This window comes from Polypterus senegalus, chromosome 1, assembly GCF_016835505.1.
Source record: "Polypterus senegalus isolate Bchr_013 chromosome 1, ASM1683550v1, whole genome shotgun sequence".
Taxonomy (NCBI): Eukaryota; Metazoa; Chordata; class Cladistia; order Polypteriformes; family Polypteridae; genus Polypterus; species Polypterus senegalus.
In genome coordinates, this window is record NC_053154.1 from 125,836,511 (window position 1) to 125,980,689 (window position 144,179).

Here is a 144,179-nt window from a genome sequence, read left to right on the forward strand (position 1 = left end):
GAATAAGAGCTGGCAAGTAGGTGGTCATCTTGGGCATCTTGGTTCAGAATGTAGAAATCTTAAAAATATTTTTTGAAACAAAAGTCACCTTTTAAAATGCCTCGTGATCTACATACTGTTTTTGTTGTTTTATGACAAGATACCTTATAAAACTTTGCTAAATGTGTGTTTACTGTAAAACTTGAAGAATGTAAATTTTCAATCCATCCATTATCCATCCATCCATCCATTATCCAACCCACTATATCTTAACTACAGGGTCACGGGGGTCTGCTGGAGTCAATCCCAGCCAACACAGGGCACAAGGCAGGAAACAAACCCAGGGCAGGATGCCAGCCCACCGCAGGGCGTGCACTCACATACACACACCCATCACACACTAAGGGAAGTAAATTTTGAAACTAAAAATTATTGTACATTGTGTCTTTTGTTATTACCATTTATTTTAAACTATTAATAAAAATTAAAACATTTGTACTCTATTAGTGTAAATTTATTGTGTCATTGATTAAAAGTCTACCTTCAGAACAGTGTATATGCAGACAAAGCTGGTTTTATATTGTCTGATCCTTATACAATATTTTGCAATAATCAATACACCATACACTTGTACACAGTCGTGCTTAGCCTTGTTTGTGTGTATGTCGGTTAAGAATTACATGGGCAAAGAAAAGCATGTGCAATCCAATAATATCTTAAGTAATAAAAGAGAAAAACAGACAAAAGACTCCAAAATCATTTTAGACCTGTGGGATTTGTATTTCTTAATGTTTCCCTGGATAAATTAAAATAACACTTACCTTTGAGAATAAATGACGAGATGGGACTTTCAGTTTCCAGTTAATAGATTTAAGAATCTTATAAAATCCACTCAGAGTGTACCATTTCATTCTGAGCAAGAGGTCCGTGTGAAATGCTACTTGTGCAAGTAGCTTTTATTCTGGTTTTAGCAAGGGCAGTGAAGCCAGTCTGCAGGTTGAGAGGGACACCAGCATTGCCTCAGTTTTCTAAGGATGGTGACATTATAATTGGAGGAATTTTTTCATTCCATGACAATATTTTAACTGCTAAAAATATGTTTACAGCCATGCCAGAATCATTTGTATGCACAGGGTAAGTATGGAAGGAAGAAGTGAACATTGAATACAGCCATTATTAATGCATTTTACTCTCTATTTTTCAAACCAAGGTTCACGATAAATATAATAATATATTAAAAACAGATATGTAAAATATTACGTTTTTAAGAGCTTTTAACATACAGAATGAACCTTGAATGAAGTGTATTAACCACTGCAATACTCTAAAATCTATGTACTACTTATGATAAATTTGTCAGTATGACTGCTTGCATGCACAAGAGATGGGATTTGAACCCAGGATGGTGGGCCTATGAGACAGCAATGTTATCCCTCTGTATCATCAGCTATCCTTCCTATATTATTTCAAAGACTAATACACTAAGTGAAAGCTTACAAAACAGCAGGATGTCTGTCTATCCATTGTATTTTATAGATGTGCTAACACTGTTAGTATTATTGGATAAAACATAGTTTAAATGTAAATTAACTAAACTGCATTGACTGAATTAAAGCTATATTAAAGAAAATCAAATTTACATTGAAAACCTTGATATTGAAAAATCAAATATTTTTGAGTTCTAATATAGCAAGCATGATAATGTTGCGAGCCGTACACTTCTTTCACAGCATGTAATGTAAGTAGTAGCAGCAAAAACGTATCTTTAGCTTTTAAGAATATGGGCTTTTACAGATTTCTATGGTGCATTTACTAGTTGCTAATTACTGCGTAATACAAACAGAGCACTTGATGTGTTCTTGATACACAGCAGGAAGTGACTAATATACAGTATATACAATGGGTAGTCCCTGTTCTCTTTGGTGCTTTGTAAATTTTAACCCCATACAAAGCATTGTTAAGGTCTTCTAACATAGCAGCAACTGACCAACAGATGCTCCTAAGTAGCATCTTTTGTTTCAAGATGTCAAAATTGAGGTCTTGCAAAGTAATTCTGTTTACTGCATTTATTAAATTCGCTATGGGATAGTTAGTTTTAGGGTAGAATAGGCTAGGCATAAAGTATTACATTTCCAACAATTCTAATATGTTTTTTTTTATCTTTATTTTGCAGCATAAATTTCAAAGAATATCAGTTTGCACAAACTATGATCTTTGCAATTGAACAGATAAATAACAGATCAGATATACTGCCTGGTGTTTCTTTGGGATATAAAATATATGATGATTGCAGCTCTGTAACTTTAGCCATAAGGGCAGGTTTGGCTTTAATGAATGGATATGATGAAGTAATGTCTGATAATCCCTGCAATAAGCCTCCAACTGTTGCTATTATTGGACACTCTGGCTCATCTCTTAGTATAGGTGTTGCTACAGTTATTTCTTCTTTCCGCATATCTTTGGTAAGATAATCAAAGTTGTTATTAAAAAAGAAATATGCTGATCTACTTCCAATTACAATTCCTTCAAGAAAATAGAATTATGTTTCTTTAATTAGAGAATAATGAGGTTTAGTTATTCTGCATATTTTTGCCAATAGTATTTAAGTGTGAGGATGTATGTTTTATATGTTAAATATTAACCTCTTTACATCAGTATTAGTCTTTATGCACATTGCAAGACATGACAATAAAATTCTTTACTCTGGGACAAACAACATATTTATAAGCTAACATACAATGTTAGCTGTGTATACTACATTAATTATTATTTCATGTAGTTTAGGTACTGAGCAAAAGGAACTGAACATTTTAAATGAATCAACATCGGAAATCTGAAGTATTATTAATTTTCTAGTGTTTCCTTCCTTCTCAACGTATAGCAATATTGAGGCCAAGAAAAATATACTTTGTAGTACAAATGTACATAATTTCTAACCTGCTTAGCCACTTTGGGGTCATGGGAATGTAACAGATTGTTTCAAAACAATTTTAAAAATTGTATATGCATTATCAGTTTTTACAGACAGAAAACAAACTTAAGTATAAGTTTCTTCAAAAACAATTAACACTTTTCCAATAAACAATAGTTACATACAGAAAATACCAATCAGCCTACAGAATTTATGTAGTTTTATAACAAGAATAATCTGCACAAAAGTCCTGACTTGAAGTGAACGTGGCTGAGAGACTCTCTGGCTCCTTGCAAACCTGAGCAGGTACAGAATATGAAAAGATTGTAAATGAGGTATTCTACAGTGAACGGTTCTAAAGTAAACTAAGCTGAATAAATTGCATTTGTTTTTAAAAATACATTTTAGCATCCAAATCTAATGCAAAACTATTGCAAGCCAGTACTAAGTGAACAGCCTGACAGTTAGGCTTTTAAGTTCTTCTGTTGTATGTCTGGACTTTATTATCACTGCTGATATTGATATGAATTTCACGCTATGTTATTCTTTCCTTAACTGATTTCTTTAACAGGTAAGTTACTATGCCACATGTATATGCCTTAGCAACAGAAATGAATTTCCAACATTTTTTAGGACAATTCCAAGTGATAATTTTCAAAGCAGAGCACTGGCACAACTTGTCAAGCATTTTGGATGGACTTGGATAGGTGCAGTTCGAAGTGACAATGCCTATGGCAACTCCGGTATGGCTACATTTTTGCAAGCAGTTCAAGAAGAAGGTGTCTGCATTGAATATTCTGAGGCTATATATAGAACATACCCAAGGGAGAAACTGTTAAAAACAGTGGAAATCATTAAGCATTCAACTTCAAGGGTCATTGTAGCTTTCACTACTTTCATTGATTTGGAGTTCCTTATAAAAGAATTACTCCTTCAAAATGTCACTGGCTTACAGTGGCTTGGAAGTGAGGGCTGGATTGCTACTGAAAGTTTAGCTACGGAACAATATTATAGAATTCTGAATGGAGCTATTGGATTTGCAATAAGCAATGCCGTAATTCCTGATCTGAAGGAATTTTTGCTGGGTGTACGTCCTTCAAGCAGTGTCAATAACATTGGTTTAAATGAGTTTTGGGAGGATATCTTTAGCTGCTCCATAAATAAGGCAACAAAAGAGAAAATTCAATGTACTGGATTTGAAAATCTGAATTATGTGAATAACCATTATACTGATGCAACAGAACTGAGAATCACAAATAATGTGTATAAAGCAATGTATGCAATTGCCTATTCTCTGCATAATGGTATTACTTGTGAAAGTGGACAAGAAGCATCTGAACAAATGGCATGTTTCAGTAAATTGAAAGTCGAGCCATGGCAGGTATGGAATCAGACCTTCTAGTGAGATTAAAGTGATATAATTCTGTCAATTTACTGAAACTACAAATATTGTCTTATTAAAGGTGTTGCACTTCATGAAAAAGGTTAACTTCACAACCAAAAGTGGTGAAAGAGTCTACTTTGATGAAAATGGTGACCCAGCTGCAAGGTATGAAATATTAAATTGGCAGCTCAGTAACAATGGAGCTGCCAAATTTGTAACAGTGGGGATTTATGATGCATCACTGCCAGATGGGAAACAGTTTTTAATGAATAACAGTGCCATTGTTTGGACTGGTGGCCAAAACAAGGCAAGTATATTAAATATACACAATTAAAATGAAAGTTACACACTGTAAAAAAATATTTGACTGTAAATTACTAGCTACTATTTGCATTACTTTCACCATATTCTACTGTTTCATATTACTGTATATTACAATAAAAATACAATACTCTGCAGTAACTTCACAGTTACTAGGCCACAAAATGAATGTGATGTAGCAGTATGCTGCTGCTGAATTACAGTAATTTCTTGGATTTTTACATGTTAACTGTAATAATACTGCTATTCAGTAGCAAGTAATTTACTATAAATTTACTAAAACAATTTTAGTTAAAAGATGACATGAAACAAACTTGTCTCTAACCAAACAGTTAAATGAATTGTAATTCAGCTACCAATCAATTGATCATCAGACACACAAACCATAATTTTTATCCTTTGATACAACATTAATGTTTTGAAGAAATAGTTTATGTTGTCTGGTGGAAAAGAAAATGTTGCTTTTATAATGTAGAATGGGCTACAGGTTCACCAGTTTTCTGAAAAAAAAAAATAAAACAGCCTCCATCACCTTCAGCACACAATGAAAAATGAGTTTGCTAGCCATCTTTAAGCTTTTGCTTCTCACCGTGCAAAGGTGTGGAAGTCATCAGGAGCATTTCACAGTGTTGCTGCAAAAGGAGCGTGCCATATACATATAATATATGCTAACTTTATACAGATTTAGTTTTCTGTGCCATTGTGAATTTACAGCAATGAAACCATTATTCATAAAAATGCTTTGGCACATTGAAACAATTAATTGACATTAACAGCTAAAACACTGCTTAAATGTAAGTTTATGTGCATTCATTTATTTATTTCAAGTCATTGCTTTAACCAGTTAATGTATCACAGTTTAATGACTGCTAAAATACACATGTTTAATGTACTGTATTTATTTTACAGTGTATTCACCAATTTTCCCCAGAATTTACATAAAGTTGAGTTTTAAAGGTCCCTAATGTCCTTCTCCTCTCTGACTCACTATTTGGTCACTTATTCTTTGTGTCTGTGCTTCTCTGTGGAATGAAAACTGTCTAATGTTTATTTAAAATCATACAAGTTTCCTTCAGTGTTCCTGTAGCCAGAATATCACTTTTAACTGTCATCCTACCACACACACATATAAGTGAAAATGTATGAAAATGTACAGACTGAAAATGTTACACAATGCAACACGGACCAGTCAAAATACAATTTTACACTAATTTGCTGTCTTATTACAGAAGATGGCTTAGCCTGCTATGAATACACAGTACATTTTTTCAATGCATTATTTTATTGCAAAAATTACAGTTAATTCCTGTCCAGTTTTTTTTAACATTGTGATCTTTTTTACACATAGCCAGTTCTACCACAAGTCTAACTGTTATTCATGTTAATAAGATGTCATTCACATCCACAAAGTACTAAGCCATGAAAAGAATATTTGCTGTTAATGTGCCAACATTTGTTTCTATTGTTTCATATCAGTTACATATACTGTAAAATAAAAATTCAATATATTTACAACAAATCATTACCAAAGTTTTTGCTTTTTTATTTCAGTTGCTAAGATCTGTATGTAGTGAAAGCTGTATACCGGGAACCCGTAAAGCTGTGCAGAAAGGGAAACCTGCTTGCTGCTTTGACTGCATTCTATGTGCTGAAGGAGAAATAAGTAATGTAACAGGTACAACAGATTTTTTTAATGTAATTTTGACAGAAACAATATAACCTAAAAAACAGTTTTTCATGGACACAACCAATTAGTGATAATCCAACACATGTGTTCGAAAATGACTTTCAAATCATTACTCATGCAGTTCATGGAAGAATAAAGAACAAGACAGGAACTAGCTTTGTACTGGAAAAACCCTTGCACACATTGGTATTCATAAATCTGCAGTCATCATTTACTGTAACCATGCATCTTTTTAAATAGAAGGAAACTCTAGTATGTGGAGAAAAACCACATAGATACAGAGAGAATGTGCAGTCTTACCATAAACAGCGATCGGGCTGGTGTTCTAACACGCAACATTCTAAAGCTGCGAGGCAACAGAAGCAGCTTTATACTGCCCGATAATAAATACGTTCATGAAAGCTAAATAAACTAAAAACAGTAGTTTAAATGCTGCTAGCATTAATATTTTGCAAAGCTTTCTTTCTGTGTAATTATCTATCAGAATCTCATACTAATTAGAGATGATTTTTGTCCTGTTTTCTTGGCAGTTTTGTTCCACAGATTTTAAGTGGAGTTGGACAGATCCACTCAAGGTTATTTATCTTTATATCCTTGAACCACAATAATGAAGTGATGTTTCAGCTCATTGCTTTGATCCATTTACTTTACCATCATTTTTGAGAAGTTTCACACTCTGTTGACAAGAAGCCTAATGCAAGTTAATCACCCTCAAGTGTCCTGTTGTAAGAAGTGTAGAATTTGCAGCTTTTAGCTTATTTCTTACATAACACTTTAGAGTAAGGAATGATCATTTCTGTGATGCCTGTTAAACACAAGGTAGTCTTTGATATGTTTCATTAATTATAAACATTTTTTTCCTGGACCTTCCTGTTACTGTATGTAGTCTAGCAGTGTCCTTAATGTTCTGTCCAAGTAAATGGTGACTTCTAAGTATGCATTTGAATATTTACTGGTCTTCAGAGTTAATCTAAAAATTACACCGATTTTGGTTTGGTTATTTATCTTACATCTTCCACAAAATATATTTATAAAATCCAAATCTTACTTTGATTTATATCATAGTATTTTTTGCACTGAATGTCACATTGACCTTCCATCCATTAACTGCTAAATAGTAATTCAGCATTACAGATTATTTTCATTTTAGTTATACTGAGTTCTTGCAACATTGTTAGACCTACATTATTTTTATTTTATTTAATCATTGTCTGAATATGCATATTTTTTTGGCTTTGATCCAGTCTTTTTCCTAGTTGCTGTTTGAACAACAGATATTTAAAGATTACTAACCATCAATTTAACATGCAATTGCATGGCAATTAAATGATCAAATACTTGGCATTGTAAAGACTAATAACAGAAAATTATTACAAACCCTTTATTCCTACCTTTTTTAATATAATATTACCAGCATTATTTCTGAGCTGATTAAATTTTTTAGCTGTTACTAATCATAAACAAAGTTATTAGAGTTGGACAAGTAGCCACAAGTAAAGGCGAAATCATGAGCAATTAAAAATAAAATAATACGAATAAGGAAATAGCCAGTGAATTATGCCAAATTCTTTACAAGTGTGTTATAAACTAGTGCAACATTTTCCCTGTTTTTTTCTTAAAGTAATTGATTTTTTAGTTTAGCTTCAATAATTGCTTACTCTGACTGCCACTTATTAGAAGTGTTGCTCTTTCTTTTTTCAGATTCCATCGATTGCATTAAATGCCCTTTGGAGTACAACGCAAATGACAGAAGAGATCGCTGCATTTTAAAGACTATTGAATTTTTATCGTATGGAGAAATAATGGGTGTGGTGCTGATAGTATGCTCATTGCTTGGCGCCTTTGCTACCATTTCCATCGCTGCAATTTTCTTTTTACACCGAGACACCCCCATTGTTAGAGCTAACAATTCAGAATTAAGTTTCTTGCTCTTATTCTCCTTAGCACTGTGTTTTCTTTGCTCCCTCACTTTCATTGGCCAGCCCTCTAACTGGTCCTGCATGTTGCGGCACACTGCCTTTGGAATCACGTTTGTTCTTTGTATTTCATGTGTTCTGGGGAAAACTATAGTGGTTTTAATGGCCTTTAGGGCTACTTTGCCTGGTAGCAATATTATGAAATGGTTTGGCCCAACACAGCAACGGTTCAGTGTTTGTACATTCACTATGATACAGGTCTTAATATGTGCTGTGTGGTTAATAACCTCACCACCTTTTCCTAATAAAAATATGAATTCTTTCAAGGAAAAAATCATTTTGGAATGTGATCTGGGATTACCAGCAGCATTTTATGCAGTGCTTGGATATATAGGGCTTTTATCTGTCCTTTGTTTTGTACTTTCCTTTCTTGCACGCAAGCTTCCGGACAACTTCAATGAAGCAAAATTCATTACTTTCAGTATGCTGATTTTTTGTGCAGTCTGGATTACTTTCATTCCAGCTTATATTAGTTCCCCAGGAAAGTATACTGTTGCTGTTGAAATATTTGCTATTTTAGCATCTAGTTTTGGTTTACTATTTTGTATTTTTGCTCCAAAATGTTATGTAATTCTATTAAAACCTGAAAAAAACACCAAAAAGCATTTGATGGGAAAAATGCCCTCAAAGTCACTTTGAAAGAGAATATTCAAAATAAAGTTTTCTGTTGCCTGAAGGCATGAAACCATTTTTGTAGTATTTACATATACATACTTTTGACAATGAGAAAGATTTCAAAAAATAATACTTCAAATGTTTATTTCCCACAACTAATATTTCATTTAAAGAAATACTTTTTATGCCAAACATTTTCCATGTAGTTTTCTCATTTTATTGCCTTCAAATAGATTTCCATCCTTTGCATCCTTTGCTTTGCACCTAATGCTGCCAGAATGACTGTGGCTCCCATATGATCCTGAAACCAAAATAAGTATATTTGTCCCTTGAAAAATTGATGTATGGTTGCTCCTTTTGTTTCATTTTGCTGTAGACCCAATTAATAAATAAACCATTTCCTAGGTTTTTCCTCAGGTATTAGATGAAGTACCATATATGTACTTTTCACACCTTGAGGATTTCCCATAGTTCTTCTTCTTATAGGGGTTTCTAAGGGTTTCCACAGTGGAACATCTTCTTCCATACCTTTCTGTCCTCTGCATCTTGTTCTGTTACGCCCAACACTTGCATGTCCTCGCTTACCACATCCATAAACCTTCACATAGGCATTCCTCTTTTCCTCTTCCCTGGCAGCTCTATCCTTAGCATCCTTCTTCCAATATACCCATCATCTCTCCTCTGCACCTGTCCAAACCAACACAATCTCACCTCTCTGGCTTTGTCTCCCAACTGTCCAATTTGAGCTGACCCTCTAATATACTCAATTCTAATCCCATCCATCCTCATCACACCCAGTGCAAATTTTAGCATCTTTAACTCTGCTACCTCCAGTGCTGTCTCCTGCTTTTTGGTCAGTTCCACCGTTTCCAACCCATATAACATAGCTGGTCTCACTACCATCCTGTAGACCTTCCCTTTCACTCTTGCTGATTCTTCCTGACACTTTTCTCCACCCATTCCACCCTGCCTGCACTCTCTTTTTCACCTCTCTTCCACAATCCCCATTATTCTGTACTATTGATTCCAAGTATTTAAACTCATCCACCTTCTCCAACTCTACTCCCTGCATCCACACCATTCCACCGACCTCCCTTTCATTTACACACATGTATTCTGTCTTGTTCCTACTGCCCTTCATTCCTCTCCTCTCTAGAGCATATCTCTACCTCTCAAGGGTCTCCTCAACCTGCTCCCTGCTATCGCTACAGATCACAATGTCATCAGCAAACAGGATTTCCCATAATTGCACAGATTATTACTTTCATCTTAAGTAACACTACTAGGCAATAATACATGTATTAGTAACATTTGATGGCTTATCCCCTAGCCATGAGGTTACTAGAAGTATTAGCCTAAGAACCATATGTAAAAAGCAGTCATGATACTTTGAATATGAACATTTCCTGCTGTGCCAGAGCCTGGAAGAGATACATTATCGTAAAATCCTAAGATTCTACCAAGAAACTTCACTGAGACGTGTAAGAAGACAACACATTTTCTTTCTCTGTTTTGTTACACCAGTAATATGGTGTTACTTGGTATGAAACATGAAGTAGAAGAATCAAAGCACTTTTTAACTTTTGCTCAACTTTCTTTTATTATTTAGTGCTGTCTTTATTAGTTAGTGCTATGAAAAAGTATTTGCTCCCATTTTGATGTTTGCAGATGTTTGCAATTGAATGTTTTCAGGTCTTCAAACAAAAAAGGCACCCACATGCAGGGCCGGATTAAGATGAAATTGGGCCTGATGCTGTAGCGCAAAAAAGGCCTATTTTTTTTCGGCATTGGTGCATATGCATTCGACACTCACCGTACATGTGCATTTAGACTGACCAAGGAGCCTTAATTGCTTGTGGCGCAACCAGTTAGCCTTTATTGAACATGAATAATAATAACGACGTAGTATCGTAACAACTCAAGATTAATATCAAACTATGTAACATCAACATACAATAGCAATTGTCTGAAAAGTGCACTTAATGCAGAAAACCTAACAATGAAATACACAAATTTTCACAATTCTCTTATGAAACAGAGTAAGAAAAAATGAATTTGTCCACGATTTAAATTTCATAATAGACCAGAATCCTGTCGAGGATTTAAAAAATTCTAAACATCCATGCCGGTTACAGATAACCATTTAAATAGCCATCGATTTTTACTGTACAACTAACTTTCAAGGTGAAAAATTTACTATGTGGCACTTACCGAACAATAATAAAGTGTCAAGTATCCCCAAGATATTGCAAAAAATGCAGCTAAATTACTAAGTAAACTGTTTAACGTAAAATTGATAGCATTAACTTGAAATCTTCGGTTAACAATAAACACAACGACATTATAGTTATGTCACAGCGCAAAGAACCATAGTAACTGTATAATAAGTAATGCTGTGTCTAGGCGTACGAAAGTCGGACTCCAAATTTCATTCTAAGAATTATTTTAAACTTAATATAGCAAAGAAAAAGAAAATTTTTGTCTGTTTTCTTCTGGGCCTATTTCAGGAATGGGCCAAATGCTGCAGCATCAATAGCACCCACCTTAATTCGGCCTTGCCCATATGCAAGAATAGTTATTGCTATTAAGAGACAGACAAGCTTGTCTGATCCCCTTTAATAACTTCAGTTATTTCATTCTTATGCTCCAGCATCTTAGTTTGGTGAAGATTAATCACTCACAGTCCAAACAAAGGTGTAGCTAACATATTTGTTCAAAGCCAAGTTTTCATACTTCTCACTATGTTAAGTGTATTTTCCATTCCATGGGCTGTTATAGGTGAGGTTAGGGCAATAAGAATGGCTTGCTCTATACCAAAAAAAGGCTCATTGTACTTTAGCAAGTTCACGGTCTTTCACTTTCCTGTCAAAAAGCGTTAGAAAATAATGAGGACTGTAGCTGTTCTATGAATGTATGTTCTATACACTTCAGTAAAGTGTAGCATCCTCGGAAGTCAGTCATTGACCAAGCTAATAAAATTCACACATATGGAAAGTGAGGAACTTACTGAATGACATGATATTTAGGCCCCTTCTGAATATATAAATGCCATAACATTTACAGGTCAACTTTCATAGTATTGGCAGGACCCCCCTTTTTGTTCTTACAGCCCACTCCAGCATCAGATTAACTTTCCAAACATTTTGAATCACATTTATTGATAGCTCTACATGGTAAATTATTTATGAATAAAACTGCATGTATGAGGGGCTTTGCAGACAGAAGTGTTAACCTTCTCACTAGTTCAACTGAACTGCAAGGCATTTACAGCATTTTAAACTTAATTAAAGCTTGCTAACATTGTATTTAAGTGTGTTAGATGTATGAGGAAAACAACACAACTTCTGCAAACTAACATTTGAATTCTCCTCCTAACTGTTAGATTAAAATGAATTGTTTGAAGAAAAAATTGTAGCCCTTTAATTTAGAATGCTGCTCCACTATCTGACCCATATTATGACGTACTGTTTCTGGCAGCCAAATCTTTTTGAAACAATGTTGTAAAGGAATGACGGATTAGGTAGTTATCCTCATGTTCTTCACTTTCTTGTAGACATTTTTGCTTAATAATGGGGTAAAAATAATAGCAAAACATCAAAAGCACAACACTTTAAACAGTGAGAGCATAAGATGCATTTCAATGAACAGTTGAGATACGATGGTGGTGTGCTTTTCCTTCTCTCTTTGGACAGTTGGTCATCTTAAAGAGCATTGCTTGCATGTGTTATTTATTTATTTTTTGGATGCATATTCAGAATATACAGTTTGCTATGTACATAGCAATACTTAAATATAAATTTTAAAGAGTGGTAACCACAAATTTATGGATAGAGAGATTAAAGTAGTAAATGCCAGCAATGCAATTTGTATCTGAATGTGCAGAGCTTGAAATCTTTGCATTGTAAATGGAGCATAAATAATAACTCAAATCCTAAACCATTAGTCCAAAGACAGAAATACTGAAAATGTTATAAAAAGTAATGTCTGTTTTGAGTTGCACCTTTTTTCCATGTCTGTATGGGGTTTCCTAAACATCCCACAGTCTCAAAGATCTGCAGAATAAGTTAATTGGTAATTTCAGATTCTCTAAATATAATTATTTCCATGAGTGAGTCCCTGCATGGGACTAGCATTTAGTCAAAATGTCTATTACTTTTTACCCAGTACTACCAGACAAGGATACGGTCACCCCACCAACCTAAAAAACACATTTCAGCAGGTTGTAATACAAGTTTAAATAGAAGATTTAAGAATGTATATTATGCAATGGCATTAGTGGTGATTCTTATAATGTTAGACATTAGTTTGGACTCAATTGTTAATGACATGATTATATTATGAAGCAATGAAATGTGAGAGAAGTCTGTTACAGCAATGTGTAAAATATGTAATAGGTATTAAAAGATATGAAACTATGTTTAAACAAAGTCTTTCTGAAGATATTACATTTAAAATACTTAAAGTGTACTAAATACTGTGATGGCCAAACCACAGAATAAGGCAGAATGGCCAAAGTACTGACAGGTATGCAAATTTTTATGCTTCTGTTTGTTTATTTATTTATTTATTTCACTGTGTATTGGCTTTCTGCATGCATGAGCCTATACTGGCACCACCTTAAAAATGCTTGATCAATGCAAATTGCATATGGCTTATTATATTGCAGACCTTTGGCTTTGTGTTGTGCAGGGTGAAGTTAACTTTGCTGTCATCTGTTGCTTATAGTTAATTTTTGTAAATTGAAAATACAGTAATCAATAATCAGTACTTTTTTTGTATTGTAATCATGCAACCCACAGTAAAAATGATAGTGCTCCCCTGCTACATTTTTTTCTGCTGCCAATCCTGCCATCCCTTTCTATGTATGTGTGTCTAATTGCTCTTGAATGACAACAGAGTGGTTGATTTCAGATCTGGGCCTGAATTTTACAGTGTACAGTAATTCGGGCTCAGTCAAATTACAAAGTTTCAAGTTGAAGCTTTAATTTCTTGTCTGTGCAGACTTCTGGTTGTGAATATTATAATGACACTGAAATTACTGTATATATAAAACAAAAAACAAAAACATGAGTGTACTGTACAAGATTTGAGTCTGTCTAATTTTATGTAAACATCTGCACTGGATGGTAACACTTTTGAGCCACTACCCACTAAAAGATCCTTGCACATCTTTGTGTGCTACTTCTTGAATACATAGTACATTACAAAATCTATAATTCCAATGCACATTACACCTTTGCATGTACGCTTCCAAACATGGCATTGTTTTGCTTTAGCCACATTCATGTTGCATGTGGTGAAAGTAGTGCAATTCCATTCAAAAACAGAAAAGGCATGTGTCATTCAAGCTGTGACTGCCGAAGGATGGCCCATGGTAGAAATGCTAGTAAGCTATCATATCCTACTTGCTACAAAGCAAAATGTATAACATGAACTTCATTCTCTTTATTTTTGCCCTTTTTTCTCTGCCTGCCTGCTCCTTTCTGTTCTATAATTCTAACTCTCTTAAACGAACATTGCTTGCTGTCCAATTAAGACAACACACAAGTTATCAAGCTATCTGCACTGTATGTTTGTACTTTAATATGGTAAATTATATACAAGGCTTCAGTGCATATGCCTGTTTCTGGATTACCTCCTACTTTGCACTTGATGTGAGACTGGGATATTATCTGACTTTTCACTCACTTCAGTGTTCAGAAGTGAATGGATATATGTCATTATACATTTATTTTGACACTTAGTGGAGCAGCAGTTTGAATCACCTTCTCTATATTCCTGCACCCCAGTCTGATTACTATTTGAGATGACTTCTTTGTGGAGATTGTATGATCAATTGTGTATGTGTTTCATCTTGGCACTACTTAGATCCAAATATATATTAAGAAATTTACTGGTATGTGTTCTACCATTTACTAAAGTCTCATCAATAATTGGGTCCTATCTTATATAGGCTTCTTCTGGTACTCCTCTGTGACCCTAGTTAGAAAAATCCAGATTACAGTATATTATAGTTATCCTTTCTTAAACTTCATTATATAAAAAGGTAATTTTACAAAAGATAAAGGAGAATATCTGATTACACACATCACATAGCAAACAATTTTATTATTCAAAAAGGAAGCATTTTTCCCACTGGATTGTTCCTTTGAGATTTATCATAATGCCTGCCCTCACTACTGATATTTAAAATGTTATATATACTCAATAATATGTGCTTCTTTTATTTTGACTTGAAATTCTTTCCAGAAATGATAGCCCTAACAGTTGTGTTAAATACACTACTCATACTTGCGGATAAGCCTATTTGTAGGCTGCAAGGTAAACCTGATTTTGCACAATTTTCAAAGGATGGAGATATAATAATAGGAGGAATCTTCTCCTTTCATGACTCTGTTGTAGGTGTTAAACAGACATTTACATCATTACCTGAACCTCTGAAATGTAAAAGGTAAGTGAAGATAAATTTAAAAAGAATCAATTGTACAACAATAATAATAATAAATTATTATTATATGTAGTAGTAATACAACAAACTCAAAAGAATCAACAGTTATACTATTTTATCAATTGTTGATAAGTCTTTTGAGATAAAGAATAAAGAATTAAGTTCAACTCTTTACCACATTTCGTCTACACACTAATAGCTGAAATAGCCATTCTATATATCTAATATAACAATATTGCTTACATAAGACATTTATTACATGACATTACAATACATGATATTTATTAGATTTATCTATGCATTTCAGAGTACTGCACGTATTTTACTTATTTTGGAAATATAACTTTTACAACTTTTATTTGTGCTTTAATCAGTTTATTTTTAGCATGTGTTTTCTTTTTCACACAAATGTCATTTTCTCTCAGTATGAGTAGACGAGCATTTTATTATAAATACAAAAATATAGTAACATGAAGAAGAATTGGAATCAAACAGTCTTAGGTTAATTAGAATAATTGAAGATACTTACAGAAAACACTTGGTTGCACTTCACTCTGGGTACTTTAATATAGTCTGAAGGGTTACAAAAATATTTGATCTGGTCCTTCACCATGCATGTAAAAAAAGGTTTAGTATTTTGAGATTTCATATCTGCTTCCCTACCAAACAAATGTAAATATTAATGTGATAACTTCTGACAGTCTGAATTTCAGGGAATTCCAACTAGCTCAAACTATGATCTTTGCCATAGAAGAAATAAACAATGATACAGAGATACTCCCTGGCATTTCTCTGGGATACACTATATATGACGACTGCAGTTCTGTCATGTTGGCTATCAAAACGGCAATGGCTTTAGCAAATGGACAGGAGGAAACAGTTTACACAAACAAATCATGCACCAAACCATCAGCAGTTGCTATAATAGGACATTCTGGCTCATCCTTAAGCATTGGGAGTGCTACAGCTATCCGGGCATTCAACATACCACTGGTGAGTAAAACTAGATATATTGTAAGAAATGCATGCTAATGTGTTATAAACCAGGTTATTAAAACTTATCACATATGCATACATAAAATATGGGAAAGCTAGAAAAAAATTATCAGCATATATGTAAATGCCATACGGTAGTTCCCAAAACCCAGACCCATTGAAAGCACAACTTGGTTTTTAAAGTGCCGCTATTGTAATTTGCAAACTATTAATAATTTAATATTCTAACATACAGGTAAGTTATTTTGCCACTTGTGCATGCCTCAGTAACAGAAGAGAATTTCCAACATTTTTCCGGACAATTCCCAGTGATTACTACCAAAGCAGAGCCCTGGCTCAACTCGTAAAACATTTTGGATGGACTTGGATTGGCACAATAAGAAGTGACAATGATTATGGCAACAATGGCATGGCAACATTTCTTCAAGAGGTTCAGAAAGAAGGCATATGCGTTGAATATACAGAAGCCATATATAGAAATTACCCAAGAGAAAGAATTCTGAAAATTGTTGATCTAATTAAAATGTCTTCTTCAAGGGTAATTGTAGCCTTTACGACATCCATAGATTTACAGTATTTAGTTAAAGAGCTCCTGCTTCAGAATGTTACAGGACTACAGTGGATAGGAAGTGAAGGCTGGATTGCAAATAAGAATATAATCACTGCTGAAAGTTATAGTGTGCTGGGTGGGGCGATTGGATTTGCGATCAGAAATGCTATTATACCAGGACTTCAGGAGCATCTGTTGAGAGTAAAGCCATCAAGTGCAACGGAACACACTGTAGTGAATGAATTTTGGGAAAATATATTTGGCTGTACAATGGCCACACAAGAAAATGCTTCAAATTCTGATATGTGCACAGGAACGGAGAATTTAATGAAAGTGAATAATGTGTACACTGATATGTCAGAGCTGAGAATTCCCAATAATGTTTACAAGGCGGTGTATGCTGTAGCTTACGCATTACACAATATTTATTTGAGTGAGGATAATCTTTTGGATAAACTAAACATTAATTCACAGCAGGTAAATAGCTTTGTCATCAAAAAAAGTTATTATAGATTTGTACGCACAGTGCGCTATAGTAATGAGCAGTGTGACTTCATTGACCCAGTAACCTCAGTTAAACTACCAGCCATCACTGTATGTCTAAGGTTTTCATGCTTTCTCTCTCGGTTGTCATGGTTTTTTCTCATGGTACTCTGCTTCACTCCCATATCCTTAAAGATGTGTAGTTAACAACCATAAACCGGGATGAGGCGCAGTGTGTGGGTATGCATTGTGATGAACTGACAGATCACATATGACTTGTTCTCGTTTTGAGTGTGATGGTGCCAAGATAGTTTAAGTTCCCTGTAGCCTTGGAAAGCAACAACAAAAATGACTATAGTTGAATGAAAGGATATACAGAGGTAGAGAACAACACCAGCACCTACCGTATTATATTAACACCTCGCAGAAACTCCAAAGCCTTGGTGGGTGAAAGCAGCTGATGTGCCTTCTGTGGTGAGTCTGCAATGTTTGGGGGCCTTTCCAACATGCAAAAAAATAAAATTTTGTTGACTGATATGAAAAAGTGTAAACGGTTGCATAAGTGTGCCTTAAAATATGATGAGCATCCCATCTGTGGCTGGTTTCTGCATTGTCCCCATGTCTGTTGGTGCAGTTTTCGGATGCTTGTCAGCAAGACCAGAGAAAAAACATTGTGTGGTAAGCGGATTCATTGTGTGTGCTATAATGTTATTATTGCTCATCCTGACAGGCACTATACAATATGAAAAGAGTTAACTTTACAACAAGGAATGGAGAGAATGTCTATTTTGATGACCAAGGTGATTCAGCAGCTAGATATGAATTAATTAACTGGAGACTAAATTCAAAGCAGATGGCACATTTCATAACAGTTGGTCTCTATGATGCCTCTTTACCAGAAGGAAAGCAATTTCTAATGAATAACTTTAGCATTGTCTGGGCAAGGGGCCAGAAACAGGTAGTGGTATCAAAATATTTTAATTTTCTTCTTTGACTTTTTAAAAACAAATAATTAAGTAAAATTATGTGTTACCTATCTAGAAATTTTCAGAAGTGTTTTTACTGTTGACAAACCACACATAGGGGCAGTATAATTGAGAGGTTAGCAATGCTGGGTCAGTGATTAAGGGATCTGGGTTCAACTGACAGTGTGGAGTTTTCTTCTTGTTTACAGGGGGTATTTCTGGGTGCTCATCCCAAGCACAGTGTGAGTTCGGGTGTATACCCTGTTAAAGACTAGCATCTAGTTTAGGGCTTCGGTTTTACCCTACATCTGATACTCCAAAAAATAATCTCTAAGTATTTAAAACCCTGTAAATTAAAATGGTTTCAGAAAATGAGTGAGTGGATGAGCATGCTTTATTTAGTAAATTTTCTAGACAGTTAATTCCTTTGTAAAAATGACTAGACCTGCACTGCCTCTCTTTTTAACAACTTGTATGCTTTCTCTCATTTGTTCTTTTATCTTAGCCTTTATTCCAAAAATATAATTATTATCTGTAATTAAAGACCATTTTATAGCTTTTAATTATTACATTTACTGATTTTTTTTGACTACTATCAAAACATGTCCAAATTTAAGTATGTCTGTGTGTGCATGTCAGCCACTACTACAATCAGCAGTCATGCACATAGAGACAATCAGGAGAAATCAGGGGTAACGCTGAAGGTAACCGTTATTTAATTAATGCAATTATTACAGGATTTATATTGGTGGCAGCTTTAAACTCCCGATATATTTAACCATCAACCAATAGAAACGCATAGCAGGCTATCTGAGTGCTTACTTAAAATCTGATTAGCTGAAGAGAGAGGCAAAAGGGGGATATGACAGCTACCACCACAGCTTTAGATTGCATTAAATTTATTTTCTTAGAAGAAAAAACATAAAATGGTACAAAAATTAATGTAAAGATGTAGCCAAACCAAACCAAAGCAATGCATTTGATGTTTGTTAGGTTTATTGAGGTGAGTTTCAACATGCAACTATATCTCTGACCCAGCACCTGCATATAAACATCACAGAACCAGAAGAGGACAGATCTAGCAAACATTGAAATAAAGTATCTACGAATAATGTGAACTCCAAAAATGGCACTTGGAAAAACATTCAGACCAGAGATAGAAACAAGTGAGTCATGGCCAGGCATAGGTGCAAGCTCTGATGACTACACTCTCCTGACCCCTCTACAACACTGGACAGTCAGTTTGATATTTCTGTGGTGTTATTTAGGACACTGATTGATCACCTTTACTTCTGTCTATACTAACGGAACATTTTATAGTACAGTTATTTATTAGGAAATATACAGAACTGCAACAGTACCTGGGAGTCCTGTATGGTATAGTGCTTTCCTGATGCACACGTAGAAAACATCCCTGGGTATGTGCATAAACTATAGGCAAGAGGTTGTTTGGACCCAGTTGTCATTGTTCAAGCTGAAACAAAGAAACTTGATGAGTAATGTGTTATACTGCGCTAAATACTGATTTCCTGGTTAAGTATTATCATACAAGGATTAACACATTTGAATTTTTGTGCATTTTTATCACTATTACTGAACCTTTAAACCCAGTAGGTCCACAACTCATAGCTCCCCATGCCTGAATTTTTTAAACTCTTCTCACATAAATTGCAAATATACTCTCTAAATCCATTTGATCCCTAATCTTTAATGGTAACGCATGCTAGTGGTGCAGGTCATAAAGGCACCACCAGAATTTCAGAAACACATTAAACATTTTGATGTCCTCAAGTTGTTCCTGATTTTTCATATTGAACAGAAAAAAATAGAGAGAAAGGTGGGTAATCCTGCTTCTGGAGGGCAGCAGTAACTTCTGACTTTTGTTCCAACCCATTTCTTCATTGAAACCTATTTTTTTTTGTTAATGGAGCGTGCCATATATATATATATATAAAAAAAAAAAACTCCTCATACATGGTATTAATTTACTTTGTCAGACTTTCACATTGTATATAATATTTTACTTTTTGTGAAAAGAAACAAAACTGTCTTTGGGGGATTAAGACTAGTGGTTTTAAAAGATGTGAGAATTCAAGGCACAATATATATGAATGCATAATTACCATATATAGAAACAAAGAAAACAGAAACTTTTTCGAAACAAGTGATGTTAAAAGTGGGCTCAAACAAGGATTAATGGTAGGCATACTGCTCTTTTTAATTCATTTAAACAATCTATATAAACTGTAACTAAAAAGTTGATTAAATGTATAGGTGGATTGGCATATACCCAAGAGTCAGAAAAAATGATTATAATCAGACCATGACAGAATTCATTCTTGAACAGACACTGGATGTTTAAAGTTAAATGTACATATATACAGTATGTCTTATTTGAATCGGGAAATGTGTGACTGCAATTAGCTGAGGTGTTTTTTCCATGATCCAAGCTAATAAGAATGGGTGCAGATATTTTTCAAAAACCCTATTTTGAAAGCAATGAGCATCTCATATTACAAAAGAGGAATAATAGTACTACTACACTAATTCCAGGACTAAGAAAAATAATCTATGAAGAAAGAATGAAAGAACTGGCTCTCTTAAAGCAAATACAAATTAAGAGTAGGCATTAAATGTGTTTAAAATTATAAAGATTTTAGGTAAGATAGATGCCAGTTCCTTGTTAATTGACAAGTACTTTTTCAATTAGACTACAAGGCCAAAAAATAGAAGGCTGGTAGGGTGTTGGATTACATGGCATAATGTGCTGCTAACAAGTCAAGTGAGATGTGCTAAAGACATACAACACAGTTGTGAAACTATGTCTAAGATACTGTGTACAGCACTGCAGAATGTTTATAAAGAGTCTGTATGTATGTTTATAAATGTTTATAAAAGAGTCACTCGACAAAAAAAATAGTCATTATTTGTTCACACGACAGAAGTATTTAAAATTATAAAGTGAGTTAGAGGGGTGGTTGCCAGCTATGACTATGATATTGTTTCTACAACAACAAGCATTTATGCACATATTTCTTTAACCCATATGACAGTAGAAATGTGGTGTGGCAGGCAAGTTGATATAATTTATAGTAGAACTATAGAAACCTTAAAATGTCAAAAAGGCCTGTTTGCCACAATTTCTCTTCTTATGCTCTTCATGTATTTATCTGCTATTTTCAAAATTAAATATTTTGTGCCATTTTTAAGTTAAAAATAGCAAACAATGTACAGTATTGTACGTTTATTCTACAGCAAAAGACACTGACGTAAACAAAAGCAATATTATAAAATGTTCTGTTAAGCCATTATAGAGTATATCCTCCAACTTCAACAAATAAGTAAATGAAACCATATAATAATTTCATAAAATGCATGTGAAAAGCTGAACAGTATATTTATCATAGCTAGATCTCTGTTGTGTTTATTGTCTATTTATATTCATTTCTTACGTAAGCACAACATCTTACATCTTATTTGATCTTTTTGAAGGTACCAAGGTCAGTATGCAGTGAAAGTTGCTATCCTGGCACTCGCAAAGCTGTACAAAAAGGAAAGCCTATCTGTTGTTTTGACTGTATTTCATGTGGTGATGGAGAAATTAGCAATATATCTGGTAGGAATGCATTTCTCATGAGGCTCTTTCAGATGTTAATGTTTGATCCACATAGGTGTCAGCTTTTATTGATGTAGCTTTAGACAGAAACAGACTTATTCATGCAGACCTAAAATAAATATTTTAAGCTTCTTTCAACTATAGCAGAGGCTAATCCTTATGCATAATTAGAAATGTCCTGTGTGCTAATTGTTTTTTTTTTTTGGATGTCAATAATTATCTGAAAATTTACATAGTAAATGTTTTGTGATAGTGCTCACCAGTAAATTAGCTCTGTAAAGTAAAAGAGACTCTTTGCTTCAATAGCATTCTAAGATATCTGTTAGAATTTCACATTCACATTAAAACAAAATAATGTGACATTAGGGCTTATAAATTTTATGAGGTAAATAATATTGGATTGCCTCTGACACTACTAATTTGGTTAAAAATAAAAAGAAAACTGTTATGATTGCAGATTTTCAACCCTAATTCTTATACTTCATTTTTTCCATTTTTCACAGACTCAACAGTTTGTATAAAATGCTTTCCAGAATACAAATCCAATGAACAAAAAGATAAATGCATCTTAAAAGAAATGGAATTTTTATCCTTGTTTGAAATAATGGGAATATTACTAATTATATTTTCATTTTTTGGTGCGTGTTTGACAATGACTATAGCAGTCATCTTCTTTTGGCACAGAGATACACCAATTGTGAAAGCTAATAATTCAGAGCTAAGCTTTCTACTGCTGTTCTCTTTAACTCTGTGTTTTACCTGTTCACTTACCTTCATTGGTCAGCCTTCAGACTGGTCCTGTATTTTGCGGCACGTTGCTTTTGGGATCACGTTTGTTCTCTGTATCTCTTGTGTACTGGGGAAAACAATTGTGGTGCTAATGGCTTTCAGGGCCACACTGCCAGGCAGCAATGTTATGAAGTGGTTTGGGCCAAAGCAACAGCGGTTGTGTGTTTCAGCTTTAACATTCATACAGGTTTTAATTTGCTCTCTTTGGTTATTTCTTTCTCCACCTTTCCCTGTTAAAAACATGGAATTTTATAAAGACAAAATAATCTTGGAATGTAATTTGGGATCTGTAGCAGCCTTTTCTGCTGTTTTAGGATACATTGGATTGCTCTCTGTCATATGTTTTTTACTAGCCTTCTTAGCTCGCAAGCTCCCAGATAACTTTAATGAAGCCAAGTTCATCACTTTCAGCATGCTGATATTCTGCGCTGTCTGGATCACCTTCATCCCAGCTTACATCAGCTCCCCAGGAAAATACACTGTAGCAGTTGAGATATTTGCAATATTAGCATCTGCTTATGGCCTGTTATTCTGTATTTTTGCTCCTAAAATGTATGTTATAATATTTAGGCCTCAACAAAATACAAAAAAATATTTGATGGGTAAACTTCCTTCAAAGTCAGCATAAAATATTCAAATGCTACATAAAATAATATTGCACATAAAGATGCAATGGAAACTGAAGAAATCTCATGCTGTGCTCTGTGGTTACTTTTGCAGAATGTTGTGGAATATTTTTATTAGAATAATTAACACACAGGCAGCTATATTTTCTTCACAAATTACATTTTTATTCCTCATTTACTTTCCTAATTGTCCATCTATTTTGTAAACATACATTATCTCTAATAGGATTTTACTTAATTTCAATATCATTATTTTACAGACGATGCTCTGACTAGTGCAGAAGATCGTACAAAATCTTCTTCATATGATTCTAATTAATTCTAATTCTAATTATGGCATGACTATAAAATTTGTTTAGTAGTACATATTTGCATATTTTATTGAATGTGAAACATTTCAAGATCCTAATTCTCATTTTACCAAACATACGAGGGGGGACCCAAAAATAATGAGAATTTTTTTCTCGAGGCTGCATGGGTGTAAGTTCCAACGTTTGCTGCGACTGTCCTCTGCATCATTTGGGGAAAGGTCTGTAAGGTCAGTGTAATTTTTTTCTTGAGCATTTGTTACCATCTTCGTTGATTATGTGATGGCAGACTTGAAAGAATAATATGTTTGCATCAAGTTCTTTTTCCTTTTGGGGAAACAGCAGCAGAAGCTGTGACAATGCTTCGAGAGGCTTTCAAAGAAGAAGCTTTGAGCCAGACAAGGGTTTTTAACTTAAAGTGATCAAGTGATTGTGTGATGCAGTGTGAAGAAACCAACCTGAATTGCGGCAATCAGGCGAGTGGCTTCTGCATCACGACAGCACTCCTGCCCACACAACATGTACTGTGTGGCAGTTTCTCATGAAAAACAAGATAACGACAGTAACAGACCTTGCACCCAGTGATTTTTTGTTATTTCCAAGAATGAAGAGGAAAGCATTTTCGGGATGTAGAGGAGGTCAAGAAGTAAACTACAGAGGCACTGAAGGCTATCACTTTGCAAGAGTTTCATAACAGTTTTGAGCAGTGGAAAAAGTGGTGGGACAACTGTATTGTGTTTCAGGGAGAGTATTTTGAGGGTGAATAAGTTTTGGAAATGTTCAGAGAAATGATGTGATTTTTTAAAAAAGCATTCTCGTTATTTTTAGGCCCCCCATCATACTTTGATTTTTCCACAAAAAAGGACTAAAAAACTGAAAAAATGAAAGTCTGAATTATTCTGTATTATTGACAAAATATGTTTTAAAAAACTTTAGAAAAGATGCTACCTAGGTGCATCTATTAGTCAATTGCAATTTTGTAACCGGGCTTACAAAGCACCAACAAACACCGTATTAATGTAAGGCTACATATAGTGTGTTCATTATTCACTTATTGTTATGTGACAAAAACTAATAGCTGTATTTGTGTTTGTTTGGGAATAAAATATAAATCCCTATAAAACTGCAAGGGCGGTAACGCAGCCATACCCAGAAGTGCAACCTAATTTAGGTTAATTGCTAACTGAAGCACTTTTGGGTGGGCTATAAAGAGAGCCTGCAGTCACTACTCAGGCCGCCAGAGTCGGGAGGAGGGGGACAAAGCTGCCTGGAAGAAGAGTGTGTTTTTGGGTGTTATTCTTTTGGTGTGTTTTTGGGGACTGTGTAGGACCAATGGGACATCGGGAAGGTGTGTCCCACAGCTGAAAACAAAAATGAAATCTTTTATTTTCATTTTCACCTGTGCCTTCGATGTCAGTCGGTGCCAACTAAGCACTTCTGCCACAAACTTACACAGAGGAATGTGTAAAAACACAAGAAGACTTTATTTTTCTTCAGCTGGAGGGCACGTCTTCCCTGTGATCCCTCCAGCCACAACACAGTCCCAAGCAAAGAAAAAACACCCAACCCTTCTTCTGGCACCACCACTCCTCCCAGGCAACCTCGTCCTCTTCCTGCACTGACACAAATTTATATCTATCACACGTTCCTGTTTAATTTAACGTATCAGAAGGCAGTCTTGTGCAGTATGCTTGAAAGTAATGTTATTGTCCATAGGGAGGCTTAAAGCTTTTCTTTCCTTATCCTCAGGTTAGGCATAACGGCTATTTTATAACTTTGTATAGTACTTTGACTTAAAAAGTCTGTTCAAATAAATAATACTGATGTTTTTTTAGAAACATGTGCAAGTATTAGCAAGAAAAGTGTATCTTCCTTCTTTTTATCTTTTGGTTGCAAGCAGGCAAATGGCCAGTTGCCTTTCTGTGTTTGTTAGGACTAACTGGAGAATTTCTCAGAAAGAATCTGCTTTCTCCATCTCTTCTTCCCTGTTATTTATCCACAATTGTGCCTTTACTTTATTTACTGTGCTATTTACCTTTAACTTATATGATTTGCCTATAGAAAATTAAAAATAATCTGTTGTGGAATGACAAAAACAGGCCACTGTAAATGCTTGGAGCCAGAGTCGAAAACACTGGTGGCAACCTGCCAGTCAGCTGTAGTTGAGTCTTCTTCTCTTGTGGAGAGTCTGTAACCACTTCCTTTCTAATCAGCAGTTCCTGTTCTTGTGAGGGATACTCTTTATATAGATAAATTCATGGGAGGAGACAGGACAGGTTTTTCATATCAAGTCATGAATAACAAAATAAACATGTATAACTTGCTTTCAAGATCAATACTCAACTTTTTTATGTGCTCCCCTGGTAACCTTCCCCCTAGTAACACCCTCTTAGCTCTTACTTATAAGGAATAGTTTTGAGGTCATTTGTACTTGAGAGTTCTTGTTATTGGAGTCCTTTCTATGTTATACTATTTGCAGGTCAGATAATACTCAAGTCATACAAGTATTGGTTTCCCTGCTTTATGTAGGTCTATCTACTTTAGAGAGTTATGGTCTGAGACCAGAGTAAATTCTCTTTTCAAAAAGTAGTAGTGTAAGTGAGTGTGAGCTCATTTTCCTAACAAAGAGTTTCTTATTTTTTAGTTCTTTTATTATTAATTATATTTCATGAAAATAACATTGCATACAACCAAGCCAAACTTATACAACAAAATAAAAAAAGAAAAAAAAAATCATGAAGCTAAAAAAGAAATCAAGAACAAAAAAGACAAAACAGAACAGAACAAAAGTCAACCCCTGTCCAAGAGAAAGAGAGGACAGCCAAGAGAATGAGCAAAAAAGGTTAAAAAAAGAGGAAGAGAAAGAAAAAAGGGGGAAATGTCCTTTCCCCTGATGTGATTGCTTATTTTTTATTAATTTAATCTTGCCATATTTTTAAAAAGTTTTGAACATTTTTTCCAATATCAAATAGTATAGAACATCAGTTACCCTATGACTTATAACTGGTGGGTTGGGATTCTTCCAAGTTGAGCAAGGTAAGTCTATGTGCTAGTAGTGTGGAATAAGCAATTACAATCATTTTGTCCTTCTCCACTTTAAACCCATCTTGGAGTACACCAAACACATCTGTTAAAGGGTAAGGGGTAATTGTAACACCAAGGCTTTGTCCAAAATTATGTTAATTTGGTGCACTCCCAGAACATGTGGCCCAGTGAGACCTAGATTGCAACATTTGCAGATGGAATCTTGCCCTGAATACATTGTGGACAATTGTAACGCAATAAATATGATCACTGAAAGATTTTAAGTTGAATTATGGAATGCTTTGCACATATGAAGCATGGCTGCCTGCCACTCCTTTTTGGAGATATTAAGTAAAAGATCCTTTTCTCAACCTACCCTAGGTTCGTTGAAGGGGAAAATCCTTTGAGATTTTTAATATAAGGCTGAGATACTATCTGAGTCTTTAGTTTTCTAATTTCTTTTTAATATTGTATTCATTAGTGTTGGTCTAGTCATTAGCGAAGGAAATGTAATCACTAATCTTTATTAAATAAGAATACCATTATTAAAATACATTTAATTTAATTAAATACTAATTATACACTGAGACGGCATGGTGGCGCAGTGGGTAGTGCTGCTGCCTTGCAGGAAGGAGACCTGGGTTCGCTTCCCGGGTCCTCCCTGCGTGGAGTTTGCATGTTCTCCCCGTGTCTGCATGGGTTTCCTCCGGGTGCTCCGGTTTCCTCCCACAGTCTAAAGACATGCAGGTTAGGTGCACTAGCGATTCTAAATTGTCCCTAGTGGGTGTGTGCCCTGTGGTGGGCTGCCTGGGGTTTGTTTCCTGCCTTGCGCCCTGGGATTGGCTCCAGCAGACACCCGTGACCCTGTATTTAGGATATAGCGGGTTGGATGATGGATATTTACTAATACTAGGACTAATTGATTGAATAACCCCAACAAAGAAAATATGGAATATATTACCAGGAGCACCACTACCTGAAAGGAGATTGAATACTCCATCTTACCCTTCAGTAAATCTACTGATACTGATGCTGATACAAATTTTCTTTTACAGAGAATAAAGAAAGCTCTCTGATGAACTGCACTGCTTACAAAGAATTGAATAACATCATTGTTGAAAACTGCTACCTACTTTTGTTAGTCTCTTCGTGCAGGTTCGAGTCTATGATTGAAAAGTTTTTACAAACTAGATTTATGTTATTCACGTAATTGAATAAGAATTCATTATTGGGAGGGTGCAGGCAGATGAAAAAATGTCTTCAATACTTACTTTGGTCATTATGATTATGTAGTAAGGACATATAGTTTAACTAATAATCCATCAGACCTTAGTGAACAAAACATTTCACAAGGTATTGTAAGTTATATTAAATCTATACCGATGATATTCTCATTCAATCTAATGACAATATTAATATCTAGTTCTATATCGGTTACATGTCTTTGAAAGTTTACATGACAAATGTAAGTTGTAACATTTAAAAATTTCAAATTACTTTGATTTTTCCTTCAGCTTTTAGGTTATATGATCTGTAGCAAATGTTTAACCATAAATAACAGTGGTTTTGAAATAGTTTAGGCCACACATAATAAATATCAACTATTTATTATATTTTTAAAATCATTTTGAAGATTTAATACAAAATGTTAGTATCCTGGTGTATGTTGAACTAAAGTGTTTTTATTTTTATTTTTGAGGTAATATGAGTTATGGCCATAGCCTCCTCTTTGTATACCTTCTAGGATGTTATGTAACTTAGAATGTAGGCAACAGAGAACTGCTAGAAATAAAACTTTCTCTTGAGGAAATGAGACACAGTATGATGCCTGTGAGCCAATAATTGCTTATAGACATCACTAGCTCTGCTACCCGTCTAAGATGGGTTGAAATCTAAGTTATCAACGCAGACCTCAATGTTAATGTTTGCAGTTCTACCAGCAAAGACCTTTCTTTTGTCCCATGAGTTTACAGATTAAAAAAATGCCTATACAGTTTGAAAAAAAAAAATAGAAAATTGAGGCAAGTATTGTTCTGTGGACATGATGCTAAATTGGCTGGAATCTGGGATTTAAAAAATGAATTAACTAATAACATTATTTTTGCTTGTGTACTTACAACACACATGTAAAGTAAAAAATATTTTTTTTCTCAAAGTGTTACAGAGGTAAACTAAGTCCCCAATGCCCAGTTGGGCTAAATCTCCATTACACTGTCCCAGCAAATCATGCTCTCATGTACCAATGGATTATATCACCCCTTGAGTTTGTATATGGACACCAAAAATCTATTTTATTCATAAGTAACTGTCACTCCAGTTCCAGGCATAATTCAGTGACTCATTACTTCACATACTGTGTAGGAAATGATCTTGGATTTACTTTACATAATATCTGGGATTTAGTAAGTGAGATCTTAAAGAAATCCATATTTGTAATGAAAGGCTTTTCCTAGCATCCCCTATTGTCATCACCTGACATACAAAATTAGTCAGAGATCATGGCATTGTACTGGGGTTCTCAGGTTGGGGATTCCATCATGATTTATGTGACCATATGAAATTGTGAAATAAGTTGAACTGATTACATATTCTTTGGAACTTCCTGTTTAATTTTGTGTAAATCCTATTTTTTCATGTTTGCAGGCTGAAACTTTCCCTAGTAGTTTATTTCACATCAAGACTGTATTGCTCCATATATTATTACATAATTTTCATAGAGTTACCCAATAAAACTGATGGTTGTATCTTGAGTATGTGCTTTAAAAATGGGCATATCCAAGATGCTGTGTGAATTTAATTTATTTTGATTTAGTGTATTTTTTCCATGTTTTGTTTTTCAACAGTTTCATTTTATTATATTTATACACTCATGTTGAATTTTTGATTATATCATTCTGTGATTTCATGCATATTTCAGAGCAAATGCTTGCAGTAACCTTTCATCTCTACAGCGAGAAACTGTATTTATATAATACAATTAATTTAATAATCTTTTTTTTAAACTCTTCTTTTAATTTGTTCTGAAAAGTTCTAAAAAGTCATCTTTTAATTTATTGCATGCTCCTTAGCAGCAAGGGTTACATACTCCCAGTAGCAGAGTCATTTGTTCTTTTTACTTATGGGAGTAGTAGTCCCCCATATTCTGTTTAGTCAGTTGTAGTAATAGTAGTAGTACAGTCACATGTACAGTTTATAGACTAGATACTGTTCTTGTGACGTGGACTCGGTTTATAGACATGCTGCTGGAAACAGACAGAACGGTGGACAGTTTATTCCTCCAGAGATGATAGCTAGAAAAAAGACATGGATTTTTCATTTTTTTAAGATGAGACTTGCCCCTTCCTGTGCTCCTTTATAATTCTTTAGAATATACTACAAGACGGCTGGGGTCAGACCATGAGATTAACCTCTTAAACTCTAAAGTGCAAATCCATCCTGATAATGTAATTTGTCATGCCTTAATAGATCTCAGTATATCATCATCTGAGCTGCTTTTGCAATGGATTTGACAAATATTATTTTAATGAAAGAATGATCTGTGCTGATATGTAAATAGTTGTATATCTGTGATTTTAAATTAATAAAGTGATGAACAAGGAAAATGTTTCTAATCTGCATTAGTAAGCACTCAACAATATACATAGTAAAGAAGTAATGGGAACACCCTGAAGTAATGTGTGATATTATAAGCTGAAAGACTTATGACATGACCATCAATACCTATCTAGACACATATAGTAAGTATTTAAATTAAGTAACTTACCAGTAATTCATACAGTATATGTAAGAAATGTATTACTCTAACAAATGATAATTTTTCCCCTTTGGATTGCTCCCTTGAGATTTAATATAATACATGCCCACCCCACTTTATTCTTCTAGATCTTATATAAACTCAAGAATTCATTCTATTTCATTGACTTTTTTGTTGAAAATCTCTGTTGATATGCTTATCCTAGTAATTGTGTTAAATATGTTATTTGTCCTTGCAGATAAGCCTGCTTGTAGGCTGCAAGGTAAATCAAAATATGCTGAGTTTTTAAAGGACGGAGATATAATAATTGGTGGAATTTTCTCCTTTCATGATTCTGTTGTAGATGATAAACAAGCATTTGAATCATTACCTGAACCTTTGAAATGTAAAGGGTAAGTAAAAAATACATTTTTCCGACATGGCAATATTACAATATAAAACAATAATTATACTCAACTCTATACTATTTTACTCTCGGCATGTTGTTTTTAAATTTACGAGTTGTTGTAAGCTCTTTTCAATCAAAGGACGAAGTAAAAGTCCTTCTCTAGAAAATACTTGTACATGATTGTATTTTATATGCTTATAATTCAAACACCTTTCTGAATATGTTTAGGGTTTAGTTGTAATTACTCTTGCACTTTTCTTGTATACTTTTATTTATGTTTTATCATTATGAACTTCAACAAATCAAATTTCAAGCTACTGTAGTTTTAATGGCACTGAAGTATTACAAAAATTTGAGCCCTCTCTCATGTAGAAAAATGTATTCTGGACATTTATTTAAAATGTATATCTTAACTGAAGTGAAAAATATATTCTCATTATAAATCCAACACACTTTTGTCACTTTCTCTGTGTTTTATGCAATGAATAAAATGGTAGTTAAGTATATTTCTGAATGGATTTATTTGGATAATTTCAGATATTGTATGGTTAATAGTCTTGGGTTAGGCTTAATGTACCACTAACAGTTTGAATGAGTAGAAAAATATTCATATCACACTTCACTGAATTTACCATAAATTACTAACCTGGAAACTTGGGGCAGTTTGAATTTCAGACAGTTCCAATTAGCTGAAACTATGATGTTTGCCATAGAAGAAATAAACAATGATGCAGAAATACTTCCTGGCATTTCTTTGGGATATAACATATATGACGACTGCAGTTCTATACTTTTGGCTATCCAAACAGCAATGGCTTTAGCAAATGGACAGGAGGAAACCATTTATACAAATGAAATTTGCACCAAACTGTCAGCAGTTGCTATAATAGGACATTCTGGCTCATCTTTAAGCATTGGGAGTGTTACAGCGACCAGGGCATTCAACATACCAATGGTGAGTAAAATAAACTTACTAGAAGAAATGCATAATTTGTTATAAACCAGATTAATAAAACTTCATTAATTTAAAACTATTTGCTTACACAAAATGATGCTTATGGTACAACTGGAAAAAGTACAGTCGCATATACATAAATAAGGTATTGGACATGTTAAGATAACCTATTGTCTACTTTTTTCTGTAAAAAAGTTACTTGAACAAAGTTTTGTTTTTTTTTGCCATTAATATAATTTGTGAAATATTGCTAAGTCAGTGTTCTTAAATAATTCAGGTAAGTTATTTTGCCACTTGTGCATGCCTCAGTAACAGAAGAGAATTTCCAACATTTTTCCGGACAATTCCCAGTGACTACTACCAAAGCAGAGCCCTGGCTCAACTAGTAAAACATTTTGGATGGACTTGGATTGGCACAATAAGAACTGACAATGATTATGGTAATGGTGCCATGGCAACATTTCTTCAAGAGGTTCAGAAGGAAGGTATATGCATTGAATATACAGAAGCCATATACAGAAACTACCCAAGAGAAAGAATTCTGAAAATTGTTGATCTAATTAAAATGTCATCTTCTAGGGTAATTGTAGCTTTTACAACAGCCATAGATTTACAATATTTAGTTAAAGAGCTCCTGCTTCAGAATGTTACAGGACTGCAGTGGATAGGAAGTGAAGGCTGGATTGCAAATAAGAACATAATCACTGCTGAAAGTTATAGTGTGCTGGGTGGGGCGATTGGATTTGCAATCAGAAATGCCATTATACCAGGACTTCAGGAGCATCTGTTGAGAGTAAAGCCATCAAGTGCAACGGAACACACTGTAGTGAATGAACTTTGGGAAAATATATTTGGTTGTACAATGGCCACACAAGAAAATACTTCAAATTCTAATATGTGCACAGGAACGGAGAATTTAATGAAAGTGAATAATTTGTACACAGATATGTCAGAGCTAAGAATTCCCAATAATGTTTACAAGGCGGTATATGCTGTAGCTTATGCATTACACAATCTTTATTTGAGTCAAGACAATGAAGGACCTTTGGAAAAGCTATATATTGAGCCATGGCAGGTAAATAGTTTAATTTACAAAATTATTTTTAGAATTTTCAAGTACTGGATGGCACAGAGGCATGGTAGTTGTCAAGAACCAGGATTCAATTCCTGTGCAATCTGACTGGCTGTTCCCTTATTTCTTCATCTTACTGTCATATGTGCATTTTGTATTTTAATGATGATTCTGAACTGGCCATATGTGACTATAGATGATCGTTTCTGTCTTGATGGAGCTTACCATGTTGCATTACCATTACACAGCAGGAACATTTTGTTGTGGTATTCTGCTCTGAATTTGCACATAGTATCAGTTGAGTTGAATACTCCAGTTTAATCAGTTTTTATGCATCACCTTTAATGACTGTATACGTTTTGCTTTTAAGTATATGGTTTGCACATTGAACCCACAGCTGCTAATACAGCTTTTGTTTCACTTCAAGTCTGATCTGAAAAATGTATGTAGTAAACAGAGTTATAGTCATAGTGCAGAATGAATTTTACAAAGTAATTAATGATCCTCTTGGCAGGTTTTGCATTATATGAAAAGAGTTAACTTCACAACAAGGAATGGAGAGAATGTCTATTTCAATGAACAAGGTGATACAGCAGCTAGCTATGAATTAATTAACTGGCGCTTAAATTCAGATGGAAAGGCACATTTTGTAACCGTTGGTCTCTATGATGCCTCTCTACCAGAAGGAAAGGAATTTGTAATGAATAACTTTGGTATTGTTTGGGCAAGAGGTCAAAAACAGGTAATGGTACCAACATTTTTAATTCTCTTTCTAAAAACTGTAAAACTGAATGAGTGTGAACTATTTTGTGTAACTAAGCGTTTTCATTTTTGAATATGACTTCCAATTTCTGAAGATGATTAGTTATATTGGGTTGCATGGTGGTGCAGAGTTTACCATTACCGCTTCATATCTCAAGTAATACAAGGATGTTTTGCAATGTTGTTGTTGGTTGTGCTGATGTTTCACCTTCCCAAATGGGTCATTTATTTTAAAAATTAAGTTTCTGTCCTAACATCAGAGCTACATTATAAGTGTTAGTATAGTATAGTAGATAGATAGATAGATAGATAGATAGATAGATAGATAGATAGATAGATAGATAGATAGATAGATACTTTATTAATTTAGTAATTAATAATTTAAATAATTTAAATTTAGCAATTTTAATATTTGTTACTGTGGCCTTGCTCAGACATGGTTCCCATCTACTCTTTCCCTAGTCTTTCATTTGAAGCTCCTAGAATAGGAAAATGAATGGAGTGATTAATATTTTTTTGATCAATGTTGTCTCAGAGTGTTTTCTCCTTTGTGTATCTGACTTTTTCAATTTAATATTTAATATACAATTTAAAACTGTCTTTTCTCTCTAATATTTTATATATAATTTAAGTCCATTTTTAATTAAAATAGCACTATTGTATATTGTATAGTTAATTTCAGGAAAAACACCCTCTGGTAACTAATAGCAATATGATTCTCTTATTCTAAAACCTTCTTACCAGTTTCTACCAAGAACGGAAAAAAGTAATAATTTCATTAAACCTTTGCAAATACCTTAACAGTCTGTTTTTCCACATCTTGTGTTTATATCCCTATTGTACACAAATTAGATACGAACTTTGCATGTTTTTTTCATTTTCAAGGTACCACATTCAGTGTGTAGTGAAAGTTGCCATCCTGGCACTCGCAAAGCAGCGCGGAGAGGAAGGCCTCTCTGTTGTTTTGACTGCATTCCATGTGCTGATGGGGAATTCAGCAACATATCTGGTAGGAAATAATCTCTTATAAGGTTATTTTGAGTTAGACGTTGGTCACTCTTTCAGAAATCACTTTTCTTGATGATGCCCAAAAGAGAGGCTCTTAACTGTGACACCAGACTAAACTCAAACTCTTCTTATTTTCTCACGGATTGTTGCCTCAGAGCACTACTGGGCCAGGATCAGGTCACATTTTTCTCAAGAATGATGGAGTGACTCATTTTTCATAATGTGATTAAATGTAATTGTTTCAGGTATTATTTAAACCTTTTCTAAACTAATATCTGAATGAGCTGATAGTTTTTGTGAGCAATACATTTTTCAGCTTTAAAAAGCTTTTTGATAAATAAAAAAATATGTTAAATGCCATATAAATATTAGAAGTATCATGCACATATAATGAACATCTAGAAACAGGAACTGGGAGGGTAGGTAATACTCTGAGTGCTCAGTTAGGAGGAACACCCATCCATTATCCAACCCGCTATATCCTAACTACAGGGTCACGGGGGTCTGCTGGAGCCAAAGGGTGCAAGGCAGAAAAAAAACCCTGGGCAGGGTGCCAGCCCACCGCAGTTAGGAGGAACACTGTCTCATTAATTAAAAAGTATATCTCAGATAAATAGCCAAAAATGAAGACATTCAGACTAGTTATGGGTGGATTGAATCAGACTACCTATTTTATCACCTCAAGACCAATTCATGAGGTTCAACGAACCCCTTTCTGGAAGGAATCACATGTGAGGTGTAGGTGCTTTCTGCCTGACTTTTTTGCAAAACCCATTTACCTTTACTTCTCAGTTCTTTTCCACCTCTCCCTAGCTCAGTCTTTCTCTCCATGCCATTCTCTTCTTTTCCACATACCGTTCTTCTGATTCCATCTGTCCAAAATGACACCATTTTCATCAAAACGTTACTTTGTCTCATAAGTACTTCATAAATACTTAACTTCTTCCATGTATGTAAGTAGCTTAGGTTGCATCCATAACATTGGATTTAACTTTTTTCCAAGACTATGTCTAGCCTCAAAAATCAAGCATACCACAAATTGTCAACAACATGACATTCATATGCTCATATGCATGAAAATATTTAGCACTGGTATGTGTATGTACTGTGTAATGTAATGATTAGATTGTATATTGAACAATATGTTGTGATCTTTTTTTGCTCTGTAAAATGCCTGCTGATGTTCTTGCTGCTTTGCATAGCACTGTTGCATTGACACATACTGTAGTCAGCCAAAAATACTTCCAAACATCATGTAAACTCAGTGGAGCGTCATAGGCTTCCTTCCACATTTAGGGCAAAATATGAGACTAACATAATAATTCAGAGGTAAAGCTACACCACAAACCTCTTACCTCCACTTTTATTTGCTTATTGCTTTTGTCCTTTTATTAATCTGCTTGATTCTTTAGTTAGGCTAACATTTTTATACCCATCTTAGTTTAAGTGAAGTCAATAACATTGCATGAAAAAATATTATCACATTTTATTATGCACTGATGTTCCTGGGAATTTTCTTTCCAAAGTCATTAGATATATCACATGGACAGCAAAGCACAAAACTAAATATGTTAAAACTAATGCATGAGAAATTTTATAAGCATAGTGTAAGGATCTATGTATGGATTTCTTATTGATATCACATTATTATTATTATTATTATTATAGTAACTGTGTTGCTTTATTTTGTTTGGTTTTCTACAATTATTAATTTATTTTTTTACAGTATATTTACTTTAATACTATTTACAGTATATAACTAATGGTTACTGTTTATTTAAAGGACCAGTTTGTTTACCCTCATGACCTGAATGAGTCATAAATACATAAAAATATGACAAAGGTAGTAGGTTTGAACACAAGTGATTATTCTTCTCTGTACTATTCTTCACAGATTCAAGCAACTGTATGAAGTGTCCTCCAGAATATAAATCTAATCAACAAAGAGATAAATGCATATTAAAAGAAATTGAATTTTTATCCTTCTTTGAAATTATGGGAATATTACTAATTACATTTTCATTTTTTGGTACATGCTTGACAATGACTATAGCAGTCATCTTCTTTTGGCACAGAGATACACCAGTTGTGAAGGCTAATAATTCAGAGCTGAGCTTTCTACTGCTGTTCTCTTTAACTCTGTGTTTTACCTGTTCACTTACCTTCATTGGTCAGCCTTCAGACTGGTCCTGTATTTTGCGCCATATTGCTTTTGGGATCACGTTTGTTCTCTGCATTTCTTGTGTACTGGGGAAAACAATTGTGGTGCTAATGGCTTTCAGGGCCACACTGCCAGGCAGCAATGTTATGAAGTGGTTTGGGCCAAAGCAACAGCGATTGTGTGTTTCAGCTTTAACATTCATACAGGTTTTAATTTGCTCTCTTTGGTTATTTCTGTCTCCACCTTTCCCTGTTAAAAACATGGAATTTTATAAAGACAAAGTTATCTTGGAATGTAATTTGGGATCTGTAGCAGCCTTTTCTGCTGTTTTAGGATACATTGGATTGCTCTCTGTCATATGTTTTTTACTAGCCTTCCTAGCTCGCAAGCTCCCAGATAACTTTAATGAAGCCAAGTTCATCACTTTCAGCATGCTGATATTCTGCACTGTCTGGATAACTTTTGTCCCTGCTTACATCAGCTCCCCAGGAAAGTACACTGTAGCAGTTGAGATATTTGCAATTTTGGCATCTGCTTATGGTCTGCTTTTCTGTATTTTTACTCCTAAAATGTACATTATATTACTTAAGCCTGAGAAAAATACAAAGAAATATCTGATGGGTAAAATTCCCTCAAAGTCAATTTGAAATGCAGCTGATCTTCAGCACAGACCTTCAAAATATACTGTACATTAATAAAGTGAACAAAAATGCTATGTTAAATTGAAGTATTTATTACCTGTTTTATTTATACACTCAGTTCATTGTGCTAAGTGGTTGCTACTATCAAATACTATGGATAAAATGTATTGAATTAACCAACACACACAGAGTTCGATTAGTTTGGTTCACTCATTTGTCTCTACAGCAAGGAGTTTTGATTGATTGTCAGATACTGATTGTCAGTGATATGCAGAGACCTTTTGGTGGGTGGTAGCTCAAAAGGGGTAGTCACTAGAAATGATCATTACAAACAAAGTATGACCATTATTTATTGTGTATTAGACTTTCAGCAAAGGATTTATTATAGTATGATGCAGAATCCTGAAATGCAATATGAATTAAATTTGAATATGTTAAAATATTTCATTAACAAAAATAAAAATAAAACTTTTTGGTTTGTAGGTATTGTCAAATTTTGGGGTTTTATAGCAAAAACTTCCATTTTACTCATATTCACTACCTATTGTGCTGGAAGAAATGGATGGACATGAAGAATTCAGGACCAAATTAAAATTAAAAAAAGACATATGACCTTTTTATTTGTTTGCTGTCTAGTTATTTATTGCCAGCATGTGTCATTTCAACCCTCTAATAAACTTGCACCCTGTTCAACATTGGCTCTTACCTTGTGACTGATTATATAAGGATAGGCATTTGCTCATCCATTTCCCTATATTTTAATAAGCAGGGTTCAGAAAATGGATAGATGAATGGAGGTCATTTTAACATTGACCAAATTATAAACATAATCATTAACCAAATCTTGATTTAATCAAAAGTGTGGCGCAATTGTATTTACAAAGAATATTCTTAGTTTAAAAAGGAAACTGGAAATAAGAAATCCATCTAATAATACTGCAAAAAAAGTAATCTAAGTATAAAAAAGAAGAGGTCTGGAATTTATAAAGGACTAAAATAGGAAATGTAGTATACTTTTCAAGTTCATATGCAATGTAATGGACAGCTGGGATTCTTATATTCTTATATTCTTAAAGGAAGGAATGACAGAAGGCTTTCCCCCCGGCTTGCTATGGTGCCACGGGTTTGGAGCTTGGAAGGTCAACCTTGTTAGGGCCTCCATTAGGATGCGCATGGAGCTGGGCCCTTCTTTGCAGGGCTGCTTCCACACACAGAAGGAGATTACAAGACTCCTGGAGCCCTTCCGGATGTTGTAAAAAAGGGATCGCCTCACTTCATTCGAGGAGTCAGAATTGGGAGGTTGGAAAGATGAAGCTTGATTGAGGAAAGAAGGGAGAGAGAGAGAGTGAGAGAAAGAGAAGGTACAGCAGTGTGTTTAATTGTGTTGGATTGCGCCTCATTGTGTTTTGTACTGTGCATTAGTGGTGGGGTACAAAGGAAAAGCATTTCCCACATCACAATAAAAAATCTGTACTTGTGCAGGACATTCGTGTGCTTGTGTCAGGTGTTAAGGAGCTGGAGCACCCTGGTGGTCACAACATATATTTCATGTTCAGAATTAGTTTGGAAGCAGCAGTGACACAGATAATAAGGTGGTCAATGTTTCAAGGTGAGATTATGAGGTATCATGTATTGACTAATGGAGCCAAATGGAAAGAAATTATGAGAATAACATAATGCACTTTAATATATGTACATACCCTATTGTCCCTCCTTTTTAAAAACAAAACCACCACCACACCTGTTTGCCAGTTTGAAGACACCTATCCATTCTAGCAGTGACAAAGCTTTTAAATTATCGCAGCAACTTCATGCACAGAAATGGACACAAACTGACCCAATGCTTCTTGCACTGCAGTCTACAATGAATCCTGTGTGTTTACTGTGTTTATAAGTTCCTCAAAACTCTCCATCCAGTTCACAATGAAATCTTAACTTGAGGTCAACATTTTCCCACCCTTACTGCAAATATCCCAAGATCATTTTATGTTTCATTTTTTTGAGATGTTTAATTTTATGTTTATTGTGAGCACTTCTTTTGGTCTTGCATATTGAAAAACACAAATCTAATGTTTTGTTTTTTCAAATGATCTTCATGAAGATGCAGTAAAAATCAATAACAACTTACCGCGTCACCATTCTTGTTTATATAGACAAAAGTAGAAAAGCAAACAATTACAAAAAATCCAAAAACAGTACCTTAAAGACTGCAGAGATTTAAAAGCCAGGAAATGCAAAAGTCAACAAGAATTACAAAACCAAACATAGGAATCAACAACAAGGCAACACTGAAGCTACAGTTTCAACTACACCTTTTCAGTTTATACTAGATGCTACATAATGGGGACAGGGCAGAACAAAAGAAAGGAATGCATATAATAGTACAAAAAAACAAAAATGTAAAATAATTACTAAACAGCACAATCTATACTAATAAAGGCAAAGCCGTCACTGACTGACTGACTGACTCACTCACTGACTCATCACTAATTCTCCAACTTCCTGTGTAGGTAGAAGGCTGAAATTTGGCAGGCTCATTCCTTACAGCTTGCTTACAAAAGTTGGGCAGGTTTCATTTTGAAATTCTACGCGTAACGGTCATAACTGGAACCTACTTTCGTCCATATACTGTAACAGCCTGCTGCTCGGTCGCCGTGTGAGGCAGAGTTGCGTCTCGCATCATCACACCTCTCACGTAATTGAGTGCCTGCCCATATAAGGTAAATATTTGAGGGTGAAGGACTGTGCTTAGCATATTCATAAGTGCAGCTACTGCGGAAACCCTCCCTCAGCGAAAGTGGGAGAGAAACGTTTATGTGCCGGGTCTGAGCTAAAATTAAATAAAGCCGTGTACATTGCAAGATCTCCTCCTTGAACCGTCACCTTATCGTGGTGGAGGGGTTTGCGTGTCCCAATGATCCTAGGAGCTATGTTGTCCGGGGCTTTATGCTACTGGTAGGGCCACCCAAGGCAAACTGGTCCTAGGTGAGGGATGAGACAAAGAGCGGTTCAACAAACCTCTGATGAAGAATAAAAACCTTGGACGACGTTTTCCCTTGCCCGGATGTGGGTCACCGGGGCCCCCCACTGGAGCCAGGCCTGGAGGTGGGGCTCGATGGTGAGCGCCTGGTGGCCAGGCCTGCGCCCATGGGGCTCGGCCGGGCACAGCCCGAAGAGGTAACGTGGGTCCTCCTCCCCATGGGCTAACCACCTATATGGGAGGGGCCAAGGAGGTTGGGTGCAGTGTGAGCTGGGTGGTGGCCGAAGGCGGGACCTTGGCGGTCTGATCCTCGGCTACAGAAACTGGCTCTTGGGACGTGGAATGTCACCTCTCTGAAGGGGAAGGAGCCTGAGCTAGTGCACAAGGTCGAGAGGTTCCGGCTAGATATAGTCGGACTCACCTCGACGCACAGCTTGGACTCTGGAACCAATCTCCTTGAGAGGGGCTGGACTCTCCACCACTCTAGAGTTGCCCCCGGTGAGAGGCGCCGAGCAGGAGTGGGCATACTTATTGCCCCCGACTCGGAGCCTGTGCATGAGATAGGGTGAGAAGCTCAGTCATCCGGGAGGGGCTCAGAGTAGAGCCGCTGCTCCTCCGCATCGAGAGGAGTCAGATGAGGTGGCTCGGGCATCTGATCAGGATGCCTCCTGGACGCCTCCCTGGTGAGGTGTTCCGGGCACGTCCAACCGGGAGGAGGCCCCAGGGAAGACCCAGGACACGCGGGAGGGACTATGTCTCCCGGCTGGCCTGGGAACGCCTTGGGATTATCCCGGAGGAGCTGGAAGAAGTGGCCGGGGAGAGGGAAGTCTGGGCCTCTCTGCTTAAGCTGCTGCCCCCGCGACCCGACCTCGGATAAGTGGAAGAGGATGGATGGATGGATGGACATTGCAAGATCACACAAGATATTCGCGAGATACAAGTTTAATGAGAAGACGCAGGGTATAAAGCCTCGATGCTAAAGACCTGGCGAAGTCATGTCTTCTCTGCTGGCCTAAAAAAATATCTGAATCACAAACTGATATTAATTATATTTTGTCTGTGAATACTTATTAAATAATTCCAAATAGTCTGTCCCCTTCCTTTCATAACTTTTCTGATGGTTGTGCTGCTTCCAGACATGTACTTTCGTATTAAAGCATTTAACCAATCACATTTCAGCCATCATTTGTTGCCAGGCAGAGAGGCCTTCACAATCCGTTGTGTAGGTCCTCTAACACAGAATAAATGTCGATTAAACTGTTGCTTCAACCAATCAAATTTTGAGTTGGTGTCAGTAGGGCCCTCTAGCAGGCGTACAGCAACGTCACCATTTTCAGACCCATTGATTGGATAGAAGCCGATATGAGGAACTCTACGAGGCCACTGAACGCACCGCAGGTGCTCCGAGTGTAAGATCCTCGTGCACACTACTGCCAACTCCATGGCAGGATTCTGGACAATATTATTTGCCAGACACACGCCAGATTTCAAGACCATGAAAAACTGATGTTTGTCATGCTCCTCGACCCCCAGAAGTTTCGGGAATACAATATAAATTTCCCGCATGCAGCCTTTTCCAGTTTAACACAAGAGCAACGGAGCAGTTTTTGATCTGTTTCGGCTAAAAACAGAACTGACTGTAATGTATGCCATGGATGATTTTGCAGGAAAATCTCCCACTGATCTCCTTGACTTCCTTCATCAGAAAAATCTGAATTGGAGCATGGGGCAGCTGTTCACATTGGTATATTTGGCGGTGACCATTCCCGTGTACACTGCTTCTGTCGAGTGGACTTTTTCAGCCCTAAAGCAAATTAAAAATTATGTCAGAAATACGACAGGGCAGGTTCGACTTTCAGTATGGCGATAGGAAGGGACTTTTTGATGGAACTGAAGCGCATGGATAATCTGTACGACAGAGTAATTGAACTGTTTTTGAGGAAAGAGAGGATGGATTTTGTTTACAAATAATCCAAATTTTTGGTGAGTAAAATGTTGCGATTTTCCTAAATAATATTGCAAGTTTATGAGTTATTGATGTTTTTTATGTGTGTCGTGGCTGTAGCTGCAGTAGAAAGGAACTTGTTCACCCCTGGTTTGTCTAGTCAATAAAGGCATTTATTGTGGCTACAGGAGTTATCTATCTGCGATGCTCTTTATACTGTATTTCTGCATATTAAGATGGTTTTTATAACCATAAATTAGTTTTTGAGGGGCGGGTTGATTCAGACAGAGCATTACTGAAGGCCTAGGTGTGAGATGCACGGTCTGCCTCTGGACCAGATGATACGTAAATTTGATGAACATTACAACCCGAAAATAAACAAAACTGTACAGAGGTTTAGATTATACTTCTCCCAGTGCGTCTCTCTAAATCCTCCGTGCGGGAACATTATCGTAAGGCTTAACAATCTTATTGTTACACCTTCTACGTGCACCAAACTGTCCTTATTACGAAGTCTTCCTTGCTTTACCGCTGGCTGCTTCTTTCCATTCACCTTCCTAGCTCTTTATTTAAACAGTTTGCCTTCTCACTTTTCCGCTCCTTCACTGTCTTCTCCCTTTTCGTTCAAAATACCTTGCTTTTTTACAGTCAGCTCCCCTTACGTTGCACCATGGTACGTTTAGCACAAGTTAATACCGGGAATGCCTGTTAAACATCTTACATTCATGAGTAGTGATTTACGTAGTGAACACTTCGATGAATGAAACCTGTTATCTTTACAACGGTTGACAAACACGGAATGTAACTTCATAAAAACATGTCCTCCAAATACGAACCTAATTGAAAGAAATAATGATAATCAAATTCTTGATGACAGCAACACTTATAACAGTGACAAAACAATTACATTGACAATCATGTTACGTTATTTTTAAAATGTTACCTTTTCTTTTTCATAACTTCTTTAACACTCTACTTCTCCGCTGCGAAAAACGGGTATTTTGCTAGTATTCGATATTTGATAAAAAGACAAAACTAATAACCCAATTAATACAAAATATACAAAATGAAATTTTAAAAACAAAGTATTAAATGAAAAAACTGTTAAGCTAGGGATGTAACCCTGTTAAAATAACACTAGCATACCTCAAACTTTAATTTTGGTTAGGAACTGATTTTTGTTAGATGTACTTTGAAACATCTGTACCAACCTTTTGACTGACGATTTTTTAATTCTATATTAGTTTTATTTGTAGATAGTTTGAATTCTCATTTTCAAACTCATCCAAACCTTTGATCACATTTTTGCCTGCTGCTCTGAATTAATCCATCCATCCATCCATTATCTAACCCGCTGAATCCAAATACAGGGTCACGGGGGTCTGCTGGAGCCAATCCCAGCCAACACAGGGCACAAGGCAGGAACCAATCCTGGGCAGAATGACAACCCACCGCAGGACACACACAAACACACCCACACACCAAGCACACACTAGGGCCAATTTAGAATCACCAATCCACCTAACCTGCATGTCTTTGGATCGTGGGAGGAAACCGGAGCGCCCGGAGGAAACCCACGCAGACACGGGGAGAACATGCAAACTCCACGCAGGGAGGACCTGGGAAGCGAACCCGGGTCTCCTAACTGCGAGGCAGCAGCGCAACCACTGCACCACCGTGCCGCCCTCTGAATTAATTTAACCTTTAATTCTTTTTTCCATTTTAAACATTTTTTCATTCCAAAGTGTACACTACACATTTTATTTATCTGGTGACTCCAAAATGAAGATGTGCACCCTGTGATGGGCTGGTGTCCTCTCCAGGGCTAGAATTATTATGAATGAGTAAGACTACAAGAAACAATGCTTTATAAGCACTGCTTAAAATGATTAACCATGGAAATGCTGCATACGACAATGTTGCACTGCTTCTGTTAAATCACAAATCAAGCGGATGTTCTTTTGATTATGAATTCAGCTCAACTACTGTTAAAGCCAAACCTGCAGATTGTTGGTTAAAAAGATTGCTGAATTTACAACTAAACTTTTTTATGGCCCAGCATCAGGTAATGCTGTTCAGCACATCATGGCTGAATTTTTGCTGGTATTTTAGAAATTATTGAAAGTACTTTTGCAGACCGCAGGACATATTTGTGCATTCACCAAGTTGGGTCATATTTATCTATCCTGTCATTCATTCATTAACATTATTTCTGAACCTTCTCTGTCTAACTAACAACTTTAGCATTTAGTTATAACCAATTTCATCTCAAAAGGTGTGAATTTTTTATTTAATACTCTTATTATAGATGCTTTTAAATAATTAGAACATTTTCATGTACTCAATGTCTTGTTAAATAGGTTTTTTGTGACACTTTCCAGGGTAAATGTCCTATGGCATATATGTTAACATGTTATAGAAGTCAGGTATACATCAATATTTGCTTTGCTGTAATTACAGCAGTCGACTGATGAGTTGCTTACTTGAAAGTGGGCAAAAAAACTTGCTTGGCTAATTTCCAGAAGAATCTATTTGTATAGAATATAAGTGGTTGCGATCCATGATTGCTCATTTTCTGCACTGTTTTCATTATTATGTTTTCATCTATATACATATTTAAAATTTCATCAGCTAGATTTCTGTACATCTTTATTTTATAATATAAAGTGGCTTTCACTTTTTGAAACATATAAACAGAAAAAATAAAACAAAAAAATTATAATTTGTGTCAAAACAGTAAAAAATGAAAGCTTTTTAATTCCAGAAATGAAAGGAAATGAAATTATATCCTCACCTCACTGTTCATGGTGCTAATACATGCACCCCACTTAGTATTTAGTATATGGTACAATCCAATTATTTCACCATTGTGTGCTAAGCTATTCATAGATGATAAAAACATATACAAGTGGGTATATTTTGCAGGATGGGCAGTGAGGAAATATTGGGATACTGTCAAGAACACAGCATTTTTTAGCATTTGTGCAATCAAAATAGTGAACTAAGACTAAGTAATACAGGTACAGAAAAAAATTTATGAGGAATCTAATAGTCAAAATAATGAAGCATACTACAAAAATATGAAAACTGCAGATTAAAGAACAAGGCAAAGTTGCCTTGTCAAAGACCACTGGATTATGTTACTATGTCTGATTGCTCTAACAGTGGTACTCTTTTCACAGATCAATAATGTTATGCCTGCACCTCCTCATCTAAAGCCAACTTCAGCTTTTTACCTATCAAAATTATATAATTACTGCAAACATAGTGGAGGTCTCTGCACCTTCATTCCTTAAGATTAAGAATAAGATAAAGCAGCATTTCAACTCCACTTAAAATATTAATTCTCTAAAATCAGTACTGATTAACTAATTTATTTTAGTAATATTATGTAGAGATGCATATACCTAATATGCTATATTAATGTTTTTAAACTGAAATTGATGTAGATAATATTTCAAAACAGTGGGAAACTGTGGTATTTTTCTTGTGTCATGATCACTAAAACCACACTGCATAAAATCTCATTTACTCCTCTAATGAGAAGGACATTTGGCCATTGCTGGCAACACTTTCATACTGTATAATACAATGCTGTTGATATTGTCATGCAGTCATACCATCATAAGGCAATATGTTGCCTGTTCAGTTCATTTCAGTCTTTCTCATGTGTTGTCCAGTCTTTTTTGTTTTTGTATTTTTTTCTGTACATGCTTAGAGTTTGTACGTTATTTAAGCAGGTAGGTAGCTGATGTCATAATATCTAATAAGGAAAATTTGTAAATCTTAATGTTATATGCCTTTAGTGAATAGACTCTAGGTAGGCATTGTTGTGGTTAAGACTTTGGAGCTCAGTCCCAGATGTTTTGGGTTCAAATCTCACTACTGAACTGGATGGCCATGCGCAAGGCACTTCATCTACTTGTGCTCCAATTGGAAAATCAAATAAATGCAACTGGTTGTATCTGAAAAGTTTTAAGTCTCCTTGGATAAAGAAGCTAACCTAATAAAATATACATATATATGCACACACTATGTTCACTTTTTCAGAAATGATAACCCTTATTATTTTTTCAGTTTCTGCTCAATTTGCATTATTAGTGGTCCTGTGGTCTGAAGAGCTGCCATTGTCACATACTACAAAATATGAAGTGTTTTTTTTTTCTTAGCAAGCCGTAAAATTTGAATGAATGCTGTGATTTAGTCAAGTCCTTATTGCTTATCCTCTATTTAACCTGTATATTAAACTAGTTTACAGATTAGTATAGTGGTTTAATTTCAAAAAGGAAAGACCAAGAAAACTTAAAATATTGTACTGAATCAAAATTTACATGATCATCTCCTTTCCCATATTCTCAAATTAAAAAATCAACATCCTGGGCTGCATAATGAACATCACAAAATAAATTACATTACTCTTTGAATCTCTGTTCAACAGATGGATAATGTGTAAACATGTTTTTTTCATTTTCTATGATGATACTTGTGTCCCTGATGGCATGATTGTGGTATTTACATTCTGAAATTGGTTTACCTTTAGACAGGTTTTAAAATTACCTTTGAGAATTAATGCATTGGAGAAAAAAACAAATATAATAAAAAATCTATATAAAGACATGGTTTGTTCTACCTGCAGGCACTATTCTGAAATGTTTCACACTGTTGTGGTGTTGATTGCAATAGTTGTAAGGGCAGAAGAGCCACTTTGTCACTTACGAGGTCAGCCAACAATGCTTCAATTTTCAAAGGATGGCGATGTTATAATTGGTGCAATATTTTCATTTCATGATATTGTGGAGGATGGAAAACCAAATTTTACGTCTATGCCTAAACCACTAGTATGCAAAAGGTAAGGTTCAGAACAGTTATACTGATTCTCTGTTATATAAATGTGTTTTATCAGGTAATGTCTTAATTTATCTGTAAGCTGTCAGATGATCAGTGTGCTTATTGCTTTTTGTTGATGTTCAAATATCTGTCACAAATTCTAAAAGAAGTACTGCAAACTAAAAAAATCAACAGATAGTGATATAATATGTGAAAGAATTATAAGAAAAAAAATTACTTACAAGATAAATATTCAGGACTAATAAACATAATTTATAGTGTTGCATTAATTATGAATAAGTATATAGATGGAGTAAAAGTTTTTGTCATTATTTTCACCATTCTTTTTTTTTTTCTTAATTATAGTTCACAGCACTATGGCTGTTACAAATATATTTTACACACAACATATTTGCAAATATAAGATTATAAACTGAAAGCTAGATGATCAAATTTGCCTGTATGCTGGTATAGTGGTGCAGTGGTTAGCACTGTTGCATCTCATATTTTAATCCCACATCCTAAGGGCATACAGAGTAGGGTGATTAGCAGCTCTAAACTGGCCCTGTGTGACTGAGTGTTTGCACTTCCATGAGTGTGCCCTGAAATAGATTGGTGTTTTTTCCAGGATTTATCCCTCATTTGTGTTCTGCAATGCCAGTTAAGTCCCTGGATGCCTCAAGTGCTACATTGGAATAAGATGATTAAAGAAATGAAAGAATTTAATAAATCTGATGTCTATATATATATATATATATATATATATATATATATATATATATATATATATATATATATATATATATAAATACATACAGTATATATATATTTATTTATTATAGTAATCTGTTGTACTTGATTGTATTTTTTGACACCAAGATTTATTTTGATGAATTTCATAAAACTAATCTGAAGATACATTAAGAAGATAAATATTCACCTTGTTGTACATTTATCTGCACATTTTTGTTACAGCTTAAACCTGAGAGAATTTCAAGTAGCTGAAACAATGATTTTAGCTGTGGAAGAAATAAACAACAGTACAGACATTCTTCCTGGTGTAACTCTTGGATATAAAATATATGATGACTGCAGTTCAATGCCTTTAGCTATTGGAGCTGCAATGGCTTTAATGAATGGACAAGAAGAAACAACGGTTCCTGATAAGTCATGTGTGAAATCATCTACTGTTGCAAATATAGGACTGTCAGAATCACAATCAAGTAAAGGTGTGGCCACTGTTATTAGTCCTTTTAATATTCCACTGGTAAGAAAAGTCAGTTCGTTGCATACACCATAATAATCTAATATATGTTAACACTGAGGAACACTGGGGAGCACAAGTTGAAATTTTGAGGTGGTAAAAAAATGAATACTGTAGTTCTGCTGGTGCCTGTGCTATGACTGGTGAGTGTGGCTTTGTGAATGTGGTGTAACTAATTTTTGTTTCATTCAATTCTGATTCTTGTTTTTTATCTGTTTATGAGAAATACTATTATAGTACCCATCAATCACTTTTATTTTATGTATCAGCTTTCACTTTGAGCAAATTATAGTGTGTTTTGCAATGAATACACATCAAAGTCAGTGATTCTGTCATATAATGCCCCCATTTTATTCAGTGATGTGCAAGTAGTTATCGGATAAATTTCTTCTGCTTGATGCAAATTATACTTCTTCAATCCATATGAGAGGTGCGCATAATTAATGGTTTGTCTTTTTATTTTTGTAAAGAAGTAAACATTCTTATTTTTTACACAGGTTTGTTTATAATAGGAACATAAAAAGAACATTTTCCTCCTGTGTCATTATAAGTAGATTTATTTATTTTTTTACAAGGATGATGTTTGAGCCAAAATGTCGATTTTCTAACCAATAAAAACTATGGTGTATTGTTAAAATCTGCTGAGCTTTAATATTTTAAAATGGTTCCTTGTGGTACTTGCTCTTATTATGGAAAACAATGAAAGAACAAGTAGTACCTGTTTTTAATTATTATAAAAACACTAAAAAAAATCCTAAAATAATAAAATCTTAATCAAACATTAGAATAAGAAAATGAGTAAAAACACGTTGTTTTCTTAACAGATAAGTTATTATGCCACATGTGCTTGTCTCAGCAACAAACATGAATTTCCTAGCTTTTTTCGAACAATTCCAAGTGATTCCTTTCAAAGCAAGGCCTTAGCACAACTTGTAAAGCATTTTGGCTGGAATTGGATTGGTGCAATCAGAAGTGACAATGATTATGGAAACTTTGGAATGGCAACTTTTTTGCAAGAGGTCCAGCAAGAAGATGTCTGCATTGAATACTCAGAGGTAATCTCCAGGACTTATCCAAGAGAAAAATTTCTTAAAACGGTAGATGTAATAAGGAAATCAACATCAAAAGTTATAGTAGCTTTTGTAGCATTTAAAGATATGGAATTCCTGGTAAGAGAACTTGTCTACCAGAATGTCAGTGGCATGCAGTGGATAGGAAGTGAAGGTTGGATTTCTACTGATCAGCTAGCAACAAGGGAAAATTACAGAGTTCTTGCTGGAACTTTTGGATTTGCTGTTACAAATGGATTTATAAAAGGATTGCAGGAATATCTCCAAAATGCCAAGCCTTCTTACATTCCTGGAAACACCGGGTTAAAAGAACTATGGGAAAGTACTTTCAGTTGTGCCTTGACACCCGAAAATAATACTCGATTGGCAAAGCCATGTACAGGGTTTGAGACTTTTCAGAATGTAAACAATCAATACACTGATGTGTCCGAGATCAGAATTACTAACAATGCCTATAAAGCAGCTTACGCAATTGCTTATTCGTTACATGATCTCTTCTTTTGTAAAACTGGCAAGGGACCTTTTGCTAATAAGACTTGTGCAAACAAGGCAAAAATTGAGCCTTGGCAGGTAAGTAGATTTATGATCATCATAAAACAAAAGATAAAAAAATGTTAAAGTTTCCTTGAACAATTGAAATACTCAAAAGAATTTGCCTGTTCCTTTTTGAAAGGTTCTACATTACATGAGAGCCGTTAATTATACAACCAAAAATGGAGAGAATGTTTACTTTGATGAAAATGGAGATCCAGTTGCCAGATATGAAATAATAAACTGGCAAGTCAATGAAGAAGGAGTCATAAAATTTGTCACTATTGGTCTCTATGATGCATCTCTACCTGAAGGTCAGCGATTTATAATGAATAACATCAGTGCTATTTGGGCAGGAGGTCAGAAAATGGTATAGTATACACACTAATATGCTTCTTTGTTATTTGTGCATTTTTCAGTATTTTTTAATAATATAATATTACAGTCAAGTGAAAATGCATTTAGTATCATTATAATTTCAAATATGATTAATCAGTACTAACGTGTTTCTATTTCTAAAAATCTTTCAAATTCTTTTCCAATATTTCATTTGCTGCCTAGGTTCCTAAGTCAGTGTGCAGTGAAAGCTGCCCTCCAGGGACTCGAAAGGCTGCTCAAAAAGGAAAACCTGTGTGCTGTTTTGACTGCATTCCATGTGCTGAAGGTGAAATTAGCAATATAACAGGTAAATACAAAACAGGCACTATAGTTATATCCAGCTTAAAACACTTTGTGGACGAAAATGTGGTCTTTGTCTGAAAATTCTCATTAAAATGATTGGAAGACCAGATTAAGAGAAATGCAACAGATAGTATATTAATAATTTTAATGTAATGGGAGGAAGTTAGTGGAAATGATGGGCAAATATGTCATAAAATTTGGACAGCCTTGCAAGCAGACACAGCACAATTCTATAACTTAACCTTGGAAATTTCATTTTGATCAGAGTTTGTGAACCTACAAAAGTAGTTGGTTCATTATGTTTATTATAAGCGATTAATAAAGCAGACTAGATGAGTGGATGAATGTGTGGGTGGAAGGATGGGTGGATGGTTGAATAAGCAACATAGGCTGTGGAACAATACTCAAATACCTTCATGGTAAGACTCTTAATTAGAGTTTCAGTTTTAAAAGAATATCATGCAACGTGCATCCTTTTGCAAACATTTAATGTTAGTCTAAACACAGTAACAAAGTACAGTCATGTTTGTTTATTCCAGTATTAAAGTGCAATTGTTGTTGATGTGAATTTTTTTAGATTCCTTATAAAATTTTCTTACTATAAGTCTAAGTGGACCACCAGGCTGGCACCACCAGCTGAACCCGACACAGACACACGTGGGACACAAGTTCAATGCACACTCTTGATTTTATTTTCTTTTTCCCTTGTGGGAAACACCTTCCCCATTCCCCACAAGTATAACACAGTCCCGGCACAAGCACAGCACAAATAATTAATCCTCTTCTTTTACTCTTTTCCTTCACCCCTCGGGTCAAGCTTCGTCGCTCCTACTCTGGACTCTGGCTCCCTTAGTAGTGGCTGCTGGCTCTTTTTATAATGCACCCGGAAGTGCTCCAGGTGTTTAATTATTCATTTCCGGCAGCACTTCCGGGTGTGGTGGAAGAACTGCCCATAAGGGCTCAGCAGCTCCTGCTGCAGCACCCCCTGGAGGCGCCTGCAGATCCCAACAGGGTAACACCACTCCAACATCCATGAAGCCCTGCAGGAGTCTGAGGCACTGCTGCAACCCAGGGGGGTTGGCATCTAGCGTCCCAAAGGGAAGTAACGCTCTGGCCACGCTTGCTCCCCCAGTCCTCCCAGTGTAGAGGCATCCCAGCTGAGCAAGAGCCCTGGCCACACGCCACAGTCTAATAGAAGCACTAAGTAAATGTGCTTAAATCATGCACAATTATTGTCATCACTTATTACATCTCTATTGGTAATGTGGTGGACTAGGTAACCTGTTGATTCACTTAAAGTATATGAGACTATCAAAAGGGACTATTCACATTTTTTAAGTGATGACATATAAATCAAAAATCTTCAGGGTCCTCCTATATCAGTTTTTAAACATGACGTGTTGTCAACAGTGTATTTTGCAATGAAAAAATACTTTATCATTTTGTGCTTACAGGAATTACTTATGAATGCTTTGAAATCACTAACGTTTTATTTCTGTCTGGTGCCTCTGGACTCACTGGTATGATAAAACCTCAACAGATGATATACCATTTGATGTGCCTTGATGTCTAGTTATGCAAGATGTCCCCTCATTTTTGGTCATCTGGTCCTGAAAAAAAATGCCCTCATTTTTAGGCAAATTGTGGACCATGTTTTTGCAGGAAATTACATCCTTATAAAAAAGAGTAAATCAATTGGTGTCTTCATCAAAAATCATTAGCTGGACTTGAACCCCAAAGGTTCACCCTCTAATGCAGGGGTGTCAAACTCCAGGCCTGGAGGGCCGCAGTGGCTGCAGGTTTTCATCTTAACCCTTTTCCTAATCAGTGACCAGTTTTCACTGCTAATTAATTTGTTTTCTCTTCATTTTAATAGCCCTGTTTCTAAGCATTCAGTCCTTTGAATTATTTTCTTCATTAGATGACAGCCAAAGAAAAATGAGATGTGGAACGAGCCAACAGATGACAAGCTAAATTGGGGCTTCAAACTCCAACCAATTTCACTCTGACCAGTTTCTTAATGAGAAGCTTATTCTTGTTGTTAATTAAACCTGTTATTTAATTCAGTGGACTGATGCTGCTCTCATTCTGTCACAGCAGACATTTCCAAAACTGTTCATTTTTCTGTTTTTTCTAAGAAAACCTTCAAAATGTTTTGGTGACCTGAGAGATCAACTTTACCGAGACCATCACCTTTCTTTATTTTCAGATATTGTGTGATTGGCACAGGTGAACTGATCATGTGGTGGCTTGTTTTGTCTCATTATTGTTTGGCTGATAATTAAGGAAGAAGAAACAACTAAGGGGCCTGAGCAAGTTAATTAAAACTAAAGATAAAGAAGTTAATTAGCAGCAAAAACTGGTCACTAATAAAGAAGATGGTTAGAATGAAAAAAACCTGCCGCCTCCAGGACTGGAGTTTGACATCCCTGCTCTAATGGGATAAGAGGGGTCAAAGTTACATTTTTTCAAATATATTTTAAAAAACGGGGATTGGTAATATACGCATGTGTAGTGTCGTTTTATGCTATTTTGAGGTTGCTGATTATAAATTTGATAACAATGTTTAGATTTGATTCTTTACTAGTGATCCTAGCCCTCCTCCCAGAGTATTACAAATGACCAATTTCAAACATAGGCACGTGAGATGTTAATTTTAGACTATTTCAAGATCCACGCCTATGAATATGATGTTAGTTTTGATTTTAGATCCTTTACAAGGGATCTATCCCGTAACGGCCCTGTATCAGAAGGTGAAAAATGACAAATTTCTATTACAATCAAGGACATTTAGACTTCAAACATTTGAATTGAAATATACATTTTAGTGTTTAAAATATCTGATGTAACTATTCTTGTTTACTATGTATTTCTACCTCATGAAGCAAATCATTAAATTTTTTATGAACATGCATGATTTGGGTGGCTTACGCTAATTCAGACTCTTTTTTTGTTTCAGATTCAAATGACTGTGCTAAGTGTCCTTTGGAATACAAGTCCAATGAGCAGAGGGATCACTGTATCTTGAAAGATATTGAATTTTTGTCATTTGGAGAAATTATGGGAATTTTACTTGTTACGCTTTCACTTCTTGGGACTTGCATAACAGTTGCTGTAGCCGTAATTTTTTTTCATTACAGGGACACTCCAATTGTTAAAGCTAATAACTCAGAATTAAGTTTTCTGCTTTTATTTGCATTGACTTTGTGTTTCCTTTGTTCAATTACTTTCATTGGTGAGCCATCAGAATGGTCCTGCATGCTACGCCACACTGCATTTGGGATCACATTTGTGTTGTGCATTTCATGTGTTTTGGGGAAAACAATAGTGGTCTTAATGGCATTTCGGGCTACACTTCCTGGCAGTAACATAATGAAGTGGTTTGGACCAACCCAGCAAAGGTTAACTGTTTGTACTTTCACACTTGTCCAAGTTGTAATATGTAGTATATGGCTAATAACAGCACCTCCGTTCCCAAACAAAAATGTGAAATATTTCAAAGATAGAATCATTCTTGAATGTGATTTGGGATCAACATTAGCCTTTTATTCTGTTTTGGGGTACATCGGGTTTCTCTCTGGAATGTGTTTTGTTCTGTCTTTTCTTGCTCGCAAACTTCCAGACAATTTTAATGAGGCCAAATTCATCACGTTCAGCATGCTCACATTTTGTGCAGTTTGGATCACCTTTATTCCAGCCTACATAAGCTCCCCTGGAAAATACACTGTTGCTGTTGAAATATTTGCAATTTTAGCTTCAAGTTTTGGCTTACTCTTTTGCATTTTTTCTCCAAAATGTTACGTTATTTTACTGAAACCTGAAAACAACACCAAAAAACATTTAATGGGCAAAACATCTGCATAAAATATATAATTATAACCTACTTTATTAAGTACTAATGTTTTAAAACATTGTAAGAAATGACCTATATTGTAAAGGAAATCCTCGACTTTCAAACACCTGACCAATGATAATCCCTCTTTTACAACTATTATCTTTCATATGAAATAGCTCCAAATATTGCCAGTTTAGACCTGCATGCACCATTTCCTCACACTTTTGACACATAAAAATCAGCAGGTATTAAATGAAATGGACACACCCCTGTTATACTACTCCGGGCTTGCAAATTATTTTGTAAATCTTTATTCATACTAAATGTTTTGTTTTGGTTGAAAATATTACTTAAATACAGTATGTATATGTACTATATAAATATGTATGAAATGTACTTAATTTATGACAGCAGTTTTGAAATTTATTAGACTTGGATTTCCTGGAATAAAACTACTATTTATAAAAATTGATTTTTTAAGAATATTGATTTGGCTCACAGTGTGATTTTTCATCTTAAAAATGCTTTATAGAAACCAATGGGTAATACAATCAGTAGAGTTTGCAACTCTGTTTGAGATAATGGTTTCTTTGTTTGGTGCATGGTTGGAATTACACACTGTAAAACTGTACTGTAGGAGGGTATCATAGAAATCGCAAACAGAGTTTCGACTTGATTCACAAAAAAGTGAATAGAAATAACTGGTGCAGTGGTGACTCAAAGTAAGAAGACACAGGTTCTTGTCCCAGATGTTCTCTGCTTGGAGCTTCCATATTTCCTCCCAAAGTCCAAAGACTTGCAGATGAGGTGAACTTGTGTTGCTAACTGAGCCCCTGATGGTGTGGGTATACGTGTTTGCTTGCCCAGTGATGGCCTGGCACCCTTTTCAGGTGTTGTTCCTGCCTTGCTCACTATGAGTGATGAGATAGGCTCTAGGTGCTCCATGGCCTGCCCTGTATTAGGGAGAGGAATGAATGATATAGGTAGACAAATAACACACAATTATACATTTTGTACTTATTTGGATGCTAATGCTTTTACATAATGCTATTTTCTATTCTGTTTTGACTGTTCTTCTTTTACATCTGTTTAAGGGACAGGAGATAAATCTATCAGTGTGAAGGGTCAGTTACCTATCATGATGTACTTTGGCTTAAAAGCACAATAAAATGTTGACCTGACTGATAAACAGATAATAATATATACACTTTCTTTAAACCTTACTTATGCAACACTTGTATAGCAACTCAATCCACAGAGACTCACATTGCCTGCAATTTTTTTGTTCCGAAAAATTCCTGCAATTCTACCTTAACTGTATTTAAACACTGACAACTTCAAAACAACATTGACAACTTCAAAAAAGAACACACTCTATAAATAATGTTGAATGCTAAAGAGTTTCAACTGTTTCAGTGAAATTATTATTTGTGATCATTATAAAGCAACAGATTAAATAATAAAAGCAGAATGAGGAATTCAGTTCTGACTTGATACAACTTTACTCATAATTTATAAATGTATATAAAACGGACTAAATTTTATTGAGAAATTATGGACTAATCCAAAAAAGTGGAAATAAGTTTGTAATCCAGTTCAAGCAATACTCTTTTGGTACACAAACTTACCCTACTGTGACTCTGCATGGACTGATATTAAATAGTAGATAGCATACCACTTTTTATAATTCACATTTCAGCTTCAATAACATGAGATTTTACATTGCAGTCCTAAGCCCGATCCCACATTTTATAGCATATCTCAAAACATTATCATCTTTTTGTAAAAACACAAAACATCAGGCTTTTTTATTTGAATTAAGGAAATGTTTCTTCTTGAATCTTAAGATTATCCATGACAGCACATGGCAAAACAGTATTACCCATAATATAACATTTCTATTAATGTTGTAGAAAATCCACTGCAGACAATTTCTCACCTCATTCTGTCAACTGCAAAAATCATCACTGCTCATTTTTCAATCATCACGCAGTGAAGGCAAGCTTGTAGTATGAGGAGAAAGAAAAAGAATAAAACATCCAGCAAAAGTTTTTGTAGTTTGTTTTGTAATATCTTACATGCACCACCCATTTAAATTTGATTTTTCTGTGCATTCAGGTAAGATGACAATGCTACATGTTTTCTTCATGGAATTGTCATCTACAGTTGCCCTCCAGTTCTTTGCAAGGTATTAGTTTCTGATATTCTAGGAGTGAGGTCCTTCAACAATGCAGAAGATGTAATGTAATTGATGAGAGGAAGATTTTAATAGGATTATTCCATGCAGGACCAAAACATGTCCTCAAGAAGTGTATAGATTTGCACCACAGCAGCATATCAGGAAGTTGGTGCCCATCAGAAAGTATCTGTACCTAAACTATGAATGACTTTTTTTCTACATAACCAAATCTAATAATGTATGGGAAAGCTTGAACAGCAGTAATAACATCTGTACAGAGGATCCACCTGACTCCTTACCTATTTTTCACATATTATTTTGGCCTTCCAGTTCTGAATTTGTATTATTTAAACAGTGAAATTTGATTTACTAAACTAGTGTTAAAAAAGTTCTAAGACAATGCATGAAAACAGTTGACTAAATTCATCCACACGTTTTAACATGATAAATAGATAGTTATATAAATAACTAGGTAGATAACTACATAGTTAAATAGATACTGATTGATTTTCAGTTATTATCTCTTATGGGTGATTTCTGTTATTTCTTAAAATCAATAATCATTTTTCTTGATTTTGCAATATTAACTTATAGAAAACATTTATCACACAAGTTAACAAACTCAACAACCACAGGACCACAACAGATTTCATACTCATTAAGTAAGCTCAAAATCTGAAATAGGCCATATTTTACCAAAAAAAATAAAATAACTGAAAGAAGATACTCAAGTGTAGACTGGGATGACTAGGATAGAATATCAGAGAGGCAACTATTTACTTCCAGTCTTTATGTCCTCTCTATTAAAAAGTCAATCAAATTCATATTCAAGCTACTTTTCCTGGTGATGTCCTTGGTGTCCATGCTGAGCTGCACAGACTGTCCTCACAAATATTTTATAGCTCCTGTTGGAGAATTCCCAGATGTTCCCATACCAGCCCATTTTCTTCATTTATTGGCCTACCCCAGAGGACTTCCTAGCTACACAGCCAAACCACATCAAATGGTTTCTCTTTATTTAGAGAAATGCTAGGATTCAGAGGTCAGAGATCTTTCCATATTATTGGCCCCTTTCGTGGAGAATTAGCCCAACAACATTGGTCAGTAATCTAATTTTGGCATGTTATTTGTTATCCGATATTAGGGAAAAAACATTGATTTCACTTGATTTGATTAGATTACAAAAAGCACTTTGTCTGAAAAATATGTAGACATGTAGAAACACTTCTCACTAATGCAAATATTGAGGTCCCACAAATAGTCAACCAGTATACACAGTACATACAGTATACAGTACATATGGTCAAGATGTTTAGATTTTATTTGACCTAGTATTAGAAATGGACAAGAGACATGATCTAGGTAACTTTGACAGTGGTATGACTTTTGGTGGCAGATATAATATCTCAGAAACAGCTGTCCACCTGGGATTTTCATTCACTGCATTTTCCAGAGTTTCCAAAGAGCAGCTCAATAAACAAAAAACAAAAATAAAAGAAAGGCCACACACACACACACACTAAAATAATGCCACTTTAAATCATTGACATATAGAAGGGCATCACTGAATGTACAGCCCATTTAGCCTTGAAGTAGAATGGTTACAGTGCTACTAAGCTACAATGAACAAGTGAATGGCAAACACAAACAAATGAAAATTAGATGACTGTTGCCTTCAGGAATTTCCATTTTTCTGCATTGCCTACTGATGAAAATTTCAGAATTTAGCACAAATTGCCTGAATCCATAGATCCATAATGCCTCATGTGAAAAATTTAGGGTGGTGATAATAGTAGAAATGTACAGGAAATGTAATTCCAGTTGGCATCATTTGAATTCCACAGAATACCTGACACTGTATACATACCTTCTTCAACTGTCCCATCATTTCCAGCTGAATGGCCTACAAAGAAAACAAATCTCAGTCGATTAGTGCAGCTTTAGGGTTGTGGTGGTAAACAAGGTTCACAGCATTAATATGTACCAGAAGAATCTGCTGGGACTTTGTGATGCTATTGATTCTGCATTTAACTAAATACTTACGGAACATTTTTAACACCTAATTGAATTCATATTTCAAGGAATTCAGATTGTTCTGAAGGCAACAGAGGGTTCTGCCTGGTACACTTTGCATGCTGTTGAACTAAACCACATTATAGTTATAATTGTTATAATCAATATTAAAAAAAAATTATTAAAGTACAGTGATCCCTCGCTATATCGCACTTTGAGTTTCTCGGCTTCACTCCATCGCGGATTTTAAATGTAAGCATATCTAAATATATATCACGGATTTTTCGCTGGTTCGCAGATTTCTGCGGACAATGGGTCTTTTAATTTAAAGTACATGCTTCCTCAGTTTGTTTGCCCAGTTGATTTCATACAAGGGACGCTATTGGCGGATGGCTTAGAAGCTACCCAATCAGAGCATGTATTACGTATTAACTAAAACTCCTCAATGATATACGATGTGCTTCCTGAGTGGTGCTTGATTGTTTGCTTTTCTCGGTCTTTCTCACTCTCTCTGACATGCTCTGCGCCTGACGGAGGGGGTGTGAGCAGAGGGGCTGTTTGCACAGAGGCTGTTTGCCTAGAAGATACGGACGCTACTGTAAAAAATGCTGAAAGACTACCTTCTTTCCCACATTGCTCCCTTCTTTGCGGCTGATTTATCGCGGTGCGCATACTTAAAAGCCCAACAGCACGTATTGATTTTTTGATTGCTTGCTTTTCTGTCTCTCTCTCTCTCTCTGACATTCTCTACTCCTGACGGCGCTCCTTTGAAGAGAAGATATGTTTGCATTCTTTTAATTGTGAGAAAGAACTGTCATCTCTGTCTTGTAATGGAGCACAGTTTAAACGTTTGACTAAAGGGTGTTATTTCATGTCTAGAGGGCTCTAATAATGTTAACAGTGTGGGAGAGTTTATAAGGGCTTAAAATATATAAAAATAACCATACAAACATATGGTTTCTACTTTGCGGATTTTCACCTTTTCTGGAACGCAACCCCGGCGATCGAGGAGGGATTACTGTAATATGTATATCAAGCATTTGATGGTATTGGGGTCGACTTGGGGGGCCCCTAGAGCCCTCAGAAAGGCAAGATAAGTATATGATGGTCCTGGTAGATTATGTGACCCTATACCCTGAAGCTGTTCCATTGCACTCAGCGACAACCAAGACTTTACCAAACACCAGATTCAAAGCCAGTCCAACACAATCCACTCTCACTCACAGCAGTGTGATGCCTGTAGCTGGCATCAACTCCTTGAAGCTGGGACATCGATAGCTATAGTCTAGGAGGGTATTCTCCGTACTTCGCTTAAATCATCCAGGATCTGAAGCCTCATCTTGGATCAGCTAATAACAGTTAAACTCATCTGGTTATGTCAGTTCTGCAAACGCACCTGAGGATTAGATTAGTGCAGCTGGATTCAATCATCTAAGATGATTGTGTGTTCCAGTGCTGCTTAAAAAGCCCATATATACCAAGACTACAAAACATGACCATCAAGTTGCTTATTGGTGGATAGAAATGGAAAAACAAAGAGCACAAATTTTTTCCCAGACTGAGCAAGAAGTTTTACTGGAGGGGTATTAAGAATTCAATGAAATAATATATACAAAAAGAAACACCGCAAAAGCAGCCAAAACTCAAAATAGGGCTGGCAAAAAGTTTCAAATCAAATGCATAAGTGTTTATTTTATTATTTGTATACAATGCTAATTTCCACAGTGTTATATCAGTTTTTTTTTTCTCCGCCTTCTCCTTATTACATCATCAATTACCAGGTATGATCAAATAATACAGTGAATGTTTAAAAAAATATATATTATGGTAAAAGTCACACTGACATTATTCCCACTCAAAATATTCCACCTCATTTCAAACGCAATTAACGTTCGTGCTTGCCACTTTCTGAAGCAGTTCTGGAAGTCCTGTTTCATGAGTGTTTTCAGTTGCGCTGTCGTGGCTGGCTCAATGTCCTGAATCAATTAAAAATGTTTACCTTTTGTGGTCATTTTGACTTTGGGGAAGAGTCAGAAGTCGCACGGTGCTTGATCTGGTGAATAAGGTGGATAAAAGACACACCGTAATGTTTTTATTTGACAGAAATTGCTGTACCATAAGTGATGTGTGACACAGAGCATTGTCATAATGGAGGATGACATTTCTCAGGTTGTTTTCTACACACACTGTTTCTTAAACACTCTAATAAGCCCTTATAATTTTCAGTGTTCACTGTTGTGTTCCTGGGTATGTGCCTAGCTCACATATTTCCATCAAGGTCAAAAAACACAGTCATCATCACCTTGATATTTTGGATCTTGATTGACGTGCAGGACATCGAGGCAGCCATGCCAGCGTAACTAAAAACACTTACGAAAAAGGACTACCAGAACTGCTTCAGAAAGTGGCAAGAACGATGGGATAACCATGCTTTAAGTCACCAAATGCAGCTTCATTTACTGTAATTATTATTTTTTTAATTTAAACATTCACCGTATTTTTTGATCATACATCGTATTATTTATTCATTTTAATTGAGATCAAATGTAAGCACAGCCAGGTACAAAAATATACCATAAACTGGTAAATCTTACATATCATAGCATAAACAGTTTCAAGAACATTTTTTTATTAATATATTATTATTATTATTATATTTTATTATTCTTTTAAAAGCTAATAAGGAAATGGCGGGGCTGAGTATTTCACAATCTGCTCAGTTACTGGGATTTTCACGCACAACCATTTCTAGGGTTTACAAAGAATGGTATGAAAAGGGAAAAACATCCAGTATGCGGCAGTCCTCTGGGCGAAAATGCCTTGTTGATGCTAGAGGTCAGAGGAGAATGGGCCGTCTGATTCAAGCTGATAGAAGAGCAACTTTGACTGAAATAACCACTCGTTACAACCGAGGTATGCAGCAACGCATTTGTGAAGCCACAACACGCACAACCTTGAGGCGGATGGGCTACAACAGCAGAAGACCCCACCGGGTACCACTCATCTCCACTACAAATAGGAAAAAGAGGCTACAATTTGCACGAGCTCACCAAAATTGGACAGTTGAAGACTGGAAAAATGTTGCCTGGTCTGATGAGTCTCGATTTCTGTTAAGGCATTCAAATGGTAGAGTCAGAATTTGGCGTAAACAGAATGAGAACATGGATCCATCATGCCTTGTTACCACTGTGCAGGCTGGTGGTGGTGGTGTAATGGTGTGGGGGATGTTTTCTTGGCACACTTTAGGCCCCTTAGTGCCATTTAAATGCCACGGGCTATCTGAGCATTGTTTATGACCATGTCCATCCCTTCATGACCACCATGTACCCATCCTCTGATGGCTACTTCCAGCAGGATAATGCACCATGTCACAAAGCTTGAATCATTTCAAATTGGTTTCTTGAACATGACAATGAGTTCACTGTACTAAAATGGCCCCACAGTCACCAGATCTCAACCCAATAGAGCATCTTTGGGATGTGGTGGAACAGGAGCTTCGTGCCCTGGATGTGCATCCCACAAATCTCCATCAACTGCAAGATGCTATCCTATCAATATGGGCCAACATTTCTAAAGAATGCTTTCAGCACCTTGGTGAATCAATGCCACGAAGAATTAAGGCAGTTCTGAAGGCGAAAGGGGGACAAACACCGTATTAGTATGGTGTTCCTAATAATCCTTTAGGTGAGTGTATATATATATATATATATATATTTCAATATATTCCTTTTTTGATGAGTTAGGGAATGTCATAACACTTCCACCTGTGCCTGAGCAGCAAGAGGTGATGTGATATGATGGATGAGGACACAGTGTCTGACCGCTCGTCTGGAGAAGAGTATGTAAATACTTAATATTTAATAATGTATAAACTTCACTCTAAGCATTCCTGTACTGATAGTGATATAACTGTTGCGCAGGAGCCCATTGCCAGCATACTTCAACCTTTTAGTATACAGTCCACATCGAAAAAGGTTAGGTGTGATGTCCTAAAGAAGCGTTTTGAACCATTTGCTGTATTTTGTGAACATGTGACATGGTAAAATGGTTCAAAGTGCTATACTGTGAGCCTTTTCCTGGCAACCACCAGAGGGTTAGTACATATTACTGAAGAGGCAAGAGGCACCATGCAGACAAAAATCCCAAGGAATTTTTATTTGATTTTTATTCATAGAAAAATGTGCATGCTTTGTACAAAGTATATATTTGACAGAAAATGACATAAAGAAAATGAAAACAGTAAAATACAGTAGGACATGCAGCTAGATGAACGGAGGAAAATCAAAATTAAACTGCAGATACAACTACTTCAGAAACAAATGAAAATGAATGAATCTCTCACTCTTTCTCTCTCTCACATTGCTTGGTCGTGGAACCTCAATAACTCAGTAGTGGCCCTTACTTGTCTGTATGGAGCACTGAAATAAGTTTGACTCCTGTGGATCCCATAGCTAGGATTCACACATGGAGCACTGTCTTAGCAAAAATAGTGTAATTAAAACAATTAGTTATGTAATGCTTATTTATAATTTGCCAATACTTTTGAGAGACATGAAAGATTCACACAGACATTTACAGTCTTACACTTACACTTGCAGTCATGTCCACTAAATTGATTTGCATATTTTGTGTAAAATATCATGTGTATTATAACAGTCCAGCTTCTATTCTACTCCATTACATCATGATATTAAAAGACTTCACTTTATAAAGCCAATGGGGTCATCAAGACAGTATAAGTGCAGGATACTTCTCAGAAAGCGTTGTTAGTATTCAGTGATTTTCAAATCTGTAGATGATATGTAATGTCATTATCCAAATGTAATATAAATGAAAGCATAACTAATTACATTTGTCTTTCAAACAGAACCAGTGGTATCAACAGCATTTTTTATAATTTGTGGGAACCTTGGGACATGTGTGTTAGTGAGACAAAAAAGTGGAAGGATACTTTGTCGATTCATTTAGAGGTGGATATAAAGATCACTAATGTACTGGCAAGAAAGATCGGCTGGATAAACATCTGACTCTGGCAGCAACATTCTTTCCTTGTGAAAGTTTTTTGTCAAAGGCTGGGGAGGGATCAGCAAATAAGAAGTCATCCTAACTTCGGCACAGCAGAGTAAATCATTTTATTAAAAGAATTAATGAACAACTGAGCTGTTGTCCTTCCTGTACTCCTAACCATTTTCCAGTGACATAAGCACAGCCCTAGTTGCTGACACATTTAAAATTTGTCTGCCCCTCACCATTCATAAAGCAGAAACCAAAATGTTAGCATATCAATATATACAGTATTTTAAGAGATACATATGCATTTTCATATTAAGTTAAGAACTAAGTTAGCCTTATGGTATACTAAACAATAATTCAAACAATACTTAACAGTAAATAGTCCAACAACTCAATATAAATAAATGAAGGGATTGTCTAATGCCATTAACAATGAAGGTTCACACTCTCATGCTGTATATTTGGAAGGTGCTGATTGGCTGAAATTATTTATAGTGATATGTCCTAAAAGCATGCTGGAGTTTTTTTTAAAATATACATTCAGTACAACAACTTTTGATCACTGATCTTCCAAAACCAGTGCCTATAAAAACTAGAATATGAATTTTAATACGTAATAAATTATACTATTAAATAATACCCCACCACAAACCCCTCCCAAATAAAGACCAGAATGACAAAAAGGCATATCACAACAGTCCCCTACAAATTTGGAAACATCATTTCATGGTGCTTTCACACCGCATTTCATCTCATTGTTTCAAAACTTCATTTACAAAGCTTCTTTTGAACTATGCATTTGACCCTGGGTTTTGAAAGGCATTCTGTGCTTCATTTGAACTACACATGTCCGCTTAGTGCTTAGAAACATACTCAGCATTTCATCTGAACTGTGTGTCAGCGTAGTGTTTTGATCTCTAATATCGAATTATATAGCATCTGTTAAAATTAAGTGTGAATTTAGGTTATAAATATATAACACCTAATCGCGTTTTTCTCATTCATTCTGAGTCACCTGCCAGACTTGAACACAGGTCTGCAATACATGCAGAATACAAAAATGAAACCACTTTAATCACTTGACACGACCTAGAAAGGTGAGTAATAAATGCTTTGAAGCATCTACATGACTTCCGACACAATTGCTTCAGATGTTTCAGTGTTTCATGAGGCTTCAGTCATTCCAACACTAGTGTCTATAGGATCAACCCTGTTCATCCATATCATTCAGAGAAGGACAATCCAACCCTAGAGTGCCATTCCTCTCGCTCCCTGATCACTGACTGCCTGCCTCCTCACCACCACACTGGCTCACACCACCAATTCAGCCCCCCTAGACACTGGGTTTCTTTTTCATTTTCCCCTCTAACCCACTCTGGCTCCTTTTATAATTCATTTGGTGCAGGTGCCTTGATTACAAACCCCAGAGCACTGAGGAAATTGGCTAAACTGCACACATTTGCAAGTGCATGCAGGCTCCACTAGTTCCCTCATCAACGCCAGCTCAGAGCCTGAGCTTGAATGTCATGCCCCCCTTAAGTGGTGTACCACAAGCATGACAATCTATTATCAGTAAAGAACTTAATACACTAACATATTTTTGTACTGTAAACTCCAACAAAAACATGGGGATAATATGAAATCTTCACACAGGAAGATCACCAGCTCCCTATAATGACAACAATGCCCACTTTGTCTGACTTTTATTAATAAGAATGTCATTAAATACATTATTGTTTATGAATTCAATCTATGCATTTTACAAGTAGTATTTTTGTAATTATTTGCTCTAAATATAAACACAAACATGCCATTAAAGTTGTTCTCAATATTTTATTTTAAATTGTCTAATTTGTTATTTTAAAAGTTGCTGTTTAGTACTTTATTATTTTCTGTCTTAATGAGAATATTTACGTAATAGCATTTCCTGAACTATTTAGATGAATCCTTATAATAAAGCATGGGTCATGCTTCCCTCCACAAGTACATTCAGCAGTGACTTATCCCCTTAAGAGTATATTCTTTTGGGAAGTCCACAGATGTTTCAATTCTGCTGTTTTCTAAGCCAGCATATAAAAAGCAACGTCACTTTTTTTATTTAAAAGTTTGACAATATGCTTTGGGCAGCAGTTCTTTTTATATTTGTTACAGCAAGAGCTGGAAATCCTGTGTGTCACTTACAAGGAAGACCAGAAGTGTCCCAGTTTTCTAAAGATGGAGACTTAATCATTGGAGGAATCTTTTCTTTCCATAACATTGTTGTAGATGACAAGCCAACATATATTACTACACCTAAGCCATCAAAATGCAATGGGTAAGTTAACAAAAGAACAACTCTAACTCAGGTAGTTATACAAGGTACTACATGTAATAAATAGTTATGCTTCTGTGTCTTGTACTTAGAAAAATGCATCACATTTAACAATTTTTATAAAATTATACATTAATAAACTTTGGTTCACTTTTTTTTGATATGGAAAATCATAAATGCTACACATTAATAAAATAAAGGTATAAGGTAAAAAAAACAAACTATATTATGCTTAAAATGTATTATCTGAAACAACAGAGTATGTTAAATATTAATGGTAATTGTTTTGTACCTGGGGCTCAGATGCAGTATGCGTTCCTTTACAGCAACAGTATTATTTATTATGTTATTAATGAAGATTTTAACAATTTCAGAAATGTATCAATAAAAATGGTTTGCTTCAAGCATCAGTTTAAAATACTTTCAGTTGCTTCATTTTAAATACCCAAACTGCAATATTTACATAATCTCTAAAAAAAAAATAGGCGAATAAACTAACAAGATGAAAATTTGTAAGATATCTTAAAATGTGAGTGCAATTTTTAAATTTTAATGCGATAAACCAAATTTTATGTGCTGAAAATAATTTATTTAAAATAAATGAATCTTTTTCTGAACAGATTAAATCCTCGTGAGTTTCAGTTTGTTGAAAGTGTTATCTTTGCCATAGAAAATATCAATAACCGCACGGATATACTGCCTGGTGTGACTTTAGGTTACAAAATTTACGATGACTGCAGTTCCATTCCTTTAGCAATCGGAGCAGCAATGGCATTAGTGAACGGACAGGAAGAAATATGGCAAAGTGATGAATCGTGTAACAAGTCGTCAACAGTTGCAATAATTGGACTGTCTGAATCACAATTAAGCAAAGCTGTTGCCACTGTCTTAAGGCCATTTCACATACCACTGGTAAGAATAAAACATTTTAAAGTTTTTCTAATGGTCATTCAAATTTGCAAAGATGAAGATATAAAGGGTGAAGTCAAAAAATGCTAGAAAAATGTCATATTCTCATATATGAAATATTATATACACATTCTATACATATTATATACACAAAATAAATGTACACAAATTTAACAACAATTAGTAAGCTTGTGAAATAATAAATACTTCAATCTCCTCGGTAAATGTGTCCAAATAAATATTTTTTTCTTTCTATGGATTGTTGTTATATGTATTGATATTTTTTTTTGTTTTATTTTATTAGACAGGCTTTATGTATGACAATATATAGTAAGTAAGGTCTGTTTAGTATGAACATCATTTCATTATTTGCATATACAGTATATGTTTAAGTTCAGGTAAGTAAGCATGTGCAGCAAGAATCTATCCACTAAAATAAAAATCCATCTTACTTTCTTATAATACAAAATTGAACGATTGCAAAGACAGTGCTGTAAGTTGTAGCTTTTAAAAATAATTTGATTAAGGTAATATGCATGTTGCTCATGAGTGTGCTTTATTTTTAAATTTAGCAATTAAATTCAGTAAAATAAAATGAGAGGGGTATTGTTTCACCTTCTGATTGGCAATAATCTATTTAAGAATCAGTGCTTGTTTGACTTTTTGCTTTCACATATACTTTGAGAATTTAAGTATTTTCTTTATCTGAAAAAGCAAACGGGATCCATTTTTTTATTTATTACAGTAATGGAGCATAGTTATTAACTAAACACTTTTTCCAAAATAAAACTATGTGCCTCATTTCTTGAAGTGTATTTAGTCATACTGTATTTTCTTTTCACAGATAAGTTATTATTCAACCTGTGCATGTCTAAGTGACAGACAGGAGTTTCCCACATTTTTTCGGACAATACCAAGTGACTTTTATCAAAGCAGAGCCCTGGCACAACTTGTGAAGCATTTTGGATGGGCTTGGATAGGAACAGTGAGAAGTGACAACAACTACGGCCAAGTAGGAATGGCTACATTTATTGAAGCTGTCCAACAAGAGGGAGTTTGTGTTGAATATTCAGAAGCTATTTTTAGAAATAATCCAAGAGAAAATTTCATTAAAACAGCAAACATCATTAAGAAATCATCTGCAAAAGTTATTGTATCTTTTTCTTCGTTTAAAGACATGGAACTTCTGATAAAAGAACTGATTAATCAAAATGTCACTGGTTTGCAGTGGCTAGGAAGTGAAGGCTGGATTTCTAGTGATTATCTGGCAACAAAAGAAAGTTACCAAGTACTTGGTGGAGCAATTGGGGTTGCCATTACTAATGCAAACATAACTGGTCTTCTTGAATATTTACAATCAGTAAAACCTTCAGATATTCCTGGGAATAGTGGTTTAAATGAGCTTTGGGAAAGCACATTCAACTGTACCCTGACTGACCATAAATTGACTGGGAAAATTAGCTCATGCACTGGAAATGAAAATTTCAGTCAAGTCAGTAGTCAATACAATGATGTGACAGAACTCCGAATTACTAATAATGCCTATAAAGCAGTCTACGCTATTGCATATTCACTACATAATCTGTATAAATGCCAAAATGACCTACTGAAATGTTTAAAGACAAGAAAGGTTGAGCCATGGGAGGTAAAGAGACTCTCTCATATCTAATATAGATGTTTATTTTAATTTTAAATATTAATTTAACATTAAAAATAAAGTTCCACCTGCAGAGAAAGACCTAAGCAAAAGGGTTGTGCCTTATTTGTATGTCTTTAAAAACCTCTTCCCTAGGTACTTAAACATATAAAAATGGTGAATTTCACAACCAGAGATGGTGAAAATGTTTTCTTTGATGCTAATGGAGATCCAACTGCAAGATATGAGCTAGTAAATTGGCAACTTACTGATCAAGGTAACACAAAAATTGTTACAATTGGCATCTATGATTCATCTTTACCAGAAAAGCAGAGGTTCAAAATGAATAATGTCAGTATTGTTTGGGGTGGAGATCCCAACAAGGTGAGATTTTATGATTTGTTCTTTTTATACTTTCTACTTTTTCTAGATTTCTTTTCTCTGCATGGCTTTTATTTGTTTGACAACTGTCTATATTTTGTAATAGTTTATGCTGATAAATATTCATTTATTCATTCATTTTTTACCTGTTTTACCTCTGACTATGGTTGCTGTGGTATCAAGGAAAACAGGGTAGACCAGAATTCTTTTTTCTGGACAGGAATCTCTAGCTGGTGTTCCCTGTTCACCTTGATACTCTTACAAGAATGAACAGTTAGAAAATAAATGAACAAAAAATTCCTATTTACAAGTAATATTAACACCTTAACTGTTATACATAGTAAAATACAACGTTTTGTCAGACCAGACACTGTAAAGATTACAACTGACTCCTAAACACTTACTTGACTCACATTTTTAAAGATGATTAGATCTGTATGCAGTGAAAGCTGCCAACCAGGCTCTCGAAAGGCTTTGAAGAAAGGAAAACCTGTTTGCTGCTTTGACTGCTTGCCATGTGCGGAAGGTGAAATCAGTAATTGTACAGGTAAGTTTAAATAAAATGCTTTTATTTATTTGTGGATATTAGAGATAAATAATTTTAAATGTGTCACTTATTAACACTAGTCCCAATATGCATTTGGTCTATCAGAAAAAAACAGTGCAAATAATGAGAGAAAATGTACATCCAGGAATCTAAATGGCATTCAGATGCTTTTAGTCAGCAATCTTGCCTACTACTGCACTCTTCTATTCTTGGTGGATGCAATGACTAGGATGCTGTTAATGACTAGTAAACTGCCACTAAGTACATTTCAATGTGTGAATTTGAGCAAGTCACCTAACTTACTGGTGCACATATTGTAAATAAATGTCTTTGTGAAAAACTATAGCAATAACAGAAACCTGGCTAATTAACAAAGATGGGGATGAGTATAACATAGAGGGATATACATGTTCTAGGAAGGATATACAGAACAGAAGAGGAGGTGAGGTTGCTGTTTATTGTCAAACAGAACTTAAATGCAAGTCCTCTTCAGTTGGACGATGAGCCCCACCTTAATGAGGATGTGTGGCTTCACCTGGAAAGCATGTGGGAAAGGGGTCTTATTTTCGTAGTGTGATATAGACCACCCAATGCAGACAGTAATTTCAACCCACATCTTTTTATTGATATTAAAAAGTCAAGTTTGAGGGGGATATTATAGTCATGGGGGACTTTAATTATCTGAATATTAACTGGGATAATCTTGCAAATGGCGGAAAACAAGAGCAGTTTTTTTAAGAAATAATCATTGACTGTTTTTTAACACAGTATGTTAAAGCATCAGCATAGCGTGAAGTTTGTCTGGATTTAGTATTTTGTAATAATCGAGAATTGATGGTATAGAGGTGATTGAACCATCAGGGTCAAGTGTAATTTTGGTTGAGCAAATTTTAAGCAGATGCGGTAAAGTCTAAGGGGAATAGACTGGGATAAGCTTTTAAGTGGGGAGACAGTCGAGCAGCAGTGGAAAAGGTTTAAAAATGTTGTACATGTAATGCAGGATAGGTACATATCCAAATTTAGAATTAATAGGAAATTTTAAAAAATTCCACAGTGCGTTAAAAAAGAGTTAAAAGTATTAGGGAAGCTAAAAGACAGTTGGAGTACAATATAGCAGATAAGGCGAAGGATGTCCCTAAGAGATTCTTTCTGTATTTTAAAAAATAAAAGAACAGTCGAGGAGGTGAAGTGCAAATGGGAATTAAAAGATACAGACAATGAAATAGCAGATTCTCTAAACTTGCATTTTTCTGAGGTCTTCACAAGTGTGAAAGTGGATAAACTCCAAGCGGTAAATGGGACTACTAAGGAGGTCCTGAAGGATTTGGAAATTGTAGAGGGAGAAGTACTGCTCAGATTAATTAGGCTGAAGTCAAACAAATCACCATGACCAGGTAATATTTACTCTCGAGTTCTTAAGGAGGCTAGCGAGTACATATACAGTATAAACCATTGACGGATTTTTTTAGGAAGTCACTACATACTGGGGAGATTCCGGAGAAGTGGAAAATGGCAGATATTTTACTGTTATATATAAAGGGTGACCGGGCAGATCCAAGCAATTATAGGCTAGTAAGCTTAACATGCATCACGGGAAAATTAATGGAAGGACTTATTAAGGATAAGATTGAGCAGCCTATGGCAAGTGCAGGAGTTTTTCAGAACAGTCAGCATGGGTTCAGAAGAGGGAGGTCATGTTTTACTAACATGCTGGAATTCTATGAGGAGGCAACAAAAGGATACGATCAAAGTGGAGCATATGTCATTATTTATCCTGACTTTCAGAAAGCATTTGATAATGGGCCACATGCAATGTTGGGCATCAAACTAAAAGAAGTAGGAGTTCAGGGTGATGTTTTTAAATGGGTGCAGAATTGGCTTAGACACAGGAAGTAGATGGTGCAAGGAACCTTATCAGAATTGGCTGATGTGGTGTTCCACAGAGGTCAATGATGGGACTGCTTCTAATTTTAATATATACATAAATGATTTAGATAAGAATATAAGTAAAAAGTTGGTTAATTTGGCAGATGATACCAAGATAGGTGGATTGACAGATAATTTGGAATCTGTTTAATCATTACAGAAGGACTTGGACTGCATACTGGCTTGGGCAGATTTGTGACAGATAAAATTTAATGTCAGTAAATGTAAAGGTTTACACATAGAAAGTAAAAATGTTAGGTTTGAATACCTAATAGAAGGTCTGAAAATTGAGAGTACGCCTTATGCAAAGGACTTAGGAGTAGTAGTGGGTTTTAGCAGTTTTTGCATGCCATGCATTATAAATCAGGGGAAAAAAAAATTAATGCTCCTAAGTAAAATGTCTTTAAGGTGGAATTAAAAGTTGAATTGTTGCAATTGTTTGTTATTGTTTATGGTAAGGATACCAAAGCATGGCCATGGAATGAAGAGCATCCAGTGCGGAAGCTCAAGGATCATATATGTACTATTTGGAGATGATGTTATTCTTATTGCCTCATCATGTTTTTTGTCTCACGCTGGAGTAGTCTGAATCAGAGTGTAAGGCAGCTGGGAATTCCAATCTCCAAATGTAATACCATGGTTTTCTCCTGAAAATTAGAGTCATGCTTCATTAACATGAAGGGGAGTAGATGCCTCAAGTGGGACAGATTAAATACATACCCTGGAGACTGGTTCATTAGAGAAGATAGAGGGGTTTGTGTAATTGAATAATGCAGTAATTAAATAGTGGAAATGCAGCTGGTGGTGTACTTTCAATGGTGGTAAGTGGACCTTGGACAAATATTTTGATTTACTGGACAATCTAGATGACCATCCTCAACTATAGTCAAAAGCTTGGTACGTGAAAGAATATTGTCATACAGCAAGTATAAAAGGCGAAAATGAAGTTATTTCAAATAGATGTGGAACTCACTCCTCTCAGCTTAGTGTGAGGCTCTCCAGAATCCAGGAGATATTGAATTAATGGCGTTGCTACTAAGGGTGTGAGAGATCTACATCTCAAGCTTGTATCCTTATCCTTTTTTCTGTGTTTTTTTGGAATTATCTTTCATTTAGTGTTCCTTTCAGATTTAAATACAAATTTTAACATAATCTCTGCTAACTACAAAACAACCTATATACTATACAGTAAAGCCACTATTATTTTAAATGTTTTGTTACTAAGAATTACACAGAATTCTGGTTAATTTTGTGTAGCTCATATACCTGCAGTCACCTCTCTCTTGTACATTGTGAAAGAATTATAAAATAAACTAACATAATAATATATTATTAATAATATGTTATTTGTCTTGAGATTGTTTAGTTAGAGTTCAAAATGTGTGTAGTGTCATATTTTATTTTGTCATGTGATTTGAGGATTTTATGTGGAGTGCACTTCAGGTGAATCTTCTAGATTAACAAATCAGATATAGGAAGACATGAGATTCACCCCGTTTACTTCTGAGATAAGCATGAAGTGCTATAACAATGTAATTTAATGTGTAGGAGAGTCACTGCTACTATCTGTGATCAAATGGATTTTAAATATTCATATTCACCCATTCAATTTCCTGAAACTGTTTTAATGTTCCTGCCGTGCTGATGCTGTGCCATTTTGAACTCCACCTTTAACCACCAATTGACTTTTTCATTTGATGGTGTTTGCCATGAGAGACATTATAAAAGATGAAAATGGTGCAGTATTAAGGCACCAGGGTAACTGAAATCTGAATATTGCTTAAGAAGTACTTAAAGGTTTGGATCCTAGATTAAGTCATTGTCAAGGTGCCTTCTGTGTGTAATTTAAATGTTCTTGTCCTGGTTGTTCCAGATTGCAGCTATATTGAGAGAAAGCTGAGAACTGCATTGGCATGTGTGTGATGCTGCCCATGATTATTTGATGGTGTTCAGTACAGGCCATGTTATTGCTCTGTACACATGTCTACCAAAAAAGGCAACCATAAACAGGAAACAATGGATTCAACCAACAAAACTAATGGGCATTGAAAATATTTTATTACTGTGTCTTAAGATTTCAGTTTGATAAACAATTATGTTCAGATTAGATTAGATTAGATTAATTTTATTAATCCCATGGGAAAATTCAGATACAGAAACATAAAAAAAGGATACCAACTAACACGACAAATACTACAGCCAATCAATCAATTGATACATGCATACATACATACATACACTGTACATACATATATACATATATACATAAATAATATGCAGATATTTCAAAATTATCTTAATGAGTATGTCAGGAGGAAGCACTGAACTGACCGATAACAGTGGACAGAAAAGACGCCCAATGGCGGTACTTAGCATACCATGGAGGAATTAGACTATGGCTAAAAGTGCACCAAGACAGTGCCTCCTGGAAGGAATGGAGGGGATTTTTCATGATGACATCCAGTGTTTCCACCATCCTCTTTTCCACAACATCTTACTGTGTGTTCAAGGTTCGTCCTGTAATGGAGGTGGCTTTCCTGAAACGTTTTTGAGCTCACGTTGCTTCTTCCGAAGACTGCAGTATAGAACAACATAGGGATGAAGTGGTCTGTATCTTCTTATATAATATGCTACTGTGGCTGTTTGTTTGTCTGTCCAGGATTTTAAATCACCTGTTGCTCGCAAACCGTTTCACCTATTGACCTGATATTTGGTACACATACTGTATACTACGTGATGTCTACTATCTGCTTTCGGGAGATGATTTTTATTACTCTTATTATTTTTATTTTATTGTAGAATCAAATCTCGGCAGCCCGGAGAGGGCGGCCATGTGACGCATGAGTACGTGCATCGTTCTCATTCCCGACCACCTTCGCCGTCACTTCCCCTACCTCTTTATATCTTTAATCATTCTTGAGGCAGATTGAAGACTTAAGTACCAGCTTAAATGAAAAATTAAGAAAAACCTACTAAGTAATTGCAACACAAAAACTAACTTAATCAGTTTTAACGTGAAAAGATGTCAACGAAAGAAGAGAAGCAGCAGGCCGCTAGGGTGGAGAAAAGAAAAGCTTGCTCAGGAAGCAGCAAGTGCATCAACCTCTGAGCAAACGAATGATAAAAATACAGAGAAAGAGGATGAAAACTAGGAATGCTCAAGTCAAGTGTATTCACTGCACGTTATCGTGCAGTACGCCGTTACTGGTAATAATATATTTTAAAAAAATCTATCCTCTTTAAATGCAGTTATAATGCACATGTTCTGCGGTGGGCTGGTGCCCTGCCCAGGGTTTGTGTCCTGCCTTGCACCCAGTGTTGGCTGGGACTGGCTCCAGCAGACCCCCGTGACCCTGTAATTAGGATATAGCGGGTTGGATAATGGATGGATAGATGCACATGTTACATACCCTTAAAGAAACAGCACAGAAAAGGGAATTAGTATGAAGTAATTATTCAAAGGCACCAACACATTGGGGGTAATCAGTGAGTTAGTATGTTCAGTCAGTTAAGAATAGTATTCTTAACTGATTGAATATACAGACAGAAAAAAGAAAAAAAGAAAAATATATATTCCTCACAAACATCATTTTTTTCTAATTTTAAATACAATAATACAAGATGTTTCATTATATTGTATTGGGTGGGTAATTATTCTGACCAAACAGTGTAAGGTAACAAGACTAATTGCCAAGTAAGCTATAATACACCAGTGTTTGTTAGTCTAAATAGAGCTGTTAGAATATATGCAAATTTTCATATACCCAGGCTACCTGATAAATAAGCAAAGAGGTTTTTTCGGATAAGTGTTGAGTATAAAATATCTCTAAAACAAGTGACTCAGTGAAGAGTATGCTTGAAGAAATCTCTTGCAAGTAGACCAGGTAAATTTTCATTGTCAAGAGAGAGGTGAGTAATGTGGTAATTCTAACCTGTGCTTTAAAAAATTAAATTATCATTAAGTATTTTTCTAACTAATCATGTGAGATTATCTTACATGCTAATAGTGTATTGAGTGACCAATTTCTGTTAAAATATATATAAAATACTTTCAAGGCAGTGATGTGTTTAAAAAGTTATTTTCCCAGACATAAAAAATGTACATTTCTGTTATGTAAGAAAGGTAATATTCAACTGTTCTTTAAAATACAAATGATTATTTAATTTTTCATAACCATATTATATTATTGTTTAAAGTTAGCTCAGTGAGGAGGCACAGAATGAACCAGTGTAAGCAATCCTTGTGATGAGTTGGTGTTTGTTTCCTTTATAGAATTTTAGGTAAACACAGCTTATCCTGGCAGCATCAGTTGCAAGGCAGGAAACATTTGTCATTCATAAATGCATGTTCACCCATACAAGGCTACATAAGAATTGCCACTTAGCTTAGCATGCATGACTTTTAGGTTTGAGAGGAATATCAAGGGAATTTCAAGCTGACAAAAAGGACGGTAAATCTGAGCTGAACACAAGACATACATCCACCCTCATATAAAACACTCATGCAGCTCATGTCAATGAAGAGCTGAGACCCTTAATCTAATCTGCATATGTTAATATCTCAAAGAAAACTCACACTTACATGGGGAAATCATGCAATTTCCACAGAGATTGTCACCAAAGCTAACACCTTGGAACTGTCACTCAGCAATACCAGAAATCATACCAACCCCCAAAATATCACAGTACCATCCAGAAACTGTTCTTAACAAAAAAAATAGTACTGTATTTTATAGGGAAATAATCAGAATTGTTCACAAATTTTCCTATACTAAATGAGCACAGGGTGGCACGGTGGCACAGTGGGTAGCGCTGCTGCCTCGCAGTTAGGAGACCCAGGTTCGCTTGCTGGGTGCTCCCTGTGTGGAGTTTGCATGTTCTCCCCGTGTCTGCGTGGGTTTCCTCCCAAAGTCCAAAGACGTGCAGCTAAGGTACATTGGCAATCCTGAATTGTCCCTAGTGTGTGCTTGGTGTGTGTGTATGCATGCCCTGCTGTGGGCTGGTACCCTGCCCGGGGTTTGTTTCCTGCCTTGTGCCCTGTGTTTGCTGGGATTGGCTCCAGCAGACCCCCGTGACCCTGTAGTAAGGATGTAGCCAGTTGGATAATGGACGGATAAATGAGCACAATCAACTTGTTTTAACATTTGTGTCTTTCAGATTCATTGGACTGCATGGCCTGCCCCTTGGAGTTCAAGTCAAATGATCAAAGAAATCAATGCATTCTTAAAAATACTGAATTTCTTTCATTTGGAGAATTAATGGGCACATTACTTGTCATATTTTCTTTGGTTGGTACTTGCATAACTCTAGCAACAGGAATTATTTTCTATTTTTATAGAGACACTCCAATTGTCAAGGCAAACAATTCAGAGCTAAGCTTTCTTCTCTTGTTCTCTTTAACTCTGTGTTTCCTGTGCTCACTCACATTCATTGGTGAGCCAACTGACTGGTCTTGTATGCTACGCCATACAAGTTTTGGCATTACTTTTGTTCTTTCCATTTCTTGCATTTTGGCTAAAACAATTGTGGTATTGATGGCTTTTAGGGCTACTCTGCCCGGGAATAATGTTATGAAATGGTTTGGACCAACTCAACAGAGACTGAGTGTTTTTGCATTAACATTAGTACAGACTTTTCTTTGTATATCATGGCTTATAATTTCCCCTCCTTTTCCAAACAGGAATATGCAACACTATAAAGATAAAATAATTTTAGAATGTAACTTTGGATCAACGTTTGCCTTTTATGCCATGTTAGGTTACATAGGCCTTCTTTCAACCATGTGTTTTGTACTTTCGTTTCTGGCACGTAAACTACCAGATAATTTTAATGAAGCAAAATATATCACTTTCAGCATGCTGATATTTTGTGCTGTCTGGATTACTTTCATTCCAGCTTATATCAGTTCTCCAGGAAAATATACAGTAGCAGTAGAAATATTTGCAATTCTGGCTTCTAGCTTTGGAATACTTTTCTGCTTTTTTTCACCAAAATGTTACATTATTTTATTAAAGCCTGAGAAAAATACAAAGAAGTATTTAATGGGAAAAACAACATCATTGTAACCTAGCTCACATAATAATGTGCCCATTTATTTGTGGTAAAAATTAAAAATAAGCATATGCAAAAACATCCACTAGCATTCAGTCAATGCTTTCTTCTCTGACTACCCATCTTTTGAGGTTAGCACATTCTTTATATAGCTGCTAGCTAGGAACTATTAAATGTTGTAGCAGATAGAGGTGTGGTCCACCTCTAACACCCTCAGGTACCACTCTGAACACCAGGTGAAAGTATAATAACTATTATTTTTATTATTACACAGTGCACAAAGCACCCTCCACTCTACACTCATAAATCACAAATAAATCTCCAACCAATACTCTTTCCTCCTTGCCCAGACACTTCGCCCTCCTACCTCCCAGCTCAGCTCAGTGTCAGGGCTTCCCCACAATCCTTTTATACACCCTGACCCGGAGGTGTTCCAGCCCAATCAGTCCACAGTTCCTTATTCCTTCCGGGTCAGGGTAAACAGTCCTTTTCTTCAACCCGGGAGCACGTCGTTCCTTCCTGTCACGTGACCGTGATATACTTATATTGCACATAAGAGCCCACGAGCCCCCCTACAGCGACGCCATGATGCCCTGCTGGAACTCGGGGCATGATCATGCTGTCGGGAGAGCTCCTCCTGGTGGCCTGGGGGTGAGGGCCGGAGTAAAATGCCGGCAATCCACCACAATGTTTAAAGGAATTTGCATAAAATGATTCATTTTAAGTCACACTGGGATTTAATGAAACAAATGTTTTGCTTTTAAACGCATTCAGTTGGAAAAAAGTAATACTTATTTAAAGACAGTCTGTATTCATAAAGCAAAGAAGTGGTTTTAAGACAAATTGCACTACAAAATAATTTTAGATAATATTAATGCAAGAATTGGTGAGTTCCAGCATAATTACCAAAGGCCGTATAGTTGCATAGTTCAGCTTGCGTAGTTCAGCTTTGCTAGCAGAAGATCTAAAAAAGGTGATCTAAACATTGACCTCTAAAATCTTCATGTGCAGTTTATCATACAACTCAATAAGCCCCCTTAAAACAAACACATGCAAGCACAATATCATGTCAAACTCCATCTCCAGGGTGTCACGAGTTGGATTTTTGGGACTTTATCATACCATGCCCAACCTAGTATTTAAGATCCCCCTCTTATTATTCAGATCTAGGTCATGTGGTGCTCAAATCCTCCTGGACACTCAACATAGCTAACAAAAGACAGGAATGTTAGAAATACAGTAGAGTATGAAAACTCCTCTGGATACTTTACACTGAAAGAAAGGGTTAAGACAGAGATCTTTACTCATGGTGACATAGCTGAAACAATATAAAATTGATCTCACATTATAAAAGGAATATTATTAAAAATACATTATGGGGAATCTTGCAGAGTTACCTGTCAGCATTAGCACCTCTTGTCACTCTTTGCATACCTGGGACTAAAATATAGCATTAAACCTTCTTGAGTGCTGGTGCTCCAACTTCACCAAAAGAAGAAGTAAACTATCACTTCTAACAAAACCTGGATGAAACTATCTGCAGACTTCCTCATATTATTTTGCGTGGACTTCACTGCAGGACTGGGAAGAAACACTGACATATGAATGGATCCTAAGAACCCATGGTATTGGACTGAAAATTGTAGTACAGAGTACAACCTTAATATTACAAACAGTATATTTAAAATTCAAAATATATACAAGCTTCCAGAATGTTTTCAGAGTTCTAGCACTGGCAACTACAGTATTAAGTCATTGTCAGATACAGTATAAAGAACATTAATAACTGTCAAGACATTAAAGGAGCAGAGTGCAGTACTGTCAATTATCCAGTTGTCTGTTTAAGGAAGTCCAAAAAAAAATGACAATGTCAGAATCCGGGAAACTGAGACAATAAACAGGTTTAGATATTCTCTGAGAAATTAAATTGCAGAAATCTGAGTATTTTTAAATGTAGTATGTTTTGATGAGTATCATTGGGCCTGTTTAAGTAAACTGGCTGTAGTGCAGTCCACTGACAACTGAAATAAGAAAAATCAAGATTACCTCATTGACAAGAAAACTCCATGTTGTACAACACTGTATTCACAGAGGTATGCATTACAAGTAAGGTACAAAATGCTAATAAATCCCAGTGGGCCGCCCTACATCCATGAAATCAGAAAATCATATTTGTGGGAGCTTCTGAGAAAAAAAATTTAAAACCATTTTAGTAGTGTTGTAGTAGTGCTTCCGTGGGAAAAACTCCATTTGCCAGCAGCCCAAGGGGGATTACCCGCATAGGATGACTGGAATGGTAGTAGGGACTGCTGGGGACAAAAGAGGCCAGCGGGAAAGATTAAATGGGGGGGCCTGATGGAGAAATAGGAGAGCAGTGTTTTTGTGTATCCTGCCCCGTGCCTTCCTGTCGTTGTGCGTTTTCAAAAGGAGCGGTCCTGGAAATCTAACCATTCGCCACTCAGCACTACTGGTAGGACTGTTTCACTCAAATTGTACGGAAGCTGTTCTCAGGAATCTCATCTTCACACCATAACATTTCACCTGCTTTTGCTGTATTGGACTGTATAAGGACGTTGTCATAAGTGTTTTTTGTTGTGGGTCATTGTTATGTTACATCTGTATTACCGTAGGGGAAAGGGGAGGTTTGTCTGATTGTTGTGTATTGGGTTTTCATTTATTATATTGTACTATATTATATTATTTATTCATTCATTGGTTTAGTGTGTCTGCTTGTGAGGTGTGTGGGTCGGGCCAAGGCTCGGTGCTTCATTGGAATCCATCCATCCATCCATCCATCTTCTAACCCGCTGAATCCGAATACAGGGTCACGGGGGTCTGCCGGAGCCAATCCCAGCCAACACAGGGCACAAGGCAGGAACCAATCCTGGGCAGGGTGCCAACCCACCACAGGACACACACAAACACACCCACACACCAAGCACACACTAGGGCCAATTTAGAATTGCCAATCCACCTAACCGGCATGTCTTTGGATTGTGGGAGGAAACCGGAGCGCCCGGAGGAAACCCACGAGACACGGGAGAACATGCAAACTCCACGCAGGGAGGACCCGGGAAGCGAACCCGGATCTCCTAACTGCGAGGCAGCAGCGCTACCACTGCGCCACCGTGCCGCCCCTTCATTGGAATCTCCACCAAAAAAATACGGTGTGAATCTTAACTAGGGCACTAGACCGCTACAGTGTTATAAATTACTCAGTGTCCATTATTGAGTTTAAGTGAAAATTTTGTAGTAAAGTCCTACAAGCTCTTTAAAAGCAGAACTAGAAAGGGCTGGCTACAAACACTTCACAGGCTGTGCAAAGCTAGATGTTTGACTGGCATCAGCTTCCTGGCAAGGGAGGAGAGCACATCCTTTAAATCAGGAGGATTCAAGCAAGGAAACAAATGAATCAGAACACTATACAGGAATGAGTGTGTGCCTATAATGGACATTATTTCAGTGATGATGAACAGTATAACAGTGATGGCTAATACTATGCAATTTCTGGGAAAGTCTGGCTACCATGAAAGGTTCTGGCCACATGCTCACTTTCTGGAAGGTCGACTCAGCCATCACAACTCTCAAAAAGATTTTCTAGCTGAAATTTTACAGTTAACTCTATATATAAGCTGTCCATTACATCGTCTTAGCAGACTCTAAGCCATAACACATAGCTTACCAATTGAGACATGCAAATGAGCATTTATTAAAACATGTAGAGCATTTTTTGTTTTGAACTGTCTGGCATTATTACATGGTCAGGGGCTGATCTACTATTGAGACTTACTAGGTTTACAGTCAGGGGCCTATAATAGCAAAGGGCTTTTTTTGGATGAAACAACGGAGTATCCACAGGCCAAAATGATAAAGGGACCTCGTCAAAAATCCAAGTCAACTCCATCTGCACTTGATGACGTGAACAAGTCTGGCACAAAACCAGTGTCTGTGTGCTGCATTGTTAAAAGTACAATCAACTCTCTGTTAAAGAGTTAAGTCAATCTTAATTTGCTTTTGCCTTTGTGAAGACAAGAATAAGCTGTATTGAAAGTACTGATTACTGAAATAAGACCTTGTAGCTTTCTTGGTTAGGCCATGGCTCTCATCCCAAGAACTGTCAGGGTTCACTGACTCTGCATGACATAAAAATGTAGTGTTCTAGTACCTTCACTGATGGTCAGCTCTGAGAATAAGTACAGTTTATAAGTAGTACTTACAGACTAAGTAAGGAAGAGTTGTGCATTCAGTTCTTAATTGTATTAAGTCAAGAGAAAGGCCAGGTTGACCTTTGGAAGACTACTCTAGAAGGCAGCAGTAAACCAGAGGTTAGCCTAAGAGAAAGAGTGAAATATTACAATTTTTAATTAGTCCTAACTTTTGCTAAAAACAATGGTCAAGTAAGTGTTTCTCTTAATATTTTTGTTTAATGAATATATATGAATTTTTTGCATGTGTTTTTACTTATCTGTTCAAATGCACTGTTTAGTAGGTACTGTAAAATTTTAAAATATTCATAAATTGTCATTTCATGATTTACTATTGGGATTTCATACTACCTGCCTCATTGTTATTTACAAAAAATACCAGTGTTTTCCTTATATCTAACTACAATGATTAATGTGCACATGATATGTTTATCTGTGCAAATACATTCATTGATTGCACCTCTGAGAATCAATACCTAAGTAGGAGGAGCAATCAGATAGTGTATTAAACCAATCAAACTTTATATAAATAACACATACATAAACCATTTTAAGGCAAAAAACACTTTGAAAATGATAGAGTTAATACTCCTGGCACTTTTAGCAGGGGCACAAGAACCATTTTGTAAACCTTATAGTAAAGCAGCATTGCCTCTGTTTTTTAAAGATGGGGATATCATAATTGGAGGAGTCTTCTCATTCCACAATAATGTTTTTAACTCTCAACCAACTTTTACAGCAAAACCAGAACCACTTAAGTGCAAAGAGTAAGTATAGAATTCAGTTTTAAAAAATGTTTATTAATATACTTCCATGTAATTGAAAATATTATCTTAAAGGGCTTACATGGATATCAATAATTTAATACACAGTTTACAGTCCTGTAGATTTTACATACATACTTTAGTTTTCTACAAAACAAAGAAAAATATATTTTATTTTTTCTTTCAAATGGAAAAAATAATTAAATGTGTAATTGGGAATTTTTAATTACTTTTTTTATGTCTGTCTATTCTAGACCTACTGTAAATTCATAAGTATGATGGACTATACCAAGGATATGTAGAATATGTTATTTTTATGTATGCCATTATTTTTATTGCTGTTGTTACTATTATTACCAGAGATGTATTGGATGCAAAGACTGCCATTAACACTATGCATATTCTGCATTTTTAAGAAAGAAAACAATAATCAACAAACTGCAACAATGTTAGCACCTAATGCATAAAGCTAAAAGTGTGTTTGTTTGTTCTATATATAAATTCACACCATTGAACCTTTTCCTTTTCCTTGCATTGTGGTAGCAGTGCTGCCTTGCAAATGAGAAGATCAAGGTTCATGTCCCAGGGGCTCCCAGTACGGACTATGCAAGGATATGAACATTAGTTAGGTTAGGTGATGCTAAATTGGCCCTTGTGTGAGAGTGAGTTTACCCTGTGATAGACTTGGCACCATTAAGGGACTGTTCCTGCCTTGTATCTAACGTTTGCTGGGCTAAGCTGTGGCTTCCCCATGACCCCATGGATAAGCAGCTTTATAACATGCATGAAACTATGCCTGATACATTTTGCACAGACTTTTGTTCCAAACATTTTCCAACCTGGGAAATTTATTGTGACCACACCTATGCAGCAAGATACATGTGCTAGCAAATATATTAAAAGAAAACCAATCTAATAAATAAAATATAATATTACTATAATGAATATCTAAACCACTAAATTTTGTAGTATATACAGTTATTCTGCAATTAAACTTATGTCACTTACATTTTAGTTATATGCAGCTGAATAGTGGTTATCCGTTATGTTAAGGGACTGCTGACACAATGAAGAATATCAAAAGTCTTAACCAGGGCATGTTGAAAAAACAACTAGCTATATAGAATCTGATGATTTAGGATAGAATTGTATTACAAAGACAAGCCACTTTTCATGACACGCACACACCAACAAGAAGTCACCGGTTCAACCAGAGCAGAGCACATGACAGCTTTAACAGCAGTGAAACTTTTGGTTAAAACTTCTCAGTTTGGAGCTTTATTATTGTTCTATTAAATTTTTAGTAAAGTAAATGTAAGATCTGATGCTTTATTTTTTTTTTATTTTGGAGTGGTGTTAGGCTAAATGAAAAATGTTTAGATAAAAGAGCTATTTCATCATGCAGATTAAAGTAAATGTGTGCTGTGAACCAATTTGCTACAGTACCACCCTGTTAAAGACCAGCACTTTAGCTTTAGCTAATCAAGTGGATGGAAGGCAAAGGCACAGCATATCTGAGTTATAACAGGTTAAAATTAAACAGAACACCATGACAATGATCTTTTTCTGAATTTGTTTTTTGAGCATATTTTCTCATAAACCCAGGTAATGGGAACTAAGCAATTTATAACACCATAATATATTTTTAAAAGGATCTTGGTGATCCAAAGGATAAAGCTTTGTTTCATATTTCTTGGAAACAAACATCTTTATGTCTATTATAGTCATGAATATTGTCCAAATCCAACAAAAATCTAAAAATGTAGTAATGTGTAAGTCATAACAGAATTTATTCACTCTAAAATTAATATAAAAATAATACACTAAACCTATCTGAGAAGTGAGAATTATTACACTTACATTTGGACAGATCTTTACATAAATAAAACAATAAATACTACAATAAATACATTTATTTGGTAGACAGACTGATGGACAATGAAAAATGTAATTAAAAAGGTACCTACTGATTTTCATTATCTGTTGCTATCAATTCAAGATATTTTCAAAAATGCAAGTTGTTATGCTTAAGAATTATAATTTGTACTAAGTCTGCTATGTTTTTCATTAGTGCCATATCATGTTTAATGTTTTCAGTTAGAGAAGCACCAGAAAGGAATTTTTGTCAGCAATAGTCAATAATAAAATGCTTTATGTTAGTGCTAAACGTGATAAGCAATAAGGTAGAAGAAAAATGCAGACTAGAACTAGCATTTGCTATGAATGAGAAAATATATGTTTATTTGTATTTTTAAGATTAAACATTCCAATAAAAGTATTAAAAAACAATTTTGTGGTTTATTATTTAGGTTAGATTAAATGTAATACTCATTTGTGCAATTTAGTAACATTTTAATTTAAAATTTGTTATGAAAAGGCATCATGCTGCTTTACAGTTGCATAAAATGAATGGATTACCAGTGCTTTGTTTTTTTTTTTTTACTCATGTAGTTGTTGTTCTGTACTGGTTGTTCCAGAACTACATTGATTCTTAAACGCCAAAGACAATTTTAAAGTAAATATTAAATATATTGAATTTTTTTTTATTTGTATTTTATTGATATTGAAGTGCTAAGTAAATTCAAATGTGTGCTTATCAAATAATATTTGAAAGAACACTGTGCTCATTTGGAACAAATACATTTTATTGATACATGTAGAAAAATTCTTGTGTTTACAGCTTAAACCTGATGGAACTACAGTTGGCTCAGACAATGATTTTCGCTATTGAAGAAATAAATAATAACACATATCTTCTGCCAGACCTTTCCGTAGGCTATAAGATTTACAGTGACTGTAGTTCTGTAACTCTTGCAACAGATGCTGCAATGGCACTAGTGAATGATCCAAATGAAGAAACATTTTCTAAAAACCATTGTGAAAAAACATCTAATGTTCATGCACTTATAGGACTTTCTGAATCACCACTAAGCATTTCTGTTGCAACAGTAATTGCTCCATTTCGTATACCAATGGTAAGTTATTATATTTTACAACCCAGGTTGAATAAACCACTGCCTGAAATACAGTATAAATGGAGAAGTAATACTTGTAAACATTAACAGTTTTTTTCAACCCCTTTAACACTAGAATTACCAGAGCATACGAAAAAAACTTGTAGATCCATCCCACCTTAAAACGCTTCTCACCTCTCTGTCAGCGTCTATTGTCCTTTAAATGTGTTGATAAGCAGCAAACATCAAGCAGCCTACTATCACATCCCCCCACCCCGCACAGTTGTCTCAGCTCAAGTCTGTTTACCTGTGTGTTAGTTGCTTAGAGCTGTATAGAGTGAGAAGTCAAGCAAAATGACACCTTTTATAAATATTATATCGTTATTTGGAACACTTGCATTCCATGTGTGTTCCGTGTCTACAGCAATCTATGTATAGTAAACACATCATTAAAAAAAAATTGTTTTGGTAATAATTGACAAAATGTAGACATGAAGTGTATAATTGGTGAAGCCTGAATTCCAAATATCAAAGAAACACTTTCACAAAAGGTACAAATATAACAGAACAAATGCAATGGCAAAAGTGCATTTTTGATCCGATGTAGAGCCGGCGTCATGATTTGAGCTTACCTCTGTTATAGCGCATCTATGTGAAAAAAGCTGTGTCAAATAAAGGGTGGTGGCGGGCGCGGGGGGTATGGGGAGTTGGGATCGTGAACGCGGCTGAGAAAATAACAGAATAAAAAAACCAAAGCTAACCTTTAAAAGTATCATAAATTACACCGGCTGTTACAGACTGGAATCAAATGTAAGTTTTTATTCTAAAATAGTGAGAATACAAGCAGCTCAGTTCTCAAAACGGACTCACCCAGGATCGAACCCATGATTACCAGTCAATGGCTGATAACATTGTGCCACTGAAGCTATGATAATGAATGCATGTCAATGTCGCAGGTAAACACAGGTTGTTTTTCTGCAGTTATATTTTTGAATAAAAGTGCATTTGTTCTGTTATTTGTACCTTTTGTGAAAGTGTTTCTTTGATATTTGGAATTCGAGCTTCATGCATTATATAGTTTATACCTACATTTTGTCATTTACTACAAGAATATGAAAAACGTTTCTGTTTTAAAAATGTGTTTACACAGATTACTGTAGAAACGGAACACACATGAAATGCGTATGTTCCAAATAAGGATCTATTATTTCCACTCTAAAACTCCACTTCACTCTCAGATAATCAATCAAGGCATGAGCTGGGAGAAGTTCGTGTACATTCTAAGTTGGTGGGGGTTTGGAATAGCTGGCTGCTTGCAGCTTGTCTTTATTGGCACATTTAGAAGACAAAAGGCGCTAGCGGAGAGGTGGGAACGGATTTAAGAAGCGATTTAAGGTGGGACGGATATACAAGTTTTTTTGTAGGCTCTGGTAATTCTAGTGTTAAAAGATGCAAAAGTATAGGTGCCTTGTTTTTGGTTGTATTGATATTGTTTACCATTGTACTACGGATACTATTGCATGGAACTTCTAAATCTTCTGACACAATCTTTATTTTACTTAGATTAGTTACACTTTTCTCTACATTTTGCATTTCTGTTCTATAAATATGAGCGAATGTGCCTTCCTTTGACCACCTTATTCCATAATACAATGGATAAATAATGTGGACACATTTTTTTTATTTTGAAAATAAAATACACAGGTGCATAGGCTATTGGATGACCCATACAGACTTAATGTAATGATGCAGTAACAGTGACCACCTCGAGAACGGAGTATTAAATGTGGCATTTGCTTTGCTCACAAACCTCCAGAAATCAACTTTAAAATAGGTCTCTGTCTTTGTGTAGTTTGCACAATCTCCCTCAGTCTGTTTGGGTCTTTCTTCTTTCTTTCTGCAAACATCCAACACATGCGTTTTAGGTTAATTAGCAACTGTATACACACAATTAAGAGTTTTTTTGGATGTGCCAAGTGATTTGTCATCATCCAGAGATATCCACAGTCTTACGACTAGTTCTGGCTTATAATAGATTGAGTTTAGATTAAGCAGGTCTGAAGATGGATGGATATTTCCAGTTCATAGATAAGTTTTAGGTTTGTTTTAATATAAATGAAAAATAAAACAATTTGAACATATATACTTTTCTCTTGAGGTATTTGTTTCCTTTTCAGATTAGCTACTTTGCCACATGTGCTTGCCTAAGTAATAGGAAAGAATTTCCAACATTTTTCAGAACAATACCAAGTGATTACTACCAAAGCAAAGCCCTAGCACAGCTGGTGAAATACTTCGGGTGGACTTGGATTGGAGTAATACGAAGTGACAATGAATATGGAATCAATGGAATGGCTACCTTTATTGAAACTGTTCAGCTAGAAGGTGTTTGCATAGACTATGTTGCTATTATCTCTAGAAACAATCCACGAGAACGATACCTTGAAACTGTCAATAGTATTAAACATTCAACTTCTAAAGTTATTGTGGCTTTCACATCTTCTGTAGATTTGGAGAATTTAATTCAGGAAATGTTAATTCAGAATATTACTGACTTACAATGGGTAGGAAGTGAAGGGTGGATTTCTAATATCAAATTAGCAACAAATGAAACATACAGAATTCTTGGTGGTGCCATTGGATTTGCAACAAGCAATGCACAGATACCAGGTTTGAAAGAGTTTCTAATTAACCTCCATCCTTCTGAAAATCATGGAAGCTCCATTTTGGATGAGGTTTGGGAAAGTATTTTTAACTGCAGCTTGACTCTGAAAAATAGTACTGACATGAATAATCTTTGTGAAAAAACTGATACCTTAAGTCAAGTAAATAACCTGTACACTGATGTTTCAGATTTGAGAATTGCTAATAATGTTTATAAAGGGGTATATGCATTAATCCATGCAGTTCATGATATATCCATATGTGGTAAATCTAAAATGACACAAAATAATTGCACAGAAATTCTGGAAATAAAACCATGGCAGGTAAGATAATAAACAACATGAAATTTAACTGCTTTTATCACTTAGTAGTAACAGTAACTTGATGTCTTAACTTTTCAGATACTTCAGTCCTTGAAACAAGTCAACTTTACAACTAAGCAAGGAGAAAATGTTTATTTTGATGATAATGGAGACCCAGCGACTCGTTATGAATTACTAAACTGGCAAGTCAATGCAGAAGGGTTAATTAAATTTGTAACTGTTGGAATCTATGATGCATCTCTACCAGAAAGAAAACAACTTATAATTAATAACAGCTCCATTATCTGGGCAGGATCACAGAATAAGGTAATATTTTTAAGTTATTAATGTCATTTTAAAGTCATTTTTATTGTTGAGTACACCTACTAATTAATTCAAGCAGCCTGCTCCTCCAAATACACACAATCATGTGGCTTTAAGTTAGCATACTCAGTACAGTATATACCATGTAGATATGGTTTTGGGATTTAGTTGTTTTTCAACCCAACATTTTAATGCGCAAATATGTAATTTAAGTGACTTAGACGGACATGTGGTTGTTGATGCCAGGCATAATGGTTTGAGCATCTCAGAAACAGCTGCCTTTTCATACTCTACATTCTTTAAAGTTTACAGGTGCTGGTGTGATAACAATAATACTAATAATTAAAAAAAACTTTAATAAGCAGCAAAAATGTGGCTGTAAACACCTTGATAATGAGACAGATCAGAATAGAATGATCAGACACATTCAGGATAACAAAAAAACACAAATATTCAAATAACAGCTCTTCACAACAGTGGTGCACAGATAGGCATCTTTAAAAGTCCCAGAAGTAAATGGACAGAGCAGCAGTAGGCCTTCTGGAATACACTTTTCTCAGGTATGAGCAGAAAATTGCAACTACTGTTGACGTGTGAACACCAAAACAAGAAAAAAGCAAACTGGATTATTGAATGTTGGAACTGAAATTTGTTGTAAATCAGATGGATTGCTGGATTAATCCTGTCTAGTGTCAACAGTACAGAATACTGTTGTGAGGGTGATTGCATGCAGATTTTTTTTTTTTAATTTTATTATTTATTTATTAATTCAGAGTGACCATAAAATATCTAATCAGGCTGCTAATCAGTTGCATTCTTTAATGGCCTCAGTGTACCCTTTTCAAATGTACATTTCCTACAGAATAATTCAACATGTCAGAAAATGCACCTCACTCAAACTGTTTCCCCAAACGTGACAGTGGTGTAAGTTTTCCTCCCAGATACCAGTCTAATAGAGCACAGAATGAGAAGTTTGCAGCATGGGCGTGTGTCTGAAAAATTTGCAGAAACTACTTAATGATATTCTGTCAGCTTTGATCAAACATCCCAAAACTCTTTCTAGTTCAATCCATGCTCCAAATAGGTTGTACTTAATAAATTGGATTTCAAGTGTATGTGAACTTTAGTGTGCAACAATCATGCACTCAAATGAGTCATTTACTGTATTTGCTAGTTTATGTAGATATCGTAATGTAGTGGCATTACCATCTTTTGCCTTTTTTTCCAAGATGCCAAAATCAGAATGCAGTAAGAGCTGTGAACCAGGAACCTATAAGGCTATTCAACAAGGGAGGCCAATCTGTTGTTTTGACTGCATACCCTGTGCAGATGGAGAAATCAGCAATGTAACAGGTAAGTCTTCAATAATATGTAACATAAATAACTTGCATGAATGAAGAGAAAGTTACATATTAATAACACTTTAAACTGCCTGCAACTGTTACATGGAATTACTGGAAAGGTTAGGCAAATATCACATCTTTAGTGATTTTAGTTTTACTTTAATACCTCTCCTAATGAATCAGCTCAAACGCTACTTTACTGGAAAAAATGCAGAACATGCATTTATATGTTCAACTAGGTTGCTAAGGTAGTCGCAGTGCACCCTCTCTATACTGTTTAGTGATATTGTAGAATGTGAAGTTACTATATGTGAGTGCAGTGTTATTTTAGATGTACTGCAGTTATTTTAATATTTTTATAAAGTAATAAACATAACTTGCCTAATATGTTGCAAAATATGAATTAATATCTTTAAGAAACTAAAACTAAGATTGTAAAGATGGTAGAAGCTGGAAAAAAGAAATGCCATGTAGTCAGATCATTAGGTTTAGCACTGGGCTGTGAAAGGGTGCCAGAGCAAGGCATAAAAAGGGGTAGGTATAGAGAGCACGTTCCTACAAGCAGGAGGTGGTTTTCCTCTGCGAAAATCCATTGGAATGCATGTGTGGCCATCAATGACTCTCCTTAAGTATCCTGGCTTGGATCAGCTCATGTACAGTAGTTAGGGAAAGTGGTCCCAAGTGAGGTGAATGGCAGAGCCAATGACGTGAATGTGCAGGCTGTGAATAAGGCTGATAGGAGCATGTGGAGCTGCATGGAAGGGAGTGAGGATGATCAGCTGTGGTGGAGGGTGGCCAAGGCAGATGAATAATGGCATGCCCTTCACCCCACCAATGGCATTAAAAATACGTATCCGTATTGCTTCTTCTGATATGTTTACTTCCAATAATGAAATTTCTTATAACAAACTATAATCCTGTAACGCTTCTACATCATTTATTGAAGAATTGCTGTATTTTACAAATTTCCATCTCAAGGCATACTTTATATGTTCCTTTATCAGAATACACAAAAATCTCAATAAACATTCACCAGATCAATCTAGTCTTTTTAGAATTATTTTATCATACATATAGAATTAGTTCAAAGCACTTACATTTTGAGATTACATGAATCACACTTATACAGTCCAACACTGCAGGATGTTTTCAGCTCCAAAACAATACGAACAAGCCAGTTTCCCTTTCGGTTTGTGCGTGCCGATGATTCCGCAAGTGTTCAGTCTCTCCCTATGCATTCCCTGTACAGCACGAGAGAGAGAGAGAGACACACACACACACACACAGACTTGCGTGAGAGAGAGAGACACACACAGACACACACGTGTGCGAGAGAGACACACGCACACACGTGAGATACACACACCAATGCGCGCGTGCGCAAGAGACACACACATACGCGCACACGCGCGAGAGAGAGACACACGCGTGTGAGAGACAGAGACACACGCGCGTGCGAGAGAGAGAGATGGCTGGACACATAAGGCTTGCTTTTAAAGAGACAGATCCGAGCATTGTTTTAACCTTTTTGTATTTAATGAAGACTTTTTTCTATTGGATTTTAACCTCCACTTCACTTCTGTTTACAGCAATCGGTTCGTAGCGTGCATTGTTGCAGTGTTACTTTTCTTGGTGGTTCATTAAGTTACGGATTTTTGAAATGTTCATTTTTTTCCCTGTGCTTAAAACTTATAAAAAAAAGTGTTTTTAGCAAGCGGTTCGTAGCGCTACAGCGCAAACTCTTGCAGTGTTAGTTTTCTCTGTTTCAGTTCAGTGTTTTTACATTTAGTTTACTATTACACTGTGCATTCTATGGTATAATTAACTATATGCGTGCTTAAAAATCTTTAAAAAATATATATTTACATATAGTTTGTACAGTCTGGAACAGATTAATTGTATTTACATAAATCCTATGAGGGAAATTACATATCGGTTTACGACCAGAGTTTTGAAGCGAATTATGGTTGTGAACCGAGGTTCCACTGTATATATATATATATATATATATATATATATATATATCTGCGGTGGGTTGGCACCCTGCCCAGGATTGGTTCCTGCCTTGTGCCCTGTGTTGGCTGGGATTGGCTCCAGCAGACCCCCGTGACCCTGTATTCGGATTCAGCGGGTTAGAAAATGGATGGATGGATGGATATATATATATATATATACATATATATATATATACTAGCAAAATACCAGCGTTTCGCAACTGGCGAAGTACTGCATTCAAATTTTTATTAAGAAGAAAATTAAACCTTTTTAAACTGAGGGAAAATATACCAATAATTATTTGTTAAGGATCTCTTTGTATTCCACATTGTCAGTTCGGCCCTCCAGTTGTAATATGACCAAGCTGTGTGCTGAGCTTACTCTTGAGCATGTAACTTACAGTTGGCCATGTGAACAGTAATCTTGTCTCAAATCTCACAGCTTGGATTGCTGCTGTCATAATCGCTTTGAGTTTCATGGTTTGTTTGAATTACGACAGTATTTGCAGGATTTGTTGTGTTGAAGTGACATTTGGCATCTGTCAAGCGTTGTAAGCACACATCCGGTTTCATCGATAAAATCACATCCAGCTTTTGATAGTTTAAACATTCATAAACATCAAAGTGTGCACTACTGAAATCGTCACCTGTCAATCTAAGATGTTTAAGAGGGATTGGTGGTTTCGAAAGGTGTAAAATATTTGGCCATTTCGGTAAACTTGAAAGCGACAACCGAACAATTCAGCGGCAGCCATCAACTCACATGCAGAACCATAGGTGAAGGGCTTAAGCATTTCACTCTTATAGAGCTCCTGTGTAGTATAATTATCTCCTGTACCGTCATCAGTCCACACCTTGAACCTGTCCCAGTCATTCAATACATAAGACAGAATGTTCCTCCGGATATCAAGAGTGAGCTGGATATGGCCGTGCAATATGTAACAAAGAGAATGGAAAAGGTAGGTGCAATCTCCAGGCATAGAAACCACTCGGTAAGTAACAGTTCTTTGATTGATAGTGATCACCTCGATAGACAAGGTAATGGGGGTTGATAAAGGAAATGGGTACCTGAGCAATGTAAAGTAAGTCTAAAATACCTACACAATAACTATATTCGTAATAAATGAACAATAAAACAGCGGAGAAGCCGTGGATTAAACAAAAAGGCTGTAGTTATCAGTAGGGAAACGTGAATCCTGTGGCGAAGCAAGGAAGGGAATGTAGAGACCGGAGCGACGGACGGCCTTATATAGGCAGGCAGCCAACAACGTGGGAGGTGTTGGGATGGGGGACCCAACGCCACCTCACACGGTGACCAAGGTGCAGGCTATGGACGTGTATATGCACGTAAGTAGGATTCAGTTAGCGTTGTGAACCCGTGTACCAAGTTTCTTGAAGATGGGCCCATAAGTAACAAAGACTGTTGAAAAGTTCAATATGGCGGCCGACAGTGGCATCATACCACCGAAACAAGTATGTATATTGGTTTCGGTTAGTGCAGGGAAGCTGCCTACCAAATTTCGAGAAGATGGGGCCATAAATAAGAAAGTTCAACATGGCGGACGTTGTTGACCACTATGACCATTACACGTAGAATTTTGAAATGAAACCTGCTTAACTTTTGTAAGTAAGCTGTAAGGAATGAGCCTGCCAAATTTCAGCTTTCTACCTGCACGGGAAGTTGGAGAATTAGTGACGTTGGAAAGTTCAATATGGCGGCCGACAGTGGTGTCATACCAACGAAATAAGTACGGACATAGGTTTCCGCTCAAAGTTCAATATGGCAGCTGACAGTGGCATCATACCACCGAAATAAGTACAAAATTTCAGCCTTCTACCTACACGGGAAGTTGGAGAATTAGTGACGTTGGAAAGTTCAATATGGCGGCTGACAGTGGCGTCATACCACCGAAATAAGTACGTACATTGGTTTCGGTTAGCGCAAGAAGGCCGCCTACCAAACTTTGTGAAGATGAGGCCATGAATAAGAAAGTTCAATATGGCGGACATTGTTGACCAGTATGACCGTTACGCATAGAATTTCGAAATGAAACCTGCTTAACTTTTGTAAGTAAGCTGTAAGGAATGGGCCTGCCAAATTTCAGCCTTCTACCTGCACGGGAAGTTGGAGAATTAGTGACGTTTGGAAAATTCAATATGGCGGCCGACAGTGGCGTCATACCACCGAAATAAGTACGTACATCGGTTTTGGTTAGCGCAGGGAAGCCACTATCAAATTTCGTGAAGATGGGGCCATAAATAAGAAAGTTCAACATGGCGGATGTTGTCGACCGTTATGACCGTTACGTGTAGAATTTTGAAATGAAACCTGCTTAACTTTTGTAAGTAAGCTGTAAGGAATAAGCCTGCCAAATTTCAGCTTTCTACCTACATGGGAAGTTGGAGAATTAGTGATGAGTCAGTGAGTCAGTCAGTCAGTGAGGGCTTTGCCTTTTATTATTATAGATAATATATATATAGTGTATATATATACATATATATATATATGAATGGCAGAATATTTTCATAATATGCTGGCTATCCCATACCTACAAAATAATGTTCACCCATCTGTTCTATAAACCTATATCTCATCAGCTTTGGTTGCTAGGCATGAAACAAATAGAAGAAATGAAATAGAAATAGAAGTCCTTCACAGGATACATTAATGCACTCATCCACACAGGAACACTTTAGATACATTAATTAATTGATGCACAAAAATAAGGTTGGTCATGTTGAGAACATATTGAGAACTTTACTAGCCAACAATTGCACGTGGTCTGTAAAACTGTGAAGCAGAACCCAGAAATAAAATGGCAGAAAACAATGCCTTAAAATAGTTTTGTTTGTGTTGCATTTAGGTCTACCAGAATTGTATTTTACAATAGGATTCCTGATTTGTATTATAATGATTGCAATAGGTTTAATTTTGCAGTTTCTTGTTTTCCTTTTGTTTTTCAGATTCTATTGAATGTTTAAAGTGTCCCGAGGAATATAGATCCAGTGAGGAAAAAGATAAATGCATCATGAAGGATGTTGAGTTTTTAACATTTGGAGAAATCATGGGAGTAATACTGACAGTGTTTACACTGCTTGGAGCTTGCTTGACTGTGTCTGTAGCATTTGTTTTCTTCTGCCATAGAAAAACTCCTATTGTGAAAGCCAATAATTCTGAATTAAGCTTTCTCCTCTTATTTTCTTTAACATTATGCTTCCTTTGCTCCCTCACATTCATTGGCCAGCCCTCAGATTGGTCCTGTATATTACGTCATACAGTCTTTGGGATTACATTTGTTATGTGTGTATCTTGCATCTTAGCAAAAACTATAGTTGTTTTAATGGCATTCAACACCACACATCCTGGTACTAATGTTATGAAATGGTTTGGTCCCCTTCGACAAAGATTAAGTGTTTTTATCTTAACATTTATTCAGGCCTTCATGTGCACGGTCTGGTTAATAACTTCTCCACCATTTTTTTCCTTAAACGTAAAATCATATAAGCACAAAGTCATTTTTGAGTGTGACCTTGGGTCAACAGTGGCCTTTTATATTATGTTGGGGTACATAGGGGTTCTCTCTGCTTTGTGCTTTGTGCTCTCCTTTTTAGCTCGTAAATTACCAGATAATTTTAATGAAGCAAAATTCATCACATTCAGCATGCTCATCTTCTGTGCAGTTTGGCTGACTTTTATACCAGCTTATATCAGCTCTCCTGGAAAATACACTGTGGCTGTTGAGATATTTGCAATCTTGGCCTCAAGTTTTGCCTTGCTTTTCTGCATTTTTACTCCCAAATGTTATATTATACTATTAAAGCCGGAACAAAATTCAAAGAAATCTGTAATCGGCAAAAAGTGATTGAGATCAGTAGACAAAGTAACTGCAAATATTATTTAACAATAAACATCTGTGTTTATACATAACTTTGGTTTTGTGTTGCATAGTGCACTGCAAAACATTTTTTGTTAAAAGTAAAAAATTCTTATTTTAAGGTAATAAATCTAATATTTTGCCCCAAGAGATTAAATATCTCAGGTTGCAGTGATACTTGCTAGATTATTTAGCTTAATTCAAGATAACTGGTCTTAAGCTATCTGACTTAGATATAAAGCGTAATTCCAAGAAAATTTTGACTTGAAAAAGCACAACTGTGAGAGAAAAGCCTGTTATCAACTACAGTGATAAGCATAGTAGGACATGTATTCTTATTTCAAGAACCAAAACTTTCTAGGTTTATCTTGTTTTAAGAAATGAGTAAGACACAAACCGGAGACTTAAATTAAACTCTTTTTATTCCAGAAAGGTTTTAGAATACAACCTTGATTTTATTAACAACTACGACATTTCAGATTAACACTTACCTAATTCAGTGGCCTTTCTCTGTAACTAGTATGATTTAACAGCTGGATTCTCTGCAAAGGGTAGTACTTTATTATATTCAAATGGTAATATTTTTCGTCAAATCAAAATGGTTTCCACATTTTAAAATAAATGATCCTTGTATAAAATATGTTTCTGGTGGTTTGATGCAAGAGTTTTTTCACTGTGTCAAATAAATGGCTTAATACAAACAGTGTTGCTGGAATTTATTAACATAAATAGAAAAGTTCAAGAATTTAGGGATTTTAAAAGTTTTACATAATTCAATGATATCCCCATGGTAAAACTTCACAAGAATATATATTTTGTTTTTCAGTTATATAGACTCACAGGAATTAACATTAACCAGCTTCATAGCATCAACAAAACGGGTGGACTTATCCAGGTTAGGGATTTTAATTTCAAATGACAAAGCACAGCATCAAAGCCACAAATGAGCAGCAAATATAACAACGGCAAATCATCTTTGGTGTTTAAACAGCAAAAGTACTAGTGCTGAGCGACTGTAACCGTTATATGGTGTAATATACAGGATCGTTCAATTATTTTAGGAAAAAAATGTATTTACGTCAATGACATTGTTGAGTATATGAAAAGCTAACGGTATAATTACAGTTTCTTTGCAGTGTCCAATTTCTTTTATTTTTACAAGTACGTTTTTTTTTTCAAATATAATATCCAGTGCTGTTTTTGACCCCTTCTTTGGATGTAATGGAACATACCTTTCGTTGAGCATGCGTAAAAGCGTTCCCTGCAAAGCGTCCTTAGCTTTCCCGAGCATCAGCTGTTACATTTCGAAACTTTCTCACCATAAGGTTATTAACAGCGTTACAAAGATAGCTAAAATACTGCTTTGCTCTTCGCAGCTGATAAGTAACATATTTCCGCATATAAACCAATGGATTCACTTGACGAAGTCACACTGGAAATATTAAAAGGTAAGTTTCTAATTGACATTTACTGTTGCTGCAGTGCATCTGTTTTTATGAATCCATAAGAATTCACCTGTCCACGTTGATACCTATAATTATTATGCCACAAAACAGAAGTAGTGGGTCAAGCTAGTTTTGTGTAACCATTATATAAAATTTTAAAAATAAATGCAGGTGTTTAATATATATATAATTACTTTTTCATTTCCGGTTTTCACCTTTGCAATTTATCCAGCAAACACTGGCCAGAATTATAACTTCCACTGCACGCAGTTCTTGCCTTCGAACATATTGGTACATTTAAGCGCTTCTCTTACCATTTTAGGCATTAATGAGTGGTTTGAGGCTGTACAGCAACACCGGGCTCTTTTTATTGAGCGCCATCATTGTTAGATATACAGAGAGTTATTATGGAATAAATGTTGGTTAAATGTCATGGATTTATTTGTTTGTTACAGTGATTTATAAAAAAGTTTATCTTTTAAAAATGTACCAAGTTCTAACTGCATTGCACGCACCTCATGCTATTACCAGTAGTAAAAGCGAACACGACCCAAGGCCAGTATTTAAAAATTATTATCGATTTTGAGGTATCCACAATTGCAAGCTCATTGCTTGAATATAAAAGATCGCTCAACTTGAAACTGCAAGGGGGACAACCATCCCCCTTAACTTCGATATCAATACCATATATGTGCGCGTCATATAAAAAAAGTCGACGGTTTGGGCGCGACTTGTACAGCTTCGCCGATATTCTAGAGCCAGCCCTGAGTGAGACAGTGCTCTTTATTACTTTAATGGCATAGGTGAAGGCCCCAGTCTGAGTGAAATGTAATGCCCTGCTAATTTTATACACTCACAAATTAACTTAGTAAGTCGTATGTATCGTGTCCTTGATCAGGCAACACGGTAAATACACCTTCTTACATTTTTCCCTACAAGGTTTTTATTGGGAGTTTTTCATTGTCTTCTCAGAGAGTCAAGGCTGGGGGGCTGTCAAAAGGCAGAGCCTGTTAAAGCCCATTGCGGCACTTCCTGTGTGATTTTGGGCTCTACAAAAATAAACTGTATTGTATTGTATTGTACCTCTGTAGGACATCTCTACTTGCCTAAAAACTCAGTATGATATACTTGTTCAGAAAAGAAACAAAATATAAAACATTTATAAAAAGGTATCATGATTTGCACTTGTACCATCTTTCAAGAAACTCTTAAACTTATAAAAATTTGTAAATTTAGCACTTAAAGCCTAAAACCTGAGTTGGAAATGACTGCCGGTAATTGTGCAGATGACGTCCAAATATGAATGAATTACTGGTCTTCGCTGTTGCTTTCAAGTTGCAAATGTTACAGAAGATCTTCTAGGGACTTTCACGTGAAGATTTGAACATTTCCTTCGAAGAAAACCTCATGGCCAGCAGTCCATCAAGAGGTCAGCATTATTTATTTATTTATAGAAATATTGTTGAACAAACAATGTAGTTATTATCACTTTTGCTATGTTCATTTTGTTGAAATTAAAGGCTCCTGTAGCAAGAAGAAATAGAAGTGTCCATGTCCTAATGATATTTGAGATCAAGCAGTGGAGAAATATCTATACTAATAAAAGGCAAAGCCCTCACTCACTGACTCATCACTAATTCTCCAACTTCCCGTGCAGGTAGAAGGCTGAAATTTGGCAGGCTTATTCCTTACAGCTTATTTACAAAAGTTAAGCAGGTTTCATTTCGAAATTCTACACGTAATGGTCATAACGGTCGACAATGTCCGCCATGTTGAACTTTCTTATTTATGGCCCCATCTTCACGAAATTTGGTAGGCGGCTTCCCTGCACTAACCGAAACTGATGTACGTACTTATTTCGGTGGTATGACGCCACTGTCGGCCGCCATATTGAACTTTCCAACGTCACTAATTGTCCAACTTCCCGTTTAGGTAGAAGTCTGAAATTTGGCAGGCTCATTCCTTACAGCTTACTTACAAAAGTTAAGCAGGTTTCATTTCGAAATTCTACGTGTAACGGTCATAACGGTCAACAACGTCCGGCATGTTGAACTTTCTTATTTATGGCCCCATTTTCACAAAATTTGGTAGGCGGCTTCCCTGCGCTAACCGAAACCAATGTACGTACCTATTTCATTGGTATGACGCCACATATTGATCTTTCCAACGGTCTTTGTTACTTATGGGCCCATCTTCAAGAATTTTTGGTAGGTGGGTTCCCAACGCTAACTGAATCCTACTTACGTACATATATACGTCCATAGCCTGCAGCTTGGTCACCGTGTGAGACGCCGTTGGGTCCCCCATCCCAACACCTCCTACGTTGTTGGCTGCCTGCCTATATAAGGCCGTCCGTCACTCCGATCTCTACATTCCCTTCCTTGCTTCGCCACGGGATTCACATCTCCCTGCTGATAACTACAGCCTTTTTTTTTAATCCACGGCTTCTCCGCTGTTTAATTGTTTGTTTATTATGATTATAGTTATTGTGTAGGTATTTTAGACTTACTTTGCATTGTTCAGGTACCCATTTCCTTTATCGTTCCAACTGTACCCCCATTAACATGTCTATCGAGGTGATCACCATCGATCAAAGAACTGTCACTTACCAAGTGGTTTCCATGCCCGGAGATAGCACCTGCCTTTTCCATTCTCTTTGTTACATATTGCACGACCATATCAGGCTCACTCTTGATATCCGGAGGAACTATAGCCAGGTTTCCATCCAAGGAGTTTTTGCGAAAAAATATTTAGCGCTTCAAATTTTAGCTGATGGAAATGCTAATTATTGATAAAATGTTGTACATGTCGACATAATATTTTTCCGTTTAACTTTAGCGCATACATTCCATGTCGATACTTCAGATGTCGCAAAAACTACATTGGAAACACTTTTTGTCGGAAAAAAAGGGCTTTAACGCAAATAAATGTGTTACATGATACATTTTCATCACGTGCAATCAAAACAAGAATAGCGGAGCGGTTCGCATGGTCTGATGAAGAGCCTCGTTATTTCTCGTGATGAGCCAATGCAGTAGCGGATAGGCTGGGTCTCCTGCTACTAAAAGGGGTACCTGAACTCCCTCCACATCAACTGTAGCCTGGGGGTGTCTCTCAGGATGTCTAAATAATACAAAAACCGCAAAGGTAGTTTACTGTGCCAGTCAAAATATTTAATAAACCGTGTGTTTCATTATCTAAACATTTTTTTTCTTATTATTAAATGGCAGATGTTTTAGCATATATGAGAAATTCTCTCATTACAGTAATATTAACTTTAGTTTTTTTTTATTAAACGTCGTTATTTTGTATTAATTCAAATTTCAGTTTTAATTAAAAACCTTAAGGAAAGCAGGTTACAGTACTGATTCAGTTGTTATCGCTTTGAGAAGGGATGTTGAAAGGTAGGCTCACCTGTACAGATCCGATGCTGCAAACACAGCTTCACCATGGGCACTTCCAGGAGTGCCAACGCAAATGTCTCGTATCGTGCACCTGTCATCAACAAGGGCCTGGAGAACAATAGATGGCCACCATTTGCGATTAATGTAATCGCGGTAGCCTTCCGTTGGGGGAAGAATAGGCACATACGTGCCATCCAGCGCACCGTAAATCTGTGGCACAAGATGCACAAAGGAATTGTGGTATGCAATTTCATTGGCCTCCGCTACAGTCGGAAGTCTGATATAACGCCATATTCATTTTTCTTTAATAGCGGTGCACACAGCATATACACATCGATGGACGGTAGTTTTACCAACCCCGAAAGTTTCTCCAACTACTCTATACTCGGCGCAGGTTGCCAGCTTGTAAAGGGCGATGGCAATCCGCTTTTGGGTTGGAACCGGTGGTCGATGGCCTCCTGTGATTGGCGCAACATCAGGACTGATGAATCCACGCAACATCTCAAACGTTGACCGTGTCATTCTAAAATGTTGCATCCAGAGATTTCTCCCCACCACCTCCTCCCAGAAGGTCTTATTCCGTCGTCTCTCCCATACCCGTGGGTTTCGTCGCACTGGGGTACTTTCTTCGAGCTCTAGGGCTATCGGACAAGCAACTGCTTCATTCTGCTGTCGCCTTCGGATATTATGTACAATTCCAATTATTTGTGAAACTGAAATAACAGTAAGCTGGCAAATTTCAAAAAACTGTCTAAATAATCTCTCCATTTCTTTGTTTCTTTGTTTAGTGGAGGGGGTGTAACGTGGAAAACAAAAGGTAGATAATTTGCGACATACACAAAATTATGTATGGAAACGGCTCACGGGCAGATTTTTTTTCGCGATACAACAAAACTTATGCGTCAGTTCGTTTTGGGGGGGGGATGACGCCATCACGCACACCATTTTATCGATAAAAAGCCAGTTGGATGGAAACAGGCTGGAGACAGCAAATTTCGCACATTTTTTTTACGTATATTCTGCTTGTCGATAACAAAACGTCGCAAAAAACTGGATGGAAACTTGGCTATTGTGTCTTATGTGTTGAATGACTGGGCCAGGTTCAAGGTGTGGACTGATGATGGTACAGGAGATAATTATACTACACAGGAGCACTATAAGAGTGAAATGCTTAAGCCCTTCACCTATGGTTCTGCATGTGAGTTGATGGCTGCCGCTGAATTGTTCAGTTGTCACTTTCAAGTGTACTGAAATGGCCAAATATTTTACACCTTTCGACAACCGCCAATGCCTCTTAAACATCTTAGATTCACAGGTGATGATTTCAGTAGTGGACACTTTGATGTTTATGAATGTTTAAACTCTCAAAATCTGGATGTGAAGTTATCGATGAAACCGGTTGTATGCTTACAACGCTTGACAGATGCCGAATGTCACTTCAACACAAGTCCTGCAAATACAGTCATAATTGAAACAAACCATTAAACTCAAAGCGATTATGACAGCAGCAATCCAAGCTGTGAGATTTGAGACAAGATTACTTTTTTAATTGTACGTTGCATGGTCACGAGTAAGCTCAGCGCACAGCTTGGTCATATTACAACCGTAGGGCCGAACTGACAATGTGGAATACAAAGAGATCCTTAACAAATAATTATTGGTATATTTTCCCTCAGTTTAAAAGGTTTAATTTTCTTCTTAATAAAAATTTTAAGGCAGCACTTCACCACTGCGAAGCGCGGGTATTTTGCTAGTGGATGATAATAGGGAAAAGGAGGATGTTTATGATATGAAAGTGATGACAACAAAAAAATATATTTATAGATGTGGAAATTTGAAGAGTAGAAACTTGGGCTTGGACCTTCTCAATTAAAATTTTCCAGAATTCAATAAAAGCAGTTTAAAATGTCACACCTGGGCCCCAACATGTTCACCTCACCATATGAATCTCTGTGTAAACACATATTTATGTATGTTTGTAATTTATACAAAGTCTATATTAATTTACAAATGTTTTGATAAACTTTATCATGGCGCCAGAGAATGATAGCGTGTTACATGTTAATTAGCACACACAAGTAACAATTTAACAGTACTCATGTAGCATTTATTTAGTTCAGTACAACATATTGTGAAAATACTCCATATCAATAGATAACTGAGCATGTTTCTGTGTTTTATCAGGAGGTAAAGAAGATGACTACTATCTTGTTTTTAGTTATCTAAAAATTTTAACAATGAAAATATAAGCAGTCAGATATTTGAGCAATGCTGTTTTTGATTACTAATTTCATTTACGTTAAATAAAAGTAAATATTTGCATTTATGTTCATTATTATTTTCATTATTCATAAACAGTTTATTGATAACTAGTGACTATTTTCGATGTCCTTTCCTGTATTTTTTTAACAGAAGCTGCAGTTTTCTCTGCAGCAAGATAACTTACAAGACAACTGCACATCTCCTTCCTCTTCTGAATGCAATACTCTAAAAAATGCCAGTCTTTCACCTACCCCTCAATCATGTGAGCAAGGATGTTCCAGAAAACTTTTAAGAGAAGCCAGCCCCTCTGGAATCATTCAACTACCAAGCCCTGAATACATATTTCATAGTAACAGTGAGTTGCAGCAGGTCAGAACACATTACTTTTAACTGCAGCACATAGAGAAGGAGGAGTGCTGTATTCTTTCAAAGGATCTTCTCTGTAGATTAATTAGAAATACAGTGACCAGCATAGTGCCCATACTGAGGACAACAACAAGGGAAGACAAATATACCTCCAAACATGAGGTTTCTTCAATGGCAAAATGTATAGTCAAGTATTATCCAAAGCTATGTGCAGCTGAAGATCAAAATTCATGGGTGAGTGTAAGTAACTTGTTTTTATAGGGGATTTAGACTGAGCAGTCACACCTTGTATTCACTTGCACACTTTTTAAAAGAGTGGAATCTCATTACAGGAACCTGTGTTTAAACAATTCCTGAAAAGGCTACAGAATATCCGCACACCTCAGAAGCGACAGGGCTGTATGCCTCAAATAAATAAAGAGATGTCTCGGCGTCACCACTGACAAGCCTGATGCTGCTGAAGTCGAGAATTCAGGCGAGGCCGATTCCACTGCATCATCAGGGAATTCTATTGTTATACAGCGACGCTTGTTAATGTGCCACCTTCTAGTTGTACCCAAGAAGTTACAGCAGAGAAAGAATGTGAACCATCTGGTAAGTGCAGAATAGAGATGGTCATATCCCATCTTAGTTCAGACTGTTTAGAAAACACAACTGATTTGATTATTCATGTATATGTTTTTGCAGCTGTTGACAACCACTAAATACAGGCCAGGCACTACAACACACTACAGGACCTTTACAAGAAGCCAAAGCCAAATAAATTTGCAGTCACCCAGCTCCTTGATCATGAATTTAATACACAGAGGTCATTTATAGATTCAATGGGAGGCTTACCCATGCTTTAAAGAACTGGATCATGAAGTACATAAAACACAGACATTTGACTGAAATATTTTTGAAAATGGTTTCTTAAAACAAAATATGTGCTGACTTAGAGTGTGCTTATTTTATAGGTAATGGATCAAATGTGTTGTATTCTTAGTTGGAATAATCTTAACTACATCACAGAAGTTAAGAGCAGATGGACCAGTTTTTATGGAAAAGCACAGTTTTATGGTGTAACGAAGAAGTTCCTGAAGCCTCCACATATGCACGATGAGGGTAAAATTTGTCATGGATATTTTATTCAAACTCATTTTATAGTTAGTTATGCACTTTACTCAGTGTTGCAGCATGATAGGCCTAAATGAAAGTCAAATTGAAGTTGTTTAAAGTTTGAGTTGACCAAGTCTATATTATAGTAAGGCAAATTTTGAAAAATTTTCATGCAAAATATTGTTGCTGCTCTCTTTGCCAGTAACTATTGATTTGTGAATTCCAGGTTCCATTTTCTTCATTGTATTAGAAAGTTGTACTGTGTTATTCTGAAATAAAATTTTCCCTTTAATTATGTTTTTAAAAAGCCATTTATTATCATTGTAAATAGGTTTTGTCTAGCATCTTTTTAAGACACAACAGAATAATAAACTGACTGACACTATCCTTTATTAGGTATAAATAATGAAGGAATATTTTAAAGAATACTTAAAACTTTAAATATGATCTATGTAAGCATAGCATAGCTCTAGCATATTAGTAAGAAAAAATAATACCAGACATTATATCATTTTTGTTATAAATCATTCTTAATTTAAAGCTTGCTGTATGTTGTTGTTTTCATTAAAAGAAGAATGTTTGAGTTATAGTAGAACATAATGCGAAAGATATTTAAAAAGAATTGTTTTTTTTTTTCCCATTAGTGAAAAATGCCATTGCCATGTTTAGAGCTCTGCCGTCCATGTTACCTTCACTTTCTCTACCCCCAAAAAAGCTGGGAAACAAAACATGAGACATTAGTTCATGGCCTTAAGGTAAAACTTTGCATTTTTACATTGTTTAAAGGAAACATAAAGACAGTTACTGCAATTCTATCCATCTGTGACTGACAGCAGTTTTCAGGGTTGTTTTTAATGTTAGCTGCAGGAACGACATTATACATTAAACGGTTTGATTAAAAGGGCTCAACAGAATATAACAATCTTCAATTTTTACTGATTTCTTTGCTATTTCAATTACAAGCTGTGTATAACTGCTTCTGTTAAAATTAGCACATTAATTCAGTATTTTAAATAAGTAAATGTATAATAAATCTCTATAGGACTACTGAGGATAAAATAAATTCAGCCTATTTTTTTTGTTGGTTTTTGTTTCTCTTGAAGACCTCTGAGAATCCTGATGCCTTTCTTCAGCAAAGGCCGACCACTGACTAGCCCTGCCATTATTGTGGACCAAGATAACTGTATGCTAGCTATTGGAAGTGAGCCTGTGAGAACTTTCCCTCAAGAAATGTTGCAGGAAGGTATCATATACCGTATGGCGTACTATTATGCACTACATCTAACATGTCCTAACTGCATTGCCGCTGTCCTCTCTGCAATTCAAACTGAAATATTACTGGGCACAATTTGAAGGGAAAATACAAATATGCTAGAAGAAAAATTGTGTGAGCCAAATGTAGAACAGGAATTGCATGTCTATGATGTACTGTATATATCCATCCATCCATCCATTATCCAACCCGCTATATCCTAACTACAGGGTCACGGGGGTCTGCTGGAGCCAATCCCAGCCAACACAGGGCACAAGGCAGGAATCCAATCCTGGGCAGGGTGCCAACCCACCGCAGTGTACTGGATATAATTACCATAATATTTGAAAATCAATTAGATAAATAAGTAATTCGATTTTTTGTGTATTTTAACATGTTAGGTTGTATTTTCTTTGTCCTGTTTTTGGCAAAGTTACCACTGTTAAAATTTTGTTTATGTAATTAAGTTTGTTATGCATTTCTGACTGTGACAAGATGAAACAGTCCTGAACTACAATGTACAATAATGATATGGATATGACATTTGTGTTATATACAAGGTAACCTTCCTGTGTCAACTAATTTTCATGTGCTTATGTTTTTCTCTGGTTTTGTATTGTAGTAGTGCTGCTGGATACTGATGTAATACCTGAATAAAGAGCAATGCTAATGATTATGTCTTTATTGTAAGTTATTTTATGTATTCAGGAAGCCAACATATACCAGGAAATGATATCTGAATTATGTGTCTTGAATGTAGGAATGAATTCCTAATTCAAACCTCTGCTAGAATATTTGTTTTCAATCTGAAATGAAGACCATCCTAAAATGAGAACACTGTGCTACTTTGACCTTATTCTTTTTTAGGTGGACTGAAATTTGTTGTATATATCATGCAAATATAGCTTAGTATGTGTTGAAATTAACTAATTTCAGGATTTTTTAAAAATCCAAGTCAATATATGTCACCCCATTGGCATATAATTTTGCTTATTTCAAGCATTTATTTCCTTATAATCGTATATTTTTTTCTTATTCTGTGATTTTTGTAAAATAATTTTCCTATTTTAAGATATATGCTCTGAGATTAAATATTGGACTACCTATTTAAAGATGAGCTAACTTGTTTCAAGTAACAAGACTTTCTTTCTCCACTGGTATTAAGAATTTTCCACTTATATTAGTGATTTATTCTCTTGTTCCTTGGAATTCATTTTTCAGTGTGCTAAAATTAAGAATACAAAACTACTGAATTAAAAATTATTTTCTAATATTCATAGTATTTCCACTGTAGAAAGTCTCATCTCAAGTAATTTGTTCTAAAAAACAGCATTTTCTACTTATTTCAAACCTTTGAACACCTATCACAGCTTTCTTATTTCTAGATTGGAACTAATTTATATTAAGATTTCTTGGCAAGTAAAATTATCTTGCTGCATGGACAGATAATTTAATTAATATTAAGTAATTTTCTCCTGAAATTCAGTGTTTATATCTTATTTCTAGGCTAAGTTTTTTTTGCAGTGTAATTTGTATCTTAGCAATATAAATGATCATTTTATAAATTAAGTGTACAAAAACTCACCCTAAGAATGATAAAAAATGTATAAAATAAAAAATAATTTATTTTAACACTAAACTTAACATAGTCAAGTTGCATCAGACATGAATGAATAACTCATAGTATGAGCTGGCATTCCATCTCCAGCAGCAAGGGGGCTAATAAAAATAGCAAGGCTACAATGTCCAAAACCAAATTCCATTTAATGTGGCAAAGCTGAGCAGTTCTTTTAATGATAGTGAGCCACCTAAAGGTGCTATTTAAAGAGCAAAAGGATCTATTTTGGCTCTTAACACCGGATACATTTGGAAAAGAGGTCAACTCTGTGTTATTGGATAGATACATTTTGTATATTACCCTGTGAAAGAATGAGTCTCAACACACTGAAAAAGGTTTGGGGCAGCCACCCATCAATAGGATGTTCTCAGGTTGAGTTCCCAGATCGAACTGAACTAGTTTGGCAAGATGGACATTTTATAGGCAGTAAACAGGAAGTGATGTCATTTGACTGAAACAGGAAGTGGTGTCAGTCTGGGTGCCGGAACAAGAAGTGATGTCAGTCTGGGTGCCGGAACAGAAAGTGACGTTAAATCAGGCTGGTTTTCCCGTATATGTTCTGCAGAGATAACAGAAATAGGTTTAGAGCACCTCCACTTGGTCCATTCAGCTCGCTCCTAGTCGCACATGTGTGACACGGCCCCCCTCAGCCCAGACCCATCGGCTTGGGCATACCTGTCTGTGATGTCATGGCACCGGGAAAGGGCATCAGCATTGGCCTGCAGCAGACCTCGACGATAAACGATCGAAAACTTAAAAGGCTGTAGGTCTAAAAAACCACCTCGTGTTTCGTGGATTCGAATCCCTGTCTAATGCCATCCATTGTAAAGGTGCATGGTCAGTCACCAGGGTGAACTCGCGTCCCGAGTTGTAGTACCTCAGCTGAGTAATCGCCCATTTAATCGCCAAAGCCTCCCGCTCCACTGCCACATAACTGGTCTCTCAGTCCAACAGTTTCCGACTCAGGTACATAACGGGGTGTTCCACTCCATCGACACTTTGGCTCAGCATGGCACCAAGACCTGTGTTTGAAGCATCCATGTAGAAAATGAAAGACAAAGAAAAATCAGGTGCTTTCAAAATAGGAGCTGACGTTAGGGCCTGCTTAAGGTCACTAAATGCAGTGTCTGTAGTATCATCCCAAACCACGTGGTTAGGTTTCCCCTTCTTTGTCAGGTTTGTCAAGGGCATTGCTCTCTCAGAAATCCAGGATACAAACCGGCGATAATAACCCGCTAAGCTGAGAAATGCTTATACCTGCCACTTGGTTATCGGACGGGGCCAATTCACTATGGCATCTATTTTGGAGCATTGTGGTTTGACCATACCCCAGCTCACTAGGTAACCTAAATATTTGACTTTGACCAATCCAAAATAGGATTTCTTTGGATTAACGTGAAAACCGGCCTTCAAAAATGTCCATAATACAGCCTCAACCTGCTGTAGGTGTTCCTTCCAGGTGCTGGAATAGATGAAAACGTCATCCAAGTAGGCAGCACTAAATGAATTATGGGGTCGGAGCACTTTGTCCACCAGATATTGGAAGGTAGCAGGAGCCCCATGTAATCCAAATGGAAGTACACGATACTGCCAATGTCCGCTAGGGGTGCTAAACGCAGTTTTTTCCTTTGCAGAGTCTGTAAAGGGAACCTGCCAGTACCCCTTCGTCATATCAAGAGTAGTCAAAAATTTAGCATTTCCTAGCTGCTCGAGGCGGTCATCCACTCACAGCATAGGATAGGTATTGAATTGGGAGACACAATACTGTCACTGTTCGCTAGGGATGATAAACACAGTCTTTTCCTTTACGGAGTCTGTAAAGGGAACCTGCCAGTACCCCTTCGGCATATCAAGAGTAGTCAAAAATTTTGCATGTTCTTGCCGCTCGAGGAGGTCATCCACTCACAGCATAGGATAGGCATCGAATTGGGAGACTTGTTTAAGCCAACGGAAGTCACTGCAAAACCTCCAATTTCCATCTGGCTTTTTGACCAACATGATGGGACTGGACCAGGGACTATAACTCTCCTCTGTCCACACCTAGATCCAGCATTCGTTTGCTCTCCAACTCCACTTCTGCCTTTTTTGCTTCGGGAACCCTGGTTTTGTCACTATGTCATGCGCAACCAGGGAGGTTCGTCCAGGATTTTCATTGACTACCTCTGGGACAGACAGGATAACTGCTTCAAGCTCCTGTCGCTGTTGGTGAGTCAAATCATCACTGAAGTTAAAGTGCAATTTATGAGTGAAGAGTGAGCAGGGCGGATCAGAATACCTTTCCTTCCAAGGTTTCAGCAAATTGACATGATATATCCACTCGCTAGGTTGACAATTAGGTTGGATAACTAAATAATCGACCAGACCCTTCCTCTCCTTAACTTCATATGGGCCTTGCCATTGGGCTAGTAATTTGGAATGTGAGGTAGGAACCAATACCATGACTCGAACCCCCGGGCGGAACTCCTAAAAGGACGTGCCACGGTTATAACAATGAGCCTGGGCTGCTTGCGCCTTCTCCATGTGAGATTTTAGGATTGGTCTAATTTTTGCAAATCTATTGTGTAATTGTGCAATATATTCAAGTAAATTTACAGAGGGAAGGGCCTCCTCCTCCCAGCCTTCTTTTAATACATCCAATATACCTCGGGGTTGTCGTCCATACATTAATTTAAAGGGTGAGAACCCTGTGGAGGCTTGTGGGACTTCCCGATATACAAAAAGGATGAGGGGGAGGAGCTGATCCTAGTTCTTTCCGTCCTTATTGACTAACTTGCGTAGCATTTGTTTGAGAGTTTGGTTGAACCTCTCGACTAGACCATTTGTTTAAGGATGATATACAGAGGTCTTTAAATGCTTTATTTTCAGTAACTTAGCTGTCTCCCTGAACATCTCCGAGGTAAATGGCATCCCTTGATCCATCAGGATTTCTTTAGGGATGTCGCCTCGCGCAAAGACCCCTACCAACTCCAGTGCGATAGCTTTGGAAGTGGCTGAGCATAATGGAACAGCTTCAGGATATTGGGTGGCATAATCCACCAGGACCATTATATATTTATGACCCCTGGCTGAAGGCTCTAAGGGTCCCACCAGGTCAACCTCGATACATTCAAAAGGGACATCAATCAGGGGTAAAGGGATTAGAGGACCACGGTCCCTCCTAGGAATCTGCCGTAACTGACATTCCGGACAGGATACACAAAAGCGGCAGACCTCCTCATTAATCCCAGGCCAAAAAAATCGGAGTTTGATTCGCTCTAAAGTTTTATCAGGTCCCAGATGGGCTCCCAGGAGGTGGGTATGTGCCAGTTCACAGATTTGTTGCCGGAAACTCCATGGGACTAAGACCAGTGACCTCACCCCTCCTTCATGTTTTACCACCCAATATAAAAGGTCATTATTTAATACATAGTGAGGACCTTGTGGCATGGGATGTGTTGTGTGTTGGCCATCTACTAAGACCACTGCATTTTTTGCATACTTAAGGTAGTCATCATTCCATTGCTCCCTTTTAAATAAAGCTGGGGTCTGCCTAAACTGAAATTGCAGACGACTGAAGGGATCAGACTTGACCTCAAGGGGCGTGGTTTCAGTCCGAGCCGGAGCGGCGCTTGGTGATGACGTATCACACTGTGACGGCCCGGCTGTTTCCACTCATTCTCTGAGGCCGTGTTCTGCTCCTCTACCGGCTGTGTACACGGCATGGAGGTAGTCTGAGGATGTGGTATCGGCATCCATAACAAGACCTAGTGATAGCGAGTGTTATGCTGCGGTTTTTGTCTGACCAATCTCTACCCAGTATCATGAGAAATGGGGGATTGTCGTGTACCGCCACCATCATTTTCCTCTTGGCAGATGTAACAGCAGGCGGACTTGTATGATCAGACGTCCCTGTGAATACAGGTTAGATGGGTCTTTACTTTTAACCATTGTCGTGGCAATAGTAAATGGTGAGCAAGAATGGAAATGTTACTGCCAGAGTCAAATAAAGAAGCTATTTTATGGTCATTGACTAGCGCTGCTCCCGTATGTGAAAAGGCCGGAGAATTAGCAAGAGCACTCTGCCCCCACCTCTTAATAAAAACTATTTATGTCCAGTCATCTGGATTGGTTGTTGGCCGAGTTTCAAAAATCATGTGACACTGATTAAAAAAAAAACAGCACTCATTAGGATTCCCCACATATCTAGCAGGGTGAGGGATTAAAAGGTTTCTGCTATAACCGTTAGTTGTTGCTGCTAGCACTGCTGCTGCAGTGATAACTGCTACATTAGTAACATTTAATTTGGTAGTCAGATTGTTCATAACCCCTGCTAAATGCTCAGTGGTTGTCTTAAGCCCTGTCAACTGTTTTTAATCCCATTATTTTCCCTTGCACCCCTCTCATACTGGTCAAACCAGAATATCAAAAGAAAATCATGCATCAAGGCTAAAATAAAGAGCAAGAAGCAAATTCAAAGACATATTAAAAGGTCGATAACAAATGAATCACAAAGATTTTTAGCAATTGATAGAAAAAGATTGCCCTGAAAGACATTAAATCCATTGTGTCTCAGTGATCACATTGCAACCTCTAAGGTCACACCCATAACAATCATCAAGTATCCTAAAAAACGGATGCCCTACAGTGTGGCGAAATGCGCAATTGCCTGTAACAAAATAATTCCCATCACATTTCTGAACTGATGCAGTTGGAAGCCTGCACTTTTGAGTTGGGCTTAGACTGTCCTTGGTTGAGGCCAATTCAGTAGGCCCAGACCTAAAAAGAGGATAGGTCTTGCTTTTTTGTGTGGTTTTCTGAAAGCCTGTTCCCCTTTTGGTGGTTCATTATGGCAAGACCCATAACCTACACTATCATGGCCATCTTGGCTTGTTGACATTGAATCCAAACACTATATGCTATGATTAGAATGCACATTTAGCCAATCAAAAAATGTAATACTAGAATCCCTGAAGTCTAAGAAAAAACTCGTAATCCGCACACCTTAAATTCCTTCGCACCTCTCTATCAGTGTTTTTTGTTTTATAAATGTGTCGATCAGCACAAGCAGCAAGCAGCCTGCTGTCCCATCCCCCCACCACAGCAGAAAGGGCAAAAAGTTCTCCCAGCTCAGGTCTTGTTTATCTTGGTGTGAGGTGTCCAGTGTTGTATAGGGTAAATAATATATTGTTATTTGGAACACATGCATTTCATGTGTGTTCTGTGTCAACAAGACATATATGAGGCCTCCCTGTGTTTTTCCAACAAGTCACCAATACGCGGCATTGGGTATGCATCAAGCTCGGAAATCTATATAAAACCGAACCAAGTCATCCGGTTTTGAGACCAGAACAATTGGGCTTCACCACTCACTTACTTTTGTGGATAATCCCCAATTTAGCAGGTGAGACGGGGGCACATGCACAGTAACATTGGGTGCAGTTATGATTTTGTGTTCCGCAATTTCTGTCCAGCCAGGCAAGGCCGAAAAGACATTAAAGTTCCTTGCGATTAGCCTCACCAATAACTAACTAACTATAGCTACCTCTGTCTGAATGGCATTCTCTGCTTCCTCTGTGCCCGGCGCAGCTTCCTCTGCGCTGTGCTCATCATACTTACCACCTGCTGCTACGTCGTTGTGGTCCGTAGCAGGTTTCTGGTCTGGGGAGGTTGCAGGCGTAAGTAACAAGGAGGTAAAGTCCGCCAGCTGTCCCGGGTCCTCACTTGAGAATTCATCTCCCACCTCACCGAACAACTCAGGTTCAATTTCAAATCTGGTTCCTTGATTGGCATTGTCTGCAGTGAGCCCCTCTCTATGTACTACAGAGGGAAGCACTCTGCAGGTGGCCAAGACCCGTGGCAAAAGAGCATTCCTCTTCCTTATTAAAAGAGGCCAGAATGAAGTGTCTGATATGGCAGTTCTTCCCTTTAAATTTCAGAGGGAGTAAGATAGCATCATATGTTTTAACATTCCCATGGTTGCAGCGAATTCCCATAGTTGCAGCGAATATTCACCCGGTCTGTGGTCCTATAAGGGGTCTGCCAGCCAGCTTAATAGAGACCTTAAAATTGTCCATGATTAACATCTTGGGGGAAATTTGCGAGCCACATTCCTGTGCCAGACCAATGTCCATGGTTTGTGCAGGTGAGAGGCGCCATTCCATAGCCAGATGTCCCGGGTTGATCACAGTGAAATCACCAGCACTCACTCCCCCCATGGAGTTCCTACGATGTCATCTTCCACTCGTGGTGTCAGTGACCATAGGAGCCTGTGCTGGTTGGATTAAAGTTGGGGCCAAGCCCTGGTAGCCCCTCTCTTTCCAGGTGGATTGGGTGCCGTCCAGTGTGCGGTCAAGTCTAACAAAGACTGGACATCATTCCCAGAGGATCTCATCACAAAGGTTCTCGTCTATACCTGACAGGACTGCGTTAATAGCAAGCTTCTCCACAATGCACTTAAAGGTGTCCCAGCACACCCAACTTTGAATTAGGTCCACTAAGTCCTGGATATGTCCTCAAAGTGACACAGATGAAACTGGCACTCCTTGGCCATGCAAAGAGAGGATCATAATCACTGAGTCTTTTGGAAGGGAGGTTTTGCATGACCTGCCGGGTCTCTCTGGCTAAAAACAGGGCCACAATAGGTGCCCAGCATCCTCTGTCCCAGCACATCAGTGTTGCTGTGCGCTCAAAGCAGAATAGGAAACACTCCAGGTTGTCCAAAGGGGCAATCTTCACCAGCACGTCCCTGGGGTGTGCTAAAACAGGAGCACCCACAGCAGCCTCATCTTGCTCCGCTGGTATCAGTATGTTATATGCCTCTTGGGCTTTCATTGGTGCAAGACCTCACTCCTAGTACCATATGATGTGTGAGTCACTGCCTTGCACCCAAAAGACAAGGCTGAGACAAAGGACTTCAGGAAAACTAGCTTTATTCAACTTGAAAGAGGAAAAGCACAGTTAGTTATTGCAGCTGGATCTACCACTCTACTGTACTTACACACAGAGACAGCAAACGGGCAAGGTCGGGGCCAGGTCAGTAGCCAAGTTATAATGTACTCATTGAAATACATAATAACATATACAAATTATTTGAGATGGTAGGTTTGTTGAAGTGCTTTGGAGCAGGAGGCTTTAAGAGCATGACTATAGACATATGTGGCACTGGTGTACATAAACCCGAAGGCCTATTGCTGCCATGTTCTCCACAGAGTGTCATCGTGCATGGAGCAAGTGACTCCCTACATTCCCTTTAGGAGGTCTCCTATTAGCAACTTGTTCAGCAGTGTTGCCTGTTGGAGTAAGTGGGTATCAAAGTGTGCATCACAAGGAACAGTAATTCTTCTGGTATTCATAGGCAAAGCTACATTCTCACAGACCCAGTTGTAAAGAAAAATGATGGCCCCTCCTTCCACAATCTCATAACCATGGCTCAACACCAACACCCATCATCTATCTTATTTACAGTTGCTAGTGATTTGTTGATAAAACTGTGAGAAGGGTAAAAAGCACCAGGCCTAATTCTTCTCTGTACCACTTCCAGTTTCTCTGCAACCAATTTGCTGGTGAAGGATAATGAGGTTTTGTCAATCATGTTGTAAAAAAAAAGATCATACCACACTTATATGACTAGAGAAACACCTGCGGATTTAGTGGAAACTGTCTCGTTACTTGTAATTTAATGGGCTTGGTAATTTTGTTCTATAAGCAATACTGAGCAGGCTCCTGTCAAACATGGAGAATCCACTGCATCCTCTGAACAGTATCATCTCCAGACAGAGGAGTAGCTTCAGCGACAGACTGCTGTCACTGTCCTGCTCCACTGACAGACTGAGGAGATCGTTCCTCCCCCTCACTATGCGACTCTTCAGTTCCACCCGGGGGGGTAAACGTTAACATTATACAAAGGTATTGTCTGTTTTACCTGCATTTTTATCACTCTTTAATTTAATATTGTTTTTTATCAGTATGCTGCTGCAGGAGTATGTGAATTTCCCCTTGGAACTAATTAAAGTATCTATCTATCTATCTATCTATCTATCTATCTATCTATCTATCTATCTATCTATCTATCTATCTATCTATCACCTTATCGTGGTGGAGGGGTTTGCGTGTCCCAATGATCCTAGGAGCTATGTTGTCCGGGGCTTTATGTCCCTGGTAGGGCCACCCAAGGCAAACTGGTCCTAGGTGAGGGATGAGACAAAGAGCGGTTCAATAAACCTCTGATGAAGAATAAAAACCTTGGACGACGTTTTCCCTGGCCCGGACGCGGGTCACCGGGCCCCCCCTCTGGAGCCAGGCCTGGAGGTGGGGCTCGATGGCGAGCGCCTGGTGGCCGGGCCTGCACCCATGGGGTTCGGCCGGGCACAGCCCGAAGAGGTAACATTGGTCCTCCTCCCCATGGGCTCACCACCTATGGGAGGGGCCAAGGAGGTTGGGTGCAGTGTGAGTTGGGTGGTGGCCGAAGGCGGGGACCTTGGCAGTCTGATCCTCGGCTACAGAAACTGGCTCTTGGGACGTGGAATGTCACCTCTCTGAAGGGGAAGGAGCCTGAACTAGTGCGCGAGGTTGAGAGGTTCCGGCTAGATATAGTCGGACTCACCTTGACGCACAGCTTGGACTCTGGAACTAATCTCCTTGAGAGGGGCTGGACTCTCTACCACTCTGGAGTTGTCCCCGGTGAGAGGCGCCGGGTAGGTGTGGGCATACTTATTGCCCCCCGACTCGAAGCCTGTGCATTATGGTTTACCCCGGTGGACGAGAGGGTGGCCTCCCTCCGCCTTCAGGTGGGAGGAAGGGTCCTGACTGTTGTTTGTGCGTATGCACCGACCAGCAGTTTGGAGTATCCATCCTTTTTGGAGTCTCTGGAGGGGGTGCTAGAGAGCATACCTTCTGGGAATTCCCTCGTTTTGCTGGGAGACTTCAATGCTCACGTGGGCAATGACAGTGAGACCTGGAAGGGCGTGATTGGGAGGAATGGCCCCCCCGATCTGAACCCGAGCGGTGTTTTGTTATTGGACTTCTGTGCTCGTCATGGATTGTCCATAACGAACACCATGCTCAAGCATAAGGGTGTTCATATGTGCACTTGGCACCAGGACACCCTAGGCCTCAGGTCGATGATCGACTTTGTGGTCGTGTCGTCGGGCTTGCGGCCATATGTCTTGGACACTCGGGTGAAGAGAGGGGCGGGATGCCGTCAAGCTGAAGAAGGAGTCCTATAGGACTTTTTTGTCCTGTGGGTCTCTGGAGGCAGCTGATAGGTACCGGCAGGCTAAGCGGAACGCGGCTTCGGTTGTTGCTGAGGCAAAAACTCAGGCATGGGAGGAGTTTGGAGAGGCCATGGAGAACGACTTTCGGACGGCTTCGAGGAGATTCTGGTCCACCGTCTGGCGTCTCAGGAGGGGGAAGCAGTGCAGTGTCAACACCGTATATGGTGGGATGGTGCGCTGCTGACCTCACTGACGCTAGGGTCGGTGGGAGGAGTACTTCAAGACCTCCTCAATCCCACTAACATGCCTTCCAATGAGGAAGCAGAGACTGGGGACTCTGAGGTGGGTTCTCCCATCTTTGGGACTGAAGTCACCGAGGTGGCCAAAAAACTCCTTGGTGGCAGGGCCCCGGGGGTGGATGAGATGCGCCCGGAGTTCCTTAAGGCTCTAGATGTTGTAGGACTGTCTTGGTTGACACGTCTCTGCAACATCGCATGGACATCGGGAACAGTGCCTCTGGATTGGCAGACCGGGGTGGTGGTCCCCTCTTTAAAAAGGGGGACCGGAGGGTGTGTTCCAACTATAGAGGGATCACACTCCTCAGCCTCCCTGGAAAAGTCTATTCGGGGGTTCTGGAGAGGAGGGTCCATCAAATAGTCGAACCTCGGATTCAGGAGGAACAGTGTGGTTTTCGGCCCTGGTCGCGAACAGTGGACCAGCTCTTCACCCTTAGCAGAGTCCTGGAGGGTGCATGGGAGTTTGCCCGACCGGTCTACATGTGTTTTGTGGACTTGCAAAAGGCGTTCGACCGTGTCCCTCAGGGAATCCTGTGGGGGGTGCTCCGGGAATATGGGGTACCGGACCCCCTGATAAGAGCTGTTCGGTCTCTGTACAACCAGTTTTAGAGCCTGGTCCGCATTACCGCAGTAAGTCGAGCCCGCTTCCAGTGAGAGTTGGACTCCTCCAGGGCTGCCCTTTGTCACCATTCTGTTCATAACTTTTATGGACAGAATTTCTAGGCACAGCCAGGGTGTTGAAGGGGTCCGGTTTGGTGGACTCAGGATTGGGTCACTGCTTTTTGCAGATGATGTTGTCCTGTTTGCTTCATCAGGCCGTGATCTTCAGCTCTCTGGATCGGTTCGCAGCTGAGTGTGAAGCAGCTGGGATGAGAATCAGCACCTCCAAATCCGAGAGCATGGTCCTCAGCCGGAAAAGGGTGGAGTGCCCTTTCAGGGTTGGGGGAGAGATCCTGCCCCAAGTGGAGGAGTTCAAGTATCTCAGGGTCTTGTTCACGAGTGAGGGAAGAATGGAGCGTGAGATCAACAGGCGGATCGGTGCGGCATCCGCAGTGATGCGGCTCTGCATGGTCTGTCGTGGTGAAAAGGAGCTGAGCCGTAAGGCAAAGCTCTCAATTTACCAGTCGATCTACGCCCTACCCTCACCTATGGTCATGAGCTATGGGTAGTGACCGAAAGAACGAGATCGCGAATACAAGCGGCTGAAATGAGTTTCCTCCGCCGGGTGTCTGGGCTTTCCCTTAAAGATAGGGTGAGAAGCTCAGTCATCCGGGAGGGGCTCAGAGTAGAGCCGCTGCTCCTCCACATCGAGAGGAGTCAGATGAGGTGGCTCGGCATCTGATCAGGATGCCTCCTGGACGCCTCCCTGGTGAGGTGTTCCGGGCACATCCAACCGGGAGGAGGCCCCGGGGAAGACCCAGGACACGCTGGAGGGACTATGTCTCCCGGCCGGCTGGCCTGGGAACGCCTTGGGATTGTCCTGGAAGAGCTGGAAGAAGTGGTCGGGGAGAGGGAAGTCTGGGCCTCTCTGCTTAAGCTGCTGCCCCCGCGACCCAACCTCGGATAAGCGGAAGAGGATGGATGGATGGATGGATGGATGGATGATTCTAAGTGGAAATTCAGATGCATACAGCAACAGAAACATAAACAATAATCATAAAGACTCACAGGATAGATTATACAGCCAATCAATCCATCAAACATTCAATAAGTAAATAAATAAATACATACATAAATAAATGTATATTACAGTATGCATAAATTTCAAAATGAACTTAAAGAGTAGGTGGGGAGGAAGCATTGAACTATGTTAAAGCAGATTTGATGATACAGATTACACAGTTTGTTTGGCTGTACAAATTCAAGCGTTTAATGCACCTAAGTAGTCATGTAGGAGGAGCAATTTTGGTTTGGTGGTGCATGAAAAAGTGGCTGATGAAATACTATATAAAAGCCCACACTTAAATAAACAAGGTCACAAAAGGAAAACTGTTTTAAAATGATGCAGATATCCATATTATTTATGGCTCTTTTAACAAGGGCACAAGAGCCGTCTTGCAGATCTCTAAGTAAATCAGTTTTGCCAGTTTTTTCAAAGGATGGGGATATTATAATTGGAGGTATCTTCTCATTTCACAATAATGTTATAGGCTTAAAACCTGCTTTCACATCAAAACCAGAACCTCTGAAATGCAAGGAGTAAGTAAATGCATGAATAAAAAAGAAAGAGAGAGATATTCCTGTTTATTGAATTCATTAAGCTTAATGTACTGTACATCTAACCAGAATAGGTTAAAAGCTTTACAAATGATTGTAGTATCTGTTAACATCTGGTCTGTTTACATAACCATTTTTAAATATTTAGAAAATTTAAAGAGAAATTATTGATTTGTTTTATAACAGTGTATTGTTTTGTAACTGTGAAATGAAGTAAGCTTTATGGTTTCAGAGCTTATTATTAACCTTCCTACTCCAGTCTACTGTATACAGTATATTTTAATATATTTTTTTTTTAAATAAAATGAAATATATCAAGGGGCATTGCTACAAGAATTTTAGAAAATAACAGACTCTAAATGTTAAAGTAAGTAATAATTTAACAAAGCAATTTGTCAGATTTGTATTTTTGTAACTGCTGGTAATTAATGACTACAAAAGGATAAGACAGTTTGAAAATTAATAGATGAAAGGATCTGATTTTTTACTTCGGAATTATTTAAAATTTGCTCAAGGTAAAGCTATTATTCTTGTGTTGGTGGTGACTTTACAAAAAATGATATTTATTCATAATTAAAATATTTTGTTAACATATTCTTTTTACAGCTTAAACTTGATGGAATTCCAGTTTGCTCAGACTATGGTTTTTGCTATTGAGGAAATAAACAATAACACAGCACTACTACCAGACCTTTCTCTCGGTTATAAGATTTATGGTGACTGCAGTTCTGTAAACCTGGCTATGGCAGCAGTAATGGCATTGGTAAATGATGAGAATGAAGAAATAGTGTCAGGTAGTAATTGTAAAAAATCATCTACCATCTACGCTTTAATAGGACTTTCTGAATCACCACTGAGCATTTCTGTAGCAACATTTCTTTCTCCATTTCGTATACCAATGGTAAGTAATTATGTCTTATTGTTTAATCTGCAGTATGCTGACACAGTGGACTGCACTGCTGCCTCATGGATTCATTGTCCTTCGCTTGAATCTTCTCCTATATGTTGACCATGTGGAGTGCATGATCTTCTTATTTCTGCATGGATTTCCTCTTCTGTCCCCAGATACATGCACATTAGGTTAACTAACAATTACATTTTAGCTACTGTGGTGTGTGCATAAATGGATGCTGAGGTCAACTCCTGTCCAGGTCAGTTTCTTATCTTGCACCCTGTGCTGGCAGAATAGTGTCTGGCAAATCTATAACTTTGAAATAAAATTAAGCAGGTTTGAGAATGTTATATAATATTGTGATATTTAATCCAACAGATGTTTACAATACAGCATTTTAGTGAAAGCTTTGAATGAACAATTTCCTTCATTTCTTTCAAAGAATGAAGGTGTGATCTACTCAAAAAATCTTGCTATAAGCAGAATGGCAATTTTTTTCCCACAGCATTAGAGATTTTTACTGCTTATCAATGTTTAATGTATATTTAAATTCTAATCTCCCCCTTTGCGTTCAAAACTTCCAGGCTGTATCCTTTCCTACTGCATTTATATACAGATAACACCGCTGCACAGTAAATTAAATGTCTTCAATTTCTGAGCTGTAAAATCAACTGTACCTCTTCAAATACTATGTACTATATTTATGGTGTGTCATTCTGTCTATCAGATAATGATAGTCACCCATTACATATGGCACATACATTTAGCAAACTGGGAAGGTTAGTTGTCTTGGAGACCCATTCCTAGAGGATGCCAAGAAGTATAAGATTTTAAAATTGTTTTCTTTGGAAACATTCATTTTAACCTGGTGCTCCATTATTTGTTTTTTGAGGAGGGATGCAACAAATTTATGTTTTTTATTTGAGAAAGCCTTGACTAAAGAACAGCCTTAATATCCCAATCTTTGTAAAGTATGTAGTTATAGTGTTTTACAGGATGATAAGGAAAACAGTGCTGATCCCATCAGCGCTGCTCCATCACAGGGTACACTTACACACATATACCTATTTATTTACATTAATATTTGGTCTCTTAATTAACATGAACACCTTCTGGAGGAAACTGTAGTATCCAGCAAAATCCCATTTGGACCTCTGGTGAATGTGTAATCTCCACCAAACAATGACTTGACCAGAGACTGAATTCAAGCCATTGGTGCCTTTTGGCAGTAGCATTGACTGCACTGCTATCCTCACTTTACATATTCAACATTAAAATAAAAATACCCTACCAGACATGGTTTTGCAAAGACAGATTTGCAGTTCATACTATAGGGTGGTCCAGATCTAATTATGCAATTTTCATTACGCAATAACTTATTAAGTTTATTACATAGAACATCCCCCGAAAAATCCCGGAGCATCGAGAGTGTGCAAACTGACGACATGAAGAATCGTCTTCACGCCGAACTGGAATTGTCCCTGCATAAATCAAAGTCATCCAGACGATCTGGATCTGCATAATTAGATCTGGACCACCTTGTTGGTTTCTGTGTCTAATATAAATTATGTTAAAAGTAATGTACCATTTCTTACTTTCACAGGTGAGCTATTTTGCTACATGCGCTTGTCTTAGCAATAGAAATGAATATCCAACATTTTTCCGAACAATACCCAGTGATTACCATCAAAGTAAAGCCTTAGCAAAACTTGTGAAACAATTTGGGTGGACTTGGATTGGTGTTATACGAAGTGACAATGATTATGGAATATATGGAACGGCTACATTCATTGAAGCTGTTCAGATGGAAGGAGTTTGCATTGAATATACTGCTGCCATCTCAAGATACAATCCACTTGAACAATACCATGAAACTGTAAATATTATCAAACAGTCAACTTCTAAGGTTATTGTTGCTTTCACATCTTTTATAGACTTGGAGATTTTAATTCAGGAAATTGCACTTCAGAATATTACCGGTTTACAATGGATAGGCAGTGAAGCCTGGATTTCGAATGCTAAGCTCACAGCTAATGAAATGTATAGAATTCTTGGTGGAGCCCTTGGATTTGCAATAACTAATGCAGTCATACCTGGTCTGAAAGAATTTTTGAGTAATATTCATCCATCTGACACACCTGCTAATTCTGTCATGGATGAGTTTTGGGAGAATATTTTTAACTACACCTTCACTTCCCAAAATGCCAATGACACAAACAAACTATATGAAGCAGCAAAGCAATTGAGTGATATAAATAACCAATACACAGATGTGTCAGACCTGCGAATTGCTAAAAATATTTATAAAGGAATGTATGCAATAGCTCATGCACTACATGATATGTCAATATGTCCTACTGCTGAACGGACACAAAATGAGTGTACAGATATTTGGAAAACAAGACCATGGCAGGTAGGAAGATGTAGTCTACATAAAATTAAACTGCTTGTATTACTTGATAGTAATTTAATCTGCTTGGACAGGTACTTGAGTCCCTAAAAAAAGTCAACTTTACAATGATGCAAGGTGAAAGTATATTTTTTGATGGGAATGGTGATACAGTGGCCCACTATGAGTTGTTAAACTGGCAAATCAACAAAGAAGGAGTAGTCCAGTTGGTACCAGTGGGTATCTATGATGCATCACTACCAGAAGGACAACAATTGAAAATACATAATAACAGTATTATCTGGGGAGGAACTCAAAAAAAGGTAATTTTTTAGACATGTTGTTTAAAATTCATACATTATAAAGGAAATTGTATCTAATTTACACTCTAAAAAACATTGTTTAATGTTATAATAACTGGACAAAGCCATGATCATGCACCAGAGACAATGATCTGCTCTCTTTTTTTAGAAAAACTATCATAAAGTGAGTACCTAGCACTATTTTTTCCCATTTCCTTCAAGGTGCCTAGATCAGTCTGTAGCAAGAGCTGCACACCAGGAACTTTTAAGGCAGTTCAAAAAGGAAGGCCTTCTTGCTGCTATGACTGCATCCTCTGTGCAGATGGAGAAATCAGTAATACAACAGGTTGGCTATTAATAAAGAATATTAAAAACAGCTTTGCTAGTCAACATGTGAGACGGCTATATTTGAAAATAAATGTTATCAAATGTTCATATTTGTGTTAAAAAAATAGAAAAAGTCTGATTTAGCATAAGCCACCCTAATTTGGGTTTTACATAGGAAATATAATGATTTACTTCATGAGTGACAAGTACATAATAAACAGGAATAACTGCATGCAATATTTGAAATATGAAAATGTGCACTTCAATTTAAATGTTTAAACTCTAAATATCCTGAATTATAATAGAAGAGAATGACAAATAATATTATATCCATAATCACTGTACTTAAAATGGTCTAAAATGATGCCCCAGATACTTATGCATTTGTTGACATACATTTGTAATTTTTAATATTCTGGGAGTGGCTATTAGAAGCTAAGACTACTGGTAAAGAATTAAATATCCAAAAATATTGTCATATTCATGATCTGCAATGGCAAATGACGCTCCATATGCCTATATTACCCATTTGTTAGAGGTTTAATGAAAAGGACTAACTTTGTCTCCAGAAATATTATTTAGGGGTGAACCCCTAAGGTCATTTTATGTGGCATGCACAACTTCAAGACCTTCTGATAATTTTTGCTGAAGACCTATTGGTTTACTCTTTATCATAAGGATCTAATTTCCTTCATATTGTTCAAAAATGGCCTAAAATGTTATTTTTCGGGAGTATAGAGGGCCAAAACTAGAGATAACCCAAAAAGCTGAATGTCTTGCATAACTAGACATCAAGACACATCGAACAGTATATCATATGTAGGGGTTTTCTCAGACCGGTGAGTCAGGAGGCGCTAGACAAAAAAACAGAGGTTAAAGCAAGTAATTCTTATGAACACAATTGGGCAAGAATTGTGAAATTTCAGCAGCTATAATTCATTTAGTAGTGCAGTGGTTCTCAATATGTGGGGCATAACCCCTTAGGGGAGCACGAAGTAACAAAAAGGGGGGGTGCGAAGATATGAAAAAAAGAAAGCAAGAATTGAAAACATGAAAAATACATCTAATAAAGTATCTATCTATCTATCTATTGAAAGCAAAACAAATTAACTTAAATTACATTCTGATACAAGACAAAATAAGTATAGAGTTAGATAATTGTTGATAAAAGTTAAGTAGGTATAATAAAATATACATCTATGATATATCATTAATTAAAAAGGAACAAATTGGTATTAGTGGGCTCCTTTCAAAAAAACGTTAGGGGTGCTTCGATTAAAACTGTTATGAAAACTCGGGTCGAAAATATTTAAAGGTTGAAAAATGCTGTAGTAGTGTTTGAATATGTTGAATAGGTTTGCCCAAAACCCCAAGTAAACAAAATTCAGAAATCTACTATATGTTGTTTTCACTAAAATTTAGAGTATTTTAATAAGAAGATTCAGTGTAGTGTATTTATCAATAAGGGTAAACACTTACAGAACAAAATGACACTTCATAAATGTGTATTTTTGAATCCATTCAAATGCAGCACACTAAAAAAAAGCTTTTCAATTCCCTTGGGCAGAGTCCACTTGAAAGAGACAAGTGCTAAGGCATTAATGTACCTTGGTTGGACATGAAGTTCATAAAAATTCTTTAGGATCTTTTATAAACTGTTGTTGGTGTTGTTGCAGCTTGATCCCACGTGTTCTCTAAAACACCAACAGTACAGAATGTGAATTATTATGTGAAACAGAAAACACACGCTATCATATTGAAAATGCCATAAAACGGTGTAGCATTCTAGATATTGGAGTGTTCAGATTAAGCTTACTATATTTTGATTTGTATTTCAATAAAAATTAGAGGACAAAAAATACTATATGGAACAATAAAGAGCAAGACGATATTGCAGAGTAAATTAATACAGATAGATAGATAGATAGATAGATAGATAGATAGATAGATAGATAGATAGATAGATAGATAGATAGATAGGGTTGTATGCAGCCCGGACACAGACAGGTAGACATAATCTTTAAGCACCACCACACGTTTATTTCCAGTACCTGGCGGTGATCATGGGCACCTAAAGGGTTGAGCTTCATAGTTCAGTTCCCATCGTCCCCGAAGCCACCAGGGCAGTAGCCCCCACATGGTCTGGGGGAGGTGTAAGCCCTCCGGGGCGTTCCGGCTGGGTACCACCCCCTTCTACCTGTGACAATAGACATATAGATAGATAGATAGATAGATAGATAGATAGATAGATAGATAGATAGATAGATAGATAGATAGATAGATAGATAGATAGAGCTTTATTTGTCCCCAAGGGGAAATTTAGCTACTGAGTTTAATGTTTGTGAGCTGGAAGCTGTCTCAGAAACATTAGTCACAAGAAGGGCACGGCCCTGGACAGGGTACCAGTTCATTGTGGAATTAACTCATTCAAACACCCACACTCATTTTTACTCAGCTAATTTAAAGTAGCCTAATAACCTCTGGTCAAAGCTGATACTATGATAAATGTGCCTTTTGTATTGCTACATTGTTTACCTGCAAAGAATCTGTTCAAAATGCCAAATATTGTGATGCACTACGCTTATAATCTGGGCTCTGCTTGATGATTCATGACACATTCATTTTTTCAATTTATCTTGCAGATTCCATCGAATGTTTAAAGTGTCCTGAGGAATATAGGTCCAATGAAGAAAGAGATAAGTGCATCTTAAAGGATGTGGAATTTCTGACATTTGGAGAAATCATGGGAGTAATACTGACAGTGTTTACACTGCTTGGAACTTGCTTGACTGTGTCTGTAGCATTCGTTTTCTTCTGCCATAGACATACTCCTATTGTAAGAGCCAATAATTCTGAATTAAGCTTTCTCCTCTTATTTTCTTTAACATTATGCTTTCTTTGCTCCCTCACGTTCATTGGCCAGCCCTCAGATTGGTCTTGCATGTTTCGCCATACATTCTTTGGGATTACATTTGTTATGTGCATATCTTGCATCTTAGCAAAAACTATAGTTGTTTTAATGGCATTCAATGCCACACGGCCTGGGGCTAATGTCATGAAATGGTTTGGGCCATCTCAACAGAGGTTAAGTGTTTTTATCTTAACATTTATTCAGGTCTTCCTTTGCATGGTCTGGTTAACAATTTCACCTCCATTTTTTTCCTTAAACATAAAATCATATAAGCACAAAATAATTTTTGAGTGTGATCTCGGTTCAACAGTGGCCTTTTACATAATGTTGGGTTATATAGGGGTCCTCTCTGCTTTGTGCTTTGTGCTGTCCTTTTTAGCCCGAAAATTACCAGATAATTTTAATGAAGCAAAATTCATCACCTTCAGCATGATCATTTTCTGCGCAGTTTGGTTGACTTTTATACCAGCTTATATCAGCTCTCCTGGAAAATACACTGTGGCTGTCGAGATATTTGCAATCTTAGCTTCAAGTTTTGCCTTGCTTTTCTGCATTTTTTCACCTAAATGTTATATAATACTATTAAAGCCAGAACAAAATACAAAGAAATCTGTAATAGGCAAAAAATGATGGAGATCAGTCACCAAATGAAATGTAAAAGTATTTACCAATAAACATATATGTTTATATACACTTTCCTTTACTGTTGCATCATACTGTGCATCTAAGAAATACAAACAACAACATGAGAAATCTGTAATAAATAAATAATTTGCAAAATAAAGTTAATTTTATCTTTAAGCTGCAATTCATTTTGCCCAGTTTACTTTCTATCTAAGTGACGTAAATACTAATTGTGCATAAAATTCACCTTAATAAAAGGATCTGTTTCAGTGTTTCTGTCCATGTGTCCAGTTGCTATGTCTCTGTCATTCCAAAAGGTTGCATATCACAGACATTATCTGTGACAAAATGCATTGCATTTATCACTTCAATAGATGGTGCATCACAAGCTTTAACATTACTTTTATAAATCCCATATCAAATGGCATATAACAGAGACTTATGCAAATGTTAATGCTTAGGTGTGCGTTGATTTCAACTATCTTAAGTAGGTTGCGCAGCTAGTAATAATAAAAAAAACCAAAATTTTTCATGTTTACAACTAATACTCTAGACATGAAAAATATGATATAGTCAAATGAAAAATTTACATATCCTTCTGTGCATTCTAACCAAGTTAAAAAGACATAATACGTTGCATGAAATGCAGTGTGTCACAAAACTCTCTTTTTGGTAAAATGAAGTTGAGAGGTGGGGGAATTGATGATGGTCAGATTGCTTTAAATTCCAACAACTCAAATACAAAATGGCTGTACAGCTGGTGTAAAGGACAGTGGACCTATGAAAATATTACAGAGAAAAGTAGAAAGAATTTGGCATTTTTTACGAAGTGGTGCTAAATTGTTTGAAATTAGATGGATTAATAAATTGAGTCATTAAAAGGCCACTTTAATTTGAATTATTCTTTCAAAGAAAACATAAGAAGTAAGAGTAAGAAAAAGTACCTAAAGACATACCATTTTGTATTATAATAGGTTTTGTCTATATTACTGGTATTTTGTTCTGAACTTAAATATAATGCATGGTAAATATACAAATGCATATATTACTTATTACTGTTTTATTGCTATATTATTATTATTATTATTAATCCAGTTGTGATATGTGATGACTTCAATCATGTGACTTTGGAAGGAACTATGACAAATTTCCATCAGCCTGTGTCTTGCTCTACTCAAGGAAATAGCTGTGTTCCTTTAATGTGGGTAGTAACATTCTTCACATCTTCAGCAACTCTTCAGCAAATAATGGCCCTTGTGGTTTTCTACTCTGTGGTGTGCTGGGCTGGTAATATGAGCCCACAAAAAGGCCCACTGAATCAACAATCTGTCCAAAGGGCAGGCTCAGGTATGGGATGCACTTTGAACCCCTTGGAGACAATAGTGAAAAAGAGAATTAAAACAAAACTGAGTGCCATTATAAACAATGCTGCACATCTTCTCTTTGCCACATTAGCAATGAGTACTTTCGGCCAACAAATTATTCAGCAGAATTGTGTCAAGAAATGCTACTGGCATTTATTCTAACAGCAGTACGGCTGTATAATGCTTCACGATTACTGTGACAGCCAAGTCATAAGTTTTCTTTCTTTTTATTCATTCTGGTGTGTGTTCAGACTGTAGTGCATATCTATCTATCTATCTATCTATCTATCTATCTATCTATCTATCTATCTATCTATCTATCTATCTATCTATCTATCTTTTCAGTTGTATTGGCGGGAAACGGCTTTTTCTGAAAAATGATTTATTGAAATTACGATGGGATACATGACAATATAAAAAACAGTATAGATAAGAAAAGACAGACAAAAACATATATCTGACAAATCATAATATTCATGGTAAGAGAGTAGTGGTGGCTCCCATGCAGATACAACTATGGGAAGGATGGACACTCTAATTAAAATATGTCTTTGTATTGTCAGCATTGCTTTTTACCTAAAGCATCCAATTAGAAAAAGGATGGCTGTTTGCTCAAGTGGCTTAATGGCAGATAGGTATAGACGGCAAAGTATTTTTGTCATACTCCTGTGATATGCAATGTTTCATTGCTGGTAGGATTGATGCATTCTGCAGATTGTTCCAATAGTTCTCTGGACTTGCCAAGATAAAACTCAGTGATCCTTAAGTCCACAGATATCATCAACGCAAACCAAGTAAAAATTGGTGAAACATGCTGAAAACATACTCCTCATCTCCATTTGTCTGTTGTTTCCTTTGACGGATGCTTCATTCTGATGCTTTTTCCAGTGGTCAAATCAGGGAAGTCTCTAGTAGACCTATCATATTTTCTAGAATACATGTAATGATACGCAGTTCAAGCAATGTGTTCAACTCAGGAATTGGTGTCTTTAGTCTGTGCCACAGTCAAGTTATATTGTGCAGTCTATAATGATATGGTTGCACTTGTTGATGGTGGTGTCAACTGAGAGCTCAGGGAGGACTCAACTTCCCAAATGTCCAAAAAGAAGTCCTTCCGTGCATCACTGAATAGAATCATACTCATAGATTATCATGGATATTTCAGGAGTGAATGTGAAATAATTATTTATTTCTGTCAATGATGGTCATGTATTACATACTGAATGTTATGCAACATAGTCACTGGTTTCTCTTTGCATACCAGACCATATTTCTCTTTACATACTGATCCAAATCAGTATGCTTGTCCACAACATGCTTTGCCATGCATTGTGCCTCCAGTTACTGTACTACAGCATTTTGGGATGCAGCATCATAGAGATGATGACTTAGTGAATCTTCAAGAGCACTCATTCTTGCATGCAAATTTCATTTCTGAAAGTCCAGTATCCTCTGGTGGCTACTGCTGTGTTAATTTTCTGGCCAGGATAGCTCTCTACAAGTACAGTTCTGAGAGCCTGTAAAGGTTCATCTGTTTCTGTAAATTGATTAAGGTGTTGACATGTTACATTTTGGAAGTCAACAAACGAAAAATGTTGACAAGCAATTACACTTCGTAAGCATGAGCACTGTTATGGTAAAAACCACTGGGACATCTCTCCCGAAACAGGACAATTTGTAGTGTGATAGGCTTGGTAACATCATAGTACTGGATAACTGGTGTTGTGATGAGCAGGCATTTGATCTCACACTCTAACTAGTACCAGGGAACTAGTCTGCATCCAGCAGTCTACATAACAGCTCGCACAACTCCTGGTATGTATATAAAAAGACATGTGACAAACATTTCAAACCCCTGGATGCCTGTTATTACCGGTATTTTTTAACATATTGTTTATCCAATTTGGTTAGCTCTGTAAATGGAGGTAAGTGGTTGTTTTGCTCATGCTTTCCTAGCTGTGCCTGTCTTTTCTACCAGGACAAGCACGCACACGTGGGATAATTTAGAATCGCCAATGCACCTAACCTGCATGTCTTTGGACTGTGGGAGGAAGCTGGAGTACCCGGAAGAAACCCATGTAGACAGGGGGAGAACATGCAAATTCCACACAGGGAGGACCTGGGAAGTGAACCCAGGTCTCCTAACTGCGAGGCAGCAGCGCTACCCACTGTGCCACCCCCTTTTAAGCTTACCTAATTGAAATATTGAAACCAGTTTCCTATTAACTAATACAATGAGCGTGATTCATATAAGTAACAAGCATAAACAAACATAATATGCTTAAGTTAATAGCACATAATTATACTTTTTCATGTCTTTAATGAACATACTAATCAAACATTCACTGTGTGATGTGGAAAAAGTAAGTGAACCCTTGGATATAATAATTGTAATACATTAGGAGTCACTGTTGCCCCTTTAAACCCCACAGACAGACATTCAGGACACAGGGTAAAAGCACTAAGAAGTATTTTAATACTTTTTCTTATTATTAATAGTGCCCTAAGCACCAGAGCCACCAATAACAGGCAAGTAATCACTAAATACAATAATATAGACAATACTCTTTCTCCTCCACACCTCCCAGCAAGCTTTATCCACTTCCACCCAACTCTGGCTCGCTTGCTGGGTTCACAGCAGTCCTTTATATAGTCTTTGACCCGGAAGTGCTTCTGCTTTTTCGTCCATTTAACCTGCTAGCACTTCCAGGTCACATGGAGAACGTGCTTTTTTCTTCAGCCCAGAAGTACTTCGGCACTTCCGTCCTTGTGACTTGGAAGTAGTTCTGGGCTATGGATGAGGCATGACACCTCTGGTCCTCTTGCAGCATCCCCTGGTGGCACTCACGGTACCCAGCAGGGCTGCGTTGTCGGTCTCTATGTCCCATAGTGCTCTGTGGGAATCTGAGGCACCACTGCACACCAGGGAAACTGCAATCTAGTGCTTTGGGGGAGGCAGTGTTCACAAGTAGCTGCCTTCCCCCATCCTTTTATTCTTTGGGCATCCCGGCCGGGTTGAGCTGCCAGACGTCCATCACATAATGAAATAATTTAAACCTAGTCTGGCAGCAGTAACCTCTATTAAGCGCTTTCACTTGCGGCAGATAAGACCTGCATAACATTCAGGAGGGACTTTTGGAACATCCTTCCTTCTACAGCAGCTTCAGGACAGACATATTCTTAGGATGTCTGATGTGAACAGCTTACTTGAGGGCATTACACAGCTGTATCGAGGTAAGGCCATGGCTCTGATTGTACCACTCCAAAAAGCAGATTTTCTTTTGTTTACAGCATTTCTGTAGTATATTTACATCAATGTATAGGGACATTGTCCTGCTGCATCACCCAACCTATGCTGATCTTCAGCTGATGAACAGTCACCCTGACATTATCATGTGAGATACCTTAACAAACGTGGGAATTTATATTCCCCTCAACAATGGCAAGCTGTCCAGGTCCCATGGCAGCAAAGCAGTTATATATCATTATGATGCTCCCCACCATACTACACCATTGTGATTTACAGAGCCCTTTTTACACCCTATGTACTGCTGTGTATTTTTCATGAACACTTCAACCATAATTTCAACAGTACACAAAATATTCTCCCAATAGCATTGTGGAGAGTCAAGGGTGTGTTTTTGCAGCAATGTATGCAATGGACACAGCCATGCTATGGACACTATTCGTGTTCAATGTTTTGCTTATGGTTGGACTCTTGAACAGAGTCAACCTATTTCAATTAATTCTTCAAGCATTTAGCTGTTACTCTGTGATTCTTTTTTCCGCCCTCATTGAGCATTCTGAATTGTGCCTATCAGGTCATCTTGGCTTGGCACTCACTCCTAGGGAGAGAAACCACAGTACTAAATTGTCACAATTTATATACAGTTTGTCTAACTGTGGAGTGATGAGTGTCCAAACATTTTGAAATTTCTTTGTAACCCTTTCCAGTGTTATGCAAATCAGCAATTCTTGATCATAGATCTTCAGAGACCTCTTTTCAATGAGGCATGGTTTACACCAGCAGATGCTTCTTGTGAATAGCAAACTCAAAGTGTTTGAGTCTTTTCTTATTGGTCAAATTAGGTCTAAACAACACTGCAAAGCTCATTTCATTGATTGAACTGCAGGTTTGCTAACTGCTTACTTCAATTTGCTTCTTTTGAAATAATCAGCCTAGGGGTTCACACACTTTTTCCAACCTACACCTGTGAATGTTTGAATAATGTATTCAATATGTACACAAATAATACAGTAGTTTGTGTTTGTTCACTATTGTAACTCAGATGATGGTCAGACCATAATCTTAAGATAAATGTATACATAAATGTAGTTATTTCCAAAGGGATGGCATACTTTTTTGCCACTTTAACAGGATAAGACAGAGAAAGAGAGTTTGGGAGTATACACTGATACAGTGTGTTGCCGCACCCACTACACAACAAACCACCTCAGGATCCCAAATTAGGACCCAAGCACAGTCGTGCCAAAAGGTGGCACCACAGTACCACAATAGAGTGGAACAGCATGGAGTTTTTTACAGTGACTGGAGTGCCAATCCTGCCATCAACCGGGATAAACAGGTTAGAAATTGATGAAATTGGACAGGGATATTCTGTACTATAAGGGCATGCAAACTTCTTCAATTTAATAATTTTTTATTTGTCATTATTTTTTTTTCCTTAATTAAAGAAAGCAAGTAAGCAAGTTTGTTATAAACGTCATATTCATTTTCCAGAAATATCACCAAATCAAAATTTATATAGCATCTGGCAAAAGGAGTAACAGCCAAGAACACTTCATTTGTATGGAACAGTGCAAGAATTCAAGAAGGTTAATTGAAATACTCAAGGTCATTCAGTTAGTTCTGTGGTGTACTTTCTAGTATAAAAATTGTATTTGTTAGGGCAGATTGGCTGCAATCAGAATATGTAACTACAACAACAACTACAATTATGAACAGGTCAAAATAAAATACAGTATAACAGCTAAAACAAAAAGATTGGGTCAAAATATATATATATATTATGAGACATGCAAGCTTAGGGAACTTTTTACAGGCTTTGAGAAAAAGGAAAATAAGATAACAGTACAACACCATCGATAATGTATGTTTCATTTGTTCCCCAGGAGTGATGGAGACATCCTTGGAAGATATCTGATATAATTTCCAACACACCATCACAAACCCTGGTCTTATCGGTCCTCCATATAGTTAAATCTTCGCACACCCAGAAATCATCATTCTCTCTTCTAATCAGTATAGAGCTCCTCTAGTCGAAACCCTTTCTATTTGGCTAATGACTTTATCTCATTTACGCACATTTTGTGACTTTTTTTTGTCCTTTAATGAATGGGAGATTCTTGTGGACCCCAAGTTTTATTTTGACTTTGGTACACCTATGCTCCCAACACATTATACTTCCAACATGTTGGTAAGGTTGAATGCACTAGATTGACACAGTCAAGCTTTAATGATGCTAATGATATGTTTGTAACAATGGTGGGTTTTATGAAGAATGAATGGCCATTGGATGAGGCTAGTCCACATCTAGAACAATGTATCATCCAATCTGCAAATAGATTCTGAAGAATGAAGTTCAAATGCAGGTAGATAAGAAGTGTATAAGAGCTTGAAAAAACTCAGGTAAATGATCTTATACTGGCAGGGATACCAAACTATGCCACATTACTACTGGGGTAGAAGCAAAAACTATATTTTGGAATGAAATATGACCTGTGGTGTTCTCCTGTATAAACTGCAAATCTGTGCAAAATTTGATGGGGGTTCAATGGTTGAATTGCATACTGGCATTGACTAAATTTTGGAATTAAACAGAGTCTACCGTGTATCCCCTGTGTTGATTTGCACATCAGACAAACAAACATACAAACAGAAATATGCATTCAGCTTTATATATTAGATTTGACCTTAAGAAGCAAGTCCTACAAGTGCTACGCTATAGTGCATAACAATAAATACAAAATTAAAGTATAACATAAATTACAATGCGAAACAAACACAGCAAAAGGAACCAAAATATGTAATAAGTTATAGCACAATAGTGAAGAGAATAAAATTATAGAATTAAATACTGTAGAATACTGTAGGATCAGCAAAAGCCAGTAGAAAAGGTCTGCAGCATTTGTTTTAAGCTGTATTTTATTTTCATTGCTACTTAGTTCTTCTGGTACCATGTATTGTTTACAGTATATCTATGGAATAAAATACTCAAGGATATTAACAGCAGACGTGGGATTTATATCCTAAATTAGTTTTTTGTCATCTAAAGTGTAGCCACTGAGAAAAAAATTCTCAAGGTACTATGTTCAGGATTGTACAAACTCCGCTGTTGGTTAGACCAATTTAAATTACTCATTTTGTCTTCTGAGATTTACATTTGCTAAATTGTAAATTCTACCAATGTACTTTATTATGTGCATGACTGGTTACTTATTAATATATAAACAAGGGAAGAGTTCAGGGCTCTCATTCAGACCAATCTGTTTGAAATGCTTTTCCTAAAACTAATAGTAATCACTTATTTAACAAGGGCAGAGAAGCCTGAGTGTCAGCTGTTAGGAAGACCAGATTTTCCTCTGCTTTCAAAGGAAGGAGATATTATAATTGGGGGAATCTTTTCTTTTCACAGTAGTGTAATAGAGGTTAATACCACATTTAACTCTGTACCGGAATCTTTAAAATGCAAAGAGTGAGTGAAAAATGTGACAATTTGATTTTTTTAATCTAAACTGTATTCAGTTTCTAATATTTGTAATTGAATTGTATTACAGCATTTACAGATGGTGATTTTATTTAATATTATAACAAAGAAATGTGTGTTTGCTTAATTGTTATTGTTCTGGCAATGCCTAATTAATTGTATCTTTGTTTAAAAAAACAAGTGTTATCAGAGGTTCTATATTGTAACAGTGCTTTCTATGTCTTTTTTCTTTTTTAACAGTTTAAATTTAAAAGAGTTCCTTTTTGCTCAGACAATGATATTTGCCACAGAAGAAATCAATAATAGTGCTGAATTGCTTCCTGATGTTACTCTAGGCTATAAGATTTATGATGACTGCAGTTCTATGCCTTTGGCAGTCAAAGCAGCAATGGCTTTAGTAAGTGGGCAAGAAAAGACATCCAATAAATTCTGCAACAAACATTCATCAGTTCATGCAATCATAGGACTTTCTGATTCATCAACTACAATGGCAGTTGCTTCTTCCTTTGGACCATTTCATATACCACTGGTAAGGAATATTAGCTATTATTTTTCTGGAGTGGTATCTTAAAGAGATATAAGTTTTATTTCTATTAATGAACATACTGTATATAAATGTGCAAGATTTTATAAACATTTGATGCATGTTTAGAAGACAGAATGCAGTAGTGCCAATCCATTGCAGGGCCAAATCAGACATATCCACACCCCTATTTAAAAAGGGCAATTTAGAATCACCAATTCACCTAATAGGCATTTATTTGTGAATATGGGAGCAATACTTAAGTAACCTGAGGAAAACCTGTGTAGGTATGGAGAAACCGTACCAACTCCACCAGAGGCGGGTAGTAACGAGTTACATTTACTTTGTTACATTTACTTGAGTAACTTTTTAAAAACATTGCACTTCTAAGAGAAGCTTTACTGCACCATACTTTTTACTTTTACTCTGCTACATTGAGCAACACTCGACTCGTTACTTTTTTCCATTTATACATTAAACTATATTTTTGTAAGAGAGAATTTGCCAGTGGACCTACTGCACCACAAAGTACATATGCAGTATTATACTGTCAGTGTACAGGATATCTCGTCACTGTAAGTAGTTCAAACATACATGTTACCTACTGTACATATCGGCTTCAAAAGCTTTGTTGTGAAAAACTGAGACTTAGAACTTTGTGTTATTTGTGCATCTTTATTTTGTAAAGGTCATTTATTTTTACTCATTTTTTATTTTATTATTTGGAAATAGCAGAATTTGCACATTATTTATATTTTTGTCTGTCTTATTACAACATTTCTAAAAAATAAATAATTTATTATGTTCAAACAGTTACTCAGTACTTGAGTAGTCTTTTCACCAAGTACTTTTTTACTCTTACTTGAGTAAGTTTTTGGTGGATTACTTTTTACTTCTACTTGAGTAATACTATTTTGAAGTAATGCTACTCTTACCTGAGTACAATTTTTGGCTACTTTATCCACCTCTGAACTCCACACAGAAAACAATCAAATGTGGGTTTCTAACCCAGGACATTGGAGTCTGAGTTAGCAGCACTACACACATCACAAGAGTGCTATCATATCTAGAAAGTAATGTATTCTTATATAAAATTCGTTTTGGTACAGGTTTCATATTGTAACACAAATAGCACACTTATATTTACAGTACATTACTTCTAATGGTACTTTATTTATTTACTACCATAAAATACTTATTCCAATGTAGAGTCTTAGGGGCTCAGTTTCAGATTAACCTTCATAGGACACACTTGCTCTACTATATACTGTATAGTGGGTCAATTTAGAATTTCCATTCATTCTAATTTCAAATCTTTAAGATGTAACAGGAGGTGGGGCTGCTGGACAAAATCTTGTTTGGAATTTAATAAAAGTAGCTGTGAGGCTCTAACACTAACCACCATGTCACACAGCTAAAGGAAGTTATATGTAATACAGTAAATCATTTTCTAAATGAGAGCTACATATAAATAAATTCAAACATATTGAAAATTACCTAATCCAGTTCAGGATAATGGAGAGCCACAGGCTATACTGGTAGAACTGGCTATAAGATAGGAAACAACCCTTGACATAGTAACAGTCCTTCACTAGGCCAGTTATACTGTATATTTACACAAATGTCAACAGACAAATCTAATCATTACTACATTTTCTATACTCACTTTTCCTGACTTTGAGTGTTTTTCCTAAAACATGAAAGAAAAATAAAATTAAATTAAATTGCATGATTCAAAATTGCGCAATAGTGCAAAGGATTTTTCCCATATGTGAAAAAATACATTGTTACAATAATAATGACTTTCTACCGTCTTTGTTTTTATAGATAAGTTACTATGCCACATGTGCCTGTCTCAGCAACAAGCAGGAGTTCCCCACATTTTTCAGAACAATACCAAGTGACTTTTATCAAAGCAGAGCTCTGGCACAGCTTGTGAAACATTTTGGGTGGACCTGGATTGGAGCCATTAGAAGTGATAGTGATTATGGCAATGCAGGCATGACCACATTTTTGCAGGATGTTCAGCAGCAGGATGTGTGTATTGAATATTCTGAAGCCATCGCAAGAGCAAGTCCAAGAGAAAAGATCCTCAGACTAGTGAATATTATTAAAAGCTCCACATCAAAGGTTATTGTTGCTTTTGCATCTTTCATAGATTTAGAATTTCTTATACAAGAACTCTCACTGCAAAATGTTACTGGCTTACAATGGGTAGGAAGCGAAGGCTGGATTTCTAATGAGTACCTTGCCATTTCTGAAAATTACAAAGTTTTGGGAGGATCAATTGGATGTGTGATAAATAATGCGGTGATTCCAGGTCTGCAGGAGTTCTTAGAGAACATTACTGTTTTTGACATACCTGGTAATAATATTCTCAGTGAGGCCGATCAAAGTGCAAAAGATTGTAACTTAACATCTGAAGACAATCCTGAAATAAACAATAAATGCAAAATGACTACAAACATAAGGGAAATGAATCTTCAATATACTGACGTTCCTGAGCTAAGAATTACTAATAATGTCTATAAAGCAATGTATGCCATTGCTTATTCTCTAAAAAGAATATACAAATTCCAAGATGCTAAAGGAAACCTTTTTAATAAAACATTTGATATAGGACCATGGCAGGTAGTAGAGTATTAGTTTTTTTGCATGCTTTGTGACAGCAAAAATGATAACAATCGTAATTGTCTTAATGAATTATTTCCCTTGTAGGTACTAAATCAATTAAAAATGGTTAATTTTACTACATATTATGGAGAAAAGGTATATTTTGATGAAAATGGGGACCCAACAGCAAGATATGATTTAGTAAATTGGCAGATAAATAATGAGGGCATGATCAAGTTTGTTACAGTTGGTCTTTACGATGCATCTTTACCTAAAGGGCAACAGTTTATTATGAATAATGTCAGCATTGTGTGGGCAGGAAATCAGTATCAAGTAAGAATGCTTTTTGTACTTTTTGAAATTATTTTTTAACTGCTATAACTATTCTAAATCTTTTATTACTCAATACATAATTAGTTTTTTAAAAATAGGTAGCACGGAGGATTAGGAGATTAGGATTACTGATTCAGTGCTGATGGAGACTGGGTTTGTATGCTTTCGCTGTCATTGCCTTTGGAGAGTTCATATATTCTTTCTATGTCCATTTGTATTTTTATTTTATTTTTTTATTTAACATTCTTTTTTTTTCTTGGCAAGTTCTGTTTGTTACATTAAATGAAGGCTTTAAATTGTTCCAATTTGAGAAAATGAAAACTCTTACAAACAAGAAACTAATGCTACTCAGATAAGCTCTGGCTGTTCATGACCATGAAGTATATTTAATATTTCAGTTTTATATACTCAGTGGTATTAAGCACACTAAAATATTCTGTCTTTGTTCTATGATAATGTTTTGATAAAAAATACTTTTATCAGTAAGTTTCAAAATAGGTATTGGGATTATTCTATTATTGTTTTAAGTTTTATTATTTGTTTAAGGTGCCTAAATCAGTATGCAGTGAGAGTTGCCCACTGGGAACCAGAAAGGCTGTGCAGAAGGGAAAACCTATCTGTTGTTTTGACTGCATACCCTGTGCAGATGGGGAAATCAGCAATACCACAGGTATAAACAATTATTAAAATAAAATGTTAAAAAATCAACATATTGAAAATGAATCTGTGTTGTTATTTTTATTATTTTAAACCATTGAAAGCCCATTTGCTTATTTTAAGGACATAAATTGGAATTTGCTGAGGCTGTAGCATATGTAGCTTTAGTAAGCAGGGAATTTCATAATGTACTTTAGGTGTTTCATTTTCTCTTCAGATAACTTTTTTCCACCTGATCCCTACTTCATTGTTTACACTGCAAACATATGCACAATAATATTTTAAATAATGCTATAAAAACTTTCTTAGTTAAAAAAAGTTTTTTATTTGAGTAAAATACAAACAGTAATTACAGGACACTAATGTATACATCATTTTTATTACAGATTCCATTGATTGTATAACATGCCCCTTAGAATACAAAGCAAGTGAAGAAAAGGATGAATGCATAATAAAAGAAATTGAGTTCCTGTCATTTGGAGAGGTCATGGGCATCATACTGGTGGTATTTTCATTGGCTGGAGCATCTGTTTCTGTAGCTGTGGCTGGTATATTTTATCGTTACAAAGATACACCTATTGTGAAAGCTAACAATTCAGAACTAAGCTTTCTCCTCCTTTTGTCCTTGTCACTCTGCTTCCTCTGCTCCCTCACATTTATTGGTGAGCCGTCTGAATGGTCTTGCAAGTTGAGACACACAGCATTTGGAATCACATTTGTACTGTGCATCTCTTGTGTTCTTGGGAAGACGATAGTTGTCTTAATGGCATTTAGAGCCACACTTCCAGGAGATAACGCTATGAAATGGTTTGGACCGACACAACAGCGGTTAAGTGTTCTCACTCTAACAGTCATACAAATAATGATATGTGCATTGTGGTTAATAGTGTTTCCTCCATTCCCTTCTAGGAACCTTCAGCACTATAAGGACAAGATAATTCTGGAATGTGACCTTGGATCTACAACTGTATTCTATGCTGTGCTAGGGTACATTGGTGTTCTTTCTATAATGTGTTTTGTCCTCTCTTTCCTAGCACGTAAGCTGCCAGATAACTTCAATGAAGCCAAATATATTACATTCAGCATGCTGATATTTTGTGCTGTATGGATCACTTTTATCCCAGCCTACATTAGTTCCCCAGGAAAATTTACTGTTGCAGTAGAAATATTTGCTATTTTGGCATCAAGTTTTGCTTTGCTTTTTTGCATCTTTGCTCCTAAATGTTATGTAATATTGCTAAAACCTGAAAAGAACACAAAAAAGCATTTAATGGGCAAAATACCTTCAAAATCAGTCTAATATGCATGTTTTAATGTTGAAGCATGTAATGTAAGCTTTAATCCTACATTATGCTCTTTTAAAAGGTTTCTAATACTGTACATTCTTTGAAGATCATTACACATTATAAACAAACTTAATTTAAAATAATAATACAAATATTTTTGTTACGTGTAGATAGCACATACCATATAAACTGACTACTGTGTAGTTTTCTTGAGATGACGAATAAACTGCAAAATGTATTGGACTTCTGTTTAAAATAAATTTCTATCAATATAAACATTTGTATGTTTTTGTGAGCCTGTCATTACAAGCCATTTTATTATCAAACAGTACTGATGAGCAAAACAATCCACATAAAACTAGATTCACAGTGAAAATCAATATTTAACTTTGCAAAAAAGTGTAAAGAAAAGTGTGTTTCACTTTCAGTGAAATTCATGCCAGTGACATAAAAAAGATATTTAACCCTTGTGGACTATGGCCGGCAACTTATCCCGGCCAATACCCCCAAGCCACCAGATGGAGCCCTCCCTGCAACATGGAGATGGCCTGAATTCCAGCAGGGCATCATGGACCTTGGAGTTTTAACTCACAGCCCTGCTGGATAACATGGAGGCCACCAGAGGACGCCACAGGTAGGCTCAAGGACTTATATTTTCCATGCAGCCCGGAAGTATGTCCCAGTCACGGGGACAGAAGAAATGACCTACTTCCGGGTTGAAGAAAAAGGATTTTTCACCTGACCCGGAAGTGTTACAAAGTCACATGGACAGAGAGAGAGAGGAACACTTCCGGGTCAAGAAGTATAAAAGGACTGTGGGAGATCCCAGCAGACTGGGCCAAGTTGGGAGGAAGAGTGACTGAGCTGCTGGGAGGTGTGGAGGATTGTGTATTGTTGATTTATCGTTGTTATTATTGTGATTTATTTAAGTATAGTGGAGGTGAAGGTGCTTTGTGCACATTATTATTATAATAAAACCATTATTTGGACTTTTATCTGGTGTTTGGCGTCTGGTCTGAGGTTTCAAGAGGACAACAGCGTCCCCTATCTGTCACACCCGATTTAAAAATGTTTATATCCTTTCATTTTGTAATTTTGGCTGCCTGTCAAGTAGGATTTAAGTAAGGGTCTAGGGTAATGAAAAATCTAATAATTTCCTGCAATATCTAGACATTCTACTGAGTCACAAGACATTTTCTGGTAGAATGATTCCCAAATTTGTCAATTATAGCAAAGGGGAGCTACTAGTTAATGCCTGGCTTGGGGGGTATGGTGTCTTCCTGTGTAGTAAAATTTGTATGTGAAGAAAACACAGTATGATGAATGATGACTGCAAGAGCCATTCCCAGTGGGTTAATGTTTGTTAAATTTCTGTAAGAATTTGTCTTATGTTAAAATATTTGACATTCAATAGCTTGTAAGAAAAAGCATGAACACAATTGAGAAAGCTGAGGTACCACTAGGGTATTCCATGTTGTGTATTGTATGTTCAGTAACAAGTTCAATTTATATTGATGTTGATTGATATTCCTGTTGTTGGTAACTTCCTGTAGAATGTTAGTGGGTGGGATTTTCGAAGGAAAAAGGAAGTTCTTAAAAAAAGGCATTCTGGTCTTTTTGGTGGTACTGAGAGAACCTAATGAGAAACTGACACAATTTTTACAGTTATTAAAATACTATATTAAGAATCACTATCCATGCCTGTGTGTCGTCAATAGATATTATATTGGCGACGAGAGGAGGAGAAGAAGCCTGAATCGAAAAACAGACAAGACGGTGACGAAGTTTTGGTATTATTAACTGTGTTGATTACTGCTTTTTCACAATGGCCACGTTGGGTCGTATCGACGAATTCAATGCTGAGACCGGGGTGTGGGAAGAATACGCAGAGAGGCTTGAGTGCTTTTTTCACGCAAATGACATCGATAATCCAGAGAAGAAGAGATCAATTTTACTAAGCGTGTGCGGAGCCGCAACATACTCCACCTTGCGCTCGCTGTTGGCCCCCACTCCACCAAGCGCTGTTCCATATAAGGACATAGTTGAGTGTCTCCAGCGTCATTATAATCCTGCACCATCGGAAATTGTACAACGGTTTCATTTTCACAGTTATAAGCAACTGCCTAATCAAAGTATGTCATGCTTCATTGCTGAACTGAGAAAACTTTCAGTGCATTGTAACTTTGGTGAACAACTCGAACAGATGCTGCGCGATCGCATAGTCTGTGGTGTGGCCGATCCTTTACTGCAGCGTCAGCTACTAGCGGAGCCGAAGTTAACATTCAAAATAGCGGAGGAGCGCGCTTTAGCGGCAGAAATGGTGAACCAGAATGCGCAAATGCTGAGGACTGAGAAGACTCTACCTGCTAACGACGTGGAAGAGGTACATAAAATGATTCAATCGAATAAAGCTCAGAATACAAGATCATCTGTATTACAAGAAAGTGATGGCAGAAAGTGTTTCCGATGTGGCGGGACTCATACAGCTACAGCATGTAAATTTAACACATCTGTGTGCCATTACTGTAAGAAAAGAGGACATTTAGCTCGCGTGTGTTTTAAAAAGGCACGCTCTACTCAACTACTTTCAGATCTAGAAACTACAGCATTAGAGACACAAGAACCCAGTATAGTCACAGTGAATGCCCAGGATGAGTATGTGGTACATAGTACAGAAATGGAACATATAACCCGAAAGAAACCCGCATATAAGACTACAGTTTCACTGAATGGCCAGCAACTAAGAATGGAAGTTGATTCTGGATCAGCCTGTAGTTTGATTAGTGATGATACTTACAAAAACCTGTGGCCAAATAACCCACCTCCACTGGTACGTACAGATGGTATATTGCGGCAGTGGTCTCAGGCCCCACTCCAAGTGGTAGGTAAGATCAAAGTTCAGGTTGAGTATCGCCACAAAAAGACCGCCTTATCACTTCTTGTTGTTCGGGGCCAGGGTACTAGCTTGTTAGGACGAGACTGGTTTGAAGCACTTGGAATAGAATTAACAGGGGTGCACGTAATTCAGCAGCACTATGTGACAGCTCTCCTGGAAAGGTATGCAGAAGTGTTCCAGAAAATTGGCGCGTGTAGAGGACCACCCATTTCAATTGAAGTGGACCCTACAGTTTCACCAAAATTCTTTAAGGCTCGTCCTGTACCTTTTGCTCTTAAGCAGAGGATTGATGAGGCATTAGATGATCTGGTTGAGCAAGGCATTTTCGTACCAGTGCGACACTCAAAATGGGCAACACCCATTGTCCCTGTCACAAAAGGGATGGAAGTTTAAGAATCTGTGGTGATTACAGATGTACTGTTAATACGGCAGTAAAACCTGATGTTTATCCCTTACCAACTGTTGCAGAGATGTTCTCCACACTGGCAGGGGGTGTCATTTTCACTAAATTAGACCTTAAACAAGCCTACCAGCAGCTAGTTCTTGATGAACCTTCAGCTGAGCTGTTAACAATTAATACACACAGGGGGCTGTACAGGGCTCAACGGCTGCAATTTGGGGTCTCTACAGCTGTTGCCATTTTCCAGCGTTTTATGGATACTTTGCTGGCAGGTATTCCAGGTGTACAGCCATACCTGGATGATATTTTAATCACTGGGAAAACTCCAGAGGAGCACGATACACGTTTGGAGAAAGTGTTATGTCGAATCTCTGAAGTTGGACTTAGACTTCAAAAGGAAAAATGTGTTTTTGCTGCTACTGATGTGGAGTTTCTCGGATTCAGAGTAGATAAAGAGGGCATCCATCCCACCAGTGAGAAGGTGGAAGCTATCATGAATGCACCAGCTCCCCGCAACAAGACACAGCTTCAGGCATTTCTAGGACTTTTGAATTTTTACAGTTGTTTTCTTCCAAACAAGGCCACCATTCTGGAACCACTACACAGACTTCTTGACAAGTCAATGGCATGGCACTGGGCTGCTGCCCATGACACAGCTTATAAGCGGGCAAAAGCACTACTCAAAGCAGATGGACTGCTTGTGCACTACGATGTTAAGAAGCCTCTTGTATTGGTATGTGATGCCTCTCCTTATGGCCTTGGAGCTGTACTGAGCCATGTAGAGCCTGATGGTATGGAGTCCCCAATTAGTTTTGCTTCACGGACACTGTCGGCCACTGAAC

The 144,179-nt window shown here is 36.8% G+C and overlaps 7 protein-coding genes and 1 pseudogene across 7 annotated transcripts; all 8 read left to right on the forward strand.

Annotated features, from left to right (window-relative positions):
* Positions 1–955: 955 nt before the first annotated feature.
* Positions 956–8,897, forward strand: LOC120518281 (extracellular calcium-sensing receptor-like). The gene is made up of 6 exons (XM_039740971.1): positions 956–1,113; positions 2,153–2,441; positions 3,462–4,271; positions 4,354–4,581; positions 6,147–6,270; positions 7,984–8,897. Exons 1-6 carry the CDS (start codon positions 1,076–1,078, stop codon positions 8,895–8,897), a joined length of 2,403 nt encoding a protein of 800 aa, XP_039596905.1. The 5' UTR covers positions 956–1,075.
* Positions 8,898–15,124: 6,227 nt separating this feature from the next.
* On the forward strand, positions 15,125–23,348 carry LOC120532362 (extracellular calcium-sensing receptor-like). Its single transcript, XM_039758327.1, has 6 exons — positions 15,125–15,324; positions 16,023–16,314; positions 16,553–17,344; positions 18,081–18,308; positions 21,808–21,931; positions 22,435–23,348. The coding sequence occupies exons 1-6, from the start codon at positions 15,125–15,127 to the stop codon at positions 23,346–23,348; spliced, it is 2,550 nt and encodes an 849-aa protein (XP_039614261.1).
* A 7,264-nt stretch (positions 23,349–30,612) lies between these two features.
* Positions 30,613–39,582, forward strand: LOC120532430 (extracellular calcium-sensing receptor-like). Its single transcript, XM_039758454.1, has 7 exons — positions 30,613–30,824; positions 31,484–31,775; positions 32,053–32,850; positions 33,362–33,589; positions 34,495–34,618; positions 36,512–37,399; positions 39,527–39,582. Exons 1-7 carry the CDS (start codon positions 30,625–30,627, stop codon positions 39,580–39,582), a joined length of 2,586 nt encoding a protein of 861 aa, XP_039614388.1. The 5' UTR covers positions 30,613–30,624.
* Positions 39,583–47,038: 7,456 nt separating this feature from the next.
* LOC120518286 (extracellular calcium-sensing receptor-like) lies at positions 47,039–54,581 on the forward strand. Its single transcript, XM_039740985.1, has 6 exons — positions 47,039–47,193; positions 48,147–48,438; positions 49,260–50,075; positions 50,179–50,406; positions 50,598–50,721; positions 53,677–54,581. Exons 1-6 carry the CDS (start codon positions 47,075–47,077, stop codon positions 54,579–54,581), a joined length of 2,484 nt encoding a protein of 827 aa, XP_039596919.1. The 5' UTR covers positions 47,039–47,074.
* An 11,290-nt stretch (positions 54,582–65,871) lies between these two features.
* On the forward strand, positions 65,872–105,251 carry LOC120532498 (extracellular calcium-sensing receptor-like). The gene is made up of 14 exons (XM_039758574.1): positions 65,872–66,071; positions 66,689–66,980; positions 67,822–68,622; positions 68,770–68,997; positions 69,418–69,541; positions 76,625–77,528; positions 85,168–85,462; positions 87,619–88,428; positions 88,507–88,734; positions 89,961–90,084; positions 95,033–95,139; positions 103,205–103,423; positions 104,377–104,524; positions 105,163–105,251. The coding sequence occupies exons 1-14, from the start codon at positions 65,872–65,874 to the stop codon at positions 105,249–105,251; spliced, it is 4,569 nt and encodes a 1,522-aa protein (XP_039614508.1).
* Positions 105,252–105,262: 11 nt separating this feature from the next.
* Positions 105,263–126,543, forward strand: LOC120532564 (extracellular calcium-sensing receptor-like). Its single transcript, XM_039758706.1, has 7 exons — positions 105,263–105,273; positions 105,622–105,780; positions 119,699–119,993; positions 121,588–122,397; positions 122,469–122,696; positions 122,898–123,021; positions 125,645–126,543. The coding sequence occupies exons 1-7, from the start codon at positions 105,263–105,265 to the stop codon at positions 126,541–126,543; spliced, it is 2,526 nt and encodes an 841-aa protein (XP_039614640.1).
* Positions 126,544–134,417: 7,874 nt separating this feature from the next.
* Positions 134,418–140,055, forward strand: LOC120532627 (extracellular calcium-sensing receptor-like). Its single transcript, XM_039758834.1, has 6 exons — positions 134,418–134,617; positions 134,870–135,158; positions 136,980–137,783; positions 137,871–138,098; positions 138,645–138,768; positions 139,142–140,055. The coding sequence occupies exons 1-6, from the start codon at positions 134,418–134,420 to the stop codon at positions 140,053–140,055; spliced, it is 2,559 nt and encodes an 852-aa protein (XP_039614768.1).
* A 2,506-nt stretch (positions 140,056–142,561) lies between these two features.
* The window catches only part of LOC120532670, a 2,854-nt pseudogene continuing 1,236 nt past the window's right edge, over positions 142,562–144,179 (forward strand).

What these genes read in the sequence shown, in the direction of transcription:
- LOC120532430 (XM_039758454.1), top strand. Translation starts at nt 30,625, where the DNA reads ATGCTTATCCTAGTAATTGTGTTAAATATGTTATTTGTCCTTGCAGAT. An exon ending in GGGCATTCAACATACCAATG is followed by an intron (nt 31,776 to 32,052) that starts GTGAGTAAAATA and finishes TAAATAATTCAG; the next exon opens with GTAAGTTATTTTGCCACTTG. An exon ending in TATATATTGAGCCATGGCAG is followed by an intron (nt 32,851 to 33,361) that starts GTAAATAGTTTA and finishes TCCTCTTGGCAG; the next exon opens with GTTTTGCATTATATGAAAAG.
- LOC120532627 (XM_039758834.1), top strand. Translation starts at nt 134,418, where the DNA reads ATGCTTTTCCTAAAACTAATAGTAATCACTTATTTAACAAGGGCAGAG. An exon ending in GAATCTTTAAAATGCAAAGA is followed by an intron (nt 134,618 to 134,869) that starts GTGAGTGAAAAA and finishes CTTTTTTAACAG; the next exon opens with TTTAAATTTAAAAGAGTTCC. An exon ending in TTGATATAGGACCATGGCAG is followed by an intron (nt 137,784 to 137,870) that starts GTAGTAGAGTAT and finishes TTTCCCTTGTAG; the next exon opens with GTACTAAATCAATTAAAAAT.
- LOC120532498 (XM_039758574.1), top strand. Translation starts at nt 65,872, where the DNA reads ATGCTTTGGGCAGCAGTTCTTTTTATATTTGTTACAGCAAGAGCTGGA. An exon ending in AAGCCATCAAAATGCAATGG is followed by an intron (nt 66,072 to 66,688) that starts GTAAGTTAACAA and finishes TTTTCTGAACAG; the next exon opens with ATTAAATCCTCGTGAGTTTC. An exon ending in TCCACATATGCACGATGAGG is followed by an intron (nt 104,525 to 105,162) that starts GTAAAATTTGTC and finishes TTTTCCCATTAG; the next exon opens with TGAAAAATGCCATTGCCATG.
- LOC120532564 (XM_039758706.1), top strand. An exon ending in CTCCATTTCGTATACCAATG is followed by an intron (nt 119,994 to 121,587) that starts GTAAGTAATTAT and finishes TTACTTTCACAG; the next exon opens with GTGAGCTATTTTGCTACATG. An exon ending in GGAAAACAAGACCATGGCAG is followed by an intron (nt 122,398 to 122,468) that starts GTAGGAAGATGT and finishes CTGCTTGGACAG; the next exon opens with GTACTTGAGTCCCTAAAAAA.
- LOC120518286 (XM_039740985.1), top strand. Translation starts at nt 47,075, where the DNA reads ATGCTTCAATTTTCAAAGGATGGCGATGTTATAATTGGTGCAATATTT. An exon ending in GTCCTTTTAATATTCCACTG is followed by an intron (nt 48,439 to 49,259) that starts GTAAGAAAAGTC and finishes TTTTCTTAACAG; the next exon opens with ATAAGTTATTATGCCACATG. An exon ending in GGGCAGGAGGTCAGAAAATG is followed by an intron (nt 50,407 to 50,597) that starts GTATAGTATACA and finishes TTTGCTGCCTAG; the next exon opens with GTTCCTAAGTCAGTGTGCAG.
- LOC120518281 (XM_039740971.1), top strand. Translation starts at nt 1,076, where the DNA reads ATGTTTACAGCCATGCCAGAATCATTTGTATGCACAGG. An exon ending in GAATCATTTGTATGCACAGG is followed by an intron (nt 1,114 to 2,152) that starts GTAAGTATGGAA and finishes TTTATTTTGCAG; the next exon opens with CATAAATTTCAAAGAATATC. An exon ending in GGACTGGTGGCCAAAACAAG is followed by an intron (nt 4,582 to 6,146) that starts GCAAGTATATTA and finishes TTTTTATTTCAG; the next exon opens with TTGCTAAGATCTGTATGTAG.
- LOC120532362 (XM_039758327.1), top strand. Translation starts at nt 15,125, where the DNA reads ATGATAGCCCTAACAGTTGTGTTAAATACACTACTCATACTTGCGGAT. An exon ending in TAAACATTAATTCACAGCAG is followed by an intron (nt 17,345 to 18,080) that starts GTAAATAGCTTT and finishes TCATCCTGACAG; the next exon opens with GCACTATACAATATGAAAAG. An exon ending in AGAAATTAGCAATATATCTG is followed by an intron (nt 21,932 to 22,434) that starts GTAGGAATGCAT and finishes CATTTTTCACAG; the next exon opens with ACTCAACAGTTTGTATAAAA.